The 137683-nt window shown below is 42.1% G+C and overlaps 8 protein-coding genes across 9 annotated transcripts; 3 read left to right on the forward strand and 5 right to left on the reverse strand.

Moving 5' to 3' along the window:
• Nucleotides 1–246: 246 nt before the first annotated feature.
• Nucleotides 247–5198, reverse strand: nrros (negative regulator of reactive oxygen species). Its single transcript, XM_083995912.1, has 3 exons — nucleotides 5082–5198; nucleotides 3363–3479; nucleotides 247–2288 (listed from the first exon to the last, which is right to left on the reverse strand). Exons 2-3 carry the CDS (start codon nucleotides 3462–3464, stop codon nucleotides 336–338), a joined length of 2055 nt encoding a protein of 684 aa, XP_083852038.1. The 5' UTR covers nucleotides 3465–3479; nucleotides 5082–5198; the 3' UTR covers nucleotides 247–335.
• A 4088-nt stretch (nucleotides 5199–9286) lies between these two features.
• Nucleotides 9287–11836, reverse strand: fbxo45 (F-box protein 45). Its single transcript, XM_083995428.1, has 3 exons — nucleotides 11353–11836; nucleotides 10298–10654; nucleotides 9287–10198 (listed from the first exon to the last, which is right to left on the reverse strand). Exons 1-3 carry the CDS (start codon nucleotides 11680–11682, stop codon nucleotides 10013–10015), a joined length of 873 nt encoding a protein of 290 aa, XP_083851554.1. The 5' UTR covers nucleotides 11683–11836; the 3' UTR covers nucleotides 9287–10012.
• Nucleotides 11837–12438: 602 nt separating this feature from the next.
• fam168b (family with sequence similarity 168 member B) lies at nucleotides 12439–20063 on the forward strand. 2 transcript variants are annotated; one of them, XM_083995910.1, is made up of 7 exons: nucleotides 12439–12550; nucleotides 15562–15671; nucleotides 15770–15856; nucleotides 16276–16418; nucleotides 17509–17707; nucleotides 18452–18570; nucleotides 18658–20063. In XM_083995910.1, exons 2-6 carry the CDS (start codon nucleotides 15584–15586, stop codon nucleotides 18556–18558), a joined length of 624 nt encoding a protein of 207 aa, XP_083852036.1. In that variant the 5' UTR covers nucleotides 12439–12550; nucleotides 15562–15583; the 3' UTR covers nucleotides 18559–18570; nucleotides 18658–20063. The 2 variants fall into 2 exon arrangements, with proteins under 2 accessions (XP_083852036.1, XP_083852037.1); XM_083995911.1 differs by having other exon boundaries at nucleotides 15562–15653.
• A 1776-nt stretch (nucleotides 20064–21839) lies between these two features.
• rbbp8 (retinoblastoma binding protein 8) lies at nucleotides 21840–27561 on the forward strand (the record flags this gene model as incomplete). Its single annotated transcript, XM_083995253.1, has 18 exons — nucleotides 21840–21848; nucleotides 21950–22076; nucleotides 22183–22225; nucleotides 22366–22461; nucleotides 22542–22633; nucleotides 23353–23425; nucleotides 23642–23823; nucleotides 23923–24018; nucleotides 24409–24482; nucleotides 24591–24658; nucleotides 25521–25767; nucleotides 25997–26150; nucleotides 26236–26324; nucleotides 26474–26564; nucleotides 26640–26841; nucleotides 27085–27172; nucleotides 27257–27398; nucleotides 27473–27561. The coding sequence occupies 18 exons, from the start codon at nucleotides 21840–21842 to the stop codon at nucleotides 27559–27561; spliced, it is 1962 nt and encodes a 653-aa protein (XP_083851379.1).
• A 409-nt stretch (nucleotides 27562–27970) lies between these two features.
• On the reverse strand, nucleotides 27971–32367 carry tmem241 (transmembrane protein 241; the record flags this gene model as incomplete). Its single annotated transcript, XM_083995254.1, has 15 exons — nucleotides 32191–32367; nucleotides 31612–31658; nucleotides 31253–31330; nucleotides 31085–31166; nucleotides 30920–30997; nucleotides 30734–30762; nucleotides 30515–30566; nucleotides 30351–30396; nucleotides 29925–29970; nucleotides 29794–29829; nucleotides 29238–29272; nucleotides 29050–29119; nucleotides 28411–28504; nucleotides 28192–28256; nucleotides 27971–28034 (listed from the first exon to the last, which is right to left on the reverse strand). Exons 1-15 carry the CDS (start codon nucleotides 32260–32262, stop codon nucleotides 27971–27973), a joined length of 894 nt encoding a protein of 297 aa, XP_083851380.1. The 5' UTR covers nucleotides 32263–32367.
• An 869-nt stretch (nucleotides 32368–33236) lies between these two features.
• Nucleotides 33237–46331, forward strand: nsmaf (neutral sphingomyelinase (N-SMase) activation associated factor). The gene is made up of 31 exons (XM_083995375.1): nucleotides 33237–33364; nucleotides 35325–35411; nucleotides 36084–36162; nucleotides 36411–36472; nucleotides 36764–36800; nucleotides 37032–37082; nucleotides 37318–37389; nucleotides 37478–37525; nucleotides 37621–37673; nucleotides 37761–37890; nucleotides 37995–38066; nucleotides 38152–38260; nucleotides 38910–39086; nucleotides 39185–39264; nucleotides 39350–39440; nucleotides 39887–39950; nucleotides 40137–40188; nucleotides 40621–40741; nucleotides 40847–40978; nucleotides 41059–41101; nucleotides 41214–41380; nucleotides 41882–41993; nucleotides 42282–42340; nucleotides 42494–42561; nucleotides 42659–42726; nucleotides 42824–42947; nucleotides 43231–43311; nucleotides 43733–43883; nucleotides 44384–44486; nucleotides 44633–44742; nucleotides 45379–46331. Exons 1-31 carry the CDS (start codon nucleotides 33327–33329, stop codon nucleotides 45471–45473), a joined length of 2736 nt encoding a protein of 911 aa, XP_083851501.1. The 5' UTR covers nucleotides 33237–33326; the 3' UTR covers nucleotides 45474–46331.
• Nucleotides 46332–47001: 670 nt separating this feature from the next.
• Nucleotides 47002–57528, reverse strand: LOC311003487 (cyclic nucleotide-gated channel beta-3-like; the record flags this gene model as incomplete). Its single annotated transcript, XM_083995255.1, has 17 exons — nucleotides 47002–47158; nucleotides 47250–47402; nucleotides 47994–48112; nucleotides 48312–48395; nucleotides 48656–48753; nucleotides 48844–49003; nucleotides 49743–49884; nucleotides 50085–50207; nucleotides 50765–50829; nucleotides 50944–51030; nucleotides 51874–51924; nucleotides 52032–52240; nucleotides 53593–53889; nucleotides 53984–54135; nucleotides 55662–55779; nucleotides 56319–56457; nucleotides 57424–57528. 17 exons carry the CDS (start codon nucleotides 57526–57528, stop codon nucleotides 47002–47004), a joined length of 2259 nt encoding a protein of 752 aa, XP_083851381.1.
• Nucleotides 57529–58836: 1308 nt separating this feature from the next.
• LOC311003488 (cyclic nucleotide-gated channel beta-3-like) lies at nucleotides 58837–70874 on the reverse strand (the record flags this gene model as incomplete). Its single annotated transcript, XM_083995256.1, has 17 exons — nucleotides 58837–58857; nucleotides 58955–59102; nucleotides 59234–59386; nucleotides 59468–59586; nucleotides 61042–61125; nucleotides 61214–61311; nucleotides 61399–61558; nucleotides 61827–61968; nucleotides 62905–63027; nucleotides 63628–63692; nucleotides 63802–63888; nucleotides 63981–64031; nucleotides 64607–65130; nucleotides 65947–66107; nucleotides 69343–69508; nucleotides 70106–70148; nucleotides 70770–70874. The coding sequence occupies 17 exons, from the start codon at nucleotides 70872–70874 to the stop codon at nucleotides 58837–58839; spliced, it is 2250 nt and encodes a 749-aa protein (XP_083851382.1).
• Nucleotides 70875–137683: the final 66809 nt, after the last annotated feature.

A 137683-nucleotide genomic window follows, 5' to 3' on the forward strand; every position in this document is an offset into this window, starting at 1 on the left:
TTCACATTACTTCTGCATATGTTGACACACACACATACACTCACACACACGTACACCCACACATAAGCGCATAACGCACACGCTCACACACGCACATACCCACAAAAACGCAGCCGCATTTTTACATCAGGGTATCAGGATTAGGGCCTGGTTATGAACCACATTTCAATGAACCAAACACAGCTGAATACCGCGGTGTTTACATACACAAACAATCCTTACTTCATTGAGGTTGACACTTTTACAATGGATTCAATTTATTTTCTCAAATACATTCAATTACAGTTTCACAATAATACACTGTACAGGTTAACAGTTGTGTGGTTTATAAAGTATCAGTAAGACGTCGGCTTTAAACACCTCTTTTTAATAGATTTTTGTAGCATTTTGGGCTTGAAGGTGAGGAGAACGATGATTGAAATGCCCACAAAGGAAAGACACATGGGCACAAAGAGCAGAAGGTACCAGAATATGGATTCCCCACCTTCATCCCAACACACGGATGACTGTAAATGCTGCACTCTGTGTGTAATTCGGACAGGATCTTCACACTCAATGTCTGACTGTCCGACCATATTCATTGTCTTTGTCATTTCAAATGTCCTGAACCATTCTGTTTGGCAACAGTTGAATGGATTTCCTGTGAGGAAAACATTGTCAAGTTTTGGAGCTAATGCATTAGCCAGACCTAAGGGGATAGTGGACAGTCCGTTGTCCCTCAGGTCAAGCACTCTCAGGTCAAGATCTCGGAGTGACGGGGGGAAATGGGCAAGGGAGTTCCTTGAAATGTTTAAAAACTTAAGACGTTTGAAATGGGAGAAGTCAAAGTCTTTTGTTTGAGTGTTTCCTAAACCTAGATGCTGTAAAGTACTGCTAACACTGTGTATTGATTGCTGGATGATGAGTCCTGGGTTATCAGACAGTTCCAGGTGCATCAGCGACAACCCTGAAAACGCGGACGATGGGATCATTTCAATGTGGCATCCTCTAAGGTAAAGCTGCTCAAGGGATACAACGTTTTTCCAGTCCACACAAGATGAGCTAGTGTCTGTATTGTTCTCATCTTCCTCAGAAAGACAAACGTCGATGTGGTTGTAGCTGAGATCCACTGACCTGAGGCTCGTCAGTGAAGAGAAAAATCTCGAGGGTAACCTCTGGAGATCGTTCAGGCTCAGGTTAAAGTACGTCAGATTGCCAAGAGCAGTCAATGTATCTTGATCTGCTGCAATCTGGTTCAGCCTATTGTTGCTGACGTCCAACTCATACAAGCTGCCAGGGAACTGTTCTGAAGTCAGATTTAAGGTTTCCAGGCAGTTTGTGCACATTTGAAGTCTGGACAGCGTAGGCATTTTCTGGATGAATCCTTGGGGGAAATACCCCACCTGGTTCCCTCTTAGATCCAAAATCTCGAGGGAGTAGATGTCACCGTGAAGATTGTCATCCCACAGCTGAGCGGTCACATTGTTTGTGTAGTTTTTCAGATTGTAAAACTCAACAGTTGTTGAGTTTGAGTACGTGGAGTCTTGCAAGCGTTCGTAGAACCGAATGTTGTTGTGGGACAGGTAAAGGTTCCTTAAGTGACTAGAACTGGGCAAGAAAGGGAAAAAGAGCAGTTTGTTATGTGAGAGGTCGAGCGTCTCTAGCTGGAAGGTATCATTGAGGTCTTGTTTGGAGATGAACCACTCAATGGTATTGTAGCTGATGTTGAGGACCACCAGTTGGGTCATGTCGAAGTCAATTAGGCAAGGGAGAGAGTTGAAGGCCAAATTGAGCCGCTGGAGTTTGGGATTGCTGCTGAAGGCGCCATCCAGCTCGAAGATGATGTTCCTCTGCAGGTCCAGTTCCTTCAGCTGGTGAAGGTCCCCCAACGAGGTCTCGTCTAGTCTTCGCAAGATGTTTCCCGAGAGATTGAGGTATTCCAGGGACGTCAAATTTTGAAGGAGAGTGGCAACCATTTCGTCATCAAGCTTATTTTCAGACAGATCCAGAGCTCTAAGACCTGGTATCCTCTTTAATGCATAACTGGTTTCTTGGTGGCCAATATGAAGATTGTTACTTGCTAAATTTAGGGTTTCTAACAACTTTGAGTTTTCAAAAGTGTTTGATTCTATTTTCTCCAAGCCGTTACAAGCCAAGCTCAGGGTTTTTAGTGAGGGGTAATGGAGGACAGAGTCATCATGTAGTGTTTGCACGTGATTGTAGTTGAGCTGAAGCTCCTCTATGTTGCGTGGGAGTCCTGAAGGCACAGAGGAGAGCTCGGCATTGTTGCAGAGAGCCGCCGTTTGTTTCTGCAGAGAAAAGGAGAGTACACAACTTAAGTTTGTGAGTTTGACATAAAATTTGGGGCTATATAGAAATCCTACAAGAACGGGATTTCTTTCAGGAACAAGAGACTGGGTTTGGAAACAAATCTTAAAAGCAGAAATCTGCCTTTATAACTGGAGCCCAGGCATTTACTTTGTTTTATCTCATGGTGTTTTTATTCAGTAAGAATTATTTTTAAAAATCTTGTCTGTTGACTATTTCACTAGGTCCAGGAAGAAAAGTCACACGGCTGAAAGCAGCACTGTGCCCGAGTTCTGCCTCACAGAGAGTTAGTGAGGCCGTTGCCCTTGTGATGTTTGATGGTTCAAAACTTCAGCTGACATTTCATCACTTTACCACGAGCTCTGCTTCTTAATTCACAGGACCAGACGTAGCTGCTCATATTTGCAGTTGATATCATCAACTTTAAAAAGTTGATGCTTTTCCCAGCTGACAGGTTGTAAAGTGAAGTATTGTGTATTTATGAAATCATTTGCTTTTTAAAATGTGAAATAAACCATAAGTCATCTACAGTAGGGGTCTATGGATGTTGTCATATGGTTTTATTGTTTTATGTTTGTTAATGTGTCTATGTATTAATATGCATATGTGTGACACATTCATTGGTGTTCAGTGAGTAACTGTTATGAAAGAATCAGGGAGTTGTGAGATTGTGAAAACTTTTCTTTAGGGCTGGTTCTTTCAACAGGGTCTCCAAACCAAATTATTATCAACTTATTAACTATCAGGTGCAGCTTTAACAGTCCATCAATGTTAATGTTAATAAGTTGTTAATGGATTTGTGTTGGAGGGATGTGGGCCTTTATGATGAAAAGAAGATCTTTAAAGAGATAAAGCCAACATACATAGGCCTTATCAGTGGGCTGTTAGTGAGAAGATGACTAAGTGGGAAACGTCAGCACGCAAAAAGTGTTATAATTTCCTGCAGGATGTGCGTGTGAAAGGATCCAGTCACTTATTTTATTTTAGATGTCTCAGTTTATCAATGAGAGGGAATTTCAAGATTAGTAATTATGAGTAATTGATAGACGTCTTACCGGCTGACATGGGCTGTGATGTGGAAGACCTGAGATCGGCGTCAGTGTTATCCACACGGGTAACAGGCAAAGCAGGATGGGAGTGAGTCCGTGGACTGGCATTTTAACATCTTCACTCTTGATGGAAGAAGAGAAAAATAATAATAAATTAATCAATCAATCATGGATTATTATCTTAAAAACACAGAAATACAGAAACAGGCTATGTGTGGTATCAAGAAATGAGCCGCATGTCTTGAAATACGTTCTCTGTGCATGAGAAGCTGGAAAATCATTACTTTTATATTATGATAATGAAGTATGGAGTTCAAAGTGGTGAACTGGCAGAGGTATTTACATCAACCCTCAAAAAATTGGGCTCAGCTCAGCCAGACACAGAGATGTCAAAAATCAGAAGAACTTCAGCCTTTAAAGTTTTTATAATCAGGCCGTAGCTGACACGTTCCTTCAGCTTTGAGCTGTGTCCTAAACTTTACTTAACAGATGTGAAAATGTCAACACAGTGTGGAAAGACAGCAAAGTTGGAGTTGAATCTTTGTATTTTTTATGATTTTTTTCTACATCCCGTCGCAGCCTGTGGGAAAAGGTGAATGTTGTAATGTCTCTACATGATCACATTTTATCCTGAGAACAGCTTTTGGACATTTTGACAAAATTTCCCTGTTTTCTAAACCGCTGGTTGACGCATACTGAATGTTGTCATATGTTCCCTTTTTTTAATTCCCATACACTTTATACTTTCTTAATATTTTCTATTGTAGCGACTTTTTGGGGTCTCATTTAAACCCCTCACTGCGTTTTTCTTTCACATGATCTGTTTTCCTTTTCTAGTACATGTAGGCTATATCTTTCTTTTTTTTTCTTTTTTTTTTATCTCTGTGCTCTTGTTACTTTTTTTTTTTTACACCACACTTCAAATTAATGTTATCTCCCAACCAATCAGTCCACATGGCCGACAGCGATGACCTATACCCAGAGGTGACACTATTCGGCTTTGTGACTATATAATCTGATGTGGGGAAGAGTAGGCTAACACATTGAAAATACATTTTGCTGAATGCGAATTTCTCCTTTCTGTTACTGGATTTTATAAAGATCCTTTAAAAGGAAATCTATATGCTCTACAATAATGACATATGACCTGAGATGACATGAACCCCTCTCATTCTGCACGTGCACAGCATAATGGTTACAGTCATTTGAATAATGATCAAAAATTATGATATAAACTGAAACTAAAACTCAGCATTATTAGACTGAAATAGCATTGTGTCATGTGTTTTTTTTGTTGTTGTTAGGTCAATAGTTTCCACAACCCATGGAACATTGTTTCAATGCAATACAAAGCCATATAATGGAATTTATAAAGATTACTTATGCATTTTTGGTTTTAGTTTGTAATGCCGGTTTAAGATGAACTTGATCTGCATGCCTGAAAATGCTGTGCAAAAACAAAATGACATAAACATACTGTCACATAATGTTGCTTTCATGCTGACATGTGTTTGAAAAAGAGTCGTAATGACATGCTACACAACAGTGGCAGGTTTAAGAGTATGTCTTACAACAGGTGGTCAATGAGGGGTCCGGCTCCAATACACGAAAGACAAAACACATTTAAATTCAGCAGTCGTAATTCGGGCAAAGCATTCAGTGTCTTTAAGCTGTCACAGTATCAATGCATACTGTGTTAGTAGAGTGCACGGTGCATTTACTTACACTGGTGGTTAGGTGTAGATTTCCCAAGCCACTGATGGTTGATCTCCTGACCAGATCGCTGGTTGACTCGCTGCTGCAGAGTGTGTGTTCTCACAGCTGCCTTCCTCTGCTCTCACTTGAGCACTAATGCCTCTTTTTACTATTCGCGGAAGCAGGCAGTCAACGGAAACCAAGTCACATGGACAAGCTGCAATCAGAAAGAGGTTCTCAAGCCCGGGGCCACAGGAAGGCGAGTGAAGGCTGAACAGCTTTCAACCCAACACTCAACACTGCAGGGGTTTTTTTCTTTTTCTTTTTTCTTCGTCTTCTTCAGCTCAACACCACGACAGTGATGTTGTTGTACTGTCAACTAAGGTTGGTAGCACAACTGCCACCACAAAAACCCAATGAGAACACACCCTTCACACCCTGAGCTCACTCCGATCATTCACCCAACACGAGAGGAAACCACTCGCGCACACACCCTTCCTGCCTGATTTTCGGCCTCTCGCTGCAACAGTCATCACAAAGCATTCACACACACACACACACACACGTACACACACAAAGAGACAATCAACTGTATATTTATAAGGATGCTCTGCAGGATGACAGTGCCCCTGCATCAAATACTAACACAAGACAGGGAATCAAAAAGGTGTGTGATGGAGAACACAGATCAGTGCAGAGAGGTTTTATCTTGCAACATGACTGCTTCACGTCTCTCATGGCTGTGTCTGAATTAACCTGTCTTGTCCTTTTGTTTCACTGCATTTATGAATGTGTCTCTACTTCAAAGTTGCCCATGGGTGCAAGAATAGGGAATTAGGAAACAGGAAGTGATGGTCCTGTCCTTGGAGAGCTGATTTGTCAGTGATCCCTTCCTGTTTTCACACTGGACATCTATAGCTCTCACTTCTGACTCTGTTGTAAGGTTTAGTGGCAACAAGATTTCCAAGGTGATACAAATCCACGCTGAGGAGGATTAAGTTGACTTCAGTTAAACCAAAGAGTGTGAGAGAGCATCAACTGGTTGTACAATGTGGAAAAACACCATGATGTGACCTCGGTGACTGTATGCATGTGCACACTAATCTCATTATTATAGAATTTGTTGCTAAATCTTCCACTGACAGGAAGTGACACCCTACAGAACAGCTTAGAGGACATCACAGTAGAAGAACATTGGAACAGAGCGTTATTGCATGACCTCGTATGATCTTATAGTTGGTTTTTATCCCTGTGTTTGTTCTTGTGCAGAAACAAGAACATGCACATGTGGGCAATTTGATGCATAAAGAAGGAGAATACTGTTGAATGTTGTTTAAAGTTTTTATGAACTTCTAAACTTTTTCCTGCAGACACACAGTTGGATTATCGACAAGTTCTTCAGCAGCACAGTGGACAGACACGCGACTCATGCAGAGGTGCAACCACACAGCAGCAAACGTGTGAATTCTGGTGAATGTTTTTCTTGTCAGCACATGGTTCAGTGTCAGGAAAAGTTTGCGTATCATTTTTCGAGAGCTGGGTGTGTTAAATGTGGCAGTTAGGGTGTAGAGTCCCGTGGTTGTGGGCAGATGTGGGCAAGTCATACCCACCAGTAATGATGTAAGCATCACTTCCACTGCCAATGCAAAGATAAACTCCCTGTGTTTCATATTAAGTTTTTTTTTTTTTTGATTTCCTGTTTCACCCTCAACCACAGAGACATAATGTTTATCTCCCACTTAATTCCTTTCAAACACACATCTCTTACTTTTCAATATTTAAAACTATGCTGGAGATCAATGAGAAGAGACTCGCTTTCCAAAAACCTACTTCACACCACATTTACAATGAAGCCCTCCGTCGTTGTGAGACCTCCCCCTGCACATGACCTGTGGTGTGTGAGGGACATATTTGTGTCATCATCCTGTGTGTGCTATTTACATAACATGATCACTGTCCTCTTGTGGACATGGGATGTATTACATTTTGTAGGAGCCATCAACAGCAACGGAGCCCCAACACAATGAGGTTTCAGAACGTTTTTAGTCCAACAGTATCTGTATCTGTGTCCTCAGAAGGATTTAATATCAATGAAACATGGATGTATTATTTATGATGTGAAGATATTTCTATCTGATCTGACTATTTCTCTTGTTAGATCAGGGCCTTAAGTGATACCAGCCTGTCCTCCTAGAGGTTTGGATGTCCTGCACAGCATTTTCCTCCCACATCACGCATTTTAAGACAAGGTCCAACATCTTGATTAGCTCCAGGTTTGTTTGCTCTTTTTTTTTTTTTTTTTTTTTTTTTGACATTTGATGGTACTTAAGCAGGTAAAATCACCATGATTACCTCCGATGGCACAGCCAGGTATGACATTATTAGTAACATCTGTGCTTCTTCACTGCAAAAACTGAAAAAACAAAAACTCACACAGGGTGGCCACAGTAATAAAAACTTTGTTCTTCTTCTCTCTCCGTGGGTCTGGGTGGCCACAAGAAAGAAAAACGTTCCTCTGTACTACACACTTAACTCACTACAAACATATTCCCCGACATTTTATTGAGAGGAAAAGCAACAAATGGTCCCCAGCCGTCCTGCATGTGGGACACATTGGATGTGGTGGATTGACACATGGGAACAAAGTAAATCTGAGGCTGAAGCTCTAATAGGTTTGATGATGCCCTAAAAGAAACAGGTAGTTCGTTAGTTTAGTTTATTGTCATATACATTCAAGCTACAGTACCTGATTGACTGACACTGCAATTAGACACAGCCCAGAGGAGATCAGACTGACTGACTGACTGACTGACAGACAGACAGACTGACTGACAGTGTGGTTAAGTTAAGTTTGAACAGGACAGAAGTGGAGAGACTCAGTCATGGAAGTCCAAAGACAAAGGGACAAAGTAGGCCGACATAAGCTCTTAGCATTGACTGCACATACAATAAATCGTAAGCCTCTCCTATACACCGCTGCAGAACGGTATGTCCTCTACTGTGGTGCCTTTTGTTTCCTGGAGGCTGTTTGTCCTCAGTTATGAGTCATGATGTCTGAACAAAAACTGCTGCCTGACATATGTAAAAAGAAAAAGAAGAGAAAAAGAAAAATGGAATAATCATCCATAACACATTTACTCAGAATAAAATGTTCCGTTCACCAGAACACGGCTGAGGTCACCACCTTTCTATATCATTTTGTCAATGCTTATATAGGCCTACTACATCCGTGTGGTGCAGGGCTCCAGTTAAAAATACCACCGATGTGAGGCTTAAAATGTTTTGACAGAGGTGGTGATTCAGATTATTTTTAGGCGTTCTCAGTGAAAATATCCTGTTGCTCTACTAAAAGCAGGTTTCCTATTTTTGGGGTAATGTTGTCATACATTTGTGAGGCCTTTTCCTGTTGACAGTTTAGTAGCGTAGCTGAACCAGGTCAGGTAGTGACATATATCAACTTCCTGTTCTAAAAGGTGTCAGACTGTTTATTGAGTCAACAGCAATGTTAATGTATGATCTGAGTGTTAAATTTCATTATTTTTGGCCAGTGACCTAAACACAAGCACAGCACAAACATTGCACATCGAAACAGACCTTGAAACAGTAAAACGGTCTTAATGCTTTGAATAATAAAGATCTACGGCCCATGACCTAATGACCTAAAGACCTTCTGTTCTATATAATAGAGTTTAGATGTTTTTATTTGAACAGGGAAAAGATGAGAGCTGAGGAGCGACCTCCTCTTCAGTATATAGTAGGCTATATTATGTCATATAGACCTGGATCTGATATGGACTCACTCTGTGATGATGTGTCATCTGTTTGTGTTGTGCAGTTTCTTTCCATATGGAGAAACCTAATGTATCTAAAGTGGTTGGTCTATTGCATATTGATGTGTGTGCATTCTTTACCTCACAGGCAATCAATGTCCTACAGTAACTGCTTGTCATCACTGTCCTATACAATCCATGTATATGCAGAACCACTTATTTTCACCTCTGTGACAATGAATTGTTCATTTTCCCAATTGGTATTTTGTGTGATGAATTAATTCTGTATTTCTCAATGATTCAAAATCACTAAAAATGTTTTTTTTGGTAGTTTTTTAAGTCCAGGTATCAAATTCATGTAGCATAGACCCATCTGTGCTGTGGAGTGCGGACACATGAAAACAAGCATCAAATCATTTTGTTCTAACAGTGGCACCTTGTAGACTTTATTTTCAGGCCTTATAACCATACAGTATCTATAGTACCATGGATAAAACCAATAAATAGCGTGTAATACTACAGTAGCACATTAAAAAGGACGCACATTAACATGACACAGGTATAGTTTCCACCATTACTGGGTGAGTGTTTTAAAAGGGCAATTCAGATTCAGTGTCCATGCACACGTGTGACGGTTGGTCCTCAAGTCCTCGGTTTGCCTTTATCAAAATACGACATTAGGTCACATTTGGCATAAAACCACTGTAATTGTTCACCTGCGTTAACTCATACGACAGATAATTATCCCTAACAACTACTGTGTCACTTAATAAAATTATGTCTTTAAGTATTTGCCACAGTTTAGAAGAGTTTTGGCCTCATTCAAGCAGACAAAAATGTCAAGTAAATGTTCAGCAACAGATCACATTACATTAAATTACGTCCCCCTGTCCCGTGAATAAAAAGGTCCAGCAGCTAAACTGTAAAAGTGGACACACTTCCACGTGTTTATGACCGTCCCCACACCCATATCACTGTAGTGATACTGACAAGTCCAACAGCTGACTCTGGCTTCATGTGCAGCTGTAGTAGAGATGCCAACAGTTCTCTCTGTGTATGTGAATAGAGTTATTTTAACTTGGGAGGAAAAACGTGCAACACAAATGGTTGGCACTGTGTTCACAGACGACGTCCGTCCTGCACCGGCCGGCGGTCTGCTCGTTTGAAAGGTGTTGCGTGTTATTCTTGCTTCTAGCCGTCCAGAGGTTTTCCCAGGTACACCATGGTGACCTCGGTGTTCCCGTACACCGCGGAGACGGCGGGGAACAGACAGGCTTTGGGCAGTCCACGAAACGCTACTCCGAGAAACTCAAATCCTCTCTCGAAGGCTAACGTCTTGTCATCCATGTCTAGGATCACCCGGATTCTCTCCCCAATCTGTGGACACATGATGACGTGTTAGTGTCTGCTTGTATGTAGAGAGATATGAAGGTGCCAAACACAACAAATAACATGCACACACAGTTGCCCCCCCACCTGATATTTTGGCGCATTGTTACACTGAGGGAAGTTCCCATTAACCTCCCCGTTATGCAGCAGGTTGTTGTCGACCAGGTTCCAGCCCCAGCTCTGGTCGTCGCTGCCCAGCAGAGCCACGTAGCCCTGGCACTGCATCTGCGCCCGCTTGGTGGCGATGCCAATCACCGCCACCGTGCCGAGGGGGCCTTCCCACCAGATCTCCCAGGCGTGTCGACCTTCTGAGAAGCCGATCTTGCCACGTGCGCCGTCGGTGCTCTGGGCAATGGGGTTGCGGTGCAGGGTGAAGCCGTTCTTCTTCACGTAAACGTTGCGGGAGCAGTCGTGGGAGCTCAGAGCGTGTTGATAGGCCTTGAGCTGCAGAGGACAAGAAATGGATCAGTTAATCTACAGCTGTCAGATTTGGAAATGCATTTGGATTCCTCTTTATGCAAGGTAAAACTTTGAAGTTTGGCATTTGCAAGGTGTTTCACAATTTGTTTTATAAGAAAATGATGATTTCAGACAAATGATGCACTGTTTATATCAAAAATAGACTGAGCAGGTGTGCAAGGTTTCCATTTAAACTGGATGTCGGCATCTCAGAGTCAAGAGTAATCTATTATTGGATCAAAGTTAGGTCTGAGGACTTCCAAATCCTTTGATGCACTTCACACTGCACAGTCCTGTTGTCTTTTTTCCTACTGACTGTCCCATTCAGAGACTGCTCTAAAAATAGGACTGACTTCCTATCATTTACCTGCCTGTGATGTAGAAGCTGTGACTTGATAAAGGGTCCATAGTCTAATCTGTGTTACTGACAGCACCTGGTTCTACTTGATCTGTCTTAATCCTTATTGTTTGAGTCAAAACAAACGTGCACCAAACCTCATTGCATAAGTTGTATGTTAATTGTTATGGTATACAACATTATGGCGTTACGGTGTGTGCAGTTCACTTCTCAGGAGGCTTCAGATCAAAGGTGACACTCTAAAGTCACAGATTACTGAATGGAGGTTATGAACTGTCACTGTTCTTCCAACCAGACACAAACAGTGGTACATTGGTAAACCTACTTTCCCCTTGTAGGTGGGCAGGTTACACAGGATGTCAGACCGCATAGCCTCGTCGCTCAGGCTCCGGGTGCAGAGGCTGCGCCACACCTCGCTGTTTTCATCCGCGAGGATATTGTACCAGTGCCAGCAGACCAGCGAGCACCGCATCAGGTCGGACAGCTCCAGATAGGAGAAAACATGCTCCAGGACCCGGGCCGGCAGCCTCCCGGCTACCCCCGCGCCTCCTCCGGCTGCAGCGGCGTAGGAAGAGCCGGCGGAGCTGCAGCTAGCTGCCGCGGCTGCTGCACCCAGACAGGAGGAGCCTCCGCCTCCACCGACGGCTCCAGACATGATAGCCCCGGTCCTCAGCGACGACACCAGGCGACAGAATAGGTTGAGCTTACACCTACGAATGGTTCCTAATATGAGTTACATAGCAACATTTTCCACGAAAACACACATAGGTCGCACCGAAACAACAACAGTACGGACCCTGCTCCCCCCACTTCACTTCAATGGCTGAATGGTAACGATGCGCCAAGGTCCTGAAAGAGCAAACAAAATCTGTAGCGCTAGAGAAAAGACACGGGGAGGAATTAATTAAAATACAGACACTAATTTATCTGTTGACTGTAGTAGTTCACATATAAAATAGAAGTGAATTATCCGAATACAATAAACTCCAGTTCGATATAATATTTTTGTATGTCCTGTCAGGACCTCGGGGCAGCGCCGCTGTGGAGCTGACGCCGTGTTGCAGTGACAGGATCCCGGACGGGTTAGTGAAGCAGTGAAACAATGTACCGACCACGGTATCGAGCCTGTGACACTCAAAGCACAGAGAGGCTGCATCATAAATACATGCCTGGTTTATAAAAAAATAAAAAATAAAAAATAAAAAAAATTGCATGTTACGTCCTTTCAAAATGGATGCATAATGATTTTCCGACTGAAAAAGTAAAAATAAATAAACAGAAATAAGATAAATAAATATATAAATAAGCAATGCATTTGATTAGGAAAACAGTGAGTGTAATAGGTAATAAAGCAAAGAGTGATATTATATTATATATCGGCAGCCCACGTGACACCACTCGGAAGTGACGCGGGGTGCTCAAAAGAGTTCAGCAAAGCATCTGGGATCAAACCAGCGGTAGCGACGTATCATCCCACGGCAGAAGACCAGACCAGAGCAGGGACAAACAGCCGCCCGGGACAGGTACACCAACTAACTTACTCTTGGTCATTGCCCACCACGTTAATATGTGTGTATTTGTGTGTGTACGTGTAAATGTGTTAGTGTGTATGTAGCCTATGTGTGGTTGTGTGTTACCTGCGTTGTTGCTGCTGCTGGGACAAGCGCGGCTGCGGGACACAGCTGTGTGTGAGCTCTGCTGCTGCGGCCTGTGGACAAGCTGCCCCCATCTCTCCGCTGCCCCACCACGGTGTTTTTTTTTTTTTTTTTTTACCCCCCTCCCGCGGTCAGACAGGTGAGCCGCGGGTCATACTCATCCATCCGTCGGATGTGTTACCTGCTGCGGGCACGGTTATTAGCTCGGCCGCAGGCGGAAAGCCGAGCGGGGCTCATGATGATGATAACAACAAAGCCCCGGCGGTCGTCCCTCGTCGTCTCCGGTAGCTGTGCTGCTGCTGACAGGTTGCCATCTTTATTTCTACAGCGAACATAACGTCACCTGTAAATAAAACGCCGTGTGTGGCCGTGCGTGTCGTGTCTCTCTCTCCCCCCGGGGCCTGGAGCTCTGATCTCGGCTACAGCTGCTGGCTGCGCGTCGCTGTTATTTGATGTGATGTGATGGTGGTTGATGTTGTTCTTCTTGGTGTCAGTTTTGTGTTGGGACGGAGATGATGATGATGACACAGCTCATGTTGTTTGTCTTGATAGGAGGCGAATATAAATGAACCACTACTACTCCTCACTATTCTGGATATAGAGTTGTTTAATCGATTAATCGAATTGAGTAATTACTTTGGATTCTTAAAAAAAAAAAAAAAAAAAAAAAAAAAAAAAGGGCAAACATACAATTTACTGCCTCTAGTGCCTCAGATTTGCTATTTTATTTTTTTTGCTGTATATGATAAAAAGGTGAATGTCAGCTTTATGAACAAATAAGACATCATCTTTGACATTGCATTTTCACTAATTGCTGCAGATTTTATTGGCAAAATAAATAGTAATTGATCCAAGGAGAAAATCCTTGGCAGAATAATCAATAATGAAAATAATCAGCATAGCAGCTCTAATGTCAATAGTATCCATTTAAAAAAAAAAGACTATAATAGCCTCCCCATAGCTATTTAATAATGATAATAGATCCCCAGTAGACAACAGTGGTGTGTTATTTACTGTTTAAATCTCCTTGTAAAGTGATGTCATGGTGTTTGGTGCACCGCTGGAGGACATAACTCTGCCCAAGTGTTTTTCAACTAATGAGCATCATGTGGAGAAGAAGTCAGGAACTAAAAAAGTTGTGTGATGCAACTTGCAACACAAATCTGACATAAAAATTAATAAACGTTTTAAAATATCTGTGTGAGTCACAGAGTTTATCTTGCACACAAATACTACTTAGGCCTAATTACAGCGAGATTCCAGTGTTTTTATAGGATGGCAGGTGAGTTTAAGTTTAGATTAATATCTAAGGCAGCTATATTAGAGTTAAATTTAGGTGTAGCTGTGTAAAACATGAGGCCTGCTTCCACATGATGTCGGTATTACAGTTATGAATATGTGTGGACAGCACATAAAAGATAAAAGAACAAAAGTGAGGCTCGGTTGTGACTATGACCTACCAAGGTCATCTCATATAAGCCGCCGGTTGTCCCCGCTGTTTCCTCACCACATTATCATATCACATCCTCACTGCAACACTTTTGTTGCTTTATGACATTTGATCCCTGAAATGAAGTCACGATGTCGGTGCTGCCATGACACATTCTTTACATTCAGTGTATTTTTTTTTTTTTTTTTTTTGTGCATCATGATGACGATACTGTACTGTACTCTCCTCTGTCCACTAGGGAGAGCTACACTGATGTTGGCCACAGCTTCAGTATGTGAAAAGGGGCAAACAAAGCAAGCTACACTGTTGAGATTAGTGATTGTAGTGTGATGATCTTGTAGAGAATTAATCAAGAGCCTGTTATGGTCCAGTAAGTATTGACTGTTTACCATCTGGGGAACATAACGGTACACTTCATCACGCTCTGCTTTGCTCCAAGTGTGTGTGTGGTCTGGTTGGACCATCTCGGTACCATTTAAACAATAGATAAATTATATTGTAAACAACAATTCTCTTCTGTATTAGGTTTGCAGGGACTAAGCAGCTCTATTGTTGAACTGCAGGAGATTTAATTGGGATCAATAATCACTGCAGTCTGCTCGGTCTCCTGTTTGGTAAAATGTGACACAGGCCGACTGTGTTAGTTCATCCATTTGTAGGTAGCTATGGATCCTGGAGCCGCGCCATTGGCTCCAATTATCACACTTGTGAGATGTGTTTGATGCATTTTGTCACGGTTTCTCCCTTTTTTTGTTTGTGTCTGAACTAGAAGAAAGTTTCTCAGTGGCTCGGTGTGCAGAGCTTGCTGCTCCGGGATCTGTGATAGATTTACTCAGATGATCTTTGCTTTAATGACGACTGGATGAAGCCCGATTCCTTTCTGTTTGTTCCTGGAATAAAAATAAAAAAATAAAAAAAAGATTTGTTGCTGCAGGGCTTCAAAGCAAATGTTGCAACATCTGGATAACAGCTTCACAACTGTCTTTCATAGTTTACGTCTCGAGCGAGCAATAAAAGACCTTTTGTTCGGAGGTGCTGTATTATATGTAGATGTTACTGTGCAACATGTGATGCTATGAACAGACACAATGCCCAAGACAGATGTGTTTTAACCGCATGGTTGAGATTTCATAAACTTGGGATGCATTAAATCATCTGATTACTGTCACTCAGCTCGTGTCCATCATAGTAGATCACATAGTTTGATCTGACAAACTTCCCAAACTGTCAAACAGAACAAAAGGTTTCTGTGAGGATGCTCGAAGCTTCAGACTCAGTCGCTGGTCTAGTGGTCACACAGTTTTTCTTCAGCTGTTGAATCCACGGTGTTGAAACAAGCTGCAAGCTGCCCATTTCTACTTTGTATTAAATTCAACACACGCTGAAACTGATGAAATTCACATGGTCTGTGCTTCTTTTTTTGTTGCAGTTTCTGTGAAGACGTGACCATAATGAATCCAGTCTACAGCCCTGGGCCAACAGGGGTCCCCTTTACCAATACTAAGGGTATGGGGTACCCGGGTAATTCACTGTTCACATGTATGTTTGAGCAAATACTTACTATACTAATCCCAAGAAATTATCATATAAGGAAACAAATGAACAGTGCACTGACTCTTTGTTTTCTTTGCATGTAGCAACTGGATTCCCTGTTGGTTATGCAACAGCTGCTCCAGCATACACTCCCGGTGTCTACGCAGGAGCCAACCCAGCCTTCACCGGTGGTAAGACTGGCACTAGAATAAAATATAAAGATACTGGAGATTCATACATTGCACATCTTTCTTTTCCTTCACATGTTATCTTTGCATGAAAATGAGACTTGTTGGCAAATGAATCGGTCTAAATGGATAAAACATGAGCATCCCTCATACAGCCGTGCAGACAGATTGATGTTTATGTTGGATGTTTGCTGAGGTTGTAAGCTCCAGGCCTTTTGTCAAGATGTAGTCAAAGTGAAGCTGCCTGCGAGCACTTTGCTACCTGACTCTCTCTGAAAATCAGTCAAACAGAATGAGTTGTACCGAAAAAATAGAAAGAGTCAAATTGCTCCAGCTGCTCCTCATCCACAGTCACTTACTGGAAGAGGCTGCACATCTGAAAATTGGCAGCACTAACGTCAGGCGTCTTCCTCCCACTCCAGGCTACGCTCCAGGCACTCCCTTCAAAATGTCCTGCTCTCCCAACACGGGGACCGTCCCCCCTTACTCCTCCTCACCCAACCCCTACCAGGCTGCTGTCTACCCCGTCAGGAGCTCCTACCCCCAACAGAACCCGTATGCACAGGTCAGTACGCAGAGATGGACAGAGTACTCCACCCCGGTACTTAAGTAAGAGTACAAATACTACTGGTCAAAATGTACTCCGTTACAAGCTCAGTCGACATGTTACTCGAGTAAGATTAAAAAAGTACTTGCTTTTAAAAGGTACTTAAGTATCCAGAAGTACATGCTTTTAAATTTACTTTAAGTAAGAGTAAGAGTAAGAGTAAATTTCTTATTTTTCACATCAATGAATTACTATATTTTTTTCTAAATGGATTTAAGGACCTTTTAACTCTTGTTTCTGAGAATTAACTCTTTGAAACCACCTGCACTGATGTGCTGCTTTTAGGCAGGGCCGGCCCAAGCCTCCATGGGGCCCTAAGCAAAATCTTTATTTTGGTGCCCTCTATTACTGCCAATAATACTATTTCATTTTTTACTCTGTCATTACAAATCATCATATCCTGGCAGGTTGTTACCCATCTATGGTTTTTATTCTGAAATGGCACCAAAAAGTGCAGCCTGGGGTTGATTTACATTTAATCTTCAAATTGATATAGGCTAGTACTGGGATACTGAATGTCACCTAGGTCGACTAAAAGTAACAAAATAAACCAACAGACAATGCATTAACAGTAAGCACATCATATGCTTTTTAATTTTTTTGGTTTTAAATATACTGCAACAGAAAAGCGCAACAACAATTTGAAATGCAACAATAATTTAATAAGTTTTTTGTAATAACGCCGTGTTTCTCTAAGGATCGACAAAAGTTACGCACTACAATTTTAAAAAGTTACTTGCCTTTTGTGGGCCCCCCAATAGTCACGGGGCCCCAAGCAGGTGCTTAGTTCGCTTATGCCTTGGGCCGGCTCTGCTTTTAGGGGTTAGGGTTTCCTTCTTTGACAAACACAGCTTGTGTTCAATAGTATTTTAGAAAAAAAAGAAAAAGAGCAGACCTGAAAGTAATATATGATATGTACTTAAGTACAGTACTCAAGTAAATTTACTCGGTTACTGTCCACCACTGTCAGTATATTAATATATTTTTTGGCGTTTGCCTTTTTTTGGTTGTTTTTGTGAGTTAAATGTCGCTCGTCTTCCTCCTCCAGGCATTAATACCTTCACAACAGCAAGGCACCTACTACACACAGCCGCTGTACGCTGCGCCGCCTCATGTTATCCATCACACGACGGTGGTCCAGCCCAATGGGATGCCTGCAGCCATGTATGCCCCGCCCATCCCTCAGGCCCGCCACAACAGCGTTGCCATGGGGATGGTGGCCGGCACCACCATGGCCATGTCTGCTGGTAAACCTCATCAATCTAACGAATAATTAAGTTTCATATTCACCATTGTTTACCAGGGAAATAATTCTAGTAAGATTTTGTTCCTTATTGTCCTGTGTGTGTCATGATTTATGGTATATATTGTTTTGAAAAGTTAATTTTTCAGACCTGATTTGATTAGAAACAAGAATGGCGCTTTAATTAATGGTCTTTTTGATCATGTTTTTGTATTTTCTGAATCAATATCACACATAAACTTTATACAGAGCGCAGATAATTGACTAAGGAGTTTGACAGTAATCAATCAATCCAATCAAATTTTATTTATATAGCACCTTTCAAAGCAAATAAATGCTGTTCAAAGTGCTTTACATTTTGATTGAAAAAGTGTATTTATATGTATATAAGAAGTGAAACAAGAAGAATGACATGGAGACTAATGAATGTAGATTAAAAACAACAATAAAATATAGCAATAGTAAATAAATACAAAACACAATCAAATATGATAAAACAATACAATTTAATAAAATGCAGGATAGAAATATAGGACAAAATATAAAAACACTCAAAAGGAAGATAACAATAAGAGAGAAGAAAGTAATAAAATAGAAGAATGTAAAACTGTAATGGGCATTTACTGTAGTTTTGGATCTATTTGGTTGAAGCTGTGGTTGGACAATGTTACTCTCTTATGATGATGGATCCTGGAAGATAGAATAGTAAAATATGCTTATTAATGGTGTTTCTCACTCTGCTCCTCAGGTACTTTGTTGACAAGTCCATCACCAGCGCCTGTTGCCCAGCACCAAGTACCGATGCCAACGTATCGGCCCCCTGGCACACCCAGCTACAGCTACCCACAGTGGTGAAGAGAGGAAAACGTGAGTAGAAAGAAACACTTCACTCAAAACGTACACGTGCAGATTTTAAACTTTGTATCATAACATGTTGTGTTGATCTTCCTGCAGGTCAGAAGGCGGTAGATATGCATTCACACTCTACTCCAGTGTTTTTTGCTCTTGGTGAAGACCTGTTCTGCCAGCGTCTGCAACCAGTTACTCTTCTTCCAGCATAATGTGAATCTAAAACACAACTACATAGAAAGAGGCCCATTCAGACAGGGGAGGGGGGGAGAAGAATAGGCCCGTCCCCATGACAACCCCCTACCCCTCTTAACGAAATAAGACTGCATCCCATGCCACAGCCCAGCGCCAGCACCTGCCGCATATCTCACATCTAACAGCAAAGCCTCCATGCAAACTTTTTGTGGACTGTCATGCAGGTTTTTATAGGTTATAGGTTCAACTCTTTTAAGTGGTGAAAAGGGAGTTTTTGGAATTGTTTTATTATTATTTTTTCTTTCTTTTTCTTTTCCGTTTTAATTTGGGAGACACATACAATGTTGAATGCATGTGTATATATAGATATATGAAGTAATGCTAGCTCAATCTACCTGCTGTGACAGATGCAAAATCAACACAAGGCACACATCCAAAGGAACTTAAAAAAAGTAATAATCTGCAATGCTGAGTCACCAGTGACCATGTCTTATATGTGAAAGAAAAGACAAGAAACGTTTGTTCATGCAAAAACATACCTGCGCTATCCAGTGCAGACTAAACTGTACTATTTTCACTGCTTTGTGTTTTTGGTAAGTGATGCTAGGTTTTTATGGGTTTCTTTCTTTCAGTGATGCAGTGTATGCATTATGTCTTACCATTTTTTATTTTATTTTTTGTATTTTAGGAGAAAGATGGAACTTGCTTGTTGTTTGTGCCTCTGACTGATGGTCATTCATACACTTCATCACTTTACATGTTTTATTTTTCAGCCATACCACTTGTTTTAGGAAAAAAAAAAAAAAAAGTCTGAAGCAGCTTTTGTTTTCTGCTAGAAACACTTTAGGGCGATTTCAGTATTGATTCATTTATTTTAGCCACAAGTATTTGTGGTGGGGAGCAAGTAGAGTGTGTGTGTGAGTGTGTGAGTGAGTGTGAGTGTGACAGAGAGAGAAAGGGAGTGTGTGTGCGTGTGTTTGCATTAAAGAGGACTACAAAAACAAAAACCATTTAAAATGGTGCCATATAGTGTGACATACATTGTTTTTAAACTACGTATATGTCACAATAATCACTACATCAAGGAAACACTGCTAACTGTGGACATGTTGGGGAAAACATGATGTGGTTGAAGTCCATTTGTGAAAAGCATTACTGAGTCCAGGCACCAATTCAAAACCATTTGCAAAGATATCTGACCTTTTGACATTGCTCGCTCGCTGTTTTACCTCAAGGTTCCAGGCTGACTCACCAGTATCACTGTTTCAGACGTGCTTTTCTATGTTGCCTCAGTCACCTCAGTTAAATAATCTGTTTTGTAAATGTTATTTTTGTGATTTTGGTTCTTGTTTTGTATTCTAAAGAAAGACCAAAAATAAAAACAAATATCAGAATAAGCTGTGTTGTTTTTTTTTTTCGCTGTTGTGTAACTGTGGGGTATTTTTTGTGTGTATAAGAGTTCATATTCACTGTGTAGCAGATGTATTTATGACATTTAATAGAGTGAACAGTTAAATCCAATTCATAGATTGTTGATTACATATTCGTCAACATACATGAATCAAGCAGCAACTTAAAAAATACCAAACTAAACAGTTCTGGTAAAAAAAAATTGATTTATTTTTCAGGGGATACAGGACGAGTTGTTACCATAGAAAAATTAGCCTATTAATGATTGATTTAAAAACAATTAATTGATTGAAACAAATAATGTGTGGGGTGCAGCCAGAAGATGGCAGTAAAAGAACAATGAGTCCATTAAACCTGAAACTTGAAAGAAGAGGGAGGATTTCCCTGCATACAGAGGGTTGAAGCATGAAACTGAAATAGCCATAGGCAGGGTGTGTCCGAAATCACTCACTCATTACTCCTACTCATATATTATAATACATCCCTGGCTGTGTCCAAAATCACAGATTACTCACTATAGTCCGCTATATAGTGAGTAATCTGTGATTTTGGACACAGCCAGGGATGTATTATAATACCTTTGTTATGATAATATATTATTATTATTAACCATAATAATAATATTTTTTTAAATAATAGATCCATGGACACAGCTAAGTAGCAGTGACGTTGCTTGGCCAGTGGGGGCAGCAGAGCACAGGGCGGCGCTGCGTCAGCCGGAAATAAGCGGAAGAAGAAGCACGTCACGGTGGCGCGCCAGTTTTGAGTTTGTTGTGGACTTTACCGACACCGGAGACCGGATTTAACTCCTGACTGGGTTCTGGCTTCACGTTACCGGGTCGGTCTGGCCGGTTCAGCCCGGTTAAAGTCGTCGGTGTGACTCACGTTTTGTTTTAAAGCCTGCGGCCGTGACCGTCGTTTAAACTAACAGCTGATGTTAGCGTCCGTCGGTCTGTTGTCTTTGTGTTTACAGGCAAAACAGACAGATAAGGTAAATCAATAACTGTAATTTATAGCCTATATTGTCCCTGTATGAATGAACTACACACACTGTTTTGGTTAAATGTGCATGAAGACAGAACAAAGCGCCATTAAAACGGAGAAATGTAGCGAAGTGAGTGTTTACGTTTGTTTCCCCTGGGTTGTGTCTGCCAGGTATAAAGCAGAAGGAAGATGTTTCAACAGGTTTTTGACAGAAAATCATTCGGCAACAATTTTGACTCTTAATCAATCATTCACCATTTCTTTATATTGTAGTTAGTAGTGCACACTGTTGTCCTGCATGCACAGTTTAGATATGTTCGCCTATACGCCAGGGAACATGTTTATCTTTAGGTCTCAAAACTATATGAAGACTTGGAGACTCTACAAGATCAAACTGGCACTGGGATATGAAGTATGAACAAAATATATCAACAGAGAGGGTTTGAGTGTAATGTCAGTGTCAGTTCAGAATACATAATACACCTGTAAAGACTCTCTACAAGATCAAACTGGCACTGGGATATGAAGTGTGAAGATAGAGAGAGGTTTGACTGTAATGTCAATGTCAGGTTTGTCTGTGTAGTCTAGATAGTTGTGTAATATCTGAGCGAGACCTGTAAAGATTAACTGAAATCGAGGATAATCTCACTCTAGCCAGTATAGCTATGGGATTTGACAACACAAAAAGGACCTTAGTGATGGCAGCAGTACACTTTATTGGTAATACATTGAGAAATCAAGGTGTGTGCATTGAATCATACATGAACGCAGACATGTGATACGAATAGTTGTGTTTCTGTGTTGGCAGGTAGTTGGAGGACAGACCGAGTGGAGGATGAGCAGCCCGGGACTGAGCAGTGGCACGAACAAATCATCTGAACTCTTTGAAGACTTATGGAGGCAGCTCAGAGATTGTCATCACAATGTACTTCAAGGTAACTGCCCCCATGGTGTATAATTGTACACATACATACATCAAGTGAATTTTTCTTATCAGTTTATGTCAGTAGGAAAATAAAACAAATCTGTTGCTGTTTGCAGAACTGGAGGCCAAAGTGGGCAAGTTGAAAAAGGAACGCTGTTTGTGAGTATATTGTGTCAGATATTTTGTTTAAATTCACGTAAAAAGCATAATATCTGAGCAGGCAAGAGCAGAAATATTGATCTGCTTGTAAACTAATTAATAAAACTGTCTAAAACTGTCACTGCCCTCCTGTTCCACAGAGATGCTCAGAGGCTGGAGTCGTTTTACAATCGCAACCAGCAGCTGAAGGAGCAAAACAAATCCCTGCAGGACGCCATCGGTCTCTTGGAGGAGAGGTAACTGAACTCCCAGAGACGCATTAAATCAAAAGCATATGAAACCCCTAAGACAAGAAGCTCTGTTCACTGTTTTCCAGGCTGCGAGAAGGAGAGTGTGATCGATGTGCCGTCTTGGAGGAGACCCTGAAAGATGACCAGGACCAGAATCTGCGGCTCATCGCCAAGCTGAGTGAGTTGGCCCGTATCCCTCATGCCTTGATTTCCTTCCTTGTTTTATGTATTTATACTGGCTAGAATCAAATCATTTCTCAGTGCAGTAGTTCTACTTTTCCACTGAGCAATAGCTAACCACAGATTAATACTGTACCTGCTGTGAGGAAGAAAGGTTAAAGGGATAGCTCAACAGTTTAGCAAATTGGCCCATTGCCATAATCCCTATAGGAGTAGTAGTATAGGAGTAGGGTCGTTACCTTTAATTGTCGGTGCAAGCTATTTTTAGAAGGGCGGAGCAAGCTGCTCAGAGCTACGCTACAGAGGCTAATGGGATTTTTTGGTTTCCCTCATCAAACTCATCAAATACACAATCCAACAACTCCAAAATGCTCTGGTGGACAAGTTGTGGCCTGCACATTCACCACGCTATGAGATAATAACAGAACGTTACAAGACAGAGTTGTTTTTCGAGGCAAATGCAGAGACTGCTTGCCAAAAAACTGCCCCAGATGGGAACACGCATCAGCGGTTTTGCATGAATCCACCTTGAAAACAACTGCTTTATAACGGCAATGGGCCAGTTTACCAAAATGTTGAACTATCCCATTAAATATAGAGGCCTCATGACATCTATGATTGTATGACGGGTTTATGTTGACCATGCAGTAAACCACAAGCTGAAGCTCCTGGGATGTAGAAGAGCATAACGTTGTTCGTTTGTGATTTGTTCCACAGAGAGTGAAAAAAACAGCCTGGAGGATGAAAACAGAAAACTTCACGCTGAACTGCAGAAATTACAGACGTCTCAGTAAGTTGTTTGGATGCTTTTACGAACATTTTGTCTTTCACATTGTAAATATATTCTGCAAAATAAAATGCATTAAAAATAGTTCACTAAGGTGGTTTCACTTCTGCTTAGCTAAAGTCTCCTCTTTACATTTCTATAGGCGGATAGGTTGAGTTAGGAACAAGTTTCAGTTCTCAGTTAAACCTCACAGTGTGTGTGTGTGTATGTTGTTTTCAGCTCAGAGCCTCAGCAGGCCTCGCCACCAGAACAGGATGAAGACTTCATCCCTAACACACCAGACCCGCCGAGCTCGCTGCCTTTGACCAACCGACTGAAGAAACGTAAAAATGTCGACAAACGCAAACACGTTCGCTACGCAGAGCTCCCCCTACCGCAGCGTAACAACTCGCTCTTCAACGGTCAGTCTGCTGTTAAATAACCTCTAGAGATGTATTGTATCCCCTGCCTGAAGGCATCAAGTCTTCTAACATGTGCTATTGTTGTTGTGGTTGTTTTAGAGCTGAATGAGGAGCCGGTCGATGCCTCAAAGAATCCTGCGAGAGCAAAAGTGCTCGTACCCAACACATGTGAACTGGATGTATCCCAGAACTCAGGTATGACACCATCTACTCTACAGCTTTTCCTCCCTTGAATTATTCCACACCCTGTTCCTGTTGTGCGTTAAGTGGTTTTGTCCTCTCACTTGTGTGCATGTCTCTGACGGCTCCCTGTGCAGCACCAGACAACATTTATCTGGACAAACACACCCACCATAATCAGCTTAATTCACACACAGAAAACTCTTCCCTGCCGGCTCTAATTACATCCTGGTGTTAGACAGAAACACCTCTACACACAGAGTAGAGACTGATGTGTGAACTCTAATGTGAGATATGAACATAATCCATCAAGATAAATTCGATTTAGTTGCTGAGTCGTCGTCATTTGATACGATGGAGCTGATACACAGACAGACTAAACTCTGGTTGTCTGCATCTTTTCAGAAGAGGCAGCTCCTATGGAGGAGGTGATCGCGGAAACGTGTGGCCTTGACCTTCTTCTTAACAAGCATCAAATGGTAAGGAGGGTTGTATGATCATGATGTATGGGAAATATGATAAATGACATGCCATTTTGAATTTTGACACTTTTCTCCTGCTTCCTTTTTTTTAATTTCTCTGCTCAGAAAGTTGGAATGACTGCAGGGCAGAAAAGCAGCTCGAAATCTCCCTGGAAGAGCGACCTCTGTTTACAGTAAGGAGGCATGCACATGCTTAAAACAAGTATCAAATTTTAAATTCTTAATAAGTAATTTTAACAAACAACATTTCAATAAACAAGGGGAAGTCAATGTCCAGTATGTGGCTGGTTGAGTTGTGGTCAAATACTTGTTTTATAACTGTGACATCATCTACCTGACAAAACCACCAAACTTGTAAATGAGTTCATCTGTATCTACTTTATAATTTTTGCTTATAAAAAGCCTTGTTTCTGTAAGCTTCTCTTGCTTACTCGCTCTTTTTTTCTGCTCTCTGCTGATTTAGTTATTCTTCTGTTTTCTATAGTAACAATAACAACTCAGTCTCGTAATGTTACATTATTATTTCATAGTGTGGTGAATGTGCAGGTCACAACTTGTCCACCAGAGCGTTTTGGAGTTGTTGGATTGTGTATTTGATGAGTTTGATGAGTGAAACCAAGAAATCCCATTAGCCTCCGTAGCGTAGCTCTGAGCAGCTCGCGGCTCTGCTCCGCCGTTCTAAAAACAGCTTGCACCAACAATTAAAGGTAACGAACCTACTGCTATGACTATAGGGATTATGGCAATGGGCCAATTTGCCAAAATATTGAACTATCCCTTTAACAAAATGCCAATAATAATATATAACATGCGGCTCTATACTATGGTTAAATGTCTCCTGTTTGAGATCAAAAAGATTGGCAGCAGTAGTAATGGAAAACTGTTTTTTTTAAAAAGAGACCTTCTTGTTATTATTACTACAAATCAGGTCACCTCTAAACCTGAAAGGAAGACTGTTACCAGGGTATCGGAAGTGCTCCTCTGCTTCCCTGCAGTTCTCGTTTCCATATCCTAACTTTTTGTCCCTGTCTTTAGGCCCACCCGGACCCACAGTCCAGACTCCACCTCTGAAAGGTCTCCGTCTCTTCTCCCTCGAATCAAAAGGTTTTCAGAAGTTGATTCAATCAATAAAGCAAAGCGAAAGAAGGAGGAAGGTGACAGTGGCCAAGTCGGGGTCCAGGAGGTGGAGGGGACACAGAAGGAGGTCAAACAACAAGTGGACCGACAGACGTCCACAACTTTAAACAATCAGAGCTTCATGAAGCAGCCACAGGACGTCAAGGTGAGAAATCCGTCCTCAAGACTTGTGTGAATGTGTTGGATAGCAACATGAACTGCAACTGTTTGTGAGCTACATGTAGTGTCCTGCAAACAATTCAGTTTAACCTTTACATATCTAAAAACCAAAACTCTCTCCTCTGAAGTGTAAAGGTTACACTCGTAGCTGTTAACGAAACAATGAACAGAATAAGACTTCAATTTTATTGAAACTTTTCTTTAACATTTAACAGGTTAAATCATCACAAAATAAGACTTCCAGCCAAAAGCAAAACTTTTCCAGTCCTACGTTCAAGAAGCCAAATGAAAAGGTTAAAGGAGCGGTTGACAGTGTTGGGAAGAAAAGAAACCTGAACGCATCACGTGACCAACACGAAGCAGAAGATGGTGAGTATTTCGGCAAAAGTTTAAACAATCTCTTTATCGATTTCAGTTGAATTTAATGTGACTGTGTTTACTTTGCTTTTCTCAGCTGGATCGAAGCCCAGAGTGGAGCCCATGTGGAGCATCGACCCTGCACTCGCCCTGTCCATGTACGACAGTGAATGCAGTGGAGACGAGGTGCGGTCACATGCTACTGATGCATCCAAATGTCAGAAATGTTAATGAAATTATGTTAAAACCTGTGACTGCTGCTCCTGTTTACTAATGTATAGTATGTTTCAGTCTTGGATAGACAGAGTCTGACACAGGTTTTGTTTGGATTTCAGCAGGAAGAAAGACAGCATCATGGAGAACTGACAGATACCGACTGCACTTGGGTCAGTCACAGCTTACTGCAGCGTCGGGACAAGAGGGACAGTGTCTCTGGTGAGTATCAACCAACAACCCACTAGAGCAGCTGCTGAGGTGAGGTGTACCTGCAGAAACTGACAGTGTGTCTTGCTTTTCAAGGACTTGGTGAGAGGGCCAACGACAGTTTGGACATGATGTTTGACACCACAGCGTACGGGGAGTACAAGTCTTACAACGGCTCAAACTTAGGCCAGAGCCAGCAGCCCTGTGAGGAGGAGCAGGAAGAGGAGGAGGATGATGAAGAAGAAAAGAGCGATGGTAGTTTTCCAGAAGAGTTTGACCAGTATTTCTGTGTTTGTCTTCAGAGCTGTTGACACTGGTTTGTGTTTGTTTCCCAAACTAGAACAAGAAGATGCTGCTGAAAACTCTCCAGGTCACAGTAAAGCACGGTGAGCTGTGCTTTGGTTGTTTAATATTTTATGCTCTGTGTGTGTTTCATGTGAAGGTAAACAGAGATGGGGAGAAGGAGCAGACAGGCTTCAGTTGTTAATATTCCAGACTCATAAATTTTGTTTCTCTGGATCAGACACCCAACATTTGCCCATGTGGCAGTAGTTCGCAAGAAAGATGAGAGGAGAAAACTGAAGGGTGCCACCTGCAAGGAATGTGATATTGTGAGTATCGTGGGGATGAAGCAGAACAAAGCTGACATGTTTTAGCATTGATCCTGTGTAAAGAATGTTTTTTTTTTTCTGCAGTACTACGCCCACCTCCCAGAGGAGGAGAAACAGAAGAAGTTGTCTGCGTGCTCCAGGCACCGCTTTCTTTACATCCCTCCTTGTACTCCTGAAAACTTCTGGGAAGTCGGATTTCCATCGACACAAACGTGCATCGATAGAGGTCATTTATCTGTCCAGCTGAACATTTTAATCTACACACTCGCACCATCTTCACTTTTCATTTCTGTTTTGTAGGCTACGTCAGGGAAGAGAAGAATCCTCAGACTCGCTCACGGAGAAGACAACCGCTCACTGCTTTATTCTCCCCAAAGCAGGACGACTGAAGTTTGACTGTCAGAAAGAAACTTCATCCAGCTTATAAATAACCTTTCATTTAAATTTTTATGTAAACTGTAAATGTTTCTGTAGATACTAAATATGCTTAGAAAATGTGTGGTTAAATAAAAGTTTCCTATATGTCTATAGAGGGTTGTTCATGCTGCAGTCTTTATTTCACCATGTATGTGAAGAAAAAGGCTTGATGTCAAAACTAAATTCAGTCTTTTATTCAGTCCATCAGTTCACCTGTGACATAATTAGAGTACAATGAAAAGACGTTATATATATATACTAAGATAATTTCATTTGGTCAGCATGTTATCAGAGTTAACATGGGATTAGAAAAATATAGTAGTAGTATAAAAACTCTTTATAGAAAAAGAAATCTCTTTATGAAGTGCACGTCGTGGTTTGTTATATCCGAGGTTCTCTGTCCGAATACAACAGCAGGGCCTCCCCAACGTGACTGACGACCACACTGGAACCAAAACAGCAGTATTAATATAATGAAAAGTGAAGATATCACTAAGTTACATTTAAAAACACTTTCATATGAGGAAAAAGTTAATACATTAAGGTTGAACATGAAGTCTGGACAGTGACATTACTACAGAGGGGTGAAAACAGCTACTCACCACATCAGACTTTGGACATTAAAGTCCATGGGGAAAATGACTGGTGACAGGAACATGGCAGTAACCTGGGAATAAATGATTACAGAATATAAATGCTTCATTTTACCTACTACCTGTTTTGTTTATTAGTAACAATTCTGTTTGACTGGTAAGTGTGTGATTCTATGATCATTGATCAATGTCGTAACTAAATATGAGGAAATGATGTAACAAACGCACCTTTGACAAAAAAATCCAGATCCCAAAGTGCTCGAGGGACAATCCACTTTTCAGTTTCACTGTGGCCAAGAGCAGCAAGAAGCCCAGCAGAGCACTGTGGAGGAAGACACGGCTCATCAAAGGTTTGGCACGAAACTAAAACCGTTTAAATGTACATACTGTATTTACGTATTTTGGGAGGTTTCAAATTCAGAAGAATTACGTGTATGGAAATTTTCCATAAACACAAAGAGACATTTGTGGTTTTAAGCACCAAAAATCACCTCAGTGTAGTTTCATATCTTAGACTTATCTCCGACGCTTTAGTATCAACTCAAAAATTAACTTTATAAATTAGTACAACATGTGTCGACCACAGCAGGTTATAAATAGTTCACCTCTTCACCTCTATGACTTCACATTGGCAGTCTGGGCTCTTTATCAAATGACAAATGGCACCTAAAATATTTTCTATTTTGATCCTGTACAATGTGCTCTGTGCTGTGATTCACATTAACGTAGGAGGGTGTTTGTGTTGAGCTGCACAGAAACAGAAACAGTCTCATTGTTGAACCCTGGAGGATGTGATGTGTGTGAATTAACGGTAAACACTGTTTTGTTTTCTGATGAATTTAAGGAGAAACCCAACAAGAAAAATACCTGGCGCAGCAGCCACCGTGAAACGTGTGAGACTGAAGGGAGGGGAACTCCATGGCTCCCATGAGTTCACCTGTGGAGAAACAAAGGTACAACTGTAGATATAACTCCTTTAACCTTTAGAGTTACAACACAATAGATGCATTTATAAAGTAAAAAGAGAAATGGTTACAGCTTTATCTTCTCAGTACCTGTTGGATGAGCAGCCACAGCCAGCAGCAGCACACTGTTGAGGACAGACAGAAGCTTTAATTCATCACTGACCAAATATGAAGCTGCACTTGGTGTTAATATCATGTTGTGATCTACACAAATGGAAGATAACTCACTCATTAAAAAGATCATTTAAGTTTATTCTGAATATTTTCTTAAGATTATTCCAGTTTAGATGAAACATTATGTTCCTGATTCCTATATAATATGTTATCTTGTGCAGAAAATATGTGAATATTCTTGTCAACATTGACTTATGAATCAACTACAGGGCAGAAATGCATGTTGCATCAGGTTTTTATGTGATTACAGTTATGAAATGTCTGGGCATTCCTGTTCAGACTGCTGCCCCCCGGATAAGCGGAAGAAGATGGATGAATTGGACAAGCCTCAGCTTTGTCAGGATGTGTAAACACACTGATAAATGCTGAATTAAAGCAGCTTGCACTTATGTTTATTTATATAAAGTGAAGCTTTAACGATGTAAAAACACATAATACTGTATTTATATGATTTAGAACCATTTGTTCTTACCTGAACACGTAATTGATGCACTGCTGTTCAAGGTCACTATAATAAAAATGAGTGAGTCAGTTTGTCAAGTCTTAGCTGAGACACTGAGCTTTGTGTGAGAGAAGGAACAGATGACGAACACACTCACTTACCCCAAGTTACTGGGCTTGCGGTGAACTTGAAACACTCTGTACGCACCTGAAACATCCATCAGGACATGTCAGGCTTCAGACTGAAATATTGCATGGTCATCATTATTTGATTTTCTATTGTCTTTGGTTTTTGTAGTTTTTACATTTGTTCTATTAGTTTAATCATTTTTATTCCCCGTGTGCCGCAATACCTCAAACTGTATTGGCACTCTCATCACTCACTTGTATTGTTTTGACCTGCACTAATCTGTATGAAAGCTGGACTGAAATGGAAGTTTTTCAATGAATCAAGTGAATCTACACTTTTCAGAATAAATCTTTATTCTTCTGACACTGATATAAAACTCTTTGCCAATGGGTAGGAAACATGGTCACATCAAACCACTCGATCGAATGCAACATCTCCACTGTGACTGGTTGACTTACCAACACAGAGCAGATGACCAGCCGCCCACAGGTAACCTCTGTTAAACTACAAAAAACACAAACGAGTGAAGAAGAGAGTAGATTAAAACCAGAAAATGAGCAAAAAAGACAGGATTTCTATTTCCAAGAATTCATTCATTATTTAATTATAATGTTTGGATTACCCGAGGATCATACAGGGGGAGGTTGAGGGCTGAAAACAGCATGAGACATATGCTGAAGGAAGAAAAAGAAGAAACCTTTTACGTTTTATCATAATAATCCACATCATATCTGATTATTATACCTCATTGCTTTGCATGTAGGTTTCATTAAATTATCATCACAAGATTCACAACCTCTGCAGCTTCTGGGTAATTGCCAAAATAAAAAATGTCACCAACCTGATCAGTTTGAGCCACTGCGTCTTCTGCTGGTGAAGAGAGAGATGAGAGTGACATGTCAGAGCAGTGCACTGCGCACTCACACAGTCTGTACAGTAGCTGCAGCCAAGGTCATCTGCCTCCATTAGCTTCCCATGAATCACTATACACAGAGTGCAGCAGCCGGTGATGCACACACACACTCACCTCTCTGTAGACAGCCTTCAGGATTATGTAACTGACAACATGAGATGAGTTCTGCAGGGTGAAGAAATAAGGGATGTCCTGCACAGAGAGAGGAAGCAGACGACGTCCTTCAGAGTGGAGTTAATGAAATTGACATTATTAAATATTGGAGGTTATATGACGTACGATGCGTGATAAGGCCCTGGACCCGGCGTATATGTTTCCCACAAACAGGAGGGAGGCTGGGAGCCAGGGCAGAGCGGCCGATCTGGAACACATTAAAAATTGACATTAAAATATATATATATCAACAACAAAACTTTTAAATAATCATGTGGTAGTCTGTTAAGATACCTGGTGATGCGGCTCATCTCCACCCATCCCAGCTTCCCAAAGAGTAGAAGGAGAACACCGCCAATAAATGTCTGCCATCTGGACACATGCATTTTTGTTGTATTAGTGAAACGTTAACAATGGATTGATTTACACGATGCACACAGGAAGTTTAACACTAACCAAGACGCACATTTATAATAATAATCCTAATGTTTGACATACATTTCCCTGTTCTCTGTCACTTTAAAGACAAAAATCATTTAACTTCTATTGCTGATTATTAAAATAATCATTAATCACAGCCCTTATCAGCTGGCACATGTGTTAGATTGGAGCCTTATTAACCAGGAAATAACCTTTGACCTTTGGCTACTCACCCTTGGAATAAGGTTGGATACGTAAACTTTAACACAGACAGGACAAACTGCAAAGAGAGAAAAAAAGTGTGAAGTTAAACTCTTGTTTTCATAACTTCCAGAAACTAGCTTCATGGCCTACTCTTTACTTGATGATGTGTCAATGTCATTGATTATTGATTGGCTGCACTTGAGCACCTCTTTTGCTGGTGTTAGTTTTCTACTTCCTGCTGCAGTTTCCTTCCAGAATAAGAGTGGAGGCGTGCTGCATTCACGTCCACGCCTGATCATCAGTAATAAAACATATAAAGGCTTTTTAAACCATGTTCAGTGCACCTCATGGTTATGATTGATGATGAGGGTTTAATAGTACATTTTCCAGGATTTTCCAGCACTGATCAGCGTGAACTCTTCTTCCTCCTGCGCACAAGTTTAAACAGACTCTCTCTGTGTGTCCTGGCTGGACGAGGAGTGAAATAAGTGAAATATTGCCTTTATGCATGAAGCTCTGGATGTGATGAGCGCCACACAGCCTTTAGATCAACCCTGTTTGTCTGATCCCAGTCCGCTAAGCCCTTTCTCTCTCTCACTCTCTCTCACCTTGTTAGTGAAATGGGACACAACGAAGACGAGGCTGAAGACGAGGCCGCTCATGTGTCTCCTCCACTGCATGTTGAGCTGCCGGCGGCCTGCAGCGGGGACATGGCCCCAGCACACGCAGCACTAAGCGGTCGACATGAAGCTTGTTTCAAACTAACAACACAAACGTTTCCAGATCGAAACTTCCCTCATCCTCCCGGTGACACGTCAAGACGTCGCCTAACAAAGATCGTCTATGTCGGGGATCCTCCTCCTCCTCTTTCTCCTCTTCCTCTTCCCCCACGTTGCGCGCTACGCAGCAGGAAGCAAAGATCACCACATGGGTGAAAAAAAAGAAAAGAAAAGAAAAAGAACTGCCTGAGGGGGGCCCAGACCTGCAGGACAGGACCCCCCAAGACTTTGAGGTCCGACCACAAACATCCAGTGCTCCAGTTCTCCAAAACAAGGTGCATAGTGCAGGTACTAGGTCTCTGCAGACGTCAAAACAAACACATTCATGTATGATGCGGCTGCATTAGAAATAAAGACAACCAGAAAAAATACATCTTTTAGGTTTTATTCTTTTAATTCTGTCTTTCTATATTAATAAAAAGGGCATTGATAAGTTGATTATTGAACTTAAATTGAAATCTAATAGCCTACTATAATGAATAGGCTATACCTGGCTAGGCCTATGTGTTTGTGTGTTAATCTAAGACATCATCCATGATATTGATAATATATAATCCAAAAGTGATCATATTGTTGAGTCAGAGAAATTAAATAAGTAGAAACAATATTTTTCTTTTTTTTTAGCACTTGTGGATATTTGGATATAATAGGCCAAAGAGATCTGATAGACCTATGCCAGTCATAATGACATAATATACTAATACTAATTATGTAATATTATAATTTCGTAATACACTTTCAAAACTGTGTCACTGTCATTCTTCAAAACCATGTATTATTTTGGACCTGGTGTCAGAGCTACGTGTCGCTGTGCAGCGCCGGTACCCCAAAACAGAGTCAGAGTGAGGCCTCCGCGTGATAATCTTTGTGCAGTCACGTGGTTTCCTGTGGGTTTCCGTGTTTACAGAGATCCGACTGCGGCTGCTGGTCGGAGTTCAGTTTGTGAAGAGGACACTTGAGCGGCTATGGCTTTTTTAAAGACGCCAGAACGGACTAAAGAAAGGTCAGTGATGCTCCACCTGTCCGTACCTGTCTGTACCCCACACCGCGGGGCTGGTTATTGTTGTGTTTGTCGGTGTGTTGTGTTTGTCGGTGTGTTGTGTTGTGTAGAGTCTCCGGTAACGTTATAACGCCAGACTGGGCCACTCAGCTAATGAGAGCTGCGCTGTCAGCTGTGTGATGCGCTGCTGTGTGTGACTGATGCGGGATCAGCCAGCGGGGCTCAGTCCGCACAGTGGCCGCGTCCTGGAGCTCCACACCCGGGTCAAAGCCTCCAGGTTTCCCCGGGGGGAGACTCTTTATAAACGAGCTCTTCTATGTGGAGGAATAAGGGAGCAGAAACATCCAACTACTGTACAACCAGGTTAACTTCATTATGTAGGCTATCAAATATGTGTTGTTGGGCCTTGACAGTGTATTGTTTATGTTATTTGGTAACAATGGTGACAAGCTCGTTAATGCTTTAAGCTGCTTTTCAAAGTAATAGTATCCAAAGTGTAGCCTACTTGTTTCCCCTAAGATGTTGACAAAGGCTTCAGGAAACATCATACTTCACTGTTTTTCTGGCATTAAAAAAATAAAAAATTATGCAACATATTGATTATAAATATCTTATGTATTGATATTGAAGATCATTGCAGACAGTGAGCATTAAGTTATTAGCATAAGGGGCCACAGGATGGAGGATAAACATGTTACTGTTTAGCTATAGGCTACTGACTGACCACTGAGTGACTGTATTATTTGTCAGTGGTGCAACTTTAGCCTATATGAAATAGAAATTATAAGTAAACCTGGGGTATTTGGGGCTCTGTTTTATTGTTTTTTTGTTGCCCACAATTTATTAATGTATCCCCTCAGTCATTTTATCGACCTAAGTGCACAATGGAGCACTCAGCAGAACATTACTAAATGGAAAAGAACTGGACTACAATGAATTGCTTATGAATCCAAATATAACAAAAGCGAGGGGCTTAGTCCTTAAGAGCTTTTGAATTATCTTTAATGTGTTCGTCTTGATATAATTTGTGCCACAGACACTGGAAACAGAGGAAATTACCTGAAAAAAACCTTAAATCTGGTTCTCCCTGAAATCAGAGTGATGATGCATTCACTGCTTCAGAAACTGAAACGACGCTTTCCTTGGTAAACAGCCGTTGATCAAACCTGCAGATCCAGTAGAGCTCACACAATTTACATGTGTGAGCTGTAAATTTTTTACTTTCACCACTGAACACAGGCCCTTTTACTTGTATCATTTCACACTCCAGCTTCACACACACACACACATGTAGGGTGACCTGATCCTAACTCACCAAATGTGTGGGACAATGTGAGACTCCAATGCATCGAGATTAAGTTGAAAATAACTTTTTTTGTTTAAATAAACTTTCTATTCTGCCTCTTTTCATTTCATTCAACTTTCTCGAGTTGTCTCACATAAGGAAACATATTAACACAAAGCTTTCTTGCTATTTCACAGTTCTTCTCAAGTTAACACAGCGTACAGGCAGTCAAGGCTTTCCCAGTCTTTGTTATAATAACAGCATTTTCTTTTCCTCGGCGTGGTCGTTGTACACATATGTAACCAACAGTTTCCAGTCGGTGTTTTTCAGCTGCTTGTTATTCTACTGCTGCACTGATGCAGAAAAGTCTCTGACTCCTCCTGTAACAGCATCAGGCTCATGATGCATCATTTTCTGGCAGCAGACGCCTGAGATCCCGTATCATGTTTCACTCTAAGCTCTCCTCTCCTTTGCCTACATTACCCATAATGCACATCGAGACAATGACATCACCTGAGGGCTATTTACGGGGCTTCACTCAGCAGCAAAGGGGTTTTTATTATTCATCTGGGTTCCTCTTTTAATAACCACAAGTGTTGATCCCCTGTGTTCAACAGGTTGTCGTCACCGTGCAGCTGTTTCACATCATCTCACTCCTCTGTTGTTATTTCTACACAGATTCTCTCTGCTGTTACTGGACCTGGAGGAGTATTACTTTGAGCAGCACACTGCAAACCATGTGACGAGCACTTCAAAAAAAGAGAGGTAAACCTTCATGACATTGAACGCCTCACTATAAATGACTTTATAAGGCTGGATGCAGACAGTGGATGGCTCCTGTGTCCCTAAAACACCCACAGCCTCAGAATCAGCGGCTGCCTGTACAGTAGCGTCTTTATGGTTTTATTATACTCCCTTTCTTTTTAAGAGCTCATGGTAGTTATCTTGGCTTGTAAGCTGCAGGTGTTCAAACATCATGTCATCCTGTTATGGAGGCTTGAGCAAACTAAGGAAACCCATAAATCTCTCAGAACAAGGTTATTTTCACAGTTTAGTTTTATTGTTACATAAAAAGTGAGAGCGATACGACAGAGATATTGATCTGAAAAGAGGAGAAAGTGGTTCACAGACGTCAGGTCTCTTTGTCAAACTCACTGTGACATCCTCACCCAATAGATTTTATATTGTAACGCTAGTGCATCAATTCAATATTAACCGTGTTCCTCCTGTGAGTGCACAGTATTTCACTCTGTGCGCAGCATGTGGTTGCTCTTTAGAGCACAAAGCCAGACCACAGCAAAATGTAGACATAGAAAAGGGTTGACTTTCTTTTTCGGACTTCTCCAAAGTGGCTGTTAATTTGCATGATTTCCTGAAAACTATTTCCTTTTTTTCTTTGCGTTGCAATTGTAAAGACCTATCATCTTTTTCTTCCAGAAAAAGCAGAGGCTCATTCAAAGTCTGTTCCAGATCTGTCATTTTTGACCCAGAGGACCTCACAGAGCCGATTATAAAGGTTTGTGTTACTAACTTTTGTTTGTTCTTTTTAACTGTTGCCATCACAGATTTAGTTTTTTAAGTAATAAAGTTGTGATAAGTTATGGATATTAGGAGTAAGATGTGCATGTGGAGGACATCGTCTCATGCAAAGCTTAAAATATCTGAACTAACTGTTCATACAGCGGTCAGTGGTGGTGTTTGCAGTGTGTGTCTGTTTTTCCTCTGGACGCAGTGACCAGGTCTGTAATTTTGGTTTTTGTGCAGATTCCTCTTCGAGACTGTAAGAAGATCGAGTTTGTGGAGGGAGAGAACAACCCGTTCAATGAGTGCGTCTGCTTTCACCTCCACTACACTCAGTGTTTGCTTAGTTTTGTCAAACTGGTTCGATCACTTTGAAAAGTCACGCAAATATTCAATTTACCTGGAGAGACGAACATCACAGATGAGTGGTCACACTGTGTCTGACCAGACCTTTAGATTTGATGTTGGTGATGTCATTCACTGTTTTTAAGCAGAATCCCAAAATACATTACATACTAATATTTACTATATTAGTATGTAACTAATATATAACTAATATATTAATATTTTTTCCATATTGTGTGTTTTGCTCACAGGCCGAGGCCACCAGTCATCTCTATTACCTGTGGGCAGGTGAGCATTCATTACCATGGAGATGTCATATTGTATTTCAATGCATGTTAAATCATCTGCTGTTTAATATTATGGCTGTTTTCATTGATTTATTTTAAATGAAAGCACTTTGACCTACATCTCTTGGATGAAAAGTGCTCTATAAATAAAGAGTATCATTATTAATAAATGTTTAAATCAGTTTTTGTCTGTTAATAATTGTTAAAAATCCCATTTTCACTTTATTTCCAGGTTATTTACATCAAAGAGAGTAACGTGATCGCTCCGTATAGAAATGAGAGGGTGAGTCTCTGCTGATGTTCACAGCTGTTTAACACTGTCCCTGGTGATCCAGAAGTTATTATACAATGTGTTAAACAGCCAGAAAGCTATATTTAAAAATCATAAGCTCCTCCATATCAAATCAAATCAGTGTAATTACATCTACATTAAGCTCTCCGATGACTTTCCTGAAACCAAACAGATGTTCACGTCCTCACACACAGGCTGTAACGAACGTCTCTCGTTGCTTTGACAGGGATCAAACAAAATCGTGTTTCAGCTGGAGGTCTGCAGTAAAACAGAAGACGTTGTGCAGACATTACTTCAGGTAGGTGACTCCTCATCCAGCGCCATCGTCTCCTCCTGAGCGTGTGTTTGATAAAAACTGTCACACTCTCTCTCCATCTCTCCTGCAGCTCCACAGAGCTTCCTGTCTGGAGAAACTAGGAGACCAGACTGCGATGGTGAGTCACTTCCATCACACAGCTCATATATTGTTGCTTCCTTTTGTTTTATAATTGTGTTTCTTACACATATTCCCTCCTGTGTATATTTGCAGATTGAAGCTAATTTGCAGTCACGGCTGGCGAGGACGTCGTTCGACAAAAACTGGTGCGTTGAAGTTGACTTCCTGTGTAGTTTAGTTTCCGTCATACTCGTCGTATCTGTGCGTGACGGTTGTGTGTTTTTGCTGTGAAGCTTTCAGAACGTGGCGGAGAAGCCTCACATGGAGTGCGCCGTGGAGATGGTCATGCCTCTGGTGTCCAACCCGGGCCACGTCTGCATCACCGACGAAAGCCTGTACTTCCAGCCGCTGAACGGATACCCGGTGAGCGGAGCATGGCATCCGAGGGCGTGTTGTTTCCTGTGATACCTGCAGGTCATAGATGAGTCGTCATTAATTCACTTTTACTATTCATCTGTTCATGTCAGGAACACGTGATTCAAATCAAGCTGCACAGAGTCAGGAGAATCTACAAAAGACGGCACGGCCTCAGACCTCTGGTGAGCGACGACAGCAGGTTGGTTTATACACAGAGCAGGATGATTATTATACGAGTTAATTTATGTTTGTTCACTTGTCGTCCAGGGTCTGGAGGTTTTCTGCACAGAGAACGACTTCTGCTCCGACATCTACCTGAAGTTTTACAACTCAGCAGACAGAGATGAGATCTACTACTACATCGCCACCTTCCTGGGTGAGAAAAACGCTGAGCCAGTGAATCCAGTGATGATCTACTTCCCTAAAACCTGCAGATTAATAACGCTCAAGATGCTGAGGAATAAATCTCAAGATGAGCTAGGGTGCTGCTTTTTTCTAAACTTGAATTATTACAGCAGCAAGAAAAAGTGATCATTTATGTATGAACTTAATGTGTGTGTATAAAATATGGCCAGATCTTCATCTACTGTGCAACAACATAGACAAAAAATAGTTCTTCACTTGGAAATTAAAATTCAGGCGAAAACTCTGTTGGCCCCATTTTATTTCACCATCTCCCCATACTACTGCCCAGTCCTTGATGCTATGTACAGCTACTATACCCCATAATATGATATGCATTCAAGTTAACTGCTTGTAATAGCTCACTATTTCTTGTATGCTCAGGCTGTAATGTTTGTAATGTCTGGATTACTCTTTCCAGTGTTTGTGTGTGAATGTTGTATGTATGTTGTATTTGTTATGTGTTTCTATTCTCTTTTCCTTATCCTTCTTTCTTAATTTTACTTGGGACCCCCTCGAAAACGAGGTGATACACCTCAAGGGGTTAATCCTAATAAAGAAATTTGAATACAACTCATTTCATTAAAAAAACTTCTTGCTGTTTTTCTTCTTCTTCTTCTCAGAGAACCACATGATGGAGCACACAGCAGAGAGTTACATGCTGCAGTGGCAGCGCGGCCACCTCAGTAACTACCAGTATCTCCTGCACCTCAACAACCTGGCTGACCGCAGCTGCAACGACCTCTCCCAGTATCCCATCTTCCCCTGGGTGATCGACGACTACGCCAGTCCACAGTTAGGTGGGTCAAAGGTCAACAGGCCACGACATCATCATGCTTTTATTGTGAAAAGCCCACTCAGCCAATGTTTGGTTCTGTGTGTGTGTGTGACCTTGTAGATCTGACGAACGCCGACACATTCAGGGACCTGAGTAAACCCGTTGGAGCCCTGAACAAAGAGCGCCTGGACCGACTGCTGGTGAGACTCTCCGTCTACTGTTGTCGCCTTGTTTTCCAAACTGAGTGTCTCCTCGGTAACCATAGAGATGCTCTTTGGTCCACAGTCTCGCTACAGAGGAATGCCCGAACCTCGCTTCATGTACGGCAGCCACTACTCGTCTCCGGGCTACGTCCTGTTCTACCTGGTCAGAGTCGGTAGGTCACACCAACAACATTTCACATTTGTTAATGATGTTGTTGTTCAGATGTTGGATAATGAAGGATGGAAGAAAATTATGATCCTCCAACAATTAAATCAAGAGATCAATGATGGAATGAGCCAAACAGCCTCGTATTGACTTCTTTCTTTCTGTCGACCATCTTTAGACTAATTACTCAAACAAGAGGTTTGGCCTTTTCTCTTTCTCTTGTTTTAAAGGTTTTAGCAACAGAAAATCTTTCAATATGCTGCAGCCTTTACTGTTTCCAATAAAACACAAATGCAATACAAAATCCACATTGTAAATTTGTTTTTGAAACTTCCTGTTAAAACAAAGCTGAGAAAAATAGTTGAACATGCTTCAATCAGACAGGTTTTTATCTCCAGAGCAGTTTGACTCTGTTGTGTGGTTTTATTTATCTTGAACTCTTCATCTCTGCAGCTCCAGATCACATGCTGTGTCTGCAGAACGGCCGCTATGACCACGCAGATCGCATGTTTAACAGGTAAGAGATCATCTTCAACACTCAGGCTCCTTCACTGAGCTGTGTCTCTTCTCAAACCTCCTATAAATGAAAACCAATCACAAATTAATAAGCACATAAGTTTATTTTTGATCAACTGAACTTTAAGAATCGTACTAAATGATTGAAATATTGATCATATACCATCAAATGTTTGTTTTGCTACAGTGTAGGAGAAACGTGGAAGAACTGTTTAGAGGGAGCGACCGACTTTAAAGAGGTAACATGCTGATCGTGTGATTTTATTGATTTCATTGTCTTTATGAACGTTTGCACTGAATATTCTCTCATGAAATGTGTCATGGTAGAAATCTACAAAATTATTCAAAATTATTCAACTTGACCTAAAAAAATCTAAATTACATATCTGAATTAAACATCTAAACTTTGAATATGATTGGATTCAGATTTTAGTTTTGTGTATAAATGAACTGTCAAAAGTCAAGACCTTAGAAAACACTGTTTACCCGTCACTCCAGACTTGACAGAGCAATTATCACACAGATTTCACACAGACAGTTGATTTGTGTTCGACTCTGGTTGAACTTGGATGAGACCTAAAACCAGTGTGAGTGACAGAGAGAGACAGACAGACAGACAGACGGGGTGACGGAGAGGTCTCGTCTCATTGTTGTGTATTTTTGTCGTGCAGCTGATCCCAGAGTTTTATGGAACCGACTGCAGCTTCCTGGAAAACCGGCTGAGTCTGGATTTGGGCAGGAGGCAGAACGGCTGCTTGGTCGGGGAAGTGGTTCTCCCACAGTGGGCCTCAGGTAACGTCAGCTGGATCCAGGTGTCATGACGTCTCTTTGCTGCTTTTTCTTTATTAATCGGTGATTATTACTGATATGAGTGTATTTATTCTGTCGTGGTTCCAGATGCCAGTGACTTCCTTCAGAAGCACAGGACGGCGCTGGAGAGTCAGTTTGTGTCGGAGCATCTCCACGAGTGGATCGACCTGGTGTTCGGCTACAAACAGAGAGGCAGTGAAGCTGTGGCCGCTCACAACGGTAAAACACAGAAGATGCTGTGAACGTCACACCCACTGAGAACACACACACTCACTCACATCTGTCTCCTTGTGTTTCAGTGTTTCACCCTCTGACCTACGAAGGCAGCATCGACTGTGACAGGTATCAATAGAAAACACTTCCAGCGTCGAGTGTCAAAAATCATTTCTTTTGGATCATTTACCAAACCTCTCCATCTCCATCTCCATCTCCATCTCCATCTCCGCCTGTGCAGCATCGAGGACCCTGACGAGAGGATCGCCATGTTGACCCAGATCCTGGAGTTCGGTCAGACGCCCACGCAGCTGTTCAGCAGCCCCCACCCTCAGAGGATCACACCGCGCTTTCACAACATCACCCGCAGCTCCAGCTTCACGTCGCCCAGCAGCGACCTGTCTCCAGGTAACACACACACACACACACACACCTGAAAGTTTTCCATGTCACTGCTGCCAAGTGCAGCTCTTGATGGGAATCATCTAATCTGTTGTAAATAATATAATAAATATAATAAATGGGTAACACTTTATAAGTACACTCCATTAAGCATTAGTTAAGCATTAATAGATACTGAATTCTTCAATTATAACGCATGAATACTCATTAGTATGTAGTTTATAAATACAGTTAGTGTTTATCAATGATGAGTAAAACATTTTTAACTGTGTTTATAAACTACATACTAATGAGTATTCATGTGTTATAAATGATGAACTCTGTATTTAATGCTTAAAAGTTACCAATAAATGTAAAATGTTCAATTAGAAAAGTGCCTTGAGATGATGAATTTAAGATTAATATGTTTGAATCAGAAACAGACGGTTGTTGTTTCCCTGACGTTCTCTCCAACACGTGTCTCCACATGTTCCTCCAGCTGTTTGTTTGTTGTCGTTTGTCCCTCAGCTTCTCCGAGCGAGGACTCGTCCTTTGAGGACCTGACGGAGGAGAGCAGGAAGCTGGCCTGGACCAACATGGGCAACCTGACACCGGTCTCCAGTCACAAGATCCACAAAGAGTAAGTCAGAAGGACGTCGTCAAGTTAACAGCAGTGATGAAATGAAAACTCTGGTTCAGATTTGAGGAAGTGCGAAGAAATCAAAGAGGCAGCTGCAGAGTTTTTAAATAGTGAGTGTGAGGACAGGTGGCTGCTGGGAAACTACTGAGTCCAGGTTAGAAAAACAAGACAAAGCCACCTGGAGATGTTTTCTCTCCTTCATCTCAGCTTTGCCTTCAGTTAACTACAACAGTAAGGCTGCTACATGAATGAATGAACCCTCTTCCCTCCATGTGTTGTGGTAAACAGGGCTGTGACGGGCGTCGCTGTGACCCGAGATGGAGCATCTATTTTCTCCACGTCCCAAGGTCTGAACACGAATCTTCAGTCTCAAATGTAGATTATAAGTCAGAGGGAATTTTGTGCATTAAAATAAATGTAAAATAAAGCCGAGGTCCAAAACGTTGAAGTACAGAAGCAGTTTGACCTGAGATAACAGTGGATCTGTTCTCTGTCTTCAGACTCGACACTGAAGATGTTCTCCAAGGAGCTGAAGGAGTTCCAGAGGAGCATGTCCTTCTCCAACATGGTACGCAGGACTTCACTCACCTGTTCACCGTCTCTCCTTGTGCTCCCGATAGCGCTCTGACAGATTTTCTCCACCTCGCTCTTATTTTTTTCCCCAGGCCTTGTCTTCCTGCCTGATGCTGGCGGACGGTAAAACTGTGGCTTGTTCTTCATGGGACAACAACGTGTATGTGCAGTACACACACACACACATGTTGCACATCTGGTGTGGTGGCTCAGACGAGTTATTTTCTCCTTCTGACTGAATATTCTTTTGTCCCCAGGTATTTCTACTCCGTCCCGTACGGCAGGCGGCAGGACACGCTGATGGGCCACGACGACGCCGTCAGTGAGATGTGTTGGTTTGACGAGCGGCTGTTCACAGCATCCTGGGACTCAACTGTCAAGGTAACAGAGATTTATAAGATGAGTCTGCGATATTTGACGTATTATTAGTCCAGTTTTTATTTTATTTTTTACTTTCTACTTTTAGTATATAATAAGCCCAAATGAATTCCTATTTGTCCAATATAAATGTATACTCATAGTAATTACAATAGTGGAATAAATATATTCTCTTGATCATCTAGTTTGAAAGTCCTGGAGCTCATTTGACTTTTTATTATTATTATTTTTTTTTAAACACTGTGGTTTTCTGAATGAGGCCTGTAAGTTGTTATTTTTCTCCCAGGTTTGGCACTGTGCGTCTGACGGCTCCAGTCACAAGAGATCCCAGTTTGAGCTGCTGGCTGAACTGGAACATGAGGCCGGGGTGAGTGAGGACATTAACTTGTCTTAAAAGTGTGTATGTATCCAACCATTTAAAATACAAACAACAAAAAACAGTGGCTAAGGTAACACTTTGTTGTGTTGTAAGTTTTTCCTGATCATGTGATGATGATGTTTTCTGAATTTGTAGCATGTTTATGTCCTTGTGTGTGCTTTCTTAAGTCGCAGTGTGTTGAGCTCTCAAAGCCACTGTAGTTTAGTGTTGATTAAATTATAGATTCATTTCAGTCGTGGGTAATGTCACATGTTTTCACAAATCCACTCAAAATAGTTAAAACCAAATCATGCTCAGAGACGAAGATGCTGTCGCCACTGGAGATCACAGATAATATATATACATATATACTGTACATACGGTACATAGTAAGTTATGTCCCTGTCTCCCTGTGTGTGTCCATGTCCAGGTGAACACCATAGGTCTGAATCCGGCCGGGACTCTGCTGGTTTCTGGCTCTAAAGACGGCACCGTCACAATCTGGGACACCGGCAGCTATGAATATCTGCAGCAAATCCAGTGCCACACAGGAACCATCCACCACACAGCTTTCAGTCCTGGTATGTGTTTGTCCATGATTCAGCTTGATGTGAAACAGTGTGTGTGGCTCTGACAGAGGTATGCCTCTGCAGAAATCCCTCTAAAAGACTAATTACATGACTGCACACTGCTCTGTGTTCGCCCTGGAAGGTATCCAGTTCAATAAAAGAGCTCCTTGATTGGATCAGTGGATTTCATCAGAGCCCTCAAGCGGCCTCTCAGTCGGAGGAAAAGAACATTTGCCTTGAAAGGTCAATACAGAGCACAGTAACTGGTTCTGCATTGCTCTTTAAGCACCTTATTGTTTTTGTACCTACAAAGCACTTTAATGCTTTGAAGTGCTGGCAGTGGTTAGATTAGTTTTCTGGCTTGGTTCGGTCAGGTCTTAACTTCCAAAACAGAGAAACTGGGATATGAGTTCCTGTTCTAACTCCCACACTCTCCTGGCAAACAAACAGAGGACCTGGACCCTGTTACAGATGTTGACTTTAATGACTTCCATCATGTTTTTCCTCCTCAGATAGTCGACATGTTCTCAGCGTCGGTGCCGACTCCTGCATGAAGGTCATCGATGTCCAGACGGGGATGGTGATCTCAAGTGTGAAAGCCGAGGAGGAGCAGAGGTGCGATCGCTTTGAATTTAAACCTGAGCATCACAAATTAGGCTTGATTTATTGAACTTTCCTAGCTTTTAAATTCGACCCGTGGCCAAATTTGGAGGAGATGAGCTCAGTCCTCTGTGTGTGTGTGTGTTTGTGTGTGTCTCCAGGTGTTTCTGCTGGGATGGGAACTCTGTCCTGTGTGGGGGACGGTCTGGAGACCTCCTGCTGTGGGACCTGCTCAGCAACACCGTCACCAAGAGGATCCCTGCACACTCAGGTACCTCAACTACATGGCTTTGCGGTTTCACTCCTATGACAGTAATCTGCTTGTTGCCAGGGTAAATAACCATGGTAACTTATGCTTAACTCTTAACCTGCTCCGGTGCAGGTTCATTTCAGAGGATCAGATCAAAAGCTGTCAACAACCAAACCACTGACGGTTACTATTCCTACAGGATCCAAGCAGGGACAAAAGAGTGATAACTTATAATGACCAGGAGACATTTTTATAAATTAGTGGAATCTAAAGTTCTGCTTTATAGTCTATTATGCTAATCTAAAGTTTATTATGATAAATAAATGTGTAATGACCATTATATCGTAATTTTAATTGAACATATATTCTTAAATCCTATGGTGTCTTTGGTCCCAGGTGTGTGTTTCCTCTTGCAACCCTCCTACCTGCCTGTTTATCAAGTTTTGATATGAGTGAATGATGCTAGATTAGATTTTCTGCATGTTTTAAAAAATTAGTATTGTTATAATAACTGAAGCTTGAGCCAAGTTACTGCAACAAACATGATCTGTCACCAAATCTGCTCTGACGCAGTAGAAACAACTTTGATAATGTTTTAGAGGTTTTACTCTACCTGTCCTACTTGAGTAAAAAGGAAACTGTTCCTCTCTGCACCAGGTGCCGTCACGGCCATGTGGATGAACGACCTGTGCAACACGGTGATCACGGGCGGAGAGGACCGACAGATCATCTTCTGGAAGCTGCAGAGTTAAACGGCCGTTTGTGCACAAAGACTCGACACAGTGAAATAAACTGAGCAGCACGGTCGGTCCGAGCTTCCTGCAGAGGAGCCGACCGTGGACAGAGACTCACGACACGGCCGCAAAGAGCTGGAGATGTCTGACCGTATCCCAGAGCGACGGCCGGAGTCTCTCTCAACTGTTCTCAAACTGACGGCCGCAAACAGTCACGTTAGTCACCTGTGCTATTTTGCATATTGAGAGAAAATGTCCAATTGCAGTTTTGTGCATGAGAACAGGAAGCTAAAGTGTACATGCCTTATTTTATTACCTATTCTGTGTGTTTTATTTTTCCTCATTTATTGTTTGCTATGTGTCAAGTTGCAGTTTCTTTTTTTAAACAAGCGATCATGTGTCTGCAGCTTAACATGTATTTTATCCTGTGAAGTGTCAGAGCTTCAGGCTGCTCAGGTGTTTAAACGCTTACCTCTACAAATACTCTTCTTCTGGTAGTTTGACAAGCTGCAGATTCTTACTGACAGATGTTTTTTTTTTTTTTTAACCCTAAAGCTGCACAGGACGCAACAAGCAAGAGACGTCGTTAATAATGTGTATTTACAGGCAAAACCATGAAAAAGCAGTATTAACCACTTTACCAAGTGAATAATTATTACAATCATGTAGGATTCATCCAAAGACAGTTCACCAAGTGTTTTTTTAAAGAGGAAAAGGAGAAACCACAAACATCCGAGGGTAAGAGGATTCATGCACCGTCTCAGTGAGAAGTGAGATTTTAAAGTCATAACCCATCACGCTTCATATAGACGTGAAAGTTGTGTAGTTGTCTGTTTCTTCCTGGAGAACAGAGACTGTGACGACGTCAGTTTTGATTTGTTCCAGCGATGACAAGTTTTATCTACAATTGTTTCAAACTCTCTAAATTCTGGCATAAACTGACTCAACACACTGTGTCTGTGTCCGATGTTTATCTGCATCCAGTTTCTCATTTTAATCAGAACTTTTTTTTTAGATCTATAAACACTGATGACAGCTTCACGACAGCAGATGGCGCTGTTTGGCCAGTGTCAAAACACTTCATCCATTAGGAATAAAACTGAGGGCACATTTGTAGTCAACAGTTGAGTTTGTTTTATATAGAAAATGATGCACAGTTTTACAATGAACACACTTGAAACATGACGTTAACCTCACATTTAGATACTGGCACAGTTCAGGTGAAACTTTTGTCTCCATTAAAGAGTCTATCTACACAGGTGGATATCATGAGGTTAGAGCTACACATTTCCTGTTTCACTTCTGCTTCTCATTTCAGAACAACTTTCTGGGTTATATAGAAGCTAGAAACTGGAAGGAAACCAGTTTTCTCTGGCTTGTACACCTGTGACTTTCAGTAGCTGGTGAACTGTACATTATATGGAACAATATGGATTTGAAAGAGATAGGCTCAGAAGCATCACACATCATCTTCTCATTTCTACTCTTCAATTTCCTGTGGGCAAAAAACAAATAGGTGACTTCACAGATCCCTATTATGTGCTCATCAGTAAATGGAGGCGATTTTACCACCTTTCATGCCGCGGAGCCTGGCGAAGGCTTTCAACAGTTTGGGCGTTGGAGGTCTTGTTCCAAACAGAACCGCACCTTTCGGCTTTTCGTCAGGTTTGGCACCTGCAGGACCTTTGGCTTTGGTCAGTTTCCTAAACAATCACACAGAAACAATCCACAATGAAGCTATCATGTTACATTTCCATTTATGGGTTTGACTGTTTCACAAGCTCAGCGACTCACTTTCCCTTCCTGGCCAGCACCTTCTGGGACTCGGGGTAGTGGACCAGGATGTCAAACAGGTCCTTCTTCTCCAGGACGAAGAGGTTGGCGAAGCCGTGTGCTTTGACGTTGGCAGTTCGCCTGTTTCCTCCGTCTTTAGCAGACTGTAATAAGCTGGAAATATCACATTAATATTCGTACAGTGTTCAGGCTGTTTTGCAGTGATCTCTATCATATGTCCCTATCTTATACTTTTTTTTTTCACTTGTCTTTCAGGGGTCATTTTCAAAGACATAATAAAACTCTACCTTCCCAAAGCAAACCAAATGATTCAAATACATTTATAGCCATGAGATGTAAACCTACACACAAGGTCCTTGTGTTAGTGTATGGAGAAATCAACTAGAGGGAAACATGAAGGCTTTAATTCAGATTTAGACTGGGGTTAGTAATGATTTTCGCCCCTTATGGCCAAAATCAGTATTACAATAAACAAACACAGCACTGTTTTTCCTTTGCAGAGAACCAAAAAGAGGCAAGTGAGTGGCAAAATGTCCAAGTCTCTCTCCTAAATGAAAAAAAACAACATTAATTTAAAACTTCATCATGAAAAAAGTACTTAACTTGCTCTTTAGGGCACTGCTATTAAAGATGAAACAAAAAAATAGGGCAATAGGAAAAGAATAGGATTAGAAAAATGACAGTGAAAAAAACACAATCCCTTGCCTTTCTGAACGTCCTTACTACACACTCCTTCACACTCACCTGATCTCTCCGAACACAGCGCCGGCCTTCAGAGTGACGAACACGATGCTGTTGTCTGGTCCTCCAACCACCTGCACCGCTCCGCTTTTAATGATGTACATCTCTTTACCGATGTCGCCCTGCACACACACACACACACACACACACACACACACACACACACACACACACACACACACACACACACACACACACACACACACACACACACACACACACACACACACACACACAGAGAGGGCAGCACCACTCTCACATAACAAACTTCTACTTATATTATTGGGTATTTGATACAAACACACACACAATGACACTAACTTTCTTCACAACAAAGTCTCCAGGCAGGTAGACGATTGATTTGAGCCTCAGCAACATGTCCACCAACATCTGCTGGTCACAGCCCTGAGGAGACAGGATGAGTCCACAGGTTAGTTTTCAGCTCTGTGTGACTTCATCTCTAACAATTTTGCGTCTTTGCATAAAAATAAAAATATTTTTTATTCAACTGATGAGTCACTGTCTTTTTTTTAGTACTCCTCTTATTCTATAATGTTCAGTATCTCGTTGCTTCGTTCTCGTGCAGACATCTGGATCAGACGACGGTGAGCCCATGTTTATTAATCCTGTTGTTTATTTCTTTTGCAAAGTGAAACCTCTGTCACCTGGAACAGTACGATCTTCTGGAAGGTGGCCAGGTTGATGTCCACAGCGATGGCCGTCTTCATCACCAGAGGCATCTTGTCCAGCAGCTCCGACTCATCTGCAGAGGACAGACGGTAGAAATGAGTCGAGAACTCCCCCCCCCCCCCCCCTGTTATTTCTTTCTGGGATAATGTTTCCTGAGATTTACCCAGCATGCCCTGAGCGGCCCACGTGTAGTTGTACCAGGTCCGCACTCTGTTCTGGACCAACTTGTTAATTGAGTATGTGTTCATGTAGGCGACACAGTCGTCCATCGATGCGCGGAAATAGGTCTGACCTGCTGTTGCTGCTCCGATGACGTCTCTCATCTGAAAGAACGACAGATGGAAGTGGTTAAAGAGAAATTATAACATCAGTCTGGAGAAACTGATCTCAGATCCTCCTGGAGTTTATGACTGAGATGATAATGAACAATCACCTCTTACTAAATGCCACAAAAACTAAAGAAATGGTCTTTGACCCAAAGGCTGTAAGAGTCCTGTAAATATAGGGGACATGCAAATTGAGCAGGTTTGCTCATATAAGTATCTGGGGATACAAATGGACAACATGTTAAAATGGAATGCCCATGTGGACTAACACTCCTTCCTCCCTAATTCTACAGCTCTGTTGAACAAGCATCCAGTCCTATTCACGCCAGCATCAACCCTAGGCTGGAGGCCTCCTAATTGGAGGAAGCGTAGCGTAGCTCAAGTTTTTACTCTTGCAAATTTCCTTGATCTTAGGATCTTTTAAATTCCTTTATTTATTTTTTACCAAGCCAAGCTTCTGTCCTTTTTACTTTTACACCTCTCCTTTAGAACTGATAATGCCGACTGCTATGGTTTTGATACTGTGCAATGCTGCTTTGTCTGTATGTCTATGCCTGTATGTCTGTCGTTGTACTTATGTCTATTGCTTGGATGTCTGTCACTGCTTATTGCTGCCTGTATGTCTTATTGTATTGTTGCTATACGGCTCTATGTGCACTTTTGCCCAAGACAAATTTCCCCTTTTGGGGACAATAAAGTTTATCTAATCTAAAATCTAATAAAACTCTCCTCCGACCTGTCCGATCAAACTAGAGAACACGAAGACACCAGAGAAGAAGTTAGCCATCTGGAAGCTGATCTCAAAGGTGGTCACAGGCTCTGGAAGACCCCCGATGTTGATCAGACTGCGGACGGCGAAGTAGTAAGAACGCAGGTACCTGTGGAGGGGTAAAAAACAAAAAAACAGGCTACTGATGGATGGGGCAGGTTAAAAGTGTAAAGAGGGATGAGGAGGAATTCATACAGGGGAAACACACGACAAGACTCAATCCAAGCATCATCATCCACATGTATGTCGGTGTTTCAGCACCATGGAGAGCTCCGACAGCAACATCAACACAAAGAGAGGAGAACGTACGCCGAGCCCTGTCCGTCGTACACCCACGTGGTCGTCCCGATACCCTGGTACAACGAGGCCACGTAGAAGAAACAGGCGTTGATGTGAAGCATGTAGAGCAGGTAGCCTGTGGTACGAGTCACTCTGCATCACAAAGACAGAGACATTAAAAACACAAAGTGAGGCACGTCGCACAAGTCTTGTAATTTTGTAATGTGGCTTAAACTACAACATCTGTGTGTATATGCACAGCTGGAGGCTTTTTAGTACACATCCACCTGTACCTAACTATATAATGATATGATATTATCATGATACTGAGGTCACCATATGCTATTTTTACCATTTTAAACATTTTGCTATATCTCGAGTATCATAGTAACATGTTGTGATACTTTGTGACTTAAGTTAAATCGTTTTATTCTTGCAAAATGGAGATTGTCAAATGGACAAAGTGATCAACACACTCTTAAAAAGTACTCTAGTATTCATTCTAGTAGTAAAAACTTTCAATTGACCTGATAAAAGATTGATACTTGGCACCATCCTTGTAAATTACATGTTTAACATCAATAAACCCGAAAAAAAACACGAATTATATTTTGAAAAACGTATTATCATATCCTGGATAGTATCTACATGAATAAAGAACAGTTTCAAATCCTGTATGAATCTGCTCTATTGATCCTTTTTTATTTTACCTCCAGATGTAAGCCTTCGCCATGATGCTCTCCAGTCGATCACTGAACTCAAAAAAGGAATCAACCTAGAACAGAAACACAGAAAACAAACGTGAAACTTTAAGTCTCGTATGGTTTTGTAACTTTTTTTTTTTGAATAAGTTACATTGTCAGTAAAGAAGGAGCAGCTGTGCCCCCACCCTGATGAAGCGGTTCAGTCGAAAGATGGAGGAGAACCTGAAGTACACGCAGAGCAGGTCGAAGGGGAAGATGCTGGCTACGTCCACCTGTACACACAGGAAGAAGAAAAGGTTACACACCAAACATGATAGTTCAGGATAATTCACTTCAGTAAAAAAACAAAACAACAACAGTTCAACGTAAGTAAGTAAGTAGGAAGTCCTTATTTTGAATTTCTGCTGCACATAAAGTATTAAAGTGCTTGACACTCATTCTGAAAGCAACATTTTACATTTTACAGTGCATCAATATTTTGCATCTTGATGGATCATTAGAGCTACAACAGAAAAAACTTCTGTAAATAGATCATGAAACGAATACAAAGAAGTATCTTCGGACCAGTGGAAACAAAGACTCAGGGATGTGGACTGTATAGAAAATATAACATTGTGGATGGACATCAGTGTGTCAAAACAGGTCTTGGACTTTGACTAAGAGCAAAATGTAAGTGTTGTAAATATTTAATTTCATAAACTGACTGAGATGAATAGGACAGTTTTTAAAAATTTGATCTAAAAACCTGTTGTCTCTGACCAGTATAATCTCTGTCAATCCCACTGTTTTTTTTTGTTTTTTTTGTTTTTTTTTACATCATTTGGATATGCACATGTACTAATCTTAACAGAACTGTGACGCCAAAATGAGACATCGTTGGAAAAACTACAACCTTCCCTTGACTAGATCAGGTTATATGTGTAATTTTTCAGTCCTTGCCGATATTAAAAAGTCAGATTGGATAACCACCACTAGGGTATATTTTATACAGGAACAATAAAGAGCTATTTCTATAATGAGAGCTGGGGGCTCTTTACTTTATTCTTTAACCTCACAAAAAGAGGAAAAATTGACAAATTTAAGCTTCAGCTTTTACAACAGTAAAACACTTTCACCTTAAACCGCTGTGATTTCCGATAGTGGATCTTCGTCTGCACTCTGTCTGTCTGCAGCAGAGGACAGAGGTTTGGGTTAATCACAGAAAATGTCACAGTGCGGAGGTTAAAGGTCGTTGGCGGTGATGATGCCGATGCAGCAGGCTGGGGCGACTTACGATGATGTCACCGGCTCTGACAAACTGAAGTCGCGGCTGCCAAATGATGATGTCGACGAAATGAATAAAGTCGCTGAGGAAGTCAAAAAAGACCCAGATGGGTATGGCTTCGGGGGTGTGGTACGGGAACGCTAAGCGGGCGGTGCAAAACCACACGTTGTAGTTGTACGCCAACGACACCACGGACAGCCAGGCGATGTAGCGACGATCTGTAGACAGAGAGCCAATCACATTTCAGTATTTCTTTGAGCAGTTGTAGTATTTTATACTCCTTAATGTTCTTAGTTTAGTTTATTTATTTATTTCATTCATTTATCGAGCATAAAAACAAAAAATAAAATAAACAATGACAATACTGTAACTCTTGAATGAAAAGGGGCAGAAAGAAGCGAACTTATATTGAGAGAGACTTATATTATATCTCATATCTTGTTATCATCATCATGTATTCTTCTTTGTATGTGTGCCTTGTCTGACTGGAACTGAAGGAATGTGTAGATTTCTGCTCTGCTAATGGACTCTATATCCTGCTTAGAAGTCATCTGACTTCATGGAGTCTATCTGGTCAATGTGAATGATTGGTTCTTTTGTTTTCTCCAACGGTTTCTAACAGTTTTGGGAGACAGGATGTGGTGACTTCAGTTACCCTAAAGGTTAAGGGATAGGTCAAGGGTCATTTAACATCTGTTTTAGGGCTCTTCTCTGTCCGGAGAAAGGGGGAGTCAGAAAAGGTATATAAGTCAGAGTTCTGGACCAGTTGAGGGAACTTCTCATATTGACACTCGAGATGTTCCAGGATTCGGCATTTTTTGTACAGTACACTGTTGTTCTTCTTCTTGTTAATAAACTTGTTTTTTGAATACAAGTGAAGACGTGTCAGCGGTGATCCCTTCTTTTCATCAACACATCAATATACCACACAGTTAAAGTGATAGTTCACCCAAAATTCAAATTTCACTCATTATCTACTCACCCTCATGTCAACTAAGAGCTGTGAGAATTTTCAGAGTCCTCCGTGCCTTCTCTGAGTTACGGGGGGGTTCGCGCAGCAGTATTTGTCCATATAATGGTTGCAAATGGATACCAACTTTCTTTGTCCAAAAAGACACACCAAAAAACATCCAAATACCTCCATACTGCTCGTCTGTAATGTCCCTCTTGTATTGAAGCCCCGACATGAGAAATTGTTCCGCCGGTGAACCGAGACACTGGGAGCTTCCGCTACAAACAAGCTTAAAATATAGACTTATTTAATTTTTTTCGGAACAATTTCTCATTTTTGGGGGCTTCAATACAAGAGGGACATTACAGACGAGCAGTATGGAGGTATTTGGATGTTTTTTGGTGTGTCTTTTTGGATGAAGAAAGTTAGTATCCATTCACAACCATTATATGGACAAATACTGCTGCGCGGACCCCCCCGTAACTCAGAGAAGACACGGAGGACTCTGAAACTTCTCCCAGCCCTTAGTCGACATGAGGGTGAGTAGATAATGAGTGAAATTTGAATTTTGGGTGAACTATCCCTTTAACCTGGGCTGTCAAGGTGGGCGTCGCCTACCTAACGGGTCGATGGTGTTTCCTAGGACCGAGTCCATCTTTTCCTCGATTGGTTGCAGGAGGACTTCGAAGCAGGCGCAGTTGATGTCCGGGAGGATCTGCGCCGCCTTCTTGGCCTCCTCCGCCAGCCGCTCCTCCTCCGCCTTCTTCTCAGCCTCCAGCCGCTTCTCCTCATCCTTCTTCTTCTTGTCCTCGGCCCTTTTAGCCGCGTCCTCTGCCTTCTTCTTGTCCGCCTCTTCTTTCGCAATCCTCTCCTGCTCCTTCAGCTTGATGTAGTCGTCCTTCTTGTAAATGGGTGCTGCACAGTAAAGACACAGAGCAGGTGGTGCAGGGTTGAACAGCTGGATTTTGTTTTCTGGCTCTGTGCTCTGCGGTGTGTTCGCGGTACTTACTGACAGGTGGGGTGATTTCTGGAGAAGTGGCGTAAGGATCTATGGCCTTCTCTCTCAGCGTCTCTGTCCTCTCTTTTAACCTCTGGGCCAGAGTCCTGAGTGTGTCGTCTGCGTAGCGGTTGTAGACGACGGGTGGAGGAGGAGGTTCTTCTCTGAAAACAGACAGAAAAGATGCCAGCACATAAGAAAAAAGAAAAATGACCTGGAAAATAATTCATACAAGTCTCAATAAATGGGACAATTGTGGCTTATTATTAGCAGCAGGATGGTAATGTTATTGCTGTCACTATTAATCTGCTGTTGTGGGATAAAAAGGAGACACACGACTATACATGAGCTCGTTAAGAAGCTTTAGCTCCTTTAGAAAAAATTAGCACTTCTAAGAGGAAATAGGACTTTAATGAAATGCATCTTTTTTTTCTTTCCGAGGCAAGAATAAGTTACTGACTTGCAAATGAATCAAAATCCTTCGAAAACTAAAAAATATTATCTACAATGAGCAAAATGAATTCTGTGAAATTAACTCCCACTTGCACGTGAACTCTGAACCTCAGCTCGTTCTCAGTCACAAATACCACTAAGCTGCTAAGCTCCTTTCCTACTTTAGGAACCACAGGCTGTAAATCACAATGTGATCGTTGCACCAGTGCAGAACCACTCTTACCAACACTGGTAGAGCTCATAGCTTCAGAGCTGCTTCCAATCATTTCAGCCTCTATGGACCCCAGGTGAGCATAGTAATTAGACTTCTCTACTCGTCATAATAAATGCCCCCTTTGAACATGAGGTAGCTCATACTAGAGCGCCTTAGACCAGGGGTCACCAACTATATTTGCTGAAGGGCTAGAATTTTCTTTCAAATTAAATAAATCCACATTTTGGCCTAATGATTTAGTTTTGATGTTTATTGTTTTGATCTTCTTTTCGTACAAAACCGAAGACATTTTTGTCAGTCGGGCTCCTATCAGCTGAAACAGTCAACAACAAAAGTGATGTAGTTATAGTTGATGATCACTGCCTTAATTCAACATTTTGGCAAATTGGCCCATTGCCATAATCCCTATAGTTTTAGGAGTAGGTTCATTACCTTTAATTGTCGGTGCAAGCTATTTTTAGAACGGCGGAGCAGAGCCGTGAGCTGCTCAGAGCTACGTTACGGAGGCTAATGGGATTTCTTGGTTTCCCTCATCAAACACACAATCCAACAACTCCAAAATGCTCTCATGGACAAGTTGTGACCTGCACATTCACCACGCTATGAGATAATAATATAACAGCTCTGCTCCGCCATTCTAAAAATAGCTTGCACCGACAATTAAAGGAAACAAACCTACTGCTAAAACTATAGGGATTATGGCAACGGGCCAATCTGCCAAAATGTTGAAGTGTGCTCTAGCTATCAGAGCATCACACTGGTGTTCAGGTAAGATTAGGGAGGTAGGAGGTTTCATCCTGCAGGCACAGTGGAGCAGCTCTTTAACCTTGCATGAACTCAGGGTTAGTTAGACAGGCCAGTCCAAATGTGTGGGAGCTCATGACTCTGTGTGTGGTACTAGTGTGGAGAACCAAGCTGTTGCTACAGGACAAAGTGAGAGCTGTGGCTGCATGCGAGTGGAAGAAAATACTGTAGATGGATAGAAGGAATAATATAATATAATAGATAATTGTGTATTCTTACGGTGCAGCCCCGTCTGGATTGGCAGGATCACCTGCAGCAGGAGCTGGAGCTGCAGCTGCAGCTGCAGCAGGGGCTGGAGCTGGTGCTGGAGCTGGTGCTGGAGCTGGGGCAGGAGCTGCTGTAAATGAATGAAAACACAATTAACACAGTTAATATGAATTATAGATCAGCATTGATCTAATGAGTTATATAAAGGGCAAGTTGCTGCTGGGGACATTCAATGCAAAATAATTTTATCCTGCAGGCAGCTCTTTGTTGGTTTTTGCTCTGATGTGGGACTACTTATAATCTTATATAGACTATTGTGTGTTTTTCTAGATCACATCCAATCAGCATTGATCACAGGCAGAATCCAGTCAGTCATAAACAAACCTGTCACAGCAAAAGTGTCTGAACATCTGAGCAAGTGTGACATTTTTTTCCTTTTCTGTGGTTTCATTGAGGGAACAACATACATAAAGTATCTTTTTAGCACCAGGCTGCAACATAATGAAATGTGAAAAACTCTGTGAATTCACATGACATCATAGAACGTGACTGCACGGTGGTCGGTGTGACAGCAACATGTTCTGCATATTTGAAGATGATACTGTATCATCCCTGTAATAAAACTAACCCTGGTTGTGCTCAGTGTAAATAAACAAATGGACTCTTCACCTGGCTTCGGCTCTTCCTTCTTAGGTTCCTCCTCTTTCTTTGCTTCTTCTTTCTTTTCCTCCTCCTTTTTATCCTCTTTCTTTTCCTCTTCTTTCTTTGGCTCCTCTTTTTCATCCTTCTTTTCCGGGGGCTTCTCCTCCTGTGAACACACAACCCAGGTAAACACACAACACAGGTAACAGTGTGTGCACAAGAGAGGAAAGACAAACAGGAAACAAGGCCCAACATCAGGTTCTTTGTCTAATATATTCTTTGTTTGCAGTGAATATCATTTCTAAAACTGCTCAAGGACCAAATGCTAATTAAGTAAACCCAGAGCAAGATGTCTTTTCCCCCTCTTCTCTTCTTTATATTTGTAATGCATTTAGCCATTATCCTTGAAATTCATCCTTCTTTTACTCAGAAATTAAAAAAAAAAAAAAATCCTGCAGGAATTCAGCCCCAAAAAAGCAACAGTAAATCCACAGATCCACCCTCCCCACTGACACTGACTCTTTCCCACACCAGTGCCAAGCTGCTTCAGAGGCTTTCACTGATCTCAGTCACCTGCCGGGGATCACCTTTAAACAACCTCCGTGGAGCAAGAACAAAAAAAACAACTATTTCTATCAAACCACTAAATTATTTTATCAATGCAAAGCAGAAACACCAAACACCCGACACTGTTACCACTCCATCTTCTGTATTTTGATTTTCATAATTGAAGGTAACATGTTAGATTTCTCAAAGATCAGCGTCAGACCCATTGTTGTAAATTTTTCTTGTAAATTACACAAATTGATACAATTATATAAAAATGAACTGAAACTAGACTAAAGTCTGACTTAACTCCTCATTTCTGGGAATCATGCCACATTTGAACATCTGAAATCTATTTATCTAAATCAAGCTTCATTAAAACCTGATATATTTCCCTTGTGGCTCCATAATGTAACTTCCTGTGTGAAATGTGGAGAAAAACATAAAACAATCACAAATCAAACTCTCAAATTCAAAATTTCTCCAATCAATTAATGATTATTATTAGAATGCATCCTCACTGTTCATTTGAGTCGAAGAAACTTTTACTTTCTGTTAGTTATTGATCAGTTTCAGTTAGCCTTACCTTAGCTGGCGGGGCAGCAGCAGCAGGAGCAGCAGCAGGGGGGTCATCAGCCGAGGCAGGAGGGGGCTCAGGAGCCCCAATCATCTTTTTAAACCTGCTGAACATGGTGGATGTCTGTGTGGGCTACAGCCACCAAGGTAGAACCAAGGTAGAACCAAAGTCCCACGATCCTTGCTGTTGTGCAGCGCCGGTGTCACATCCAAACAACAGACTGAGGCAATTAAATATCTTAGACTCATTAATTCCCTCTGGACACTCCCCCCTTCCTCCGGGAGTCAACGCCTGATCGGTCGCCTCAGCTGCCAGTCAACGCCAGATAAGATAAAGCAACAGTGCTGTGGTAGAGCTATAGTAGCTCCATTTATAGAAGCCTCATAATATTTAACAACAAGTGTGTAATAAGTGATCACACCCAATCAATTAGTGAGAATGGGATGCACTCATTATTACAATCTAGTTATTAAATGAGTGAAACAGATGGAAACAACTAATGTTGAATGTGCCACTATATTAATGATGGAATAACCAGTGAATGTGGTAACAACGTGGTAACAAGATCAAAGCAGCTGCTGTAAAATTAGACTGTACTCAGGTTATTTCAGTCACAAACTGAGAGACCACTTAGTTAATTAGCCTTCACAATGTCCCTGTCTGACTGAGGGGATTAGAGAACACCTCTCTCTCTCTCTCTCTCTCTCACACACACACACACACACACACACACACACACACACACACACACACACACACACACACACACACACACACACACACACACACACACACACACACACACACACACACACACACACACACACACACACACACACACACACACACACCAGCCAACACAGCACAGGACGACAACTCATGGGACGACGTTAACTTGTAAAATCAGGGGATTATTTATTTAAGCAAATTGATCGAACATCAGTCTTTAGAAGTATTGTATGGGTAATCTCTGCTTGGCTTTTACAACTACTGTGAGATGGCAAAGTAAAGTCAATATAAAGCCAATAAAAGCAGGTGGACATAGAGGATAACAGTATATACATACCAGTGTCCACTGGGGGCAGCAGTCTCTGAATGAAACTCACCATCCCGTCATAACAGACTGGAAATATAAGTTTAAATTTGTTTGTAAGGGTTTAAAATTAATTATAATCTTGTAATAATTATGTATTATGGTCAATCCTCATCATGTAGCTCAAGGCAAAGAATAATTAGAGAGTGTTTGACCATGGAAGGTGAAAGGAGTAGTTGTTTTTAACAATACAATATAACAGAAAAAAAACAAAACACGCACACTTAGTACAAAAGAGTAGTAAGATACTGAAAATGAAGCTGTACACTCACTCCCAAAAAGGAGTTAATAAGAAAACAAAGTGGAGACAAACACACCGCAGTGTGTTTTCACTTGCCACTGGCAGCAGCCTGAAACATAGAGAAGACAAAACCAGAGTAAGAAAACATTTAAACTGATTCCCATGAACATGTCGTGTGCACGTGGCTGCTTTAATGTGACAGGCACCTTCATTTTTTCGATGATATTTTTGTGGTTTCCTCCGAAGGCTTTCAGCAGTTTGGGTGTCCCAGGTTTGGGTCCGAACAGCGCCAGGCCTTTCTTCTTGTCATCCTCTGCTTTAGCTGCAGCTGGACCCTTGGCCTTCATTAGTTTCCTATAGACAACAGCTATGTGTCAGCGATTTTACTTCCTATGTCGTTACTGTATATGGTGCTAGTGTAGCGCTGAGCCAACCTCTGTCTGATGTCACTGTGTTGGACAGATGTTGACTCCTCTGTGACTCACCTTCCCTTCCTGGCCAGCACCTTCTGGGACTCGGGGTAGTGGACCAGGATGTCGAACAGGTCCTTCTTCTCCAGGACGAAGAGGTTAGCGAAGCCGTAAGCTTTGACGTTAGCAGTTCGCCTGTTTCCTCCGTCTTTGGAAGACTGCAACAGACTGAGAGACAAACCAGAGAAGTGTTATATCACTTTTATCACTCACTTCTTTTGTTTCTTCTTTAACTTTAACTCCACTCACCTGATCTCTCCGAACACGCAGCCGGCCTTCAGAGTGACGAACACAATGCTGTTGTCTGGTCCTCCCACCACCTGCACCGCTCCACTTTTAATGATGTACATCTCTTTACCGATGTCGCCCTGCACAGGGGGGAGACATTTATACAAAGTGGAAATACAGTTCATTTACTTTTAAACTAAGGAATTGAAAATATTAGTGTAAAACACATTTGAAATGATGATAGTTATACACATTTATAAGCCAATTATAACACTATAACTATAACTATACTATACTATACTATGTACTATAACTACATTATAACTATATTCACAATGCATTATCAATGTGGGCATTGTCAGTGAGTTACTAACAATCACATTGTCAGTGAGTTACTAACAATTATAACGTATTATAATACCTGACCTTATAAGTCATGATAAAATGCTTTATAATGTGTTATGAATATTGCTATAAAGCATTATGATCATTTATGAGTGTTTATAACTATAATTATACAGTGCTATAACTGCATTATAACTCATTATAAGTATGGTTATAATGCGTTATAGAGACAGGCGTCAAATAAGCCTTTATAAACTTTTTTATAACTAGTTTTTTACTTGCTTCATAAAGCATAAATAAACAATTATAACAAATTATAACAGTTTTCATACACTGATGCAGATATATTACTTACTAATGAGTTTCTACCATATGAAACTGGTAATAAAGTTACTTGTTAGTAAACAATAATGAGTTTTACACTTAGAATAAATCTAGTATGATCATTTGATTTGCTATAATTTGATCTGACAAATGAAACTGTTTGACCATTAAAGCAGATATCAGCTTCACGGCCGTTTCGGCTAATGCTGCGTTCAAGGCAGGCTTTTGAAACCGTAAGTTACAGCTTCAAGTCACAACTACGACTTGGTAGCGTTCCAGGTAACCCGTAGCTCGTGTTTTTACCATCCTGTTGTCTGTGAAAGTTCCCTATAACGGCCACTCGTAACTTCCGACCCGTGAACTCGTACCAGATCGAACTGGTATGACTTCACAGGAAGGAAAAACACAAAGTACGAGTTTCTTTGAACGCACCATGAGTTAGCAGCCCCCGCCCTTGTCAGGCATCAATTGGTCCTCGTGCTACGTCACCACATTCACGCGCATCCCTTGGCTGCACACACAGCCCTTCATGCCGTTCTCTCTCCTCATTGGATAACACTTGTATCCCACAAGGAAAATTTTCTCCTCGGGTTACAGCAGAGCAGAGTGACGGAGAGACTCGTGTTTAGGCTGAAATACTTCATGTAAGTGATTGCTGACGGAAAATAGGACTATTTAGGACTTATATTAACAAAAACATTCCACTGATATCTGCTTTAAGAGTAACTTGAAGCAGACAGGTACAAATGCTGAATGATGAAGAAAACAAATAAATATGTTGCTAATTGATAAGCTATAAATACAGTTTTAATAAATCCTTTACAAAGGTAGTTTTATTGTATAGTGGCACCACTTAGTGATCTAGAAAGAGAGACTTTGCTCAGGTATTTCATCTCTAAGCTGTAACTGTAACAACCATGACTCACCTTCTTCACAACAAAGTCTCCAGGCAGGTAGATGATGGACTGGAGCCTCAGCAACATGTCCACCAACATCTGCTGGTCACAGCCCTGAGGAGAAGTACAGAGATGGTCAGATGACGTCGTGTTTGGTCTGTTTTGAAGCGTCTGTGCTCTCTCCTCTCTGATGTGTCCGCACCTTGAACAGATCGATCTTCTGGAAGGTGGTCAGGTTGATGTCCACAGCGATGGCCGTCTTCATCACCAGAGGCATCTTGTCCAGCAGCTCCGACTCATCTGGAGGCATCAGGATGAAACAGAAAAAGTTCATTCTGGGGCCAAACATGAGTCTAGAGTTCAAATACTAAACTCCACTCTACTGACCCAGCATGCCCTGAGCGTCCCAGGTGTAGGTGTACCAGGTACGGACTCTGTTCTGCACCAGAGAGGGGATGCGGTTGTTCACCATGTAGGACACAGTGTTGTCCATGGAGGCTCGGAAGTACGTCTGTCCCGCTGTGGCTGCACCGATGACGTCTCTCATCTGAGGCGATGAGACAGAGACAATAAACACGGGAGGAAGAACGTCTGTCCAAATGGATTATACTTAATAATAACACAGAGAAAAACAACAAACAAGTTGGAGTTGCAGATGATGAGGTGTTAGTGTGGTGTGATGTTTTCTTCATCTATCACTACGTCACTACAGTTAGGAAACGAGACGATGAACAGGCTGGTTTTTAGAAGACGCTAAATTCTAGCACGACTCCGGGACGGACTGACGCTACGGGCACAACGTGTCTCTGCGTTACCTGTCCGATCAAACTGGAGAACACAAAGACGCCCGTGAAAAAGTTAGTCATCTGAAAGGTAATCTCAAAGACGGTGTGGGGCTCGTTAAGACCCCCGATGTTGATCAGACTGCGGACGGCGTAGTAGTAACAACGCAGGTACCTGTGGAGAGGGTGGGGGAGACTCAGTGAGACTCAGTGTCACTGGGTGTGTGTTCATGTGTGTGTGTGGATGGTTTTTAGGAGGAGCACGGCACTAAGAGTTCAGGGTTTAGTTGAATTCCTGTATTGTTCGTCCTTCTGCCAAATTTTGATGAATGCAATAAAACAAAGACATAAAAAGCAAAAACAAAAGTAAAGCAAAAACAAAAAGTCAAAAAAAGAAAAAGAACATGCCACCCAAAAAGAAAAAAAATAAGCATTAAAAAAAGAAAAACTGAAAAAAAAAACATATTATCAAGAAACTACCTGGCTGAGAATGATGGACATAAAGAATGCCCCAAAAATGTAGTTAGTCATCTGAAAGATCTGCTCGAACATGGTCTCTGGAAATGGCAACTCGGCAATCATCAGCAGGGATTTCTCCGCATAGAAGAAGCAGCTGAGGTAACTGCAGCAGCAGCAAACATAGTATAACATAGGATAAATGTAATGTCATCATAAAAATAGATGTAAAAGAAAGTAAAAATTGCCTTAATGTCTGCTGCCAAAAAACAGAGCAATTAAGCTTTAAAAAGCCTGGGTTATTGACAGTAGGCATGAATTATTAATTAACATTGACATTTTGCACAGTTTACAGGGTCTATATAAGTCTAGGACACACAGCAGTGGGTTGGTGATCACACTCTTTGGCACTAATTGCTCGGATAATTGTTAAATGGGTCAATAGTGAATGAATTATTGCGCTGGAGCAGAGGGATAATTATCTGGGAGCAACTTACAGAGGTGCATCTACATCTTTTCACAGCATTACATATTATTATGCACTTGATTTGAGTTTGCTCTGACAGTAGCAGTGGTGAGAGCTTACTTAAAAACTCAGACCAATGCATTAAAGGTAATGGACAATTTATAGAAAAATAATGTTGCGTATACTCACGGGCTGCCGATGCCAGAGTAGACCCACTTGGTCAGGCCGATGCCCTGATAGGCTGAGGCCACGTAGTAGAAGCAGGCGTTCAGGTGCAGCATGAAGAGCAGATAACCAATGGTGCGAATAACTCTGACAGGGGAGTAAAGAATGAATGTAGTTACTAATATACATATTTTCAAAAGTACTTACAGTAAAAGGATAGTTCAACATTTTGGCAAAGTGGCCCATTGCCATAATCCCTATAGTTTTAGGAGTAGGTTCGTTACCTTTAATTGTCGGTGCACGTGGTTTTCGAGGCAAATGCAGAGACTGCTTGCCAAAAGATGCCTCCGACGGGAACACGCATCAGCGGTTTTGCATGAATTTACCTCGAAAACAACTCTGTCTCAGAACGTTCCGTTATTCTCTCTTAGCGTGGTGAATGTGCAGGTCACAACTTGTCCACCAGAGCGTTTTGGAGTTGTTGGATTGTGTATTTGGTGAGTTTGATGAGGGAAACCAAGAAATCCCATTAGCCTCCGTATCGTATAGCTCTGAGCAGCTCGCGGCTCTGCTCCGCCGTTCTAAAAACAGCTTGCACCGACAATTAAAGGTAACGCACCTACTGCTAAGACTATAGGGATTATGGCAATGGGTCAATTTGCCAAAATGTTGAACTATCCCTTTAATACTGTAAGTAGTAACTGACTAAATTAAATTAGTCAGCTGACCTCCTGCCATGTGACTCACCTCCAGATGTAGGCCTTGGCCATGAGGCTCTCCAGACGGTCACTGAACTCAAAGAAGGTGTCTGCCTTGAGAATGAGAAGGAGCGAGTCAACAACAACAACAACAACAACAACAACAACAAGGAAACACAGCAGCTCTGATTTAAAGTAAAAAAACAAAGTGAAGTAAATTCACCTTCAACAGACGATTGGCTCTGAAAACGGATTTAAATCCAAACTGGAGGTAGAGCAAGTCGAAGGGTAGCAGGCAGATCATGTCTATCTGGTGAGGAGAGACGACATGAGGTCACTGACGCTGGTTCACACGCAGTCGATTCAAGGTTTAAAACAAGGTTACAGGTCGGGTTACAATACCTTGAATCTCTCTGTTTCTCTGTAGTTCTTCTTTGTCATCACTCGGTCTTTCTGAAAGGGAGAGAGAAGGCGCTTGGACATGGATGTATAAACAGTAGAGGATGGATGTATGGATGAAAAAGATGGAGTAGTGCAGTATATATAGGTCACCACCTGCATAATTCAAACCTCAGCACATCATAAAGAACAATTTGTTATCAATAAATTAACTGTGTATCCAGTTAAATGTCAGAATAAAGGCTTTATATCAATGTATCAATGCTCATTTGACATCTCACCTGTGCCGACTTGCCCATCACATCTAATTCACTGCACTTGTTTTATTTAATTTCATTGTTTTTTCCTTGGTGCTTTTATGCTGTGTTTTTAATATTTTATATGTGCTGTTTTTATGCTGTGTCTTTTGGACTATTATTATGAGATGTTCTGTATGTATTTTTCTGTGAGGCGACCTTGAGTGCCATGAAAGGCGCCATACAAATAAAATCTATTATTATTATTATTATTATTATTATTATTATTATTATTATTATTATTATTATTATTATTATTATTATTATTATTATTATTATTATTATATCAAATAAAGTAGATCCCTACTTGTGACCGTCGCTTCTCTAACTTACTATGATGTCTCCAGCTTTGACAAACTGCTTGCGCGGCTGGAAGATGATGGAGTCTGTGAGGTAGACGAGGTCGGCCAGCAGGTCCATGGCGAACCAGTATGGGATGGCGTTCTCCGTGTGGTACGGGAAGCACAGGCGGGCCGTCACGAACCAGGTGTTGTAGTTGAAGGCCAGCGTCACCAGGCTCAGCCAGGCGATGTAGCGGCGGTCCGTGAAGGGGTCGATGGTCGTCCCCACAAACGAGTCCATCTTGTCCTCCAGCGGCTTCAGCACCACGTCGACGTAGCGCCAGGCGGCTTCTTGGATCCTGGTCTTCATGGGAACCTCCTCCTTTTTCTCCTCTAAACTCTCCGCTTTCTTTTTCTCCTCCGCCTCTTTCTTCTTCTGCTCGTCCTCCTTCTTTTTCTTCTCCTGCTCCTCTTTCTTCTTTTTGTCAGCCTCCTCCTTCTTTATCCTGTCCTCCTCCGCCTGCCTCTTCCTCTCCTCTATGACCTTCGCGTAGTCGTCTTTGCGCAGCACGGGTGCTGAAAGGACAGAGGCCACGTTGAGTTGAGAAATTAAGATTTTCTATAGAATTACCGCCACAAATAAACAATTTAACATTTTATAACATAACACATAACACATTAACCACTCTCCATTATGTAAATTTTGCAATGAAGAAGTGGAGGATCAGTTACATTTATTCTTTTATTGTACACATGTAGTCAGATTTTGGTTAGACATTCAAAAGTGGCTAAGACCCAAAAATATTCACTTTGAATCTACACCATTAAATATTTAGTTGGGAGTACTGGAGATAAATTGCCCACAGATTGTAAACACGATCATTCTTTTGGGGAAAATATTTATATTTAAGACCCAAACAAAAACACTTTTGAATTTGGATTTTTTTTAGAAATAAAGTGCAATGCCAATTTCTTTTGGAAAAAAATATTGCATCAAATCAAGACAAGGCAGAAATGCATAACAAAAAATGGGAAAAACTTACTTTTGAGTGAATGTACTGTATACTAAGTAGTTACTGTTAATTTAATTTCAGTAGTTTCACATCCTTCTTTTTGTTGTAGTTGTTTAGTTCTTTTGTTTTGTTTTGTTTTATTTTGTTTTATTTTTCTTGTGCGTGTTTTTTTTTTTTTTTCATTTTTCTGTCCTGTTTTGGTCAAGTTTTTGTTGTGTTGTTGAGTTTGCTCTGTCATTTGTCTTCTGTCTGTCTGTTTATTGGTCAGTGTATTGTCGGTTTATACATTGTATATGCCTGTTCCCATTAAAAAAAAAAAAATTCAAACTCAGGTAACGACACGTCATCTGACCAACAGTGAAGCTGCGTCTGTACTCACTGACGGGAGGGGTGATCTCGGGGGAGGAGGCGTACTGATCAACTGCTTTCTCCCTGTACAGCTCCAGTCGCTCCCTCATCAGTCTGATGATGGCTCTGAGCTGCTCATCTGAGTACTTGTTGATGACGATGGGTGGGGGCGGAGGAGGGGGTGCCTCTTCTCTGAGGATGGAAAGTTTCGTCGGAGATATGAGTCATTCACAAAACGTTCACAGTACTTCAACTAAAATGAAAACCATGATTTAAATAGCAAACAAATGTCTAATGGAGATATTATTGATTGGAGCAAAGAAAGCTATAACCAGGAAATGGCTACAACCCAACGCACCGACACTGGAAGACTGGCAAGGGACTGCTCACAAAATCAAAGAGTTGGTGGTCAAAATGGATCAGATATATAAGATCACGGAGGCCTGAACTTGCTTTCAGTACCTCTATTACATGGCTTGAAGTACCAGTCTATTAATCTTGATGGAAAAATGAGTAAATGTGACTTCTTTTGTTTGAATGTTCTTATTTAAAACATTGTAAAATGAAAGAGAGAGTAATAGCTTGGAGAATATGTTAGCACTTATTGTTCAAATACATGTTTTTGTTTAACTCTGTATGTGTGTAATGGTGCTGAAATGACTTTGTATGTTTCTCCCTGATAAAAAAAAAAAGAAAAAAAAAAAGAAAACCATGATTTAGACAAAGCCTAATGCAATAATTTCAGTTCCTATTATTGTATAAATAAAATGCCTTTTTTTTTTATTACCACACACACCCCTCTTCTCCCCTCCCCACTAATCCCAGTTCATCCCTCCTGTGGCTGGTTTAATTAATGTGCACTTAAAAGAGTAGAAAAATAAGGAGTAAACTGTAGTGTCAGTCATCTCCACAGGAAGTGCTTTTCACATGATTTCACTTGTTTAATAAAGACATTTACACTGTGAAATCACATTTAGAGTAGAAACGGCTCAGCTGAAACAAGAGGGACAGGACACAGAGGACGGGAGGGGGGAGGCATCAGTGTTCATGTGTCCCCTCCTGGTGGACAAACACCAGTAATACATACAGTAATAAGCCAGGAAAGACATGTTTGTTTCCTGTCAATGTCTGATTGAAATTTGTATATATTGCTTGATTCTAGATTTTGAATGTGTGTTTTTTTATTTTTTACTACATTTATATCTGGAATTATTATAACCATTGATATACATTTGATTCTGACTACTATGAAGGTTTGTGAGTGAGTTGGTCAAATCCTTCAGAGAAGCGGCTTCAGTGCTTCACATAATTTTCCTCCTCTAAGAAACTGAGCTTTCCTTTAAAGGAAAGGCATTTACGCCATCCCATAATTCACTGCAGCAACAACATTTAGGTGACGACCTATTTAATGCTTGTGACCCAACCAAAAACAAATCTTATGGAAGTCTTGAAGAACAGGCGTATTGGATTTCTATAATGCTAAACATAAATGTTGTTTTAATAAATCCCTTCGTTGTGGAATTCACTCAAAATGTGTTTTATCTGCTAAACAAATGTATTAAAAAGGTTAAATGTTGTTATGCCTGGAAACTCAATACACTTATATTAAAGATAATTCACTCTGCCTTTCCTCAGTTACTCACTTAATTTTATTCATTTATTATTTTAATGTCTCAACTTTCTCTACTTGTGTGTTCCTTTCATGTCTCCTTATTTCAGCATATCATTCATGTTTGTTTTTGTGGTTAGGAAAGGAGTACATATATGTTGCCAAACTGTTATAAATAAAGTTAAAAAATTAGAACAAGAGTTGGACTCTTTCAGCACTGTGGTGTCTTTTCTTATTATGAATTCTCCTTTACATCTTTCCTTGACCTTATGATGTTTTCCATCGAGGTTGAGTGGTTGGGAGAGGAGTTTTTGACAAATGCCCTGAAGGCTGTACTGCAGCTTTTTGTTCTGCTAATGTGCCCCCCCAAAAGTGTAAGGCTGTCATTTTTACTACACCTGAGGAAATACAACTCTTTGCATAAGAGGAAATTAAATTTAATTGAAAAAAGCTGGTTGGAAGATATATGAGTATGATTGTTTTCAAAGACCGGGAAATTCATAGAAATGCATGAATAAAAGGTTTATAGAGAAACAGAGAACGGTGCTCAGTATCAGCTGGCACCAGCTGCCCAACACCCGACCTTATACATACAGTATGCATAAGCAGTCTGGATAATGGATGGACGGAGATACAAAGTCCACGCGGTAAGTTCAGCAGTACATCAGAGGTGGTTTTAAAGCTACTGTTGATCCAAAAGAATAAAGACACATGTGTTCTTTTCAGAATAAAGGTCTAACTAAGATACTACAAAATAAGACCAGTCTGTTCTGTCCTGCCTTCCACTGGACTCCCAGTGTTTGAAAACGTGCCCACATGCTGCTGCAGTAAAGTATCAATGAAACATTTCATTATGATATCCTAATTGATAAAACACTGCATGTTATTCATCTGAGATGTTTTTGTGAGATGACAATAATCAGTCTGAACCAGGCTGACCCAGCTGCTGTGGTGAACAGCAGCTGACACTCATGCTATTTATTCTTCATGTCACTCAGGCTGACGGCTGATGTTACTACAGGGTTATGCAATGTGCAGCAGTGATTGGTCCTTGCTGTTTGCTGAGGAAGATGTGCAGCATGCAGGAAAAGTTGTGTAGTATATTTTCAGGTGTGATTTCTTATTATATTTGTGTCCATCCACTTTATAAAATCTGTCCTCATCCTGTCTGTTTGTATCATGGAGCCAGCAGCTGAGCCCAAAATGAATTTCCCAATAGAGGCAATAAAATATATTCTGTTTCTGTCTCTGTGTCTGACACCTGTACCTGTGGAGCTGCTCCCTCGCTCTTACTGTTTACTCCTCTGTTGTGCTCCGATGTCGCCTCATTTGGAAAAGTTATAAGTGTTTACAACTGTGAAGATCACTCGAACCTGTCGTCACCCTGCGTGGTGTTCATTACGGGGGCCAGGGGCGGTCCCGGTGAGCTTCTTAAAGCTAAAAAGCTGAAAAGCTTTTAATCCACTTTCCAGTCATCTCCCTGTTTATATGCATGTAGCACCAGGGGATAAAGATCTCACATGCTGCGTTGACTCTGTGGGACTGCAGGCGCTCTCTGAGTCTGTGCCATCTTGTCAAGAAATCTGATTAATTAGCGTCCAATGCCTGATTAATGTGATGCTGGTCTGTGGTGTCAGTGGCTTGGCAAGAGTGTGTTTTGGTTAGCTAAAGTGGAGTTTGGAGACGTGTCAGATACTCAAGGGATTATGCAGTGTATCTACTCACTTTAATTTAATTTAAGCTGGTGTCATATACTTAATGCAGCCAGCCTGCAATTAAATCAGGTGTAAAAACATGGATAGGAGATGCAGGACTTACCCCTCAGGTGCAGGTTGACTGGGGTTGGCTGGAGCTGCTGTAGGTCCTGGTGCTGGGGCAGGGGCTGGGGCAGGGGCTGGGGCAGGGGCAGGGGCAGGAGCTGGGGCAGGGGCTGAAGCTGGGGCAGCAGCTGGAGCAGCAGCTAGAGCCGGAGCCGGACTTGATTCTGAGAAAAGGTGAAAAAACCCAGAGTTACATTTTATCTCCTCCAGACTTGACATTTTCAGTTCATTTTATTCTGGTCTCAGCAGGTGAAACTGTGAAATATTACATTTAATACAAAAAGCTCCTGCCCACACAACCTAAACCCCGACATCCTCTAAGAGACATGTAGCATTTTTAAAATGTTATTACCTTTCTTTTCTGCTTAACTGAAAAACAATTAGTTTCTTGCACTGCCTACAAATTGCTTTATTATCCTTAACATCATCATCATCAATATTATAATCAGACATGACGTGGCAAATGATGCTAAGTGACTTTATAGCATCTCTATTAAATCTTATTTTGAATAACTTGTTTAAAATGTATTTCATCAGACTGTTTGAGCCAATGAGACATATTATATTTGTTTTATGTTTTTGCATCAGTGCTTTCTGGTTAAACACATGTAGCAATTCAATAAGTTGCGAAATATATTGTTCTGAAGTATCTGACCACAAGATGTGGTCCAAAGGAGGCGGAGGGCAGAGAGGTGAAGCTCTCACAGTTAAACAGAAACGATCGTACAGTAATTCAGCCTCTGATATGAATGATAACTCACCCTGTGGTTTGGCTTCATTCTCCTTATCACCTGCTTTCTCCTCCTGCATGACAAATCAGCATGTTCAACAGAGTTAGCTGTTTGGCTTCATTACTCAAATCACGGTCATAAAAAAGACATTTCAATTCAAAGAGTGTTTAAAGAGTAGTGAATTTGCTGTTTGACAAATTGCTTCATTGCCCGATAGACACTTTTAAAAACAAGCTGCGTTTTTCAGATGAAATGAAATTAAAAGTGCCCGTTGGGCAACGAGCGCGTTCACCGAGGTCTGTGTAATCAAACAGTTTAATTTGATTCTTTGTTGGCAAGAGCGTGCAGCAGCTGAATGGATGGAGGAACAGATAAGAAGCCACTGCTGTTATCTCAGGAGAAACAAATGGAACCAAACTTGCTGTATTACATGCTGGACGCACTACTTTGTTTTTTTGTGGCCATGATTTTTAGTCTTGGCTTCTGCTGCTGCTGTTACTGGCACAAAGAGAACAGCATGAAAGCTAATCAACGTTTGTGAAAACATGAAAACACAGAAGAATAAAATAACTCTCAAGACATTAGATATGAATGAAAGTCTCCAAGAACAACAAGAAGTTTGAGATTATACATAAAGCATGTATATATACACATGCACACACACAAAACACCAATGCACAGACATAGGTCTTACCTTGGCTGGAGCTGGAGCCGGAGCTGGAGCTGGAGCCGCTGTGGTGATCGCGGGAGCTGGTGGCCCCGGCGGCCCACTGAGGAGCCCCTTCAACTTACCAAACATGTCTAGAAACCTAAAAGTTCATCTGCTCCAGTTCCCTGTGAGTGTCTGCCTGTGTGAGAGGCCTGAACTGGTCTCACCCTCCCTTCGCTGCCCCTGCACCGTCTCTTCTCCCAGTCTCTGACAGCAAAACGCTCTCATAACCACATTGGGGGTATTAGTGCTTTTAGCACCACTAATACTCTTGCACAGAGAATAGCCCCCGCTCTCAGCAAGCGACATTTAAGCCCATGACCATCTCATGTAAGATCCCATTAGGCTTATACTGTAGGTGACCACTAAAGCAGAATACATGTGTGTGCATTTGTGAAGAGAACATACAGACTAGACTCTCTGCCCAGTGCCCACCATTGCTCTGTTATACTCTTACTGTAGGTAACAATTCCTTCACCTCACATCTTATTGAATGCAATGAAGCACATTTGTTATCTTTCCACAAAAGACATTCAATCAATCAGGCAATGGTTGTGCTATAACTAAAATAAGAAAATAAATTAAAAACAGAAGCAGGTAAAAGTGTTGCAGAACTTCTAGGTGTTCAAAGCCGTTCTAAATAATTGAGTCTTGCATTTGGATTTAAAAAGTACCAGGTTTGGCCATTGATTATGTAAATCAAGTGTTTTAACGTTTTGGAGTAGGCAGACATGGTGAAAGCATGATCGCACTGTTTTCACCCTGACCCAAGGAGATCTAAAAGAAGTTGGCCATATGACCAGAAAAATGATCGTCTCAGACAAATATGGCGGGGCAAGGATGATAATGGCTTTAAAAACAGACTCCTGGACGATTATGAAGTCACAGTGAGAACTGTTAAAACTTCACATTTACAATAAATATCAGTCACTATAACACAATAAGTGAGGTTTGTCCAAGTAGCAACAATTGGGACTGAAAAGTACCAAATACTGCAGTTCATCAAATGGCCACTTCCTTGGGTCTTCCTCCAAAACTGATATTGACTCCCAAAAATGACAAACTTTAAGAAGAAAAACGTCCTTAATGTCACTATTATTAGCAATTGTACAGAAATTAATCAATAACTTTTATTGATATTGAGGTACTTTGACCGACTAATTTGCCATTTGATTTTAGCACCTAGTGGCCATTAGAGGAACTGCAACTCAAAGTATTTAGCTGCTGTATCCCACCTTTTCTTGCAAGCTGCTGCGTTCACTCTCACTACACTGTCACAGCTTTATCAATAAAAGGCCCTGCCCTCTAACATAGATACAATGGGTGAGTTTTAATGTCACTTTGATAAAGCATGAATATTACGTCATGTGCAGAATTATGGCGAGCTGACAAGAAAATATAATTATACAAAGGCCAGGAGTATGCACACACAGACGCACACACCAAACAACAGAGAAAGTCCAACAATAGAGAACATTTTCAGATCTTCACTGCCTACATGAGACTCCATAAATCACTAAAAAGCAATTACTATATCGTACCGTGGGACCAGGGTAAACACTCGCTGAATTATCCATCCTTCCTTTTCCTCTAAGCTTTTGAGACACACTAACACATCAAGTTTAAAGAGCAGCTCCAGTTTTTGATCTTCTGTTCACAAGAACATTTGAGGGTTTAGTCGAGACATTTCATGGAAAATTAACTCTCATAAATCATCATAATTTCAACAGTACAAAAGGAAACGAGACCCACTTTCCATTTCACCCAGATCCCACAGCTCACAGTCTGTTTTCCTCCCAAATGTTTCTGACTCGACCGACGACAGTGAGCAGAGGAAGAAGCTTTCAGCTCTGACGCTACAGATCTTTGGCTTCTCCAGATGTTACACTGATTCAAGGCCAAACTTTAGTCTCATTTGCACATATGTCCTTCATTTGACACGATTTTCAAACCAAGCATATTTTTAATATTACAACACAAATGATTCCAGGATAGACACACAACAGATCATCCTCAAAACCAAGTTAAGTGACATCTCTTATTCTGTCTTTGCCATTTTCACAGGACGATCCCACAGTCACTAATAGCTAATACTCCAGAAACTATTGTTTAACCCTCCTGTTTTCCTCCTGGGTCTAGGAAGAAAGGATGAAAGGAAGGAAGGAAGGAAGAACGGACAAAGGGAAAGATGGGAGGAAAGAAGGAAGGGAAAAAGGAAGGAAAGATAGATGGAGGGAGGGAACAGATTGGGTCAAAAAGGAAGGAAGAAGTAAGGACGGAGGGAAGGAAGGAAGGAAGGAAGGAAGGAAGGAAGGAAGGAAGGAAGGAAGGGAGGGAAAAAGATTGTGGAAAGAAGGAAGGGAAAAGGGAAAAAGGAAGGAAAGATGGAGGGAGGGAACAAGGAAGGAAGGAAGGAAGGAAGGAAGGAAGGAAGGAAGGAAGGAAGGAAGGATTGTGGAAAGAAGGAAGGAAGGAAGGATGGATGGAGGAAGGGAACAAATCAGGTCAATTTGATCAAAAGAGGAAGGAAGGAAGGAAGGAAGGAAGGAAGGAAGGAAGGAAGGAAGGAAGGAAGGAAGGAAGGAAGGAAGGAAGGAAGGAAGGAAGGAAGGAAGGGAGGAAGGAAGGAAGGAAGGAAGGGAGGAAGGAAGGAAGGGGGAAAAGATTGTGGAAAGAAAGGGAAAAGGGAAAAAGGAAGGAAAGATGGAGGGAGGGAACAAGGAAGGAAGGAAGGAAGGAAGGGAAAAATGATTGTGGAAAGAAGGAAGGGAGAAAGGAAGGAAGGAAGGAAGGAAGGAAGGAAGGAAGGAAGGAAGGAAGGAAGGAAGGAAGGAAGGAAGGAAGGAAGGAAGGAAGGAAGGAAGGAAGGAAGGAAGGAAGGAAGGGAACAGATTGGGTCAATTTGACCCAGAAGGACAAGGGTTAAATTCTGATAGTTGTAAGCACCATATTCCTGCAGCATAAAATAATCCAAACAAAAGTCATTTGTTCAACAAGTTATTATGACCCCAAGTTACATGTTACATTTTGTTGTCAGGCGACATCTAGTGGCCGCAGCAACTTGATCACATGAATTCTTTAGTCATTTACATTCATTAACATATTTTACAGCCACAACTGATTCTCTAGATCCTTTTTTTCACTGTACTTCGTAGAGATCCCTTCGTCGCAGGGCCTCCGTGTGTCGGCAGGCTAGAGCACAACGTAAACAGAACAGGAATCCATCCATCAGACACCAGACAGCGCCTCCAGTGGATCAAAACCTGGAGATGTTTCATTCATATCCAGTCTGGCTGGTCGTCATCCAGACCATATAAGCCCTCTGTACAGTTGAGCAGTGATTCACATATGCATGAATACATTAAGCTGATTCCATAATCAACACAGTATGAGTAGGGGGAAACCATAAATGTGGCCATTGCAGCTCATAAATCTCTCCTCATTGTCATTTTCATTATCTTTGCACATTCCCCTGTTTTCATTTAGCTCTTATCTCGGTGTGACACATTCGCTCGCTTGTCTTTACGAATATAATTACACCACTATCGCCCACCCCCTCAGCCTATATTCTGCTGATCCATCCCTGTTGTCACGCTGAGGAACAACCAACGAAAATGCCGCAGCGCTGCAGACGGCGCTCGGACTCGGTCGTGGGCTGCGTCGTCGTGTAATGTATCTCCGAGCCGCTCTCAAGGATCATTGACTCGTCTGGGGCAGAGGAGAGACGGGAGAATGAGTGGAGGAGTGCCGGTGCACTTTTTCATGCCTCTCCATCTTTCTGCTGTCCAGTGATGCAGGGAGATAGGTCATTAGATGCTCTCCATCTCTTCCATTAATCTAATTAAGCCTTAGGGGGAGTTGGGCCTAGCAGTGAAAGAGCTTGATACAAATTAGACAGACGGACACAGGAGGATTGTTGTTGTTGGTTTACTCACTGTGCACCGAGAGGGAAGATGCATAGACGTTGGACTAAATAGAATAAAAATGTGTTTAAAGGAGATGGACGACTGCTCCAGCCTTATAATACTGGATTAAAGCCTGACCTTTCACCTCTTCACACATACGCACACACTATACACACCACTTTCGCCCTGTCCGTCAGGCACCAGCAGAGCCACAATGGCCGGTGACGGTGTAACAGTTGGAGGTTTAAGAGGTAAAAGATAGCACATAGAGTGGAGGAGGCTGAATTCTCCGGTGGCCAGTGACATATGACTCAGCGCTCTAATTGGTGTAATACAGAGCTGCTCTCAACACGGGGCCTGGAAGTTATAACGAGGTCTGACCGAGAGGAGGCCTATTCAGTGATCACAATGGCAAATGCCACTATGATTACTCCTGTAACAATGGCATAAAATCAAGCACCGCTCAGAAACTCTGTGAAGGAGGAAGAGAAGGAAAAAGGCAGCGTGAAGGGCTATTTCATTTCTATTTCAGTGGAGGGGGGAAAAAAACAAGAGCTCTTATCCCACTGCTGTTCTGAATGAGAACAGACTTTTTCTTCCCATCTAAAAAACAACATGTTCAGTGAGACTTAGATTCAAAATTATATTCCCTGCACAATGTGAGGAATAATTTTCACACATTGATATATAACAACTAGAGATGTTTTTCTGAACTTCAGCTCTTTGAAACCAGTTTTTTTTAGGAACTTTCCACTTGAACATTATTTTTTTTAACATAACTTTTCAGTCATGATGCAGCTAGAAAAAACTTTCACATAAAATAAAACCTGCCTTCTTTGCCACTTGGGGGTGTTTTTGGTCTCTACCAAATCTCCACCAAATCCTCACTTCAACCAATTTGGTCACGTTTCTCTGATAGAGCAGCTTTAAAGTTTTGGAAAAGTAAATTTCCCCCCCCAAAAAATGAAACTCACTTTAGAATTCAGGTAAGATAAAGTTACAATAACACTCACAATATTCTCATTTTAAGTTCGCATGGACCCATGCGCCTTTTAAAAAGGTGGTTGGACCCAAAATGACAAACACACAACAATACATTTTGAATCTTCACTGCTTCACTGCCTATTTGTAATCACAAGGTTATATTGTTGAACATTATATATATATTTTTTTTACTTTTTCCACTAATGCTGGACAGCTATGAACTTCTAAACCTGAAAGCAGGTCCATAAGGATTAGAGAAATAATCCTTGAAATCCTTGTGATGGGGTGTTTTGGTAATACTGTTGCTACGCACTCGGATGTTTGTACCACTTCTGATTTTCTGCTGAGAAAGTTTATCTTTTACAGGTGTGGCTGTTAAAATATCCAGGTTTTATGCTGTGTATCTTTTCGCTGCAAAACTTCCTGCACCAAAAGTACAGCTCATGTCGCAGTGCTTAAAGTCTAATATGCTCTGTAAAATTATCTCTAATTCTCCTCTGGTTGAGAGTTTTGGAAGCTTTTCCTGTATCATCAGCCCATGTGCAAAGTGTTTGATCAACCACATCTAAATGACGACATGTCAGAGTTCAGTGTGGCTTGGGAACGACACTATATATAGCTTCAAAGTGAATCTGGGTGAAGTTAAAAAGGGCTGAGCGTTGGTGCTATCTGAGGTCTCAGCGCTGCATTTCCTTCTCCGACCAAATGGGGGCAGAGCGTACTTTCACATCTCCTCTCTCTGCTCCTGTCCAACAGATGATGAAACTATTTTGAATCGAATTATCCAGGTGCAGCTGAGAATCGCTCTGTGCTCCAGGAAAGAGTAGACACCAGGGTGACTTATGAGCATTGTAGAGACGGCAACATCTGGTGTCACGACAGAAGCTGTCCCAGGAAAGAAGGAAAAAAAAAAGAATCAGGTCACTAATTCAATGTCACAACCACGAGACTGAATTCTTAACATCTGATTCTCTTGGATGAGACTGGTGATACTCTCCAGCTTGGTTTCCATGAACACATTTTTAAGTATTAAATTGTTTGGGTTAAACAGAGGAGACACATTTAATGAAAATACTCCACTTCAATTAAAAACTCCAGTGTTAAATGTTGATGACCTACATGTTGAGGGGTGTTTCAGCTGCTGAGCACGGGTAAGATGAGGTAAGGAGCGCTGGTCGTGTTTTTATTGGAAGTAGAGATGCATTTGATTCCCTGACATTCCCATTGTCTCACTCTTTCCATTTCATTTCTTCCCAAGGTTGCTGTGCGCTCGTTTATTGGCTTTTCCTGGTGAGAGGGAGAGTTTGTCTTTCGAGTGCATGTGCTTCTGAGTGAGCATGACATGCCCTGTGTGGTGTGTGTGTCTGTCTGTGTGTGTGTGTGTGTGGCAGGTGCACAGCAGTGAAGCCACGGAGCGCTGAGGTGTGTCATTGAGAGGGCCTGTGGGGCTTAATGCCTGGCCGCTTGGTGTGCACATTAATCTGAATGAAGGCACAAAGTGACAGGCCTGTGATTTAGACTCCCCCATTAAAGCTCACAGTCACATGCTTCCCACAGTCACAACAGTGGGCTGCTGCAGGCCGGGAGGGACAGAGGGACGGGCTGGCAGCTCAGGTGCCGCGGGGCCGTCCGTCGTCCACCGGGCGGACAGGTGCCCGATAATAAGCAGAGATATGCTAACACTTAGCATTCCTCTGCTCCACGATGCTAAATAAATATATATCTGTAGTGGCTGTGATGATTGATATCCACGGTCTACGTGCTTTGATTCTTCTGTTTGTCTATTTATATTCTGCTCGCATGCGAATATCTGAGTGAGTTCACACTGCAAACTCTAAACTCTGCAACTCGTCAGCAATGATAATCATATGAGGAATATTTGTAATGTGTAGCCAGAGCTGCAGTGATAGAAAGAAAGAAAGAAAGAAAGAAAGAAAGAAAGAAAGAAAGAAAGAAAGAAAGAAAGAAAGAAAGAAAGAAAGAAAGAGTTGCTCCAGCCATCACAAGGATGAAGGAAAGAAAGATGGCCAGTCTGACAGATGACAACTGGGGGCTCTGCCTCTGACACCGTGATCATTTCTCATGAATGTTAACAACTCAATTCCTCTTTTCTCTTTTTCATGCCAGTGTCTGACGCACCCCTTGGCACCGATCAAATCATACATGACAAGGCTGTCAGCTGGCGTTAAGCCACAGGTCTCCTCATCATAACACTTTCATCCCGACAAAGGTCAAGTTGCTGAAAAACATTACTCCCCGGGCCGAGACTTCCTGAATACGTCCTAGAGACTGGGGCAGATCCGAGGAGATGAAACTTTAATGGTCTTTGTCGGGAAGTGGACGTCGCAGCAGAAAACGGCTGCAGGATATAGAGAAAGTGGAGAATGTAAATATTGGTTCACTGGAGAGGCGCGAAGTGGAGGTCTGCACCACAGAGCTGTGATTACAGCACAGATTACACAGACTTAAAATCTGTTTAATGAATAAAACCGAGAACTTTTTCCAAATTAAACCTGAGCAAATGCCAACCAGAGCAGCATTGCAGATACATGATGTTCATACAGTATGCTGCTTGCACACACTGTTATAACCACCTGCCCTTCATTAAACATCATAACAGCAATCTTCTTTATTAAGCCTATATAGGGTGCTCATTTACAGTAGATACTTGAAAATTCACAATTTCAACCTGGGACCATTTTTAGGAGGGTTTTAAAAGACTTTTTATACTTCACTTTTAAACAACGAGGAGTTTTGGAAAGCAAAGTGTTTTCACACTACTACATTTCCCATGAGCCTCCGCGCGCACGGTCAAATTCTTGGACCGGCGCAAGATGGACGAAAGCGAAAACATTTGCCAAGAATGTTTTCATTGATCAAGACTGAAAGTCGGAGGTTTGAAGACGATCAGATACCGTCGTAGTTCCGACCATAAACAGTGATTCGGTGGCGTTATTCCCATGACCCGCCGGGCAGCATCCGAGAAACCGAAAGTAGGAAATGCTGGGCGAGCCGACCACTAATAACAATAACTAAATAACGATAAAGACAAAACGATATATTTGTGGAAAATGGACCCATTAACAAGTGTGGGTAACGTAGATTCATCCACATTAATATGAGACTTTTTTATAACCAAATACAAACTCCTTGTTGTCCCTTTAATCTTATAAAAGGTCTTTTTTTGGGCTAATCAAGGTCAACAAAGTTGCCGTATATGGTTCTTCACCCAGTCGAAGGTAATCATTTTCTCAAAAGGTGTATATATAAAATATATATATATTTTTTAAGGAGCGTTTATCAAAACATACACATATGTCTTCTTTCCATCACTCTGATGCTTCACTGTCACAGAATACAGACCATAGTTCACAGGGAGGGATGTGTTTATGAGCCATGTTTGTTCTGGAGTAAAGTGAAGATCTATAGTTGATGGTTACAATGAAATTACAGATAAACCACCTCCTACACACCAGAGAGTGAGCGACTCATAAACATAAAACTAAATCCTAATGTTTCTGTCACAGTTCACACTCGTCTCACCCTCAGTTAACTTCCCACACACACACACACACACACACACACTGCCAGGGCTTTATCTGCCATCTCATCACACACACACACACACACACACACACACACACACACACACACGTGCATATGAGAACAAGCGGAGGAAGGTGAAGGTTAATGAAAGGTGTGTCTCTCATCTTGTCTTGTGCCACCTTCCACAGATGGAGACTCTGATAACACCCTCCCTTTTCCTCTCCTCTCCTCTCCCTGGCCCCGGGCAGCCTCCCCGCCGAGCTCCACTTCCTCTGGATAAGAGCTGCACCACCGACTATCTTCATATCTAGGCTACGGATGCCAACTGTAATCTGTCAGGTCTGTGTATATGCGTGTGTGTGTGAGTTTTATTTGTGGGGAATATAGGACAGGCTGTTTCTGTGGCCTGTGAGATGCATGTGCATGAAACAAGGTAATGAGTGGAGCTGTAAAACGCCTTTTATATGTGAGAACCAAATCTCCTCCAGATAAAGCAGCTGTGGGAGAATGACAAAGGGAAGCTGACCTCAGATTAAGGACACTTCTTATGTTTCCAATTGCTGTTTTCAAAGTGATAAAACGCTGTTTTTCTTGCGATAGTGTTGTCATGGTGAAACATATGAAAACACTTCAGGGCTACTTTTATTTGATCTGACTTTCACTGCGAGTACACTGGATATTTAACGGGCCGATGTGAACCACTGTCACATGTATTTCCACATAATGCGGCTGATTTTTCACCCCATCGGTTTACCCACTGACTTTCTGACTGCGTGCAGACATCAGCAGACCAAAAACACTGTAATCTGCAAGTTGCTTTCTTTTCCCATATTGTCTCTGTGATGTATCACTTCCCAGAGATCACCTCAGTGGAAATGTGTAATCAGTGTGTCGTGTGGGAGGATCTCTGAAGCTGCAGTTTCCATTTTTGTAGCCGATGGTTTATCTGCAGCCTGTTTAGTGTTGGTGAGCGTCGTATCATGGTAACCATCAACTGTAGATCTGGTTTTCTTTTCTTTCTTTCTTTTTTTTTTTTTAACAAATATGAGACATAAACACGTCCCTTCCCCTGTGAACTAACAACTGAAATCTCTGTTATAGTGCAGCATCAGACCAGAGTGGTGGAAAGAACAAACATTGATGTGTGTGTACGTGTAGAAAGCAGCATTTGTTTTAAAGGAACAGTTTGGATTTTGTGGCGTGGGGTTATATGAGGTAGTCTGACACAGTCGCTACTGTATAACAACACCTTATTCAGGAGATCCAACCTACATTGTGTGCCTTACTTACTTTTCTTCATTCTACTTCCATCTGTTTCTTTATTTAAATGAGCAAATTAAGATTACTAATATGTTAGACACAGATTGTATATGCTGTATACTAATGCAAATATTTGAATTAGATGTATATGTGATATAACATATGACATAAGTTAAACTACAAATCAGATGGTTGTGTTATGAAAATTAAATTCTAAAAAAATTCTATCCTCAAATGATTTTTTCCCCCTCTTTGTAATATTGTGGAGTTTTTCCATTTTCCCCATGTGGAATAAAGACTAAATTAAAGATGAGTGGAGGGATCCATGACTTATTCTTGACAACTGACCCATGTCTTCTCCTTCAAGTAATAAGAAAATGAAAAGAAGTGTGTACATACATAAATACTGAGCTCATATTGTGTCAGGAATCTGGGAAAACATGCGTAAAATCTCCCATTTATCTCACTATATTCATCTCTTCAGTCCAGTTATCTTCTGTGTGTATTTACTCCTTGTGAGACTGATCTGACTCCAAACAACTCAACCATCAGGGGCATTTCTGAGGCTTGTGTGAGGCTCAGCTCTGAGCCACGGGAGATGTTGAAGAGATAGTTGGGGTTGTTTGTGTGAGGGACTTAGATCTTGGTCAGTGTGTTACCTCCAGTGGATTCAGGGTGCTTGAGTGCTTTCCTGGTTCCAGAGAAGCAGTCGGACCACCAGCACAGAAGCTAAGTGGTGCGCTGCTGTGGACATGGCCATCCACACAAATGCGTTTGAGTCACTTAGAGAAAATGCCCACAGGAAAAATCCAATATCATTTTTTTTATTGTGCACTAGATTATTAATATTTCCGTTGCTTTTTCTAGCAATCAAACAGCGTTTTCCTTTGGCAGCTCGATGGCTGAAAAAATAGTAGTAGTTCGATGACAAGTTTCACAAGCGTGTCGTGAGTGCATGCAGCAGATGGATGGAAGTGAAGTGGTTTCTGTATCCAACAATGTGAAATAATCCTGTCCAGTGCTTTAACAAAGCCTCCTGCTCCTCTGACTCCTGACACCGTTCACACATCCATCAATTAGCCATACCGCTTATCTGTGTAGGGTCATGGATCGGGTCACTGGGGGGCCGGCGCAGAGGTGGACTGGGGCAGTAGCTCAGGATCCTTTCCAGGCCGCCCTGTTCTCACACACCACCAGACCTACAGTACAATACCGTGGGCAAACGGTCTTTGAGGAGAGTTATCCAAATAGATCAGAACTTATTGAAAACATGAACTATATTTTGTGTCATTATATTGTGTGTATTTGGCAAAAACAACATAAAACTGTTATTTAGTCAAGTTTTCTATATTTCTATCTATAGCATTCTTGAAGCTGCTTATTTTGTCATATTTAGCTCAATCCATAGCAGGCTGGTGTTATGTTTTCTACAGTATCTGTCTCTGCTCCACCTGCTTGCAACTTGCATGTACAAACACACAGCTGCAGATTTAAGACAGTAGAGCTGTAGTGTAGCAGTGAGGTGTGATTATGTTGGTTGCCAGATAGGTGGTTTTGGTTGGTTCTCCTCTCATTCTTGCTGTAATTTCTCTGGTGTTGACAGTTGACAGTTCAAGGTCAGAACGACTATCAAGCCAATGGAAAATGTCCTGGTGCTGTTGATGTGCAGTTCACTGGTGGAGCAGCCAAACCAAGCTGGGGTGGGGTACACTCTGGACAGGATGCCAGGGCCAACAGAGATATAAAGAGACAAACAACCTCAGAGTTCAAATTCATTATCTATATATGCTTTTTTAGCCTTTTTTTTTTTTTTTTACCCAAACACATGTCAGAAGGAAGACTAGAAAGAACCCATGCAAAAGAAAAGCCCTGGGGTTCAAACCCTTAACCTTCTTGCTCTGAAGCAACAGTACAAACAGCTGCCACGCCCTGGCTGTTGGACAAACATCCAACCAAACTACTGTACATGCTTCTGCAAATGCAGAGACAGCTTGCCGAAAAACTGCCCCCGACGGAAACACGCATCAGCAGTTTTGCATGAATTTACCTAAAACCTAAAACAACTCTGTCTGGTAACGTTCTGTTATTATCTGATAGCGTGGTGAATGTGCAGGTCACAACTTGTCCACCAGAGCGTTTTGGAGTTGTTGGATTGTGTATTTGATGAGTTTGATGAAGGAAACCAAGAAATCCCATTAGCCTCCGTATAGCGTAGCCCTGAGCAGCTCACCGCTCTGCTCCGCCGTTCTAAAAAGCAGCTTGCACCGACAATTAAAGATAACGAACCTACTCCTAAAACGATAGGGATTATGGCAATGGGCCAATTTGCCAAAATGTTGAACTATCCTTTTAAATGTAACACAAACATCTGATTCATTCATTGTAGTCCAGCCTGGAGGTGTACTGTACACAGTGATTTGTGAGGTACAACCTGCACAGGTCTCCAGACTGTCACAGGGCCAGCCCCCCCTCACAGACAGACAATTATCACACTCACACCTACAGGTAATTTGGAGTCTCCATTTCACCTGACCTGTGTGTGTCTTTGTGCTGTGGGAGGAGACCCCGGTGCCCGGAGGAAACCCAAAGACCTGGGAAAATATGCAAACTCCAGCCATCTGGCGAATTTGAACCCGGGAACTCTGTCCAACACACACACACACACACACACACACATACGGTGCGGTACTGTACTGTACATCTAAAAATACACTTGTCAGTCTGATCCACATGTTAAAGCTACAACAAACAGGCACACACTGAACACGGCGCTAAAAAACCCTCCGCCGTCACTTGACAGTCAGAGGACGACACGTACAGAAGTTTTGCGAGCATCATGTTTTATTTCTGGGTAATGATTTCCTTTAAAAAACGGTGGAAGTTCAAACGCTGGCGGATCCCTCGCCACCGCATGGGGCTGTCAGAGCATGAAGCCGCCTCTTGCAACTTTAATGTGCGACTTCAAAAAAACACAGTAGCAGGAGTTTCTGTGAACTTCGCAAACCGTGTAAGCTCTTGGAATTCACCCCCGCTGGAAATGTGGAAAAACTGCCAGTGTTTTCTGACTGCTGAGTTGGCTTCCTGGTTCCTGGAGGAGAGGGCTTCCATTGTCGGAGGAAAATCAACAACAGTGAATTTATTTTTAATAAAGGTTTTGATTTGAAACGGGGCGAGTCTGCGGGAGTTTGTCTGAATCTGTTTTCATGCAGGCACAAGAGGAGTCTGGGTATAATCTGGTTCAACCAAACCGCTTGACTCTTACAACAGACCTGCTGAAAGGCATTTACTGTGTGTGTGTGTGTGAGTGTTTATATATATCTTGTGTGTGTGTGTGTGCATATACAGTACTGCTGACCTTATATCACGTCCAAGTACATTGCAGTTTTTTTTCCTCCTGCTGCCTCACCAGATTTTCACTTTCTAGTGGGGGAGGGGTGGGGAGCATCGTCCCAACAGTAGCATGTATATACACACACACACACACCACAACACACACACACACACACACATTTCCTGTGCCTCATTCCCGTGAGAGCCTGACTGTGTGCCAGACAGGAATTGCATACATTGTCCCCCCTCCCTCTCTGCCATCCTGCTGGGACGCAGCACCTGCCCCGACCGCGGTGGACGATAAGTCTTTTCTGGGACAGGATGGGAGGACGGGTGTCCGTCCAGCCCCCGGTGCTCGGGGGGTAACGGCCGGCGTGACACGACGAGCCCTTGATGCGTGAGCTCAGCGGAACTCGCCGCTTGTTTTCTGATGGAAGACATGAGTCCAGTAAGGAACCTGCTTTGTCTGCACTTTCACACTGTTTTCTCTGTCTGATTTCATCTATTTATGTTTCTCTCTCTCTCAGTCTCTTTTTTCCAGCTCCATTTCCTCTTTCCAGCCACTCCAGCATCAGGACAGTTAGGTGGGTACCAGAGTAGTGCTTTGTCTCTCCTCAATGTTTCTAGGTTAAGCTGGGTTTCTTTTGTAAAAAGGTATAAATCAGCTTTACAACCTAAAATATCCAAAATGATCTGCTGTAACACATATAATCAGTACTGTGCAATCCATCTCGCTGTTTTACAATAACCAAGGTCACTCTGCTGAAAGAGAAAAACTCTTGTGACATACAGTAATCCCAGCATAAAAGCGCCCTTAGCAGCTTTTTAGCGAGCTTTCAACTGCACGTCACATTCAGCAGCAGTGAATGAAGTTCAGGTGTCGTCTGTCACCTGAATGAGCAGCTCCATTTACACACGAATACTGGGAGATGTGGTTGAAAGCTGCTGGGAAAAAAAGAAACCCCAGGTGATTATTTGCTTTTACCAGGTCAAAGAATGAACCTCAGACAAATGTAGGAAAAAACTCCAGAGTGAAACGAATGAAAATTTTCAAATATGGTTCAAGATAGGTTTGTTTATTCTTAATCAAAAATGCGAATTAAACCCTTCGCTCACCATTCTTTAAAATGAATGTGGTGCCATAAATAAAGAATCCTGTATGGCACTGCATTTCTCTCTCAGTATTACACTTCATCTCAGGTGATAAAATGCTGTTCAACAGGTTTAAGGTTTTCGATGTTTCTTTAGCATGCTAACACTGGTTAATTAGCACTAAACACATGGCGCAGCTGAGACAGACGTGTTAGTTTTGTAGCAATTATAAGACACTAATACTAATTCCTTACGATGCCATATTTTTTTGGGATGCATGGTAAATGCATGTTATCGTTGCAGTCATAACTCAAACCATCTCTGCAAACTGTTACTGATGGCAGCACTAAATAAATGACAATCCATCAAAAAGCTATGACGTCAATGGAAAGCAGTAATGAAACATGCATGGTGAAAATATCTACAGAAAGTCATATTTCTGCATAAATAAATCATATAATATTAAAAAAATATCACAATCACATCTTTATCAATGAATCTGATTATGTTTTTGATGCAGTAAAATAATAAATTGTTCTCCTACATCATGACCTATAGTATATTGTGATGTCACAGCTTCAGCAGAGGAATAACTGTACAAAGATGAAGAGAGAGAGAGGACGGAGGAGAGAGGAACCCGAGTGTAACGTCGTTCACTCCGCCGCTGCAAACTGTCACAACACTGTGAGTGACACACGACCTGTCAGCCCACTGAAAAAAGCAAAAATTATTCAACACATGGAAAGCTGCCAGACAGCCTGCTGTCTCTGTGTGGTACACCGCAAATACTGCCAAGCAGGACAAGCATCCACACACACACACACACTCTCTCACACACACACACACACACACTGCCATTCATTTCCTGACTTTATCCCTGGCCTAGATAAGTAGGAAGGAAGGCAGGTAGATAGGTAAAGCAGGTACTTTATTTATCCCCCAGGGGAAATTCAATGTTCAGTGTTAGCTGATGGCTCTGCTCCTCTTAAAACCGTCTATCATCATCCATCTATTCGCCTTCACACCATTTTCCCAGATCTTAAATCTTTATATATTACATGTTTAATCTTTAGTAGAAGGTAATGGCAGGTGGTCCTACTTAGAGCAAATGGAGGATTTACGCAGCACTGGGGACTCATATTGGAGAGATGCAACCTCAGGGAAATACTGCAGCAGCAGCAGAAGCAGCTAGGTATTTGTTAGCAGCCGTAAAGATGAGCACGATCAATAGGGCACGATCATGTTAGAGTGGATATGGAAATTTGATAGCCAGCCTGTTCCAGCCTTTGTGTTTGTAACGCTGTGATCGAGTCTGCTGTGTTGTAGTAAAGAGCTCTGGTCCTGACGGGAATAATTATCTTTAAAAAGAGTTATTTAAGACGTAGTTTAGTGCATTTTTTCCACGTTGTTCTAATGAAGAAAATCATTGCTGGGATGTGGGAACACGGTGAAATCGCCAAATAAGTTGATATGAATTGAACAACCACATAGAAACATAGAAACACACATCCTCATGTACAGATCAGAACAGGTTTGTTTATGGACAGGAAGGACATGTCCTTACTAATGTCTGAGTGAACTCCTTCACATTAGATTTACAGCAAAGTCATATTTGATATTTCCGATGTGCCCCTGAGGCTATGTCTCCAAGATGACTGATTTAGTCGTGCTAGCGTTTGATTGGCTGAAAGGGCAGCGACTACCTGGAGGCTCACCACCTCATGTGCAAATATTACACTTCCTGCTCGACACGGAGGAGGTGAGAGAGAGGATTAGCGTATCAGTAATCAGCATCTATACCTCATTTAAAGAAGCTGCTTCCGTCTCCTGTCCATCATGATTTCTTCCTCTACTCAAGTTCAAGTCTTTACCCGAGGCCGTGACCGGTCCGATCCAGTTCTGGTTGGACCAGGATCTCCCTCTCTCTTCCTGGGTCCAGACCGGGCCAGAAGGTCAGACAGAAGTTGGCATCGGGACTGGGGAGTCAGCTGTCGTTTGATAATATGAAACATGACATACTGTATTAACAACATAACCTTAAATCGCTGTGCACTGCATAATAAAGTTTACAACAAATTTACAAACAAATTTACATTAATATCAATTGCAACAATGTTAAACATGACGTTATTGTTTTGCAAGCAAACTGGAACCAAGTGGAAGGTATTGATAAGAGAATCGATCGGCAGAAAGGAAAATTATGATCATGGATCGAAACAGTTGGAACAAGTTCTTGATTCCCATCCCTTAAACGGGACATATTATGGAAATATCACTTTTTGAAGGCTGTTTAACATATATTTGGGTGTTTGTCTTGGCTTCCGACCCCCAAAATGTGAGAATTGACAAAAAATCTGTACAGTAATGTTCAGGCTCTCTAGGTTGAAATCCACGTGGTTTTCAAGCTGTTCCCTCAGTTGTCTTCCAGTGATGTAACTAGGTTTTGAATTTGCATAACCCCACCCCTACCTGGGACCAGTAGAAGGGGCGGGGCAAGCAGTGGCTCATTTGCATTTAAAGGGACAGGCACTGAAACCAGCCGTTCTGAACAGGGCTGTTTTGAGAGGATGAAAAGAGCTGCGACGTTTGATCCTTGGGGTATTTTGACCAAAGCATGTCACAGACATGTCTTTAAGCCACCTGGGAACTATTTTAATTTGTGGAAAGGGGGCAGAATATGTCTCCTTTAATGATACTGTTGAGCCTGCAAGATTTCATTCTTGTACAATGTTATTTCAAACATTAAGGATGGGCAAAACAACTCATAACAAAGCAGAGTTTCCCTTTAACTGTGACCCTCAGACGAGAGCGTGGATCTTTCCAGCTCCTCTGTTTTGCCTCTTCGCTCTGGTCTTCCCCGGTTTTTCCCAGAAACTGGAGACCTACAGGACCTCGGGTATGTTGAAGTATTTTGCAGCGACTACAAACATCCACAGGAGTGATGCCAGAACTCTGGGTGGGACCGATATCTTGTCTCGTGAGCAAATGATTTAACCATCCCCACCTCTTTCTCTCTGTTAAAACAACCCCAGGAGCCGCTGCGTGTTTTCACAGCGTGACACACGTCTGGATGCTGATAAGTGGATTATTCTTTTTTACGCAGACTGTACGGGAGTCGGACCCACAGCTGTCTTTCCCATCGGGGTTTGTGTGCAGTAAGAGAAAGTGGTTGTAATGCGGGAGGAGATGTGTGTACATGTAGTAGGCTTGCAGTGCCAGGCCTGGAGATGGAGAGATAGCTGTAAAGTCAGAGCCAGCACTTCTCCTGCCACAGGAATAATGGAGTGAACGACACTGGGAGGCAGAGCGTCACTCTCCAATATGAGACAGGTGCTTGGAAGCAGCTCCGTTGCACCGAGGCCTGCCCGGCGATAAAATCCTCCTGCAGCCATACAGTACTAGAAATACAATATCCCTCCAGATTACTTTCACCCCATCATTTTCTCCCTCCGGCTCTTACCTCATTTTATGCCCATCTCTCTTTTTTTATTTAATTGTGTCTGACACTGTGCCGGGAGGGGGAAAAAGAAGCAGGACATAAATATCACCGGGGAGTTCATCATGCCGTGGAAACGTCAACACCGAGAGAGGAGCGGAGAGACAGGAGTCGCTGAAGGAAGAAAGACGGGAAGTTCCCTTCTCATCTGGTTCTGGCAGAGGAGGAGTGAGTCATCCTGTGGAGCGCCACAATGCTAAATGACTTTTCCTTCCCATCCCACTCACACACTGGGGGTGAACCAAGGTAGAGAGTCTTTCAGGGTCAGTCAGGTGCATGGAAATCCTACACAGCTTACTGTCAAAAGCAAGAAACCCTGGGTTTTATTTCAGACTTTTAGGCCAGGCCGTCATTTTCAGGACCGAGTAAAAAGGCCAAAGGAGGCGGCAGCATCAGTCATTTACGAGTGCATGAACTCCTCACTCTACAATTGCCTATGGAGTGCCTCCAGTCTGGTGGTGAAACATGAGAGAGACTGAGAGTTCTCCAGGGCACAGAAAATGACAGAGTAGAGCTCGGCTCAGTCACCTAACGAAAGAGAGACAGAGGAGGAAACAAAATGAAAACCCAACGTTGGCGAAATGTGCACGTAAAGTATCCCGACTTTCCTCTTATGGCAACAAACCTGCGTTACACAGACGTCACTCAGTGTCAAAAAAATCTATAATGACTGTGCTTTAGTAGGAATAGTCTGGTTATTTCTTAAGAGAGACAGCTCCGGCTAATGGAAAACATCAGTGTCCATCAGTCCTGAGCAGAGTGATGATATGATACGAGCTGACTGATGTGGGTTTTCAGCTGCTCATTATGATGATGAAGAGGTATTTAGAGAGCAGGGCGGCCGACGTTGTTTTAATCCATACATTGTGACAAAACAATAGCTAGTGACAGCTTTAGCCCTTACAAAACATAACGTGTGAGTTATCACAAGTATGACAAGTGAAAAATAAATCACATGTGATGTAACGTATGAAACATTAAAGGACACATAGTTTTGGGACATTTTTACATGTGATGCCTTCAGAGTCATGAGTAGTTTGTGGATGATTCACATGTGATGCCTTCAGAGGTGCAAAAAGACACAAAGACCCAACATACTGTCTGATTTTTTCTGAGTATCAACATTAAGATGAACAGCTCATAAGTCAATATAACATTTCAACAGCTTCAAGAATTGTTCACGTTAAATTTTCTAATGAAATGTTTAACCACTACTGTAGCTGTGTAGTATTCAGGTATTGTGTCTCTGGTGCAGTGGATTTTTCAGCCTGTGTTTTCACATTTTCAGGGACCTGGCTGAAACAGGAACAGGTTCCTGCAGACTACAGCTGCAGGAGGCTGTCAGGCTACACAAAACTTCCCTAAACAACCATTATTTTCTGTTTAATGCTGCATTTTCTAACTTAAGAGGAAAATTAAAAAGCCAAACTAATTACGAAGCACACAGCCAACATCAACTCTGCTTTCGATTTTCCTTTTAGCTTCACTTTGCAGGCAGATAAACAGAAGACAAATTAGCCGATAAATATAATACATTTCTTATATTACTCTTTTGAAGAAAGTAATTACACAACTTGGGTATTTAACCTCAAACTTACACATGATATTACTTTAGTTACTCATCCCGGCTCTGCCAGACTCCCAAATCTCCAACACTCTGTATTTAACAGAAAATGAGACAGCAGCGCTTTAACAAGCAGCCAGCCTCCAGTCTCAAGGTATTTACTGACTATCAACAGCCAGCTCATCCTCGGTGACGGCGCTGAGCACTTCAGAAATCTTGTCTTCAGAGTGAAGCTGCAGGGTTCACAGGCCCCTTCAAATCAGAGCTAAATCAGTGAACTGTATTAAGGGTTTTTTGCAATTTGAAAAGTAGCACAGTGCAGCCTGGTACTATGCTCTGGGCACCAATTTTCTTTCTTTACTGGAAAGTTTTTACTAAAATATTTCAGTTTTCTTTACCAAATCACAACACGGTATGATTTACACAATGGGATTAAAGAGCTGAAGGCTGAAGTCCAAGTTGAAGGTCAGAGCAGGGAATAAGACAACTCATTTTCAGAGACCATGATCGATATGGACCTACATCTAATACATGTCAAATTTTTTACCAACTCACATTTTATTTTGAAAAGTTAACAATAGCGATAAGAAAAAGTCACTACACCAGTGTTGTCAGAGGCCTCGGTGGCCAAGATTAAACTTTGCGGTCTTTTTGCAAAGCCAAAAGAAGGAGCAGTTATCTGACTGATGCCTTTATTGAGGAAGTCTAGGATTTCTTCTTTTATCGCGCTGTATGGGGCAGATGTTATTGCCAATAATAAAAATGTACTGTGGCTGTTCGGTAATATAATAGACCTGATCTGTCTTGTATTGGATCCTCTGCTTCCTCACTGCCCCTGCACCCCCCCCCCCTCCCCTTTCCTGTCCGATGTCTCAGCGGAGCCTCATTTCAGGTGAAATATTATCACTATCATCTCTTTGCTGGATCTCTCTTTTGTCGAGAGTCAATTCTTTCTGGCAGAGATGGGGCATGACCTAACATCCCACAGCTAGGTCTCTCTCTTCCAGCTTGAAGACAGCTGCTGCTGCTGCTGCTCCCGGGGAAAACTCCACCAAAAAAATGAAAGAAATAAAAAGTTCTTCATTCTTTGTTCATTTCTTACTTTCTTTCTTTTTCTTTTTTTTCCTTGCTCGGGTTGTTCTCATCCTCGGGCTCTCAAATTCTCTCACTTGTTACCAGTTGGCGGAGTCGGGGCATTAATCAAACCCAGCGTTCCAGTGGCTGAGTGTTGGGATTTGGTCCAGACTGGGTGATGATGGTGGACATTGAGCCCTCTGGCTCTCAGAGCTCGGGCCTCACTGCTGCTGGCGTTTGGCTGAGGCTTCCAGAAAAACATGCTTGTTAAAGTGTGGGAAGGGTTTGAAGTTTCTGTTTAACTTCTGTATTTTTGTGTTTGTTATGGACTGGGCTGTTTTTCACTTTGTCTCTGTCTTGGCTGCAGCGAGCAAGTCACGCCTACAGTAAAAGGCTGCATCAGACTGAAAGGAGACAGGTCCTTTAAGGACAGCCGAGGACGTCCACCCTCCTCTGGGGATGTTTTTCCCCTCTCTTTTTTTCAGTAAAATGCATTATCTGGTGACAGAGGTGAGCTGGTCCCTGCTCTCCTCGCCATGATGGATGGTCCGCGCCGCTCCACAGTGGCCACAGTGATTGGCTAATGCTGATAAAGCTCTAACTGGCTGTACCAGCAATGTCACTGCCCCAGAATCCCCAAAAGACCTGAGTCTACAGTCCCCTACCCAGCTCACCTTTTCCCACAAGACTCACCTTTAACCACCTTCTTTAACCTTCGCCTTGTGTTAGCTTTCTGCTACCATCTATGGTGTTAGGGTCAGTTTTGACCCGTGTTTTAAATCAGCTGTAAAATACACTAAAAACTATTTTTTCTTCTCTTGGCTACATTGTTAGGCTTCCTCATCCATGAAAATATTGCTTTTAATATTTTTTGGTGTGGGCCCCTGGGCCTTTTTTGTCAGTATACCCCTTGGCTTCAATTGAACCTTCCTCTTGTCAGCTTTCTGCTACCATCTCTTGTGTTAGGATCAGGGTTTTGACCCGAGTCTTAAAACAGATGTAAAACACACTAAAAATGATTCATCATTCCATTTTTTTTTTAAATCTCTTGGTTACGTTTAGGGATGCAAATTATCGAGTAATTCATTAATCGATAGTTGATAGACCTTATCGATCGATGATCGATTAATTGATAAGCGGCGATTTTCCTGAGAACCTAAATTTAAGGGGAAAATTTAAGCTCAACATTCCTTATGGACTTACACTAGTATTTGTTAGTTTATTTTAAGAGCACAGCACAATGAAAATGTTTAAGTAACACGTTATTTAACCTTTAAATAATGTTGTTCTGTACGGTGCTGAAGCTCTAATGCCCCCTCCTCTGTCCCCCGCTGGCCCGCACTCACACCACCTCCAACCCAAGCGTGACCAAGCACGCGGTTGCCTCCGTTGATATAGAGGGACTATTTGTTTACCAACACGGCGGATGCGCGCTTTAACCTGACTGCAGAAAGAACGGAGCCTTTTAAACACCAGCGGTGATGAGGCGCTGACAACAATATAGGTGGTGGTGTCCACACACCCGTACTGGTTTATGTGACTTAAGGTGACATTTCGCACAGGAGGGAGTGGAGTCCGTTTGAGCTGTGTTCAGGCTGCATTACAACTCCTCAGGCAGCTCCGTGTCGGCGGCTTTTTGACTCGTTACTCACTGGTCGTCTGTGTGTTAGCGATGGTACAGCCTGAGTCCCGTATAGCTACAACAGGTGTTGTTGTCTCTTTTCACCTCCTCTCTCCCTTGTGTGCTGCAGTGCGCAGCGCTGCACACGTTTACACAGAGATCCGCTACATTATGTCGGCTTTGCTTGTTTACAGTTCACAGTAAAACTCCCATTGAAAAGGAATGATTAATTGCAAGTAATTTAATTTAATCGATTAAATTCTTATCGACAATTAATCGATAGTCGATTAATTGTTTACATCCCTAGTTACGTTGTTAGGTTTCCTCATCAATGAAAAGGTTGGTTTTGCCCTTATGATTTTGGTTTTAACTCTAATTATTGTTCTTATCGTTATAACCAGGTCAAAATTGACCCTAACACCACAAATGTCATAATTTTAACCAGAGCATTTTAGAACTTTGTGGAAAAAAATAAGTTTTATTCCATTTAAATAGAGGTTCCTGACAAAGTCAAAGAATTTTGTGGAGAAAAAAATGAGTTTTATTTCGTTTAAATAGAGGTTCCTGACAAAGTCAAAAAGCCTTGATGCTATAAACAAATTTATGTGGTACTTCTATGCATTTAAAACCTGAAAACGGGTCAGTGGTGACCCGAACACAAGAGGAAGGTTAAAACTGCAGCAAAGGCAAGAAAAGGATGCGAGAAACAAACAAGAGGACACTCGAGGCCATCACAGAAACAAATCTCCTGATCCCACTGATCAAACCAGTAAAGGCCGCCCCCCTCCTGCTGTCCAGGGCGGCACACCGACTTAGAGAAGTTCAGCCCTAATCCCACCTCAGCCACTGACCCGTCCGTGGAGCTCCCTGATCCCAGACTTTCAGCCACACAGCTCTTATCAGTGGTGCCTCATCCCATTGATTTATGTCACAGACTGGTTTTGCTTTAGTGGCAATTTTCTCCCAAAACTTTCGCTGCAGATATCGGGGGAAAAGGAAGGTCTCTGGTCAGATAGTGTTGGAGTGAAGTGGTGCGATAACAGTGATTACTGTTCTTCGTGAGGTGAAGACAAGGGGAACTGTCCCTTGTCGGGTCACTAACAGCAGGTCTCTTTCTGAAACCGATACCCAGAATGGCAATATGAGGTCCAGACACGGGTCGGACATGAAACTAATCTGATCCAACACCTCTCGTATGGAGTCGTGAGCGCCTTTGATACGATGATGATGATGCTGGAGGAGCAGGATGTGCGGAGGTGGAATCAGCATCGCCGTGATTATTCATGATGACAGATCCATGATGGAGGGCTGTTATCTTTTCCAACAGCGGCGGGCCACCGACACACAGCCGTTAACTCCACAAAGTCAAATTGCTCTCTGTGAGACAGGCAGCTTTTTTTTTTTTTTTTTTTTTTTAAACCGAGGAATCTGCAGAGACGAGTTCCAACATTTCTGATTACTCTCATGAAAGCACATGTAGCCGTGTCTCTGCCGCTCTGCCAACTTTCATAATGACCAGGCAGCTATTCAGAGCCTCCCTTCTGTTAGGTTTTGTCTTTAACAAGCACACATATCTCATCAGCGTTGATGAGAATAAGGCGGCAGCTTGTGCATGCATTGACAGACATTGAATTTTAGCACATCTGACTAGATAGAAAGTGGGAAATTCATACTACTATGTACTTTTCTGCAAAAAACAACATAGTAATATTACTATACCTGTGATTAATGATGTTTTCCAGAGGGCAATGTCCTCATCAACAGTTTTATTTTTGATTAGTGACCAGACACAAAGTGGTCACCAGTAAACCAGACTCTAGGTCTCCCTCCTGTGGCGACTGTGGTCCACTAAGATCCTGATATTGGTGCTCAGTGAGCGGGACGGACAGAGACAACAGGTCTGTCCAGAGTCCATTTACTACTGAGCACTGAAGAGCAGTCACATGGACACTTGAGTTTCCTCTCAGTACTAGATCCATTGTGTTGAAGAAGTAAAAAGAGCCTGTTCCACTGAACTCAGAGGAAAGGACTACACCTGTGACTATGGAAACAAAGATGAAAACTAAGGAAAAAAATGAATTAATGAAGATTTAGTGTAAAATATCACAGTACGATAACACATTAACCATCATATCCATGCAGCTGCACTTTATCTCTTGTACATCTCAATGGCAGCAGGTCCCCTGTGATGTTACATCCTTCAACAACTCGTGTCTTCCTTTGGAAAAACTGTAGAAATGATGATTTGGTCGATTTCCAAGCCAGAGAGAGGGAGATGGAAAGAGACAGAGAAAAAAAATCTCCTAAGTGAAGACCAGCAGAGGATGATTGAAACAGAAAGCTGAAGCAGACTGTCAAAGAAAGGAAGTGTGGGATGAAGAGGAATGACAATGAGAAAGTGGAGATGGTCTGTGTCAGCAGCTGCTGGGTCAGGAGTTTAGATCATCATCTCTTTACGGCCATGTTTTTCCTGAGTGACAAACTCTCTGGAGCTCAGCATCAACAGAAGCTGTACAAGTCTCCACTCAGCAGCACACTGCAGCAGCATGGAGCTGACCTCTGGCCACTGTCTCACACACAAGTGCATGCGTGTGTGTGTGTGTGTGTGTGTGTGTTTGGAGCCACAAAACCTTGACACTGCAGAAAATAACCCTCCTTCCCCTCCTGCAAAAAATAATATAATTCTACTCATCCCTGTGCTCGTGACGATAAACTTTTCCACTGCTTAATTACAAATGTATGGAAGGATTAGAGGGGCAATTATTATTATCACTGGGAACTTTATGATTAGTGTCACCAAGTGTTGTATGAAAATAGCAGCCGAAGCCTGAATTAATTAGAGATGTTTGTTTACTGTGAAAGCAGGATGAAGACTCTCTCCTCATGGCCTAACCTTGAGGTGCTCAGAGATGCGTAGCTTCACTTCACTATTTTTGGGGGTTTTATTTCTCCTCTGAGCATTTGCAAAGATGTTTTCTGAAACAAATAAAGGCTGGAGAAGGTCACCGTCTTACAAACCGAAAGGAGCCACTAATAATGTAAATCCACCAAGGCTTTGACACAGCTAATGAAAAATAATGTGATGAAATGCTAAACTTGTCACAACAGATACTCAGCACTGAGAGTGTACAACCTGCTGTGTCAAGCATTTCCCTTTTTGACTCTAATGATACTCTGACATCACAGCCACCCCCCTCAGTGATTGGTCAACATCAGCGTGTCCAGCACTGAGGTTAACAACCAAATACCTGCAGAACTAACAAAGTCCTATAACCAACCCCAAACAAGTCTCCAACCTAAACAATCATATAGGTTATTATTTCCAACCCTTTCAAATGACTACATCCTGAAATAGCACCCAGTGGTTGTCATGGTTACCAAACTAAACACTCGACGGTACCAAAAGTACCGCACTGATCGTCAAAGTGGTTGCTATAATGAGAGTCGTGCCTCGGTGAGGTTTAGGCACTGAAACTACTTGGTAAGGTTTAGCAAAAGATCGTAATTTGGGTTCAAGTATAAGTGCTTCCTTAACATTCAGACCACCCTCGTTAATTGCCATGGTAACAATAATACCAAAGTAGTTTGCTTTGTTTCATAGTGACATGGTTTCACATGGGAACTGAACATCGGCATCTCCCCCAAGGTGAGTTTTTAGTATGTATTACACTCTAGTACGTCTTTCCCTTTGGTGTTATATCATACTATGGCCACTAGATGTCGCCTGGCAACAAAATGCAACAATGGGTCTTAATAACCTGCTGCACAAAAAAATCTATGGGCTTGTTTTTTCCAGGACAATGTTTCCTCCAATTTAGACCATTTTTGCATAATTTACCTTGTAAACATCAGCACGTCTGCATTGGCACTCTGAGTTTTGTAAACTTTATTTTTTTCCTCTGAGAGTTTCAGTATGATGATTTCTGTTGCCTACACAGTGAAAGCTCTGCCACATATAAACAGTCCTCAGGTGCTTGTAGGAGGTCTCTTTTTCACTACTCATCCAGGCAGCAATGGTTACACCACGCTTTGTTTGTGCCTGCAGCCACAGCGGCACCAAACCAAGCCCACGTTCAAAGGCAACCCGTTTCCAGTATCATGAGGCCTGTGAGGCCTGCGACGGTCAGAGAGGAGGAACATTTCATTACGTGCAGGTGGGAGGTGGAGGCTAAAGAGGCCAGAGAGGCCGATGGAAAGCAGGCTGGTGGTCACGGATCTAATCAGTGACAAGTCTTGTACAGTGAAGGGAGCAGAGGGGGGAAATTCATGCTGCACAGTTTGTTGACTGAATATATTGTCTGCTTGGCCATGAAAACTTTTTCTATATTTGCTTATGCAGCACATAGTTTAGGTACCACAGGCCAGTGCCTCTAGGTTCTCGCAGTGCCAGTTAGTGTTCGAATCATTATGCAGAGAAGAACATTAAATCCATGGTGTTCCTCTCATTTCCATTTTGGTGGACAGACAAAAACACTCCAGACTCCAGAAAAAAAAGACAAAACCTCCATAGACTCTATGAATATGGTTTAAAGAGATTCGAACGGCACAGCTCAGCACAATACAGATTACTCTGGCTCCAGTCTCATTGACAAACGGAGCCCATCCACTCACACGAGGTGCAATAACCATAAACTAATTATAACATTATGCTTCTAAAATGCTATAGCACCATTAGAAGGAAATGCAGATGCCACAGGCTGCTTATTCCCCGCTGGCTTCAGTGTGACGGGACGCATAAGCATTTGTTTAGCATGCAGGCTCTTTTGAGATTGTCTCACACTGAACCTTTGAAAATAAGCTGTGAGCAGAGCTCAGCAGAAGTCATGCATGAGTCTGCCGGAGAGGACGCAGGGCCTCGGCGCCGGAGGATTCATCATCGACAGGCCTCGCTCGGCTCGGCAGGGAGATAGGCTGCAGGATGGAGTGTGAGTTTTAAAATGGTGATGACCAGAAAAAAATAACAGCATTAGACTCTGAAGCTGCGGAAGCATTTGGAGATATAGTCAGGGTTGCTGATGTTATTTTGCACTATGGTGGGATATATGATGCGTACGTTTTGCTATTTGGCAACTTCAAGCATAAAATTTAAAGGGATAGTTCAACATTTTGGCAAATTGGCCCACTGCCATATTCCCTATAGTCATAGCAGTAGGTTCGTTACCTTTATATGTTGGTGCAAGCTGTTTTTAGAACGGCGGAGCAGAGCCGTGAGCTGCTCAGAGCTACACTACAGAGGCTAATGGCATTTCTTGGTTTTCCAAATCAAACTAATCAAATACATAATTCAACAACTCCAAAATGCTCTGGTGGACAAGTTGTGACCTGCACATTCACCACGCTATGAGAAAATAACAGAACGTTACGGGACGGAGTTGTTTTCCAGGTAAATGCAGAGACTGTTTGCTGAAAAACTGCCCCCGACGGGAACGCATCAGCAGTTTTGCATGAATTTACCATGAAAACAACTCTATCTTGTAACGTTCCGTTATTATCTCATAGCGTGGTGAATGTGCAGGTCACAACTTGTCCACGAGAGAGTTTTGGAGTTGTTGGATTGTGAATTTTATGATGGAAACCAAGAAATCCCATTAGCCTCCGTAGCTTAGCTCTGAGCAGCTTGCGGCTCTGCTCCACCGTTCTAAAAATAGCTTGCAACGACAAATAAAGGTAACACACCTACTGCTATGACTATAGGGATTATGGCAATGGGCCAATATGCAAAAATGTTGAACTACCCCTTTAAGGAGTTTGGTTTCCAGGGTATCCATCCCAGTCATGATCGGAAATGAAACAATTCCTCCATAATTAAACCAAACTCAAGCCTGAGCCTGAAATGCAACAATTCAGCTCTATTCACTGAGATAACAGCATCTTCCTCGCCACCACTTAGAGAGGATGCAATCAGTCTCACCAAATGTTAAATCTGGATGATTGCTCAAAACCCTGCATTAAACCGAATGCCAGTGTGTTTTTGTTTTTGCCACACATTGCACATGGCAACTACAGTATGGTCAAGTCTAGGCACAGACTGCGGTTATGGCAAACACAGGCTACACAACTTCCTACGTTGGCACCGAACGTTGCTATTGGAGGTTAATCATAAGCTGCAGGTTCGTCCACTACGGCTATAAATCTTATAGGGACACAGGACTGGACTGGTTGTAAAACACTGTGTAGTGTTTTTTTTTGTCTGGACAATGTTATTACTAGTGTAGATGTAGAAACACAGACACTGGTTTTTAAAACTGTCTGGTCATCAATAAAACTGTTTGGTGGGAGGGAAAGATGAAGGGCACACCTGTGAACGTTCCTCCTCTGACATCTCCATCCTCGGCGTTGACAGTGCCGTGGCTCCTCACTAAACAGTGTGAGTCATGCCAATGGCTGACTGCAGAATGGCGTGTCACCATCTGAGAGCATCAACTGAGGGACACGGGGGGAGAAAAAGGGAAGAGAAAGCAGAGCAGAGAGCACTTATGGAGGATTAGATAATGGGAGTCATTCTGTCTGACTGAAAGGAAAATGGCACGGTGGATTTACTTTGCAGAAGATGCTTTGAAACAACAGGTTTACACCAACACACACACACACCGAGTTGGACCAACAACAACACATTGTATTTTTACGCAACAGCTATTTGCCACGTGTGAATTAACAAGGTTCACTTTGAGCTGAGAATAGAAAGACTTGATGCTCAGACGAGCCGAGGAAAGAAGGAGGAAAAACGCTTTTGTGTGTGTGTGAGTGTGATGTGGCTTTCTAACAGCGTTGTGACTACATGGTCAGCCTGGACAAACACAATTGGTTTCTGTAATTATACACCGTGCCAGCCTTGCACCCATGTGAGTAAATGAAAAAGGAGTACACAACAACAACAACATCTCCCTGTGTCTGTGTCTGTGTCTGTGTGGGTCTCCCAGCAGGCCGCGTGGAGTGTGGAGGCTGCTGTGATTGATGTCTCTGACCTATTCTGTGAGCAGGCAGCCACATCTGCAACCTAATTACACTATCATCATCACTGCTCTGTGTGGTTGAGCAACACACACACATAAACACTCACACTCACACACATACATTGATAAACACAAACCGACACTTCTTCTGGGAAAGTTCGTAGGCAAAAGCTGCAGGTTTCAATGTGATCAGATTGAAACAGGAAACCTCCTACTGACCACGACGCGTTGTCTTCACACTTGATATGTCTTTACTGTCAGGGTTGCTGATGTTATTTTGCACTATGGTAGGATTTATGATGCGTAAGTTTTGCTATTTGGCAACTTCAATCGTAAAATTTAAAGGGATAGTTCAACATTTTGGCAAATTGGCCCATTGCCATAATCCCTAGTCATAGCAGTAGGTTCGTTACCTTTAATTGTCGGTGCAAGCTACTTTTAGAACGGCGGAGCAGAGCCGCGAGCTGCTCAGAGCTACACTACAAAGGCTATTGGTATTTCTTGGTTTTCCTAATCAAACTCATCAAATACACAATCCAACAACTCCAAAACACTCTCGTGGACAAGTTGTGACCTGCACATTCACCACGCTATGAGATAATAACAGAACGATACGAGTTACGAGTTGTTTTCCAGGCAAATACAGAGACTGCTTGCTGAAAAACATAAACACTCACACTCACACACATTGATAAACACAAACAGACACTTCTTCTGGGAAAGTTTGTAGGCAAAGCTGCAGGTTTAAATGTGATCAGATTGAAACAGGAAACCTCCTACTGACCACGACGTGTTGTCTTCACACTTGATATGTCTTTACTGTCTCCACTGTGGGAGATGTTGTAAAAAAACACCTTTTCTATTTTCTGTTTATGAACTCTATCAAGCTGGCTCCTCCGGTGAACAGTAGTAGTTATAATCAGCTCGGTCCGTTCATGTTTTCACACAGCAAAAATGATCAAAATCACACTGAGAATATTCAAGATATCCATGTGCAATCTGAGTTTTTACTTGACTGTTGAATGTGTTGTTGATGGAGGCGTTTGTGAAGTGAAACACACACAGAAAGTGGAGGACCTGCTCACAGCTGGAACTTATTTGAAGTAATTGTGGGCAGAGGTGAAACAGCTCCGGGGAAAAACATTCAATATGAAATCTTTGGACAAACATTTTTTACTTTTCTCTTTGATGACTTTCCAGAACTGGTCATGTCTGTGATGGACAGCTTATTTCCTGTTTGTACAAAACAAAAGTCTAATTATTATTCTTTAACTGCATGTATGAACTGCCAAAACACGATGCTTTAAAGATTAGTTTTCAGTTGTGCAGTGTAGATCTGGTACACACCTAATATTTCAATGTTTTGTTCTTCGTTTTTTTCTCTCTGTATAACAGCTGCTCTGGACTGAGGTCATCGAAATCACTGCAACCAGAGAATTAAATAAAGTAGTTCAACTTTGGTGAACTTTAACATAAAATTCACCTCGCTGGCAGATAACAGGTTTTCTCAAGAGGAGTGACCTTTAAAAGGGGATGGAGGAGCAGAGAGTCCAAAAACAGGCGAGGCTATTGCCTGGTAGTAGATTTAGATTAGCTGTGGTGCACCATTTTTATTTAACCTCCTCTACAAGAGTAAATGGAGTCGGGGCTCAACTGTGGAAACTGGCTTTTAGCACATTTCTCAGCTCGGAAAGAGGTTTGTTTTCCCTCTTTGACGACATTTTATTCAATAACATGTTGTATAATTGTGACCAAAATGTCAGAACAAAGTAAACAAAAGTGAAGCTCCAGGTAAACTAGTTTTTCTGTGTGAGGAGCAACTGGTTCCTTACGTGTCAGACGCCCTGTAACGCAATGTCGTAGCCACCATTTTAAAATATTTTAACATTGAGACTGAGAAATCAAGGTCTGGTATAAATACTGCAAAACCCACGGTCCTCAATGTCTGTCACTCTGTTACAACTCATTTAACAGAAATTCAAGATGTAGCATTGGATGTTTCTTGTAGTTTTTATGTCCACGAATTTGACTTTCATTGAAAGGAGCAGATATTTTGTTCTGACAATTGAAGCAGGAGAGCTTCATGTTGATCCAGACTGTGAGTCACTGATGTTCACTGTGGGAAAAATGAATGGGAACCAGAGCGCCTGGAATAAGAGCAACGTGTCACATCTCTGCTGCGACTGACTGGCTGCTGAGCTACAGTAACAATTAGCTCGCCAGCTACAGTCGCTATGTATACAAACATTATATACATCACCAAGCAACAAACTCAAATGGATGAGAGAAATTCAGAAAACAACAGCGTCATCAATTTGATAACACACATGCTGCAGAAACTCACAGCAGAAGTGTTTCCAGTAGGGCTGGGACGATTATGCTTTTCTCCCGATTCGATTCTTCTATGATTTTTTGGATGGCGATTCGATTTAAATTGCGATTCTACGATATTACCGATTCTCTCGATTTTTAGTCTGCATTTTTAACATTTATCTGCACACAAATACTGTAGGAGCCTATAAATTAACATACTCCATTATAAAGTGAACTTAAACCCTTTTCAAAACCTGTACTCTCTGTATGTAAAAAAGGCTAACAAATGCACATTGCACAATATTTAAAAAAAAATCGATTTTTGAAAAAGAAAAAACAATTTAAAAATCATCAAAAAAGATATCACGATATTTATGTGAATCGATTTTCTCCCAAAAAGTGCGAAAGGCTAACCCGACAGCACATATTTACAATAATATCTGAATCATGGGACATTATCTTTACAATCTCACCATACTTTCAACAAGTAGCCAGAAACATTCTTGTTACAAGTTTCTGCAGTGCATCCATGGTTAAATTGATGAAGCTGTTTTTTGAATTTGTGTCTCTGTATATGTTTTCTCAAGGTGCAGTGCACTGAGCCCTCAAGGCCACGTGCTTGTTCCATCTAAATGGATTTCTTCTTATTATAGAACATTTCATCTCTATTTGATGTACTTGAATGTCACCTCAAAAATCTGCAGTTTGCTAAAGGTTCCCACAGACAGACAGACAGATACGTACATCTCCTGTGCTGTTTGTCCTCACAGCTGCTGCACGGTGGAGGACAGCTCTGATGTTACAGCTTCAGACAGCCCCATTCCCCACCACTGCTCTCCATCACACCGAAGACACAAAAAACACATACAATCAGCATCTATTATTCATTCTATTCAGCAAAGCCATTTGAATACATCAGGCAAGCAGGCGGTTCTGTCTGTATGTCTATCAGCTTTAGCTGCAGGGAGGCAGAAGGCAAAACAAACACAAGAGTCAGTCTGTCTGCTCACGCCTGGACAATCACGAGACATGGATATTTGCGCACACATGCTAATGCATATGTATGCAAATCTCTCTTTCACACGCACACACACACACCCATGCATACCATCACACTGCCCAGGGTCTCTGCAACACATTTTCTATAAGACGAATTGAGCTTGAATATCAGGAGAGCTGTCTGATTCCCCAAAAGCAGTCCCATCTGCCTCTGCTCCTTTTAATTATTCAGTCTCTATCCATCCATCTATAATTCACTCCCTCCGCTCCTCCACTCCTCGGCTCGTCCTCCATGTAGAGTCGGCTGAATTAGGCCATCTGAAACCTCCGCTTTTTATGTGACAAGAGCAGACAGAGGAGGATGTGGACCGAAAAACGGGGAGAAAATACAAGAGCGGAAAGCAAAGCAGAGGGAGAGAGAGGAGGGTGGTAGGTAGGTAGGAGTGGAAAAAAGATGAGAAGCACCGCGGGGAATTTCACCCATTTAACCTCTGAAACAATTTGTAGCGAAATGAAACCCTGAAAACAAAAAGAAAAAACACTCTCCCTTGAAATCTGTCATCGTCTTTCACACAGTGCCTGAATTATGTGTGAAATTTGGGATGGGACTGACGGTTATCTTCATTACCAGTTGCTTTCTGTTGATTAGTCCTTAATCGGTTCATTAATTTGACTAAAAAAGGTCAGAAAAGGATGACAATGTCAAGGCTATGTCTTTATATTGTTATATTTGTCTTGTAAGACAAGTTAGAAAAGAAAAATGGAAGCTCCTCAAATGAGAAAACGTTTGGTCATTTCTATTTGGATTATTCTACTGTATTTTTCCATAGATCTTATCTGTTGAACTGCAGCCTTGACATTGACGGGGAGCGATACGTCAGTCTCCCATATGACTTCCCAGTCGTGCTCGCTCTCAGCTCATGAACATCTTGTACTTATTTTCCAGCATCCTTGATTTTAGCCTCCGACCTTCTTCTCCATGCATGTTGCATCGATCTTATACAAGTGTCTCCAGGATTACTGTAGTAAAGACATGGCATGTACGAATCGGTTGGTTTCCATTATGGCAGTGGTGGATTACGTCTGCAAGCATCTCATATATGCACAAGTGAATGATGACATATGAAAGGGACTAAAACAGAAGTGATATGATCTTGTCTTGCACACGCATTAATCTAACCAAGATGAAAATGTCTGACCTTCTCCAGAGCAGGTTGATGTGGAAAAGGTTACTTGTTCACACAATAAATCAAATATATGTATAACATACAGTAAAGAACAGTATAATGTGAGGTAGAGGAGAAGTGTAATGCTCAGTATATCAAATCAGACGAGATAGAGGAGGAGGAGAGGAGGAACAAAGGGGGGGCAGGACTGTGATTTCAGCTTCATCAGACAGTAATAAGTGGTGGGATCTGAAACTACTCCTAAAGAGATGTGTTTTCAGTTCACACAGGCACAGAGGGACTGGCTGCCTGTGTGGTAATGATTGAGCTGAGAAGGTCATTCCTCCACTGGGGAGTCATTGTTCCATAAGCTATGATTACATTTGCTGATTAAATTATGGGCTCTGGGTCTTTGGAAACCACTGAGCTAAACCAACAACACATTTAACCCATAATTAATGAGAGCCACATGATCCATCGGTCAGAATGAACTGCTATATAACTATATAACACCCCTCCTCTTCTTCTCCACCATCCAGGTCGTTGCACCTTATTGTAATGAGCCAGTGCCAAATACTTCACTTCAAGTGTTTATTGCTCTTACGTTGTGTAATCAGATGCCAATATGACATAAGTGTGCCACTTTAAATAAAACTTTTAATGGAAATAAAGTGTTTTAAGAACCTCTGAATAAACTGTAGTACAGGGTGCACTTCTGCTTGGCAACGCTTCCCTCCTGCTGTTGTAGATTTCACAGCACCATCAAATTCTGCTTTAGTGAATTTTACTGCACTTTTGACAGTTGCCTATAACTGCTGCTGTTTTTGGCCTCTTTATTTGCACGGTATGGAGCAGGGACTGAGGACAGGTTCACATGCAGGTGGGTATTGTTTTTTGCACGTTTCGCCTTTTGCAAAACACAATATTTGTAAAAATCCAGGTGCAGATTTTCCATGGATGGCAAAATTTGAGTTGTTGACTTTTACATCACATTGTGCTCTATAGTTTCCCTTCTGTTTGACGACATTTCCTTCGCATCCCCTTTAGTCTGGGGTGTGGTGATTACTGGGTTGTGTGATGAAGAAACTCTGCGGACGTCTTAGAAAGATGTTGCTTGAAGAGAAGAGCTAGGACGTCAATGTACCTGCTGAAGGACTCTCGGTCAACATTTTCCTGTGTTTTGGTAATTTTCTTATCCACTGTGATTTGGAGAACTAGTTCTCCTTCCTGCCATGCACCATTGTCGTGCCTAGGGCATTTTGTTTGATTGGCCAATGTGTCTTTTTTTACTGCCACCTGTGGTGTTGGCTTCTGACAGTGCGTCATTTTTTGCATTTCCAACATGAATTTTCAGCATGAACCAAGATGTTTTTGACAAGTCAGCATGTGTGCAGCAGGTATTCTTTTCAAAAACAGCAGACAAAAACCTCAGTTTTAAGAAAAATATCCACGTGTGAATTGAGACAGTAAGAGCTGGTGATCAGTGTCAAATCAGACAGAGCATTGGGTTTACTACTTGTTTTAATCAGGTGCTCATTACTTATGAGCCCACACTGGGAATAAACACAAAAATCGGGACTGTTAATAAATCCAACAATAAATCTTTGAACGAAAACATGATGAAAAAGGAAAAAGTTCAGATTTATTTCAATCATTGTAATGACAAAGAGCTGAAACACAACTAGAAATGGTTTTTAAAGCATACCAGATGTTGAGACTATCAGACTGTCCAAGCTGTAAATCAATAACCAATATTTCTGACAAGCCAGAGATTCATCTAATCATCTGACAGCCAGACTAATCCAATCGCTATTAATCTGGCTTCTCGGGCTTCTAGCTGGTGACTGCTGACATATAAACTGCTGCTAGCAGAGTCTTATCAGCCAGCTAATAATGTTAACTCCATGAGCTGGTTGAAAAGACTGTCTGTTTGAAACTATATCAAAAGACTACAATCCTGTAACAAGTCCGGACTAAAGCTGCACATCCCAGACAAACAATCATCGGCCTCAGCAGCGTTGGTGGAAATAAAAACCAGTATGTTCCAGGCAGCGTTGCAGTGTCAATCAAGCTACACTGAAAAGTGAGTGCTCTTTTTTTTTTGGATGTGTAAACTGCTCCACGTAGCTAGTCGGCTGCACATGCTGGCATTTGCAGCTCATGTTGTGCAGACAAACACACATTTTAATGACTTCTTTGCCATTTTCCTCCTTTATTCATTTATTTATTTTTTATAGTACAGGCTAAAAGTAAAAATGCACCCATAATAGCCTCATGCTCGCTGTTGAACATGTGCATAGATCTAAAGCTTGACAGACCTGCCATGTCTAGTTATGGGCAATTGCTTTATTTCTTGGGTGAGTTAAACTGGGTGTGACCCATGCAGTGTGTCAAGTTTCCATTCTCATTTTAATGCATGACATGGCCACTTTTTCTCTCTTCCATTTCTTTTTTTTTTGCAGAATCCCATCCACCTGCGGTGAAAACAACACGTCCCCCACCGAGACAGACCGAAGCTCCGCCGCAAATGAAAACACCTCTATCAGACTGACCGTTAACGACATTGTGGTTTTAATTTATAAAATCAATCTGTCTTCGTCAAAGAGCGTCGAAGCAGAGATGACGGCGCTCGGTGGATTTTCATTCGTCATCTCAGGAACCTGTCTCTTCGCTTTGATAGCAGCCTTTCTCTCCCTCACATTCACAAAATTGCTTTCCCTTTGTCAGACCTGATAATCACGCGTGTATTGTAGTCGCTTAATGATTAGGAAAGAAGTCTGATGCAAGAACAAATCTGAAGAAAGAAAGAAAAAAAATTGCCTCATCTAAAGGTTATACAGGCAGCTGTTGTCAGCCAGAGAATAATGACTGAATATGTCAACGGTAAATGTCAACACTGGATACATGATGAGGTTTGAACAACAACTGTTTTATGCAATCTCTGACGATTAAAGTAAAAACGCGTATTATTATTAATATGTTTATGTGAGTGTGTGTGTGTGTGTGTGTGTGTGTTTGTTTCTGACAAGCTCAGGTCTAATTGTTTCTCTGGGAGAGATCTGCCTCTGCCGCGGTTTGACGTCTGGCTTTTCATCTTGCTGGAGGCTGCTTTATTAATCGCCCGGAGAAGAATAACAAAAGCTTGAATGAGAATATGCAGAAATCAAACTTGAATGACTGCTTGCTCGATGCCTTTGATGATGGTCGTGGTATAAAGTCCCTGAGTGACGACATTCAGTCAGAGAGTAGCTGGTTTATGACTCACTCCACCTCCTCCTCCTCCTCCTCCTCCTCCTCCCTGCTGCTGGTCCGAATCTGCCAAACGTCAGATTTTATTTGGTCCTGAAGAGTTAGGTGTGGCCGTGTAAACTGGACTTCAACCCCCAAAGGACCTAATAATGACATGTTGAATCCAAGAGGGATGTACTGGAAAAGTCAAAACATTGTTTTTCATATGAATTACGATTTGTTTTTTTGGCTGAAGTGGATGACACGCCGTTACAAAAATCCTCACTCGGTATAAAAACTGTGTGACATTACAAGTCTATCCTGTGGTTCTTCTGTTAAGATGCTCAGCCCGGTGTGTGTGTGTGTGTGTGTGTGTGGAAAGCTTCTGATCTCTGGAGCCTCGTGGCGAAGCCAACATGGCAGGAGGTCCTGACCACGGATCCATCAGACAAGCTCATAATGTCTCCCATCAGATAAGAAGAGCTCTGTTTCTTGGAAGCTGTCGAGAGATGTTGCTCGCTCCTTCTCCGGCGTGTTACAACTTAATGTGACACTACCTTAGATCTGGCTGCTGCTGAAGGCCTGTTATCTATTAAGAGTCAGTGACCCACTCCTCTGGTTTTTCCTGTCTCTCACTGAAGCTTCAAACCAGATGTTCAGCAGCAAAGAAGCTAGACTGCAAAAAAAACAAAAGAAGATCAGGACATAATCCTACAAAGCAGCTAATCATGATGCTATTGACCACATCGCCATATTATAGTATGCCAGTGATGAGTGACGTTGAGGACGAGGATGCACCTGCATGTGTGCGCTGAGATACTCTGCACAGCAAATGCATGGCGGAGAAGACTGCAGCCGGAGAACATGGATGCAAAAAATTGTCTTTACAAATATTTCATGAGGGAGGAAACGCAGTTTATCAGAGCTCAAAGATGCACTCAGCTGGATGTAAACAGAAGTTTTGTTTGCCAACAATAAACCTCCACAGGGCAGCGTTCACGTTCTGTCCTCCCTTTTTTTTTATAGCCGTGTATTTCCTAGAAGAACTGGGCATTAAAGTAACTTGTCCTCCAATTTTCTCTAAAATAAAACTATCACCGTTGCTTGTAGCTTTGTCACCTATTAAAGTCTGAATCCCAATGGACACACTCTACCTGTCCAAGTCAGCGTATTTGGGGTTATGATTCAATTTACTTGGCCTTGTACTGCTCAAACTTGGCAGAAAATGAGCGGAGTGTATGCTGCTATAGCTTGCACAGCTGTCCGAGAGAGCACATCTGTTCACTCCACTCCGATCCCAGTAACGGTCTGGCTCTGAACTGGTAGTTTTGGTCTAAAGCCCCCAGTCAATCCCAAAAGAAACAAGGTGAGGCAGTAGCTCCGAGGCAGAGTCTGCTGGACAAACAGTAATCTCCATCTATGTGCTAATCTTTATTCACAATAGAAATAAAAGCTGCACTACAATAGAATAATAAAGCAAACTTTATATATTAATGCAACAGAAAGACAAACATTTCACAGTCTGAGGAGGAAGTCACTGCTGTAATAACCCTGATGTCAGTGATAGAAACTCTACTGTTGGTGGTTTGTGTTTATGAAAGTGCCAAACAGAAATTAGTTTTTTAGAAAACTACAGTGACAATAAAGTTTCAATAAATAGTCTATACAGTAGAATTAAGAACCAAACAGATGGATAGATGGAGGTGGAGGGAGAGTAAACAGTTAACCAGGCTGACAGATTGAAGCTGGATTGATTGGGTCTTATCAGAGTCTAAACCTGACAGCAGGATGCACATGATTTCAGCCTCGCACACAGACACACAAAAACACAAACACACACAGACGTACACACAAAAACACACACACCAAATGAAGCTGTCTCTGTCTTAATCATTTCCTCTCATTTGTATGCAGTGATCCAGGTTCTTGATTCAGGAAGGAGGAGGAAAGGATGTGTATATTTATTTGTGTATACTGGTGTGTGTGTGTGTGTGCGTGTGCTGGGGGAGGGGATTGTTTTGATGAAATTAGACTGAACAGCTAGAGCACTACATGTAGCTTAACACTACATTTCATTAAAATGATTAGTCACTGGTTTATTATAAGTAGCATCATAGGGGCAGTTTGACAGTGTGGGACATATGCTTATTCACTTTGCTGCTGCTGGGAATCTGATCTGCAGACACGCAAGTTACAGTATATGATCATCTTATCTTAGCACGAAGCCAGGCTAGCTGTTTCCCTCCGTTTCCAGTCTTTATGCTAAGCTAAGCTAACGGCCTTCTGGTTTTAACATGAGCGAAAGTAGCAGCACATGCACGTACATGTGCCGTCGTATTGACCAGCATGGACGGTTGATTTCCTAATATCCAACTTCACACTCTGTCACCTCAACACTTCTCTCTGAACCTGACAGACACCTGCAGCAAAAACTGCACCTGGATCAGCTGGGACATGTTTATAATGAAGCTAGGTGTCAGATTTCGGCTCAGCGCAGCAGAGGATTGTCCGACCTCAATGAAGTATTGACGTTTTATAAAAGGAAGTTGTGCACAGGAATCAGTGCTTTTGTTGGTATGATCTCATCTACACCCACACATGATCAGAGAGAGAGAGAGTAGCTTGATACATACAGCGCTTGTGTGTATGAGTTTGGATGACATCACTGGATATGCTGGACAAACTGAGTGATGCTACAGCTGCCACACACACACACAGAGACACACACAAACAAACCTCACGAACCCTTCGACCGGCCTGGTTCAGGCAGCACTTCTCCTTTCCCACGCTTCCAAACTGGAGCAGACTGTCCTGGAACACGATACCGTGAAATATTGTAACACACTGGACACACTATCGGAATATTTGTGTCCCCCGTCCAGACAGTCCCGTTACTCATCCACCTCATCTACCACACACACACACACACACACACACACACAGAGACACAGACACACACACACACAGACAGACGGAGGTCTCACAGATTGTTATGTTGGGTTTCTAAACCGAGGAGAACGGAGGATCAGATATACTCCACATGCAGCCATGTTAATCCAGCCAGCCTGATGGATTACATGTAAAAGTGGGGATGCATCCGTAGCTCTGTATAGGGAGAGACCTGATCGATTCGCCATGCCTGCTGCCTTAATCCTCGCAAACACACAGTCCAGGCTCTGGCTTGCCGTCCTGTCACAATGTCTGTTAATTGAGTGGGACGGCTCAGCGTCGTGGCATCACTCTTGATGCCTTCGGGGAACGCAGGTGGTAAAGCTTACAATCCGCTGCGTATTGTGTGGCGTTTTGTATCGTTCCCACTGAGCTATCAGTGTTTGAGCAGCAGTGTGTGTACACTGGTGTTACGTGATACATCCTCTGGGAATGAATTAATTTCCTCCTGAAGCCGGCGCGTTGTTGGCATTTGGCCTCATCGGAGAATTCTCAGCTGTCGTTTTCTTCTCCTCTGCCTCCATCTTTTCCTGATGTTGCTCTATGTGCCAGGGCTCCACAGTACATTATGAACTGATTACAGCTCCACTGGCCTCATTACTGTCAGTGAGGGGCTCAAACAGGGTAATAGCTGCCTATTACGGGGCTATTAGAGAAGATGATTTGCCCCTTATTAGCCCCCTCTGACTGGTAACCAGACAAATCAATGAGCTGAGCGACAGAGGGTTTGTGTTTTTGACAGTGCGATATAAAAATGTCCGTAATTGTACATGCGTGCGTGTGTCGGCACAGTTACAGACACATGTGCAAATGCGTACGCATGTCGTACACCCGCTTCAGCTGTCGCCATGAACCAGTAAAAACAGTGGCGTTAACTTCGCCCCATTAGCTCTGCCTCAATCACAGCCGCCAGCATCTGGATCCGGGAGCACACATCACATTCAAGCCTGTTGTTTAACACAGCGCTCTGTTTGACAAGTACTGACGTCAAATGGGAACAAAACAGATAAGATAAGTCCAGTTAAGAGAACAGATTGAGTGTTAGCTGAGTAAATTTGATCATCCATTCAGGATCTACAGCATCACCTCAGTTTCCTGTCTAAAGCCCGGCAGGTTAACTCACCCCTGACTCTTCATTTCCTCCCCACTGATGATGTCATACACCTGTATAGGATGCACCACTAGTTTCCTAGCAGCACTGATCGTATTAAGTGGATCAGGAACTGACAAGATCCACATAAAACTAGTGTATATATATCACTGTCATGTGTCTGAGCCCACTGGAGATGACTCCATCTGAAACTCAGGTAGGCTATCTGACACAAAGACAAAGACCCTCTATATACGTAGAAGATGCCACATTTCAGTCACTATCAATGGTAGCCTCGCATCACCAGGCTCTTCAGGGAGGCGAAGAGCCTGGTGTCTGTTAACTCTGAATTTTGTCTGCATTCTGGTTCCCGTCTGTAGCGGAGATGGGAATCACCAAATTCACCAAAATAAAAGTGTTCACCAACATAAAACTTATATAAAATAGACATTAACTTGTAATACAATAAAAGTAAAAGGTTAACTTAATGGCTCGGGGACTTTCTTGTAAATTATATTCCTTAAATTAAAGACTTTCACCTCATTTTATTAGCTTGGTGCTTTTATTTTGACGGAAAGGCCTGTCTCTCTCGCCCTGGATCCGGTTCCTTACCAAAACAGGGAGTCAACGGCCCCAGACTATATCAATGGTATGACATGGTTTACAGCTCTGGTTCATGTGGTTGTGATTGCTACACGGAGACATACAGTATCAATACACAACACAAGATAGAGTTCAAATTTTAGCTAGCTTAACATCTGATCAACCAAGTACAAGATTAAATCAGTCTATTAACACTCTCTGTTATCAAAAAAAAAACTGTTAAATTGTAACAGCAACAATATCATTAAACAAATAAATAGTTATATCTCAGTTTAAAGGTTAAATGAGTCCCTTCTGCAGCAGTTAAACTGAACCAAAACCAATGGAGAGAGGAAAGATGTTGTTTTGTCAGTGAAAGAGTTTGTTGCAGAGACAGAAGCAGGTTAATAATGTACATTTTCTTCTGATCTGTGATTCTGAAAATTTAAATTTTGATGTCAGAAAATACAGAGGATCTGTGATCCCAGATCCCAGTCAGTTCCATGTCGAGGCCGACAGAACAACTAGAAATGCTGTAAAGATCTATATTAGCTTTGAGAACAACATTGGTGCGTTAAAACCAGGCTCTCCCTGGAGCTCACAGCCGTGTTCGGTGCTGAGCATGAAATTTACATCGGCTCAGCTCTGAGTTTGGCAGTTTCACACAGTGGTTCATTTCCACAGTGATGTTTTTAACATGCGTCTCTTCTCTGATGGCAGCTTGTTGAAATGAAATCACCGCCGCTCTCTGGTATTAAGTCCCTTTGGGCGGCGAAGTTGAAAAAAGCTTGGTGCTTCCGTTTCATGATGGGATCAGACGACCGATTGCTGCTCACACACGTCACATCTGTCCAACGCTCAATCTAACTTTGGAGTCCTGATTGAGAGTAGGCAGCGCCGGAGCGTCACTTAACAATACAGTAAATGGCACCCTGTCACGTCTCCACTGTTGGAGTCTATATAGAACAATTATTGTAACAGCCATAACCATGCAGCCGTGGACACTGCAGCACCGCCTGCTTTCTGAATGACTCATACTGTAGTGCGTTTGAGTGCAGAGAGGGAAAAAGGAAATTATAGACGAAAAAAAAATATAAAAGTTAAAACAGTTTCCAAAGTTCCTCTAGAAGCCTTCACATTAAGAGAACAATCACTGATGACTGGACATCAGAAAGTATCTGCACTTATTACTACACTAATTATATATTTCTGACAACTTTCACTTTTACTACAGTACATTTCCTAAATAAAATGTGTACTTTTACTCTCATATATTTCCCCAACAAGCATCTTCCAATTTGAATTGGTGAAATAGTAGTGCATGTCTGAAAATAAAGAGGAATAAATAAAAAATAAATTATACAAGGAAGATGGCCTGCACCTGCACCTGCAGGTTTTGCTGCTGTTTCCCCGTCTAGAGTGCTGATTTCATGAACTCCATGGTGGTGATGATGAAGATGATGTTACCTGTGGCCATATTTTGTAAGGACATTTTTCCTACATTGTACATTGGATTGACAGATTCTTCCTACCAGATTAACTTTATGCTTTTCACTGAAAGTATGTACTGTAAATGTGCTGTGGTAGGTGCTTGAATTTGAGGGAATATGTGCCTAGAAAGTTTAGGAAAGGTGCTTGAATTTGATGTTTGATGAATTATGCTTTACTAGTAGGGAGCCCAAGTGAAGTTTATAATCAGGATTTGAAACGTTGACTTCTTTTGCTTTAATTTCCAATGCAAAGTACATTTAATATCATCATTACATCAATTTTAATACATAAGTAAAGCAAATATCAGACTTTAACATTTTCTGGTAAGATATTTTTACCCAAGTATTTTATACAAGACCAGAGTCAACTAAGTAAAAGATTTGGAGACACAGTGCCATATCCAGCTGCTAATATTAGTATTTTATCTAAGAAAGATTTACCACCACTGCTCACCTGTCCCCGCCCCGCGAAGCTGTAGGATGGACCAGAGGTTTGTCTGAGGAGCTTAATTTGAAAAAACACTCAGTCACACCTGAAACTTACACCATAGACCATTTACCACAGATCATCACATGACATGACACATGGACACACAAACACCACTCCTCCTCACATGGAGATGGAGAAAAATCCTGGGTTTCTTGACCTCCTTCTCTCTGTTTTTGCTGCTTTTTTTTCTTATTGCTTTTATGTTATCAGCTGTGAGCCATTTGTCAGCGTTTTGCACCGAGATGAGTTTTCGTTTTCTTTTTTTTCTTCTTTTTTCCTGCTGGGCTTTTAGTGGGAGTGCAGTGTCTTGATAGCACTCTGTGGTCAGTGGAGACAGATAAACTATAATCTAAATTCCTGGGCAGCCTTTTGTGATGTTGCTATCTCTGTAAAGCACACATAGTAGAAAAGAAAAAAAAGGAAAAAAAAACAATACACAAAGACACAGGTTTGTGTTCAGTTTCAGTTTGTTGTTGCACAAACACCAAAGAGTAGTCTGGTGGCGTTTTTGTTCCACAAACTTTGACATTTGCACATCTGATAAGCCGAGCAGGTGGCTGCATCATTCCTAAGAAGTTGTGTTGCTCTGTTGCTCCTCTTGGGTTTCCAGTGGCATACACTCTATTTTTTTTTTCTTCTAGTGCACAGCTGAAGCAGATTGGAACAGACGATGGAGTCTGCACCTCAGGCTCATTAGTTTGTACAGGATGTGAACTGGAAACAGGACCGGGACAGAACAGATGGGTGGCAGCGATGGAAAAAGGATTCAACTGAGGAGACACCAGCTCCAAAAGCCATTATTAAGACAGGTGCAAATTGTGTGCGAGGACACGCGAGGTCATGGCTTTAAAAAAAAAAAATGTGACAAGATGTTGGAGGAACGTTTATGGCCCTGTTGTAATTTCAGGACATGCTTGTGTCAGCTTAAATCACAAGTAAAAGCTGCAGGAGTGGGTCCCATCCCAAATCACTGACATGTTCAGATCCACCCTGCCGGCTTTTGAAGTTGGATACGACTGGTGAGAAGTATTTCTCGGTGGACGGCGAGCAGCAAATTGAAAATTAAGTGTGAAATACAAACTGTGTGTGAACAGCAGAGAGCGTTGTTTGGCGGTAAGGCGCCCAGATTCTCTTACAGGTTAGACTGCGACCGCTTTGTGCTGAGCTACTGCAGGTGCTCGACGCTTTACACGCATGCTACTGTAAATGCTGGTCGTGGAAACGGCATTATGTGCCAGGCAAAGGGGTTGAAACAGACTCCAACAGTCTTGAACTATATAATGGGAGTGAGTGCCACGGGGGCTGCTGCTGCTGGGGGTGTGATCTCTGTCTACATGGGAATCAAATCCACGCCCTTTAAAGAGGAACTATGCAGGATTTGAAGTTTGAAGCCTCGGCTATCACGCAAAAAAGTCACAACTAACAGGTTTTGTGCAATGGTTTGCACAGATAAGTCTTAAAATGTGTGCAACACCTTCTCATCATCACAATCCATGCCATCTACAGAGTTATCAGTTGTTATTAAAACCCAACTCATCAATAACAGGATCACGACATTGGACCACCGTGCACATCACAAAACAAACCGTTAACATTTAATCCACACTCAAACCTAAGCAACAAGGATGTTAACGGTACTCAACAAGCCGTTATTAAAAGGTTTACAACAGATATGACAGACAACCTGGGCTGTGTGTGTGTGCGTGCAAGAAAGAGAGGGAGAGAGAGAGAAAGTAGGCTACGTAAAACTTGCTATCTGTTAGCTACCGTAGCTCAGGCGTCGGTCTCCCATCAGGTAAAAGCTGCCGTTTATTCCTCAAATGAAGCTCATTAAGTTGTTGAGCCTCTCCGGTAGAGACATCCATCACTGCAGTTGAATAAGCCGCTAAACAACTGGACACAAAGACAGGCGCAAGCTGTTTTTGAACTAAGATGAAGTGTGATGATGATGATTTAAATTGACATGCCCGAAATAAATAAATTGATTGATTAAATTGATTGATTGATTGATTGATTTTTAGATCAGCGGGGCAGAGACGCGAGCTGCTCAGCTAATGCAATAGAGACGAACGGTACTTTAGCCTTTCCCTTAAAACTCCACAAATACACAATCCAGCAACTCTGTAAAAAGCTCTTGTGGACAAGTTGTGACCTGTACATTCACCACGCCGTGAAATAATGACACTTTTGAAATTACTCCGTTTACCTCAAAAACAACTCTGTCTCATAATGTTACATTATCATTTCATAGCGCTGAGGCTCTGAGGTAGCTACAGCAATTTGTCCAGAATGAGTGTGATTTTCTGCCTTGGCGCTGGTCATCATGTGTGTGCAGGGTAATTCATAGCTGTAGAGGTCAGCGCCTCGGAGCGTTGTAGCCCCGTGGCGCTGATCAATGCAAATGTAAGAGGAAAAGAACAACCAGCGGATTAACAGCAGCAGGCGGCACCGACACATTACTCTGTGTCGTGATGCTCTGTATAATTGAGGCTCACTGCCTGCAGACTTCTTTAGGTTCCTTAGACCTTTTATTAGCTATTTGATTTATAAACAGGAAGCTTGGAGTTTTTAGTAAAGAAAAGAAAAAGAAACATACAGTATGAGGGAGGGATTTCTGATGGACAGTGTGCAGGTGTAGTGTCCACAGGCATGGCTGCTGCACTGCACCATGGATGGATGGCAGTGATAGGGCTCAAAATCTGATGACAGAAAATGGATCTCACAGATTCATGCTGTTGCCTTTCCTTTTTGCATCTTTGTTTGACTGGATTGTAAAGAGAGAGAAAATGCTGCACTGGTTTTGTCTGGGTTTGGGTGTGGGCTGAGGAGATGTTCTTTTGTTTGTATGTTGAATAATGCTCCTGTTGATGAGAAGTTAAGTGATTCAGAGCTTCTGTTTTCTCAAGGAGGCTGGTCTGGAGTCAGTCGACATCTGCAACTGGAGCATTTGATGGAATTAAACTGGTTAAAAGGTCTTTAAGGAAAGATTCACAGTTTTCCACCTGTGTTTAAGCAACGGAAAGCAGAAACATCTTGAGGTGATAATTTGAATGATGTGCTTGTCTACACTGTCCTGGCATCTTTGACATAACACCCAGATGTAGGTGGTTCTTCTTCTCCTTCTCCTCCTCCCTCTCCTTCTCTCTCTTCATCTTCTTCAGTTTTCAGTGCCAGTTCCTGCTGCGCATTACAGGCACATGTAGATGTGTTTGGTCTCAGATGAGTCATAAAAACCACACTGCCACAGCTGTTCTGAACCAATCTTGAAATCCACACATGATGACCAAATAATTGGCCTTAACAACTCCAGTGTGTTTAGAACGGATAAAGACTTCGAGGGATTTTCCCCCAAAAAGGATAAATCACGTGGAGCTCTTAAGATTTCTATAAAACCAGAGAGAGAAACTGATTTTTCTTTTGTTTGTTTTTTTGTGCAGCTTACAGTGGATCTACAGGGATGTGTATATTTAGAAGCACCACAAAGGACAGGACTGCTGACAGGATTAAATGATATGTCATAGCAGATATGTTTGGGTTTAAAGGGAGAATGATTCCTAACTGACACAGTTTGGATCATCCATGAGGAAACTAAACTACAGACATTGCAGGGATTGGACACTATAAGACAATGAAAGGGCAGTGACGCATGCAGCTGCATAAAATATAACAGAAAACGGCACATATAAAAGTTAATAGCAACATGGCTGAAGTCTGGTGGATGTCCTGGTTGATTGCTGGGTGCGCCATGTGGTTGTATAGCTGGACACGTATAAACTAACACATTTAAAAATGTCAAACACCAACAAACAACGAGTCATTTTGTCTGATTTTCTACAGAACTGGAGTGGTTGTAATCTACAGGCTGCTGCCCATATGTCTTTTTGGGCAAGTTTTCCTCATAACAAAGACAGAAAAACACTTGTGAGCGTGTGATGGTGTTTCACAGAGGGTGGATCCACCTCTGGCAACGAATGACGTGTGCTGTAAACTCGGATTTCTGCAGATTAATTAAAGCTGAATATGGCTTTTGTGAATGACTGGTAATCAGTGGATGTCAGTGCCAATTATGCTGAATGGTGCTGAAAGTAAGCATTCGCATTGTTTAGTGCAGCACCGACTGGGAGGAAGTTAAAGTCGACAGCAGCTGAAACCCTTATTGGACTAGCACCTTTTAATAACATAACGGCCCTGCAATCTGTTAAGGGTTAGTCTGGGAATACTCTAATGTTTTTATCAATAACAAGTCTCACATTGGACTAAACTATCACTAAAAAGCATTGTGTGTGTTGTGTCTGTGTGTATCAAAGTGGCGTAGTGTATGTCCTGTCCTCTGTGCCGTGTTATTCAGCAAGTCTCACTTACACCAACCTGCTGCTTTGAATAATAAATAAATGGCAACCATGTGATAATTGAATGATGATCATTCTACAGGCAAACATCTTTATTTTGGCAAATATCAGTATAAACTGAACCTCATTTCGTTCTAGACACAAAAAAAAGCCACATTTTCACATTTCACAAACACATTTAAAAGGTTTATTGTCTCAGTAACAGACACAGCAGGAAAGTCATTAACTACTGAAAGCAACTCACTGCCGGTTTAGGCCAAAGGCCAAAATAACAGAACGTGTGTTAATTGCGCATTAAAAGAAATAGTGGCGTTAAAAGGAATTTACATTAACACGTTGATGCCAGCAGCCCTAGTATAAATACAGATATTACACCACAGGCTATGTGTTATTTTCAGCAGGGTTCAGCGCTGAATGTGAGACCTGGTGCTAAGTACAGTGTATTGCATCATCTGTATTTGCAGCTTCATCACAGAACCAGAAACTGAATAATAACATCCTGTGTTGTTTATTTGAAGCAGTGGAGGAACAAATCATTGCTGGGTTTTATGGACATGTAGGAATTGTTTCACACGTTGTGCTTATTCTGTCAGTGAGTGAAATTATGAAGCTATACGGCGTCCGACCAATCAGATTAGGGTATAGTAGGATCCATGTAGCCTACACATGTCCTTGAGTAAAGGAGGAACAGGACAGATCCATTAGGATGAGACAAGGAGGGACAGCTCATCAGACTCCTACAGTACATCAAGTCCACAGTTGGACATCAGTGGAAGATTACAGTAATTGATATTAATTTGAGATGCTTGTTTCAGGTTGGCTGATTGCTGAAGGACGGCAGGGCGCTGGGTCGTAATGGTTGTGAAGAACGGGGGGCGATTAACTCGGACAGGTCTGTGTCCTACTGTCCTTCAGCTGCCGGCGTGCAGCAGCATCCTTCACTGTCACATCCGCCGGAGCTGCTCGCAAAAACCGCTTGGTTCATACTGCTCAGCTTTTCACCCTGTAACTCATGCCTGTTGACATATTCCCAGCCCTGCAGGTCATTTTGCTTAATCTCTCCATCAATATGAGTCACAGCAGGAATCTGGGACACAGCTGTTTTTTTTTCCCAGAGCGAGATAGTAAAATAGAAAAACTAAATGATCAGGGCGTTATAACACGTCGAACCGATCAGGAAGCAGCAGACTGCTCCGGCACAAGCAGGGTCGACGGGGAAGGTGCACTCTGGTAGAAACCTGGACAGCTACTCTAAATAATGACAGAGCTTGCATCTTTGCAGAGCGAGTGTGGGCACAAAGTCGAGAGGGTTAGTGATAAAAGTAGAGAAAGAATGGAAACATTTTTGCAATACAATCATTCAGCTGTTAAAAGCAGGAAAAGGAGACGTCAGTCACCAAGTTCCTCTTTTCTGTTTTTTTTTTCTTCTTTTTTTATCTCTGAGATGTCATAATACAATCAAGGTCGAATATGAGAAAATAACATGAAAGTACATATTTTCTGCCATACAGCACACTGATGGACAAAGCAACTCATTTATGGAGCATAACAAGGGGTAACTAGATAGACGTTATTAGTCTGAATCTTCAGAAACTCTTCACTGCATCTCTTATTTCTTATGAAAATCTTATGAAATCCAGTTTCAACAGCAACAAGAATCCATCCATGGGTCACTACTGTATGTTTCTGTCCTCACATACAGTAAAATGTTATATTTGATAATGATTCGAAGATGAAAACTATCACATCCCCTTCCACATCGTGTCAACAACATGCCTGTATGACCGGCCTCCTCCAGTCTCTCTACACAGTCTCTAGATAGAAAATTGCACATTTGCTGCCATTTACTGCTGTTTTAGTTAATTAATTTCCCTACCAAGCAGGCACCCCACATCCCACTCTCTGCTAGCTTGCTGCCTGGTCCTGACAATGCTGTTTGTTGTTGTGATTAATTAAATATGGACCACAAAATGAGTCAGTTGCATTTGTATAGCACATTTTTGCAACTAGTTTCCCTGCATCACCTCCATAAGAAAACCTAAGGGAAACACAAAGTCTCACATTCATTTCACATTTGAAGGCACTAAAGATGCTGTCCATGCTTATTGTGTTTAAGCAAGAATATGCTTAAGAGAAGCCTAGATCTCATAAGTCTCATATCATTGCATTGTCATGTATTTCTTTTCTCTTTTTTTGCTTCTTTGCATCTTACTGTCTGCTACCAGGCGAGGATCAACTGGGAGTGGTAAGTAAGTATGAACATACCAAGGTACTAAACAACCTCCATCTGTCAGAGACGACAGAATTAATGATGTGCCGTTCGTATAAGCTGTCAGACGCTCATTTAAATTCACTTTTCCCGACATATTCTTTGCTGTGACAAGAAAAATCCCTTAAGATTTCAGTGTGTTTGAGTGATTGGCTGTGTTCGAAACCACATACTCCATACTCCATACTTCCATACTGCATACTTCCATACTCCATACTACATACTAATCGATCATACAGTATGCAGAGCGTTCACACTGCTGCGTACTATGATAACCCACAATGCATTTCGCTCCTGCCCGAGCCGAAATCAGCCGCCCTGAAGCTGATTTCACTTAAGCTCTAAACTGTGTAAATATATAACTTCAGCAACATTTGAAACATTTTCAGGCGAGAAAGTACTACTTCGTATCCCCATGGTGTTGAAAAAATGACAAAATAACACCTATTTACAATTTTAGTCGGACGAAGTCGGACTTCTCTGGCGTTAGTAAAACTAGCCGTAGTGAGCACTGTACTTCCGGTTTCTGTGTCAAAATAAAGCACCCGTTGCAATTGACCATAAAGAAAGCCGTTACAATGACGTCAGTGCTCTTACTTTATAAACAGGAAGTGAACCTGTCCCCACTGTGGCTAGCTTGCTCACATTTGTATTGCTGCCCCTCCTTTTTCCTCTCGTCCGCTCGGCTCCTCCTTCTCCGTTTTTTTTTTTTTTTTTTTCGCGGCAAGGAAGAGGCGGTCCTTGACGTCACGTTGCGTTGCATCTTGGGTAGTTTGAGTATGAGTAGTGACCTCATGATGTATACTCAACATTTCGGCCGAATCTAGTATGCATCCGGGAACTTCTCGCCTACTGCAAATCGCATACTGCGCAGTGTGAACATACTGCATACTCAAATCGTTAGTATGAGTAGTACGAGTAGTAGGAGAAGTATGCGGTTTCGAACACAGCCATTGTTTGAACACCGCCCCCCCCCCCCTCTGTGGTGCACCTACTTGCTGTGTGTATGTGTGTGTTTAAGACCTCTATGATGAAGCGTGGACTGCAGCAGACACAAATACTGACTTGCTTTGACAGTCAGCAGAGCTAACTAATTCCCTGCCAGCAGCTCCAATGGTTTCTCTTTGTTTTCTACCAAACCTCTCTCTCTCTCTCTCTCTATACTCTCTCCTCTCTCTGTTTGTGGTTGTGTCATGTTAGACGTGTGCTGGGATTCTGCCAGTTTCCCAAGACGATTACACCAGTGCGCGCTGTGCTCCATCATTGCCGTGGCTCAAATCCTGACTTAGGGAGGAAAATTCATTACGGATGCGAAGCGGTCCAGTGCAATCCCCTTAGAGTCCCACGATCGCACGTAGTCTTGCTTGCACAGCTTGAGCGTAATCATGTCAGTCAGACTGAAAAAGACAGACAGACAGGTATAGGACAGGCTGACTGACACGAGGCCCAAGCAAGGACGTAAACACAGGAGCAAAACAAATACAAGGCCTGAATGATGAATGAAGAAACTTTCACTAACTACGTTTTCAGGCCGCAAAACTTAATCAAACACACACACACATACACACATCTGTCACTCTCTCTGTGAATTTTCCTAATGTCTCACTTCTCCAAATGCAGCACTGGGATTGGCAAGAACAGCAGGGCTCATTTCTCCACCGGCCATTAGAAACTTCAGTCAGCGTGGGCCTGCCAGAGAGGGATGAGCCCAGCTGTTGGACCTCATCACGGACCCGGGCTCCGCGGTCTTCACCCCACAGCCTCATCCTTGAGTGAAAAGTCTCAGGTTTTGTTGGAAATTGTTGAAATGCCCACAGCTGTCGACATTAAGAGTCCGAGGGGATCGTTATAGAAAACAGAAAAAGGTCGTGTGAGTGGCGAAGGAGAGCCAAGATTTCTTCAAATTCGGGGTGGGGGTGTGTTACGTTACGCTATGAGCTGTGGAGAAAATGACTTAAGAGCGAGCAAGAGTCAAGTTTAAACTTTACAGCTATATTAAAACTAATCTGTCATCACAGAGAGCGCAATGGTTGTTTACATTTAATAATCAAATCGTTCACAATATTTACTCTAAATAAGTAAATGCAGCTGTTTATAGTTTGTAGTTTTCCCCTCTCTGTTCACCGGCATTAAGAGCCATCAGGATAAAAGACCCCCATTAAGAAATTCGACCTGTTCGTTCTGATGATCATCTACAGCCCGATGCATGCAGAGTGGTTCAAATTACCCAGGATGCCTCATTAAATCAAACTGTGAGGTCTGAAGAAAGTACAGTGTGAGTTTCCAAAGAAAGTTGTTTCAGTGACTTGTTGCCAGTCATTACTAACTGTGTGAGTATTTGTAGTCTCGATCTAAACACGTGTTATTGTTGCACCCACAACATCTATAACTATAGCTATAGGAATAAATGTCAATATGCAAAATTCCAACATTATCTGGTGATATAAAATCATATTTGACAAATATTCTGTTTATTGAGTCTTTTTTGGCTTTGGAAACACAGTTAATGTGCTGAGGTTGGAGGTTACAATGATGGTTGGGACTTTCCTGAGATCTGAACCAAAGGGCTCTGCACAACCAGACACATACACACACCGAGAAAGTGAGTTAATAGCTATTTTTGATAAATCCGGGAACTGTAGTCTATCACCCCTAAAAAAAAAGTGTGTGTGTGTGTGTGCACATAGGATTGAAGGGAGAAAAGTGGATGAATCTCTCCTATAAATTACAGTGAGCTCAGTAATCTGCTCTGTAATTTTGGGGCATCAGCACATGCGTCATCAACATCCTAAACTTAGATTGACAAGATTTTTTTTTGTGAGAGTGTGTGACTTCCTCTGTGTGTGTGTGTAAAAGTGTACAGTATGTGTGTGTAGGCTCCCTGTCAGCGGAATAGAGCGGCCATATGGACGACTACCACCGGGCAAAAAGTGTACACAGGTGAGTAAGTACTGTAGAGTGGGTTGAAAATGCACTTATGGGATGAGTCAGGTGTAACATTACGATGCAGCCTCAGAGGGTCGGAGTGTCTTTATGACATGTTGTGTATTGATAACGATGTCATGTGTTGTGGATGTCTCTTAACACGAGGCTATCTATATATAACTTTCTTACTACCTCCACCAGTGTTCCCTATTCAAATGTCAAAGGTATTCTCATTGTGCCCAAGTGGCAATTTGTGATACAAAGGTGTAAAAACATGCACAACAGCAACATAACAGGTAGATGTGACAACTAAATTAAAATAGCACGCTCCCAACGCCATTCGATTCAGACCATATGATTTGGATTATGATTGAAAACAAGCCTGAAGATGATGAGCTTCTACCAACCGTCATCAAAACACTCTCACACACCATCAAGTCACACAGCGCATCTATCAGTCTCAGTGTTTGGCCTTAAGTGTCGTCATCAAATTCTCTATTTATGAGTTTGTATTTCACCACATCGCTGTGTTTTATTCTAGTTGTATAACATCATGGGTTTTATAGACAGAGTATACTTCTGTTTGGATAAGCTGTGATGAACTGAAGTGCGGTTCGTCGCCGCGAAATCAGTCATTTGCAACCACGAGAGCAGAACATTCAATTAAAACCTCACCTTAATGACTAATTGAAAGCGTACTAATTACTTTATGATTATTTATTTTTAGAAAATCTGCCCGGAGGTGAGATCTAATGAGCCCATTTAAAAAAAAAAAGGGTTCCTGCTCCAGTCTCTGCTCTGTTCAATTGTGTGTTTAAGTTCACCCACACTGACTGTCAATCTACCGATTTTGTGTGTGAATGTGTGTGTCTTAGCATGTGTTTTGTTAGGTAGATAATGAGTGAGCAACATGCATTCGCTGATTTCAATTGAAAGCCGTCTGACTGGGGCGCCACGCTGCAGCGGTTTGTGTTCATAAACATAATGCACATCGACCCCTTGATTTGTTTCCTCAGCCAAATCAGTCTGGGTGTCTGCCCGTCTCTAATTCACTGTATGATTGGTTATCTGTTTCCTATAATTTTGATCCACGCTATGTGCCCATGAGAGAGTTGAAGTAATAGCACTGCATTGATTTATATACATTCTCCTGCTGTAGATAATGAGTCTCCTTCTTGCTGCATATTCTTTGGTCTTTCCTACAGTTGAAGTTTACACACACACACGCACACACTCAGGTTAAAAATGAAAACTCATTTTTAATCATCCTTCAGATTTCATGTTGTCAAACTACAGGTTTTTTTCCCCCCCCAAGTCAGTAAAGGCACACAAGCATTTTTTTCCAAGGTTGTTTTGCTTTTGATTCACTACATCACAATTCCAGTGGGTCAGAAGTTTATATACGCTACGTTCACTGTGCCTTTAAAACAGCTTGGAAAACTCTGGTGGGTTCAGCGAAGGTGTACCTGAGGAAAATTTTTAAGTTCAACCTTCAAACTCAATGCCTGTTTGCTTGACGTCATTGAAATATCAAAATAAATCAGCCAAGACCTCCACAAGTCTGCCGCTTTACCCTCCCGAGCAATTTTCAAACATCTTAAGGTTCTTCACAATTGTGTAAACACAGGAAGGAGACCTACTCAGTCTCCTTGAGATGAATTTACATGGAAAAGTGCAAATTAATCCCAAAGGATTTTCTGTAGCAATGTGCTTTGGTCTGATTAAACTAAAATTGAACTGGTTGCCCATAATGACCATTACAAGTGAGGCTTGCAGGCTGAAAAACACAACAACATCAATGAGAACTTCGTGGAAGGCTACCTGGGGCATTTGACCCAAATTAAACAATTTAGAGGCAATGCTACCAAATACTAGAAAAGTGAACGTAAACTTTTGACTCACAGGAAGCTTGAAATAATGAATTCGCTGGACATATTTTAGTTCATTTGTCTCATTTTGCTTCTTCATCATCATATTCAGGATATGGAAATGTGGATATAAATATAGAGGGGTTTGTGGGATTTAGAAGATTTAACTGAACATCAGTATGTTTCCATATTCTCTGTCTTTATGTCTGTCTCTATGGGAAACGCTAATATTTTATGGGAGTGGGAACATGACATGAGTCTTTGCGGGCGGAAACTTTGGTGGTAAAGCTTTAAATGTCAGTAAGAAATAGTTTGAACTTGGAGAACCAGGTTTTGGAGATGCTTGATGGTACACAGTCGCGTGTAAACCAGTATATATGTCTGAATACACTGTGTGTTTTTGTTGTTTCTTTGTAAGAACTGTGTCATAGAGAGGGAGGAGAAAGTGGAGTTGAGTGGTACAGTAGAAAGACCAAAGCTACTTCTTCAAAGACACACACCCACCCACCCTGATTCTGGCTCAGGAGGAAGCCAGATGTTGCGATATTCAAATGAACGCTGGAAATGTTTCTGCCAAACCCTAATTTGCTGTTTACAGGATGACTTCATTGTAGCAGACCCCACTTCTCACCGTATATTATCCAGACTCGATCCATCCATCACTGCTGGAGCATCAGAAAAAACTAAACCCCCGCACTCAGCTTTCAGAGCACTGGATGAAGACCACCGGGGTGAAGCTCGTCGTCAGACATCCAGTTCCAACCCACCGGCTTGTTGTAAGAAACATTTCCTCCACTGTTTTCTGCTGTCGTCGTCTTCCTGCATTGTGTTTCGAGGGTCAGTCATTGAGGTCACTGTCTCTGCAGACACTCCTTTTTCCATGTGACAGACAGAAAATGAAATGGCATTTGATATTATTTGCTTTCTTTATCAAACAGTTGGATAAAAATGTCACTGCAGCAGGACGGCTCCATCCTTCAAGTTTCAGCTGCAGACCTTAAAGAAAAACAAGACTCTGGACCTCAGCTGACCCTCTTCAAGGATCTGGTCTTTCTCATATTCTCAGTGGAGAAAACAACAGCTCAGGTCATCCTGTTCCACAACAACCCACCAGGCTGACACCATTCCTCTAAATTACCTGTGATGTTTTCTTTTTGATCATATCTGAGCGCCCCCATTACACATCTCATCTGAATGAGAGCAGAAGATGGAGAGAAAAAAAATACATTTCAGCTGCTTCGGTGTAACTCCACCATGTGGGATGCGATGGAAATAGCTCTGCATTAGGTAATTACAGCTGCAGTCATTACTTCTATGTCTAAGTTTATCTGCAGAGGTGGGGAAATATTCGTATCAGCAGAGATGGCAGATGAAAGGCCGACGTTCGAGGCGTCACTGCCTTCGGTTGGAGATATGTCTCTGCTGCCGCTGCTGTTTCTGCCATTCGTCAAATAAAAGTAATTAATCTCAATGAGAATCTCTTCTTTCAGCCAGAAAGCCTTCGTCCTCGTGACTCTGGTGCAGAGAAATGGCAGGTGAAGGGAAAAAAAACATCACTTAAAAAGACTGTTTTCTCCCACCTCTGAATCTATTTGACTTCCCTGTAGAAACTCAACCTTACTTTAGCGGTGACATGGCATATTTCAGTAGGTGCACTTCCTCTTCCATGTGTATAAATAACCCACTCATCCAGACAATGACTCATGTTCAGAAAACAGCACAATTACAGAGTATTCGCTCATCATTGAAAGGTTCAGTTATTGTGCATCCAAACAGCAGAGGGGCCGGGACATGTGATTTAGGTGACGCAGTACAGAAAATGACTTGTTGTGCCAGACGTACTGGACCCAGCATCAACCGTCCTGGCACAGCACTGTGCACAGTTTATGGAAAAAAAAAACTGCAATAACCGAAACACACGGAGCCAGAGAAAACACCATGTTGTCGAGGGAGGCCAAGAAAAGGCCAAACATCTGACTGCAAGGTGAAAATTCAGCAGAATGAAGAGGGATCCACGCATCCAGCACGCACAGTGTAGCAGCAGCAGCACATGATGTTCAAGACTTTTCCTGTTTCACATTTGTTCTCTTGGGGCAAATTCAGCAGAGCCATTTTGACATGATGTACAGTACCATTATTTCCTTCAGGAAATAGTTAATGTATTTACAATCTTGAACTCCCTCTAAAGTAGTTTGCCATTCTCATCCCCGATGCTTCACATTAAAGGAATAGTTCACCAAAAAATGAAATACAATCCTATTGACCCCTTGCAGCTACGTCACAATTAGAACGTTACGCGAGAGGCGACACCATGACGGACGGCAGAAAGTGCTCAGTGATAATGTACTGTCTATGGACTGTATGGGTGCCGTCCAACAATGTGGCTCGATCACTTCACACTACAACCTTACAGCATTATCACTTATTTTAAATAGAATATCTACACACCCGTTGCAATAATCCGTTTGTTTTTTTGTTATTCACCGTAGAATATCTCAGTTTTCTGTGCTTTTTCCACTGCTAAGGAGTTAACGTCAAGTCAGTGCCACACTCCCCATACAGCAGCTGCTGCTGTCTTTGCTGCTGCTAACTACAGTTAACAGACCTGGAAAGTAAAACCTGGTCCGACCCGTGGGTGTTGAAGACCTGACCCGACGTCTGTATAATTAGTGATCATTCTCTGATTAAAGCCGGCTGAAAAATAAAAGAAAACGGGAAGCCGTCTTCGTTGTAATCGGCGCGATCCGACGGCGGCAACTACGTTGTGACGGTGCTATGTTTACTACGAGCGTTAGCTGTTGTTAGCCACAGCATGTAGCTCAGCTAGTTAGCTTCAACTGTGTTTACATCGACTATACACTGTAGATAAACTAACTTATAATGGCATCGATAACGTGTCTGTATATCTTCACACTGGTCCTGTTGTTCATGTAACCCCGCTGCCAGTGGCCAGCCCTGGTTCTTAGCTCTAAACCAGCAAGGAGTTGGTGCTTCAGACCAGTTTTAAGAACCAATAACCGGTTTTTAAGCGGTGGAAAAGCAAAGAACCGGTGCTAGTCAGGCTCTGGCTCCGAACCAGCACTGGAACCAGCTCAGTGGAAAAGGAGGGGAAACCCTACAACCACGGTATGTCACAAAACTATAACGCGCCCATTCAATTACATTGACGTTCACTGTTCTTTTGCCGTCCATCATGGCGTCCGGAGCTATCGCGAGTGGAACGTGACGTCACGTGCAAGGGGTCAATACAGAATTGAATTTGCCTGGGGCGCGTGAACGTCAGAGCGCAATAGTACAGGACTGTTTAGGCTGTAAAAATGTCCTAAAAAACGTTGTTTCGAGTAAACTCTGGACTATATCCCTTCAGGACACTTGGATTGCAGCAGACGAGCAGTGTGGAAGAAGATTACAAGGTTTTTGTGTAGTTTTATGGACTTTTTTGTGTCAGGTCCTATTGACTCTCATATAAGGATTTCGTTGGACTATGAACGCCCCTCTCGGGTCTCCAGATGCACTTTGAGGAATCAAAAACTACTCCGGAGTATTCATCAGCATGAGGGTGAGTCAATAATGACTGAATTTCATTTTTTGGTTAACTATTCCTTTAAAAGCATCCATCTTATGGAAAGAGGCTTTTGTTCTGACGCAGTCCTTTTTTGCAACTGATTTCAGATATAATCGAGCCCCGATTTGTGATCAACCAGATGTTTATTTCCACATTCAACAGTAACAGAGCTGTATTCCTCTTCTTTCAGCTCCGTTTTTGGTCTCCACCAACTCCTGAAGGAAATATCGGACTCTAAATTCGCTTTGAGGAAGGCAGGAAACATCTTTAAGGTCACTTTACTCTGCTGACAGTTCTTGGCAAGATGCTGTTGCAACTGCAAAAAGTGTTTCGTGACGTTCCCAAAGTCGGCAAAGTTGCAGAAATCATCATTTCAACATGAGGAAACGCACATTTTCTGTCCTCAGTGTCTGAAAGGTTTTCCGGGGTCTGTGCAGCCTCCTGTTTGCTCTCACAAGGTGCAGAGGAGGAGGGGGAAGGAGGGGGTCATGGGTGATGTGTGTGTGTGTGTGTGTGGTGGGGGGTCACATCCAAGTCATTTCCGCTATTTGGACTAAACCTTGTGAAAACGTCCCGGGAGGCCAGAGGACTCATTAGGTGCGGTGACACCTCTGCCGCAGGAGGTGTCACCAGGAAAAGCAGCTGACAGGTCCTTAAATATAACACACACTTCCTGTGACCTCGCATCCGGGCGAGCTGCTGGGGCGTGATCGCCGCTCTGCCCTCGGGGTCAATATGCCTTCAGTCATCGTTTAAAATGGAAAGTGCAGCACACACTAACACACATACACACACACAGGTGTACAAGCACCAGTGGCACAACTACACATCCTTATCAGCATGCAGCCGTATACAAGCCGCACTGACCCTAAAAAAATAAGTCACAGATTTACAACACAGTATGCGATAGGGAAAGGTCACCGAATACCCACGAGTCCTCTAACGCGGTGTGTTTACTGACACTCACTCGTGTCACAACCCGCGCCCCCAAACAACCGCCACCTGGCTCCGATGCTGTCAACAACAAGCGAACAAGAGAGAGGCTGTGTGATATTCGTCTGTGTTTCCCCCACCGTTACATTTCATCCTGCTTCTCCTGTGTGGAAAAACAGAAGCGAACAATAGAGCAAATGTTTCACTTTTCAGTTCACTGTCACAGGGGAGCGAGCGCGTTCGGCTTTGCATGCCATTGTTGTTCCGTGAATGATACCGTGCTCCACGGCAACGCTGGCTCTGAAAATCTGTTTCACTCAACACCTGATTTGTGTTTGCGGATGCTGCAGGGGGAAGAGAAGCTGCCGAGTGCTGCCAAAGTTACCTGGTTGCAAACCAAGAAGACAGAGGAGACAAAGGTCCGCTACTCTTCTAGCACAAAGGTAGCTGTTTTTATGAATCCATCATCAACAACAACAAAATAAAAATCTACAAATTGTGCACACAAAATGTCTCATTCAATCCAGACGACAACAAGACCAGAGTCCAGCCCAGCATCTACAGCAACAAACCTGCTGAGGCTGAGGAGGCAAAATCAGACGACCGCTTGTATTCAGAGGAAAATGATGCAAAAGTTAAAGGAGCTGTATGTAAGAAATGTCAAACTGTTGATGCCATCAAATTCAAAACACAGCAGCGTGCTGTTTCCCCTCTCCTACCCCCTCAGACCCCAGGTTGCCAGATAGCAACACGCTAACCTCTGCTCTGCTCACTCACACAGTCAAGTTCACCATCACTTTATTTACCATCGGCTCAATTTTGCCACATTTCCTCCCTCTTTTCTAACTTTCACTTTGTAATTCTTCCCTTTAGCTTTAGCTGCTGCTGCTCAAAAACTAAGCTATATGCTGACAACGGCAAGCGGTGTATGAAACGGCAGCGAGACAAGCCCCTTATTTCTACCGTGTGATATCAAGGAAATATGACCATAATAACCGATAATAGTCAACAATCTTTTGGTTTGGCTGGTTTTATCTCCCAGCCGTATAGCTGCAGATCAGTAGTAGCTTAACTGGCAACCCAGAGGCTGAAATGCCACTGACACTGTGATTGGGAGAGAGCGCTGGGTGGCGCCACATGCCAGAACGTAAATTCAAAACATAAACATGATTTGTGGGCCGCAAAAAAATGTTTTAATGCGAATATTCTTGCTGTACTATTATTGTCGGTTAGATCGGTATGTTATTGTGTATATCAACATTATTCCTGAGTCTCTGTGACATATAAGGATGATTTTACGTATTTTCTTTAGATTTCTTACATACAGTTCCTTTAAAGTAAAATACTACTTTCTGCTAATTTCTGCAAGTTATTACCAAAAAATGTATCAGTGAAACAATTAAAATGGGAAAAAAAAGCATGACAATGTAACTGGGACTCCTAAATTTCATAGTGGTCCTCCAGTGCTACTAGAAGGAAGCAGTTGCTCTGGAGCCCTGTTAGCTCCACTATACATTAAGCATTAATGATCAACATAATGGCCGATGATGATGCTGAGTAGTGGGACGTTGCCGGGGCCGGCTCCCTGTATCAGCAGCGCAGCCCGAGGCCGGTCTGCTGACAGATGACTCCACACAGTGTAATAATAAACATAGGACACAGGAGGAAACATGAGACCCCGCTTGACTTCCAGTCCTTATAGGTAATCCATCATCACTGTGCTGACCCGCTACAATGCAGCAGAAAAGAGTCTGAGAGCGTCTGGCCCAGTCACTGATGTGTTATGCCACCCCCTCGTTCGCCCTACGCCCCCCCCCCCATCACTGAGCATTGTTTCCCACTGTCTCCTCCGGCTCGTCAAGAGGCCAGAAAGGATAAACAGAGCACTGAGCTTGGCACAAAGTTTGTCCTCCTCCCCGATGAAGTGCACCGTCCTGAGCCCAAACATCATTCATCATGCTCCGGCCTCTGTGTTGGTGTGTGAACGTCCGTCTGTATCTGCGTCTCTGTTTTCCTTTCTGTCCTACAGACTGCAGGCACCCAAACACAGCTCGAATGACTTTAACAGAGGAGACAAAACAAATAGGCCACTCTGACCCGTTTTGTTTTCTGGCTTTTGCTTGGTTTGGCACCAAACTCATACGTCTAATTTCCTGTCTATTAGATGGCTATCGGAAATCTTAGTTGTATCTGATTTTCATGTGGAGTTATACTGCGCAGGGTAAGTTTCCACTGTTGATTTATGCAGCAGTGTGCCACAACTTCCCAGTTAATTCACATAGGAATTTGCCTTAGTCCAGCTGTGCCATAATATTTACATGATAAATCGTTAGCTTGTGTTTAGTCTGTGCTCAGATCTATATCTCAATGTAATGTTTTCCCCCCGTCATGAATATGACTTATGAATATCCCGCAGTAAAAGTCATATATGGACACGTGCGTCCTCGCGATCGGGGTCAGAGCCGAGAATTTGTTTCATGCTTCACAAGTGTAAAATGATCCAGGACTTTTGAATAAATCAGAGCGAAATAATTAAAAGATCATCGTCTGATCAAAGTCGTTGTTGGGTGTAATGTGTCTCGCATGAGGGCAAAGAGCAGGAGGAAATTATGCTTGGAGATAACTCTAAGAAACTCAAACCTGGCTTTGAATGTGTGATGTCTTCCATATGGTGCTGTGCTGTTTTACAGCTGTAACATAACAAAAGAGGCTGATCCTCTCCAGACAAGGCTGCGCCGAGTATAATATATGAGCGCCGGTATGGCTGCTTTGTTTCTTATGTTCGCTGAGGCGTGACACCCAAACGGCTAAAACTGTGTCTGTTTCATTATAGCCACAAACGCATTTATAATTCGCCTCCGATTCTTAACATAACAAATGACATCAACGGTCAGGTCACACAGAGATGTAATGTATCACATCAGCATTTGGGCCGGATCTCCTGGAAGTTCACGAACGCTGTTTTCAAACACAGACACGACCTGTTTTACATCTGAAACGTAAAAGACGAGAGTTTTCATAAAACAAAGGTTCACACAGGTGGAGGATGATGAGGGTACGTCCCTTACAGTTTGACAACTTGGCTTTGATTCATGTCCACAACTGCTACATGTTTAGAGTCCATCCCCATTTTATACTAAAGGCTGCTATAGTTTAAATGTAATGCAGAGTTCAGATACTGGTTGTGAGTAAAATACTGTAAAGAATCCAGGCACAATGTATATGTGAAAAACAATGTCACCCTGCAACACACTCAGTACGTTTCTAAAGTACACAGTCACAGTCTATGTAAGAAAGGCCGCCCCAGTGCAACAGTCACAATGTTCCTAAAGGAAATTGTTGTAATGTACAATTTTCTAACTAAAGATCAATACACAACAGCACAGTCACTTCAGAACCATTACAAAGTTCCTATGTGAAGCCCTAGCACAGTCACAATGTTCCTGAGCAAAGAAAGTCTGAGAGTCTGAAGGACATACTCATATTGGGCCTCATTCATGAACCGTTCCTAAGAACAAATTTGTTCTTAAAGGGATACTTCACCCAAAATCAATAATTCACCAATTTTCTACTCACTGTCATGCCGAAGACGGGTTTGGAGAACTTTCAGAGTTATCAAAACTCTTTAGGAGTTCCAGGGGGGGTCCGGCTGGCAACGGATTTTCATATAATGGCGGCGGGTAGAGCTCAGTTTTGAATCGTCCAAAACACACACTATGAAACATCCAAATACCTCCATACTGCTCGTCCGTACTCAGTGTCTTGAAGCCTCGACGTGAAAAAGTTGTCCGGAAAAAATAATTTGATTTCTGTTTTTAGCCTTGTTGTAGCAGTAGCTCCCAGTGGCTCTGTTGATGTTTGTGCAAGATGCGTGAAATTTGCTGCGAGATGTTCTTCCATGTTTACATCGTACATCCAGTGGTTTACAACAATGAACGAACATCTCGCAGCAAATCTCGCGCATGCCCACAAACATCAACAGAGCCACTGGGAGCTCATATTGTTCACAATCAATCGTCTGACTGAAGAACACAGTCACAGTGTTGCTGGGTAAAAAACAATCACAATGTTATAGTCTAAAGAAAAGAGTCACAATGTTCCTCCTAGAGAACATGGTCAGTCACCCTGTGGTGCTCCAGACCAAACCCAGACACTGTGTCATTATCTTCCTGTTATAGGACCTGGATGATTCAGCCCAGACCAATATGAGCTAAACCAGAGGATGATCCATCACTCGTTGTTCAGCCTAAACTCTCACAGTTGAGGTTCAATTTTCTCTGCTGAATTTGCTGTTTGGTCTTTTTTTTTTGTTTTTTTGTTAGAGGACGGTAGGAAAGAACAGCCAACAGACCTGCTACTTAGACTTAGACAACCTTTATCTGAACACAAACATTTCAAGTATTTCTTGATGGAAACTGGCATTGGACACTGTAGGGTACTTTTCAGACATCTCGGGTATTGATTGGGTATTGAAGAGTAGATACCGACCCAGCCTGTTCCATATTTTGCCATTTTTCACATTTCTTACTGTTTGCTTGTTTGAACACTTTCTGCTGCTGCTGCTGTTTTTGTCGATTTAAAATTCAAGGCAACATCTTCGGCGGTATAGTTCACCTTAGATGACCGACTGTCTCACAGACAGGAGATAAGAAGCTATCACAGCACAAGGTAACATAAGGAGAAGTGGGTTGCATTAGGGATATGAACCTCTGCACGCCTGACTGTGTGTGTGTGTGTGTGCATGTGGTTGTGCGTGTTCTCTCAGTAGTCCACATAGATAACACCCCCCCTATCTCTACTCCATTTAGCGCCGCCATGTCTCGGCCTGGGTTACACCGACTACTGCCTCGGGGGAAATAAGGATACGGCTCTCAGGTTCCCAGCAGGCCCAACATATGGGAGCTGCTTTTCATGCAGTAGAGATGAATTCATCCCAAAGTCATCTCCTCACAGAGATTAATTTGGCAGACATGGCGAGGCAGGTGGAGTGAGTTGAGTAGCATCTGTGTGTGTGTGCGTGTATGTGACTGATGTGGATGCCTCGCTTTTGTGTATCTGGTGTCGGTACCGCTGAAGGCCCGGGTGATGGAAAACAAAATGAGATGTCAGCCTTTTGCTATTTATTGTCATCCCTGTGTTATTATTGGTTTCAGAAGTGAAGTGGGGGAAAATTCATAATTCATTGTGACAGTGTAGACCTGTGACTAGAGCTGACGGCCATTACATCTGCACTGTAACAACAAAACAACCAAGAAGACAAATACGCTCAGATCATTCACAGCATACTGTCGTCCAGTAAGCCTGTTATCATAGGGGTCATGGGTTTTGGGTTTGAATCCCAGGTCTGGAGCCTTAAAGCGATAGTTCAACATTTTGGCAAATACGCCTATTGCCATAATCCCTATAGTTTTAGGGGTAGGTTCATTACCTTTACAGTAATTTTCAGTGCAAGCTGTTTTTAGATCAGCGGGGCAGAAACGTGAGCTGCTCAGAGCTATGCTACAGAGGCTCATGGGATTTCTTGGTTTCCCTCATCAAACTCATCAAATACACAATCCAGCAACTCCAAAACACTCTGGTGGACAAGTTGTGACCTGCACATTCAGCATGCTATGAAATAATAATGTAACATTACGAGACAGAGTTATTTTCGAGGCAAATGTGTAGTTGAAACTACATTCCAGACACGGCTAGTGATTTAAAAAATGCAAGTAGTTCTCAGTATTTGCTTCATATAGACCCTTTCAGAGAGTATAAACAAAGACAGGTGTGGCTCATTAGAAAACGCTCTGGTACACTAAATTGAATGGAGCCTTAATTAGTATCCTTGGTAACACCTGTATTTGTTTATACTCTCTGAAACGGTCTATAAACATTATTATTTCATAGTGTGGTGAATGTGCAGGTCATTACTTCTTCACAAGGGCATTTAGGCGTTGTTGAATTGTGCATTTGATGAGTTTTGAGGGAAAGGCGAAAGTACAGCGTGGCTCCATGAGCAGCTTGCGTCTCTGCCCCGCCGATCTAAAAACAGCTTGCACTAACAATTAAAGGTAATGAACAAACTATAGGGATTATGGCAATAGGTGAATTTGCCAAAATGTTGAGCTATCCTTTAAACTGTGGAGGTTCTCATTGTACCATTATGGGTTCTCTCCAGGTTCTCCGGCTTCCTCCCACAGTTAAAACACATTAGGTCACTCTAATTGCCTGTAGACGTGGGTGTGAGTGTGTGAGGTTGTTTGTATCTATATGTCAGCCCTGTGACAGACCGGAGACCTGTATAGGTTGTAAACCTCCCTCACCCCATGTCGGCTGTGATCGACTCCAGCCCCAAACTACGACCCTGCTAATGGATGGGTGGTAATTCAACTGAAAATCTTTAGTTCTCCCTATCTATAACATGTAAATTATGTTTTGAATGAACATGCCTCAATTGTTTATTCATTCATTCGGGAAATAGGTTTTCTATTCAGCACCATGCTCATCTCTGCATGCTAAATGTCAAGCTACATGCAGCAGGATAGATGTAGCTAACTTTTTGTCACACACAGATGTCACTGACCAGTAACTCTTAGGTAAGGCAAGGCAAGGCAATTTTATTTAGCCCGTTTTTACAAACAGTTTGTCTCAAAGGGCTTTACATGGCATCGTAACAACATCCTCTGTCCTTAGACCCTCACATCGACTGAGGAAAAACTCCATGGAAACCCTTTTAACAGGGAAAAATCGGAGAAACCTCAGGGTGAGAAGCAGAGGAGGGATCCCTCACCCAGGACGGACAGACGTGCAATAGATGTTGTCACAGACAAGAAAACAGTTTACAGTTTATTAGCATGAATACAAAATAAGCAAACACTTCACTCTAAATGTGGGAGTAAAAAAAACATATCGACATTCCTGTCGTCCTGCAGATGTTTGCAACAGTGCAGGACTCTTATTTCTTGTAGTTTAAAAGGAAGCATACAGGTGTCCCGACCCATTCACCACACCACACAACAAAATACAGAGCTATGGTTGTTGTGACAGGTCCATAATAATACAGTGAAAGAATTACACTATCAGACTATCTGGCTACACCCTCTGAGGTTTTGTTTTTTTCCATCATCATCCTTATGTTTTCATCTGTACTCATGTAACACACACACCTTACTACACACAAGCTGTTGAACGAGCCTCAATATTTAAACCTGTCTTAAAGTCTGTGTTGCCTCTGTGGAGGTTTTATCACCGTAAGAGCTGTGTGCACTTATAGTCCATGTGCTACCATTAAGTCGAGCTGCTGCATACATTCAGATGGTGTCTGCTCATGTCTGTGCATCACTGTTGCCACCTGTTTACAAATTGAATGTCAATCTACATATTTTTACATCAGGTGGTGTCACAGGAGCCACTTACTACCTCCACTACAGCCTTTGTCACCGTGCTGCTGCTTTTGCACACTGTGACAGGTGCATTCAGGGTCCTTAAGGTAAGGAAAAGTGCACTATCCCCTCAGATGTATTCACAAAAGACTTTCTTCCCTCATAAAAGCATCTGGTTCTCCAGCAGAAACCCGACAACACTGATAAGAGAGGAGAGAGGAAACATGTTGCTTTGGTAACAGCTGTGGAAATCTCCTAGCATCAATTTCACCTTTTTAAACTTTATATATTTTTTTTACTTTGTTATTATTTTGTAACCTCATGTAACACCTATAGGGAATGAAAATCTTACTGTATAGAGACTGTGCTCCTGTTTTGGGCTAATAGCAGCCTCGGGCTAACTCTGATGTGTTTGTCAATGGAGGTCAAACCTTGCGTTTCTAAAGTTAAATCTGATCTTTTCCAGTGATTCTCATGGTTAATAAATCTAACGC

The sequence above is a fragment of the Trachurus trachurus genome (genome assembly GCF_905171665.1).
Source record: "Trachurus trachurus genome assembly, chromosome: 20".
NCBI lineage: Eukaryota > Metazoa > Chordata > Actinopteri > Carangiformes > Carangidae > Trachurus > Trachurus trachurus.

Coding starts and splice junctions, on each gene's coding strand:
- nrros (XM_083995912.1), bottom strand. CDS start 3,464: ATGCCAGTCCACGGACTCACTCCCATCCTGCTTTGCCTGTTACCCGTG. Junction 2,289..3,362: donor ATCACAGCCCATGTCAGCCG/GTAAGACGTCTA, acceptor TTTTCTCTGCAG/AAACAAACGGCGGCTCTCTG.
- fbxo45 (XM_083995428.1), bottom strand. CDS start 11,682: ATGTCTGGAGCCGTCGGTGGAGGCGGAGGCTCCTCCTGTCTGGGTGCA. Junction 10,655..11,352: donor TGCCCACCTACAAGGGGAAA/GTAGGTTTACCA, acceptor TGTCCTCTGCAG/CTCAAGGCCTATCAACACGC. Junction 10,199..10,297: donor ACAATGCGCCAAAATATCAG/GTGGGGGGGCAA, acceptor ATGTGTCCACAG/ATTGGGGAGAGAATCCGGGT.
- fam168b (XM_083995910.1), top strand. CDS start 15,584: ATGAATCCAGTCTACAGCCCTGGGCCAACAGGGGTCCCCTTTACCAAT. Junction 15,672..15,769: donor GGGTAATTCACTGTTCACAT/GTATGTTTGAGC, acceptor CTTTGCATGTAG/CAACTGGATTCCCTGTTGGT. Junction 15,857..16,275: donor CAACCCAGCCTTCACCGGTG/GTAAGACTGGCA, acceptor CTCCCACTCCAG/GCTACGCTCCAGGCACTCCC.
- nsmaf (XM_083995375.1), top strand. CDS start 33,327: ATGGCTTTTTTAAAGACGCCAGAACGGACTAAAGAAAG. Junction 41,381..41,881: donor CAGCAGCGACCTGTCTCCAG/GTAACACACACA, acceptor TTTGTCCCTCAG/CTTCTCCGAGCGAGGACTCG. Junction 44,743..45,378: donor GAGGATCCCTGCACACTCAG/GTACCTCAACTA, acceptor TCTCTGCACCAG/GTGCCGTCACGGCCATGTGG.